General features: G+C 35.6%; 8 protein-coding genes across 9 annotated transcripts; 5 read left to right on the top strand and 3 right to left on the bottom strand.

The window, feature by feature from the left end:
* Positions 1-10,175: 10,175 nt before the first annotated feature.
* On the top strand, positions 10,176-16,342 carry LOC123897028 (probable Ufm1-specific protease). Its single transcript, XM_045947526.1, has 12 exons — positions 10,176-10,799; positions 12,053-12,312; positions 12,498-12,585; positions 12,681-12,856; positions 13,551-13,641; positions 13,809-13,931; positions 14,073-14,120; positions 14,225-14,301; positions 14,660-14,748; positions 15,032-15,143; positions 15,612-15,714; positions 15,820-16,342. Exons 1-12 carry the CDS (start codon positions 10,253-10,255, stop codon positions 16,047-16,049), a joined length of 1,944 nt encoding a protein of 647 aa, XP_045803482.1. The 5' UTR covers positions 10,176-10,252; the 3' UTR covers positions 16,050-16,342.
* A 2,374-nt stretch (positions 16,343-18,716) lies between these two features.
* Positions 18,717-24,457, top strand: LOC123897027 (probable UDP-N-acetylglucosamine--peptide N-acetylglucosaminyltransferase SPINDLY). Its single transcript, XM_045947525.1, has 11 exons — positions 18,717-18,936; positions 20,784-21,006; positions 21,224-21,316; positions 21,391-21,492; positions 21,569-21,736; positions 21,866-21,954; positions 22,341-22,462; positions 22,593-22,774; positions 23,104-23,388; positions 23,619-23,766; positions 23,941-24,457. Exons 1-11 carry the CDS (start codon positions 18,770-18,772, stop codon positions 24,312-24,314), a joined length of 1,953 nt encoding a protein of 650 aa, XP_045803481.1. The 5' UTR covers positions 18,717-18,769; the 3' UTR covers positions 24,315-24,457.
* A 544-nt stretch (positions 24,458-25,001) lies between these two features.
* LOC123897026 (CBBY-like protein) lies at positions 25,002-28,323 on the top strand. Its single transcript, XM_045947524.1, has 8 exons — positions 25,002-25,407; positions 25,940-26,010; positions 26,101-26,259; positions 26,710-26,776; positions 26,892-26,987; positions 27,173-27,219; positions 27,510-27,590; positions 27,898-28,323. Exons 1-8 carry the CDS (start codon positions 25,081-25,083, stop codon positions 28,019-28,021), a joined length of 972 nt encoding a protein of 323 aa, XP_045803480.1. The 5' UTR covers positions 25,002-25,080; the 3' UTR covers positions 28,022-28,323.
* A 1,293-nt stretch (positions 28,324-29,616) lies between these two features.
* LOC123897025 (DNA-(apurinic or apyrimidinic site) endonuclease) lies at positions 29,617-36,019 on the top strand. Of its 2 annotated transcripts, XM_045947522.1 has the most exons (9): positions 29,617-29,756; positions 29,869-30,249; positions 31,641-31,785; positions 32,263-32,464; positions 32,865-32,943; positions 33,254-33,315; positions 34,312-34,398; positions 35,266-35,369; positions 35,674-36,019. In XM_045947522.1, the coding sequence occupies exons 2-9, from the start codon at positions 29,911-29,913 to the stop codon at positions 35,751-35,753; spliced, it is 1,098 nt and encodes a 365-aa protein (XP_045803478.1). In that variant the 5' UTR covers positions 29,617-29,756; positions 29,869-29,910; the 3' UTR covers positions 35,754-36,019. The 2 variants fall into 2 exon arrangements, with proteins under 2 accessions (XP_045803478.1, XP_045803477.1); XM_045947521.1 differs by having other exon boundaries at positions 29,636-30,249.
* A 21,285-nt stretch (positions 36,020-57,304) lies between these two features.
* LOC123897024 (lysine-specific demethylase JMJ705) lies at positions 57,305-66,014 on the top strand. Its single transcript, XM_045947520.1, has 7 exons — positions 57,305-58,352; positions 59,224-59,302; positions 59,870-59,937; positions 60,070-60,220; positions 60,464-61,158; positions 62,099-62,674; positions 63,582-66,014. The coding sequence occupies exons 1-7, from the start codon at positions 57,536-57,538 to the stop codon at positions 65,783-65,785; spliced, it is 4,590 nt and encodes a 1,529-aa protein (XP_045803476.1). The 5' UTR covers positions 57,305-57,535; the 3' UTR covers positions 65,786-66,014.
* A 33,118-nt stretch (positions 66,015-99,132) lies between these two features.
* On the bottom strand, positions 99,133-102,853 carry LOC123895858. Its single transcript, XM_045946334.1, has 11 exons — positions 102,581-102,853; positions 102,282-102,497; positions 101,954-102,202; positions 101,201-101,830; positions 100,872-101,089; positions 100,390-100,554; positions 100,149-100,253; positions 99,994-100,066; positions 99,779-99,874; positions 99,591-99,691; positions 99,133-99,488 (listed from the first exon to the last, which is right to left on the bottom strand). The coding sequence occupies exons 1-10, from the start codon at positions 102,851-102,853 to the stop codon at positions 99,605-99,607; spliced, it is 2,112 nt and encodes a 703-aa protein (XP_045802290.1). The 3' UTR covers positions 99,133-99,488; positions 99,591-99,604.
* Positions 102,854-103,011: 158 nt separating this feature from the next.
* Positions 103,012-104,601, bottom strand: LOC123895857. Its single transcript, XM_045946333.1, has one exon. It carries the CDS (start codon positions 104,599-104,601, stop codon positions 103,012-103,014), a length of 1,590 nt encoding a protein of 529 aa, XP_045802289.1.
* Positions 104,602-104,647: 46 nt separating this feature from the next.
* Positions 104,648-107,933, bottom strand: LOC123895856. Its single transcript, XM_045946332.1, has 2 exons — positions 107,612-107,933; positions 104,648-106,198 (listed from the first exon to the last, which is right to left on the bottom strand). The coding sequence occupies exon 2, from the start codon at positions 106,181-106,183 to the stop codon at positions 104,648-104,650; it is 1,536 nt and encodes a 511-aa protein (XP_045802288.1). The 5' UTR covers positions 106,184-106,198; positions 107,612-107,933.
* Between the last annotated feature and the right edge of the window lie 31,453 nt (positions 107,934-139,386).

Genomic DNA, 139,386 nt, shown 5'->3' with positions numbered 1-139,386 from the left:
AATCTCAGCCACAAAATTTTGATCACATGACTCATATTCATTCTCACCATTCTCATATATAATTGTCATTCTCATGTGATACATCCTCTCTCTCTCTCTCTCTCTCTCTCTCTCTCTCTCTCTCTCTCTCTCTCTCTCTCTATATATATATATATATATATATATATATATATATATATAATAGTCGGGGCAAATTCTAACCTAGGCACATAAATTTGCAAAAATGATAAAAAAAACTTATAATTTAAGACAAGCAAATTTTTGCTTGGATGAAGGGGGTGCGTAAATTTCTTTTGATAAATAAGTTTTATGGTTATTAATTTTTTTTTTATTCTCATAAAATTAAATGGAAATTGCATTAATCTGCCTAAGATCTATTTTGAAAAAAAAAACAATAAAATACACAATAATAAAATGAACACAAAAAATTAAAATGAATAATAACCTAAAACAATAATAATAATAATAATAATAATAATAATAATAATAATAATAATAATAATAATAATAATAATAATAATAATTACAATTAGTACCCCACATTAAATGAATGTAAGTGGATGATGTGGCTAAATGAAAGGTTTTCATTGGTTTGTGGATTGAGGTTTAGATAGATAATTCTATAACTATCTAGGATTTATATATATATATATTCATAAGGCGTAAGGATCGGAAAGGTATAAAGTTTCTGTGAATGAAAACATAATCCATAATATATTATGATCAAAAGTAGGTAAATTATCAAGAAATAAGTCTAATTCAGTGATTAAATAGAATATAATTTGAAAAGTTAATATAAGAAAGAAGAAATTATAATAAAACATTTTTATTGAATGCTTAATACTTACAATAATTGAAGCAAGTCAAGTCTCTTCAGTTTTGATCTGAAAATTTTTGCATGCCTCTTAATACAAATGAAGGATCCTTTTATAGAATAAGGAATCACTCCGGATTTCAAAACTAATGTAATACATTTGATAATTTCTAACAGCTGTAAAGAGACCTACTAATTATTACAAACGACAAAGCCAACATGATATAAAGAAAAAGTTACAAACGACAAAGCCAACATGACATAAAGAAAAAGTTACAAAATTATTTCTCATAATATCAATAATAGAGACCTACTTTAATAGTGACGTCGAATCTATAGGTCTTGAATACCGTAACAGTCATCTTCATTTTCTGTCGCGCTGGTAATACTGGTACTTTCGGTATCAGATAGAACAGACATAGCATCTTTTACTTTTTCTAAAAACTCTTGAGGATCAGTAATCTTTTTTAATGATTCTAATAACTTTGGGTGAAGTGATGAGAAGTCATTAAAATCTGATGAAGGAGATAATTTTGTTGCCTTACAAAGATTAGGGTTCGCTTTGAACCAGGCATTTAATCTTTCTGTTGAGAGTAATAGCGGATTAAACTTACTCCACCATTTGACGGAGTATCTTTTGACTAATTGCAAAGGAGGGGCATCCTCCCATAAGGGTTCAGTAGATAAGGTCCAAGAGGTAATCCAAGTAATTCCAAATACAGCACAAAATCCAAGTAAAGCCTTATGCTGGGGGCATGTAGTAGTTTCCTTAAATATCTTAAAAGCTTCATAAGCGTAATCTGGTAATGTATCCAGGATTGGTCCAATTGTATAGAACCATTCAATAAACCAAGCCGGAAAATTAATTGATATATTTTTATTGAACCAAATAAACCATGTATGGTTATAGGGTTCAATATCTAAAAAATGGTACCAAGCTTTCATATAATCAAAGTAATTGTAACACTGTGGGACAAAAGTTCTGCTAAGAGATTTTTCTTTAAAAGGGGGTTGTCCCCAATCTGCTGGAGATAAAACTTTGTTAATCTTGAATTTTGAAAAGGTAATTTTTGATGGGTCTTTAATATCATAGTTATGAGTGAGGATTATTGAATCGGTATCAATCAAAATGAACTCGTAAAATTTTCTGGTTTTAAATAAATTTGAATCTTCTGGTAGATAGAAGAATCCAGGAGGTAAAACCTTCGACACTATTTGGGCTAGTGAAGAATTTGGTGGACAATAATGGTTTTCCAAAGGTATAATGGGTACAATCTGGTTTTTAGTAATGAAGGATGCTTTAGGTGTAGTTTCTGGTGGCGAGTACTAGGCTAATTTAGCAGGTCGAGTATTTGTTGAGGAGGGGCTCGGAAGTCGAGCGGTAAATTGTTAAGGAGTAACAAGAGCAGGCCTAATTCCTGAGGGTGGTCTAATTCTTGTAATAGGCTGAGGGCTAGTCAAAACTTTGTTCAAGTAACTAGGTGATCCTAATGTTAATGTTTTTTCTGATGATCTTGACGAACTTAAAGCTAAGGTTGTGTCTGTAATTTTCTTTGGGGGTCCATAATTATCACGAGGATCAGCAGGAGCTTTACTCATGTTTGCCCTGCAGAAATTCTCTGGTTAAGAAATCTGGTAATGAATTTTTGATTCCTTGTATATGCTCAATTTCAAAATCAAAACAGGAGAGTAATGCTTGCCATCTTGCGAAAATGTGTTTTGAAACCAAGTTTTTAACATCCTTTTGTAAAACACTAGTTGCAGCTTTGCAATCAGTTTTTAATAAAAAAGGTTTTGAAAATAAGTCGTCTTGAAATTTTGTAATGCATAAAACAATTGATAAGATTTCTTTTTTAATAGTACTGTATTTTAATTGAGCTGGGTTCCAAGTTCCAGAATAATATCGGACCACTTGTTCCTTGTCCATGGCCGGCAGTATTTGTTTTAAAATTCCTCCAAACCCAAGATCAGAGGCATCAGTTTCTACTAATAAATTGGCTGTAGGATCTGGTATTCCTAAACAGGGTAGTTTTTTAACTATTGTCTTAAGTCGTAATACACTCTGGGTCATTGTATCATCCCATGGAGGTGGATTTTTCCTAAGTCTTTTAAACAAAGGAATACATATGGTTCTTAAGTTAGGAATAAAATCTGACACATAATTAACACATCCTAAAAACCTTTGTAATTGGGTCTTATCCTTTAATTCATTAGGAAATTTACTAACAAATTCTAAAGACCTACTAATTGGGGTGTACATTCCTTGCGCTATATCAAAGCCTAAAAATCTAATTTTTGACTGATATATTTTTAATTTTCTTTCAGATAATACTAGTCCATTATTTTTAATGATCTGATAAAATAATTCCATATGGTGAAAATGTTGATTAATAGATTCTGAAAAGACCAATATATCGTCTAAGTATACTATAGTAAAGTCTGAGTACTTATTAAATATAGTATTCATAATGTTTTGAAATTCTGAGGGAGCATTTTTTAATCCTAAGGGCATAACATTCCATTCGTAATGGCCAAAAGGCACAACAAACGCCGTTTTGTACTTGTCTTTTTCTTCTAGTTGAATTTGATAATATCCAGATTTCAAATCGAATTTAGAATAAATACTTTTGTTATGTAATCTATTAATTAAGTCTTTTTTATTAGGTATTGGATACCTAATCCACTTTAATGCTTTGTTTAAGGGTTTGTAGTTTATTACTAACCGAGGACTGCCTCGTTCTAGTTCTGATGCATTAATCACATAAAATGCCGAACAACTCCAAGGAGATTTACTTGGCCTGATTAAACCTTTATCTAGATATTCTTGTATTTCTTTCTTACAGTAAATAAGGTGTTCTTGGTTCATTTGTATTGGTCGAGCCTTAGTCGGTATATTTATTTCTTTAAATTCTGGTTCGTAAGGTAAAGAAACAGTATGTACTTTTCTTTTCCAGAACGCATTGGGCTGTTCTGAACAAAGACCTTTCTTAAATTTTTCTAAAACATGATTAATCTTTTCTTTAATGGCTGGGGCTTCTAACTGTTTTTCTATCCTTCTAAAATGTATTTCTTTATTAATAAAATTAATTTGTTTCTTCTTTTTATTTATTAAGTTAATTCGAGATATAGCTCTTCCCTGAACAGAGTTTAAATCTCTAATTTTAATATTTTTAACTAATAGAAAGGAGGTTAGGTAACATATTTTATCTTTACAAACTTTAGCGTTAGATAATTTATATGAAACTTGTAATCTATTACCATTAGCTCCTCGTAATGATTCTTTAGTTTTTTCATAAAATTGGGTAGGTATTAACCCTTCTTGTATACAATTTAAGTCTGCTCCAGAATCTACTAGCGCAGTAAATTCATACGTTGTATTTTTGATTATTAGTTTAATCTTTGTATACCATTTATGAGATATCAATTTCTCTATCTTATTAATGTATGTTTCTTCATCACTTTCTTTACTGGTAGAAGGTAGAGAAACAATATTTCTTGACCTATTCTGTTCTTGAATAATCATAGTTCCTTGTAATTCTAGAAGTCTAACTTCTAATTCATCATCTCTAGTTTTTAAAGATTGAATTTCTCTTTTAAGGATTTTAATTTCCTCTTGTAAATCCCTCAAGGTTATAGGATTCTGAGAGGGTTTCTTAAAGAGTTCCATAACATCCTTGAATTCTACCTTATGTAATTCTTTCTTTTCTATCTCGTTGTCGTCGATGATGTCTTTAATTTGTCTCATAAAAGCTTGTTTACTTTCAGATTCTTCCATTTTATCTAAAATTCCTATTAAGGTATTAGCTTGATGATTAGTTAAAACATTAATGCTTTTAATGCAATTATTACAATTGCAAAAATCTATACCTAAGCACTCTTCTGATTCTTCTTCGCTAGATTCACTAACTTCAACTAAATTGTTAATATCTTCAGCTTCAGATTCATAAGACGAAGAGAGATCTTCATCTGATAATAACATTATATTTTCTAAGGTATGAATTAAATTTTGTTTTAATTCTTCTGATATGTCTAGACCACTAATTTGTTGAATTTTCTCTTTAACTTTGCAGTCATTGGCATAATGACCGAATCGACCACATTTATAACATTTAATATCTTTAGTTTTGTTACTAGATTTCTGGTAAGAGTGTTTTTTATTCTTTTTTCTTGGATTCTTATAAAACTTTCTACTCTCTTGATAACTTTCTTTTTGGTAGTTATCTTTCTTATAATATTTTTTAAGATTTTTCTTATTTCTACTAAAAGACTTCTTCTTGCTTTTAGGGTTACTAGGAGCTCGTATGGGGGTAGCACCATATTGCTCGCAGAATGATCCCATTTCTCTTTTATTATTTGCTTTTTCATTTTTAATTTTATTTTGTATTTTATAATCCGTACAGATCTGTAAACCAGTTTCTACAATATAATTTGATATTTCTCCCATAGTTAATGAATTAAAAGGTATTTCACCATTGTAATTTTGTTTAATGTTGCTTTTAACTTTCTCCGCAAATAATCTAGGTAACCCACTAATAAATCTTTCTTTCCAATAAACGGCTGCCCCATCAGGACGCAGACATAACTTAGAAAGAAACATGTCTTTATACCAGCGGTAATCAGACATGGTTGGGCAGTATAGGTTTAATAATTGATCAGACGCTCTTTGTTGTAATTTTAAAGGTTCTCCTATAAAAAACTTAGTTATAGCATATAATAAGGTTGTAACACAAATCTCTTCATTCGTTTCTATTTTAATTGCTGAATCAATTTTTAACTTATCTTCTTCACTGAGGATATTATCCCACCATCCTTTTAATTGACCTGTAAATCCCATTACAAGCATATCTTTTGTTTTCCTATCTGAATTCTTTTTAATTTTGAAGGCAGTTGCTGCCATAGTCATATTCTGAATAATATTTAATATATGTTGTTCAGACGCGCCATCTATGTTCCATTCTATAATACAGTTTCCGGAGTAACTATCTCCGATGAAACTATTTCTTTCCTCAAACTGAACATCGGCAAAGGAAGGCCTTGGATAATAATTTCGAGTTTTAGGCCGAGGGGCCTTGTCTAATCGAGAAATAATACTCTCTTCTCCATCTCCAAACGATAAAGTGTTAATTTTTACTTCTGATGTCGATCCTATATTTAAGACCTTTAATCTATCTACTAATTCATCTAGTTTCTGTTCTGGATTAAATCCTAGGGTCAAATCTTTAATTTCTTTATCTGTAGGTATATTATAATGATAGATTGGCCTAGTAGGGTCAGATACCTTAGTTTCTAAAGTTTCTGGTAAAAATTGTTCAACTCTATCTAATTGTTGTGACATGGTGTATAGTATTTGATTAGTGTAATTTAATTGACTATGAATATTGTTTACATCTTTTTTCTGTTCAGTAGGGCTAATTATGGCCTTAAAAGGTGAGGCTTCTATTTCAATATTTTCTTTAGGAGGTGTAATTTTTAAAGCTTCTAAAGGTGGATGGATAGATTCAACTATTTCCTTTTTAGAAGTTTTCCATTTAATACTCATTCTTGTTTTGGTGTTTAGAAATAATTTTTTAGCATAAGGGTTTAATATGTTATTTTCCAAACAATATAATTCAAACCAAGTAAAGAAGAAAATATTAATTTCATGATGTTCTAAAAATTGATAGAATAATTTAAGATATGAGTCTCTTTCATCCTTTAAAAAGGTATCGAAATACCATTTACGTTTATCTTTATTATAATCTAACAAGAATTCTTTTCTAATCCAAATTTTATCAATTTCAAAAGGTTCTTCTGTTTTAATCATCCCTAATATTTGAGATTCAGTAGGTGAAGGAGATCTACTGATTCTCTCCTGATAAATAGGTTGTGGTATTGGTGGAGCGAAATTTACTCCTGCTAAGTTTAATCTAATTGTGGAGTCTACAGAACGTCTAGCAGAGGAAGATCCTATGCTGGGCGACTAATTGTATCTAAACGATTGACTCCTATTCATTCTAATTCTAATGTTTCCATCTTGATCAGTAATAATATCTCTAATGGATCTTGATTCTAGCTTTTCTGGTTGCGTAGTATTTTCTATTATCCATTCTTCTGGGATTTTTTCCTTTAATTCTGAAATGGTTAATATTTTCGGGGTAATTATACTGGATTTCTTTAGATTAGCTTCTATAATACAGGTTTCATTTCTAGGTGTAGATCTTAAAGATTTATAATTGTAGTTAACATTTGTGACCTTATAGGTTATTCTAGTAATAATATCTACATTAGATATTCCTTCTGTAAAGTTATCATTTTGATGTTGGACGCAGATGACTAAAGATGAACTTGTGATTTCATCATTTAAACTCATCGAGTAATTTGGGTAACAATTAAAATAAACAGGACCATCATTAAGATTAGATTCTAACATGGCTATAACAGAGTCATGAAAGTCTCTAATTCTAGAATCTCGTAAAATTAGTAATATGGGTGAATTCAATCCTAATTTATGTAAGGGTTTAACCGCCACTTGAACTAGTCCCAAGTGGATGTATCTGAATCCATCTTTATAATGTTGGTCTAATAGTTTTTTATCTAATAACGTAAAAGTTTCTTGTTTATTCTTAACATTTCTAGCTTGTTCTAGAGTATGTATAATTTTTTGACTTTTAAAATTGAAGGTACTAATCTTATAAACTTCATTTAACTTAATCTCTGGCATATTCCAATTAATTAATTTATTTTCCATTTCTTGTACTTCTAATTCTTGATTTTGAAAAGTATCTTGGTTTAATGTTGTTTCAGTATCGGAGGAAGTAGGCGGAACTAAAGTCCTATTAGATCTGCTACTTCTACCACTAATGCTACTCAAAGCTCTATTCAGTAACCGAGACATCTCTGAATTAATTTCACTTTTAAATTTTCAACTTGTTCGCTTTAAATTAAAACTCTCAAAACTTTTCTTAACTAATCTTACTGTGTGAGTCTCTTCTCCCCCTTATTTTTGTTTGAGTTTCAAAGAAGAATACAACTAGGCTAAACCAACGGTTTCACTGCCCTATCAGCGGGTCTTACTACCTGGACCACCCAGCTATTCAGCATCTTCTTACAAAACAAGCCAACACTCAGGGTTATGGGTTGAATCAAAAGCAAGGTAAGCAAAGAAAAGATTTTTAAAGTAATAATTTAAAGTTCAAAAGATTGAAAACTTTAAAATTTATTAACTCAAGAGGCCTCAGAACCGTAGAGGCTCTGATACCATAAGGCGTAAGGAGCGGAAAGGTATATATATATATATATATATATATATATATATATATATATATATATATATATATATATATAGGGGGCTGCTAATTTAGACCCAGTTGGGTCTAAATTAGCAAAGTGCACCTTTTCAGTTGGACGAAAATACCCATTCTTTTTAATTAATTAACCAAATTACCATCAATGGACGCGGATTCAGTGTCGCGCGCGTACCGCAGGACCATGGTTACAGGCCGTTGATTTCCATCAGACAGCCAAGATCTGATCTCATCAAGACGTGTCCTACTTTTAAAAATCACGTCCAGACAGTCTTGATGAGATCAGATCTTGGCTGTCTGATGGAAATCAACGGTCTGTAACCATGGTCCTTCGGTACGCGCGCGACGCTGGATCCGCGTCTATTAATGGGTATTTTGGTTAATTAATTAAAAAGAATGGGTATTTTGGTCCAATTGAAAAGGTGCACCTTGCTAACTTAGACCTAACTAGGGTCTAAGTTAGAAAACCCCATATATATATATATATATAGATTTTTTTTTTATTCTCATAAAATTAAATGGAAATTGCATTAATCTGCCTAAGAGCATCTCCAACCGTGAACCTATTTTTGGGTTCCTTGTGGGACCTATTAAGCCACGTCAGCTTGAAGCAACTCAACTAATTTTTATCTCCAATGGTGCAACTCTGAAGAACCCATATTGGGTCCCACAATTTTACTTTATTTATTAATATTTTATTCATATAAAATTTTATAATAATTAAAATAATAATTTTAATTATTTAAATTAAAATTGATATAAAAGAGAAAATACAAGTGTTGGTAAAATTTGTGTTGGTTAATTTTTTTCACAAAACTATATTTATAACTAAAAAATAACTAAAAAAAAAAAGAAAAAAAAAGAAACTAGCCGTTGGTAACGGCTACTTTTATTATTAAAATAAAAAAAAAATTTGAAGAACCTTTGCTTGTTTATACACTGATGGCCAGGTGGAGCTCCAAAGCAAAGAAAAAGTGGACCCCAAATCATTGCCATGCTGGCAAACTCTCATGAGGAACCACCGCTGGAGGTGGTCTAAGATCTATTTGGCAACACCAAATTACTCTATCCACTTTTTCGGTAGTCACAAAAGAAATCAGAGACAGTTGCATTGATGCAAATGTAAAAAGTAGTAAATCTAGTTTTCTAAGGTGCTAAAAAAAATCGATCATGCAACTTTTATGTCTCATATTTCATACCATTAACGGAACAATGAACTTCACCTACACATACAACAATGAAGTAGTTTTGGCTACCATATATGTATACACGTACTATAATGCTGAAAATTTATCTGAATATAAGAGTTTGATATTCTCTTGAAGTTTGTTTCTTACGGTGCTTTATCATGCTTCCGGCATCATGATTGAAGGAAATTTTGTCTATGCATAAATCTCAACTACTTACTACACTTTTTTGTTTCATCAAAAGGATCATTATTTAGTCCCTTGACATCCAAAGTATAGAGGTATTTTACAAGAAACCACACCTATACGGTGTGAATTGCTGAAAATTAACCAATACTTCTCTCTTATATATTTCTTTTTTCTCTTTTTCTTATAACAAACAATACCACAAATCTATATGATATAAAATTTCAATCCAAAGATAAATTTTGTAATTTTTATGGATAATCTATATCATATAAAATTTCAATTCAACGATAAATTTTATAAAATTTGTATCTGTAGATTATGTAATAATATGTTACTCCCTCCATTTCAAATTACTTGTGATTTTAGAAAAAAAAAACAAGAAATTAAGAAAGTATATTATTGTACCTTATTTTCCTATTATACCTTTATTTTAATTCACCAATAATTTTTTTTTCATACACGTTAATATGTTATATACGAAAAAATATATGTTATGTACTAAAAAAAAACATTAGTTTTTATTATATTTTTTTTCAGTTTCAACACCTACTTTAAGGTACCGTTAGACCTAACTCATTTTCGACTTTTTATTAAAAAAAAAAAGTAGAAATCTGGCCAACAGTTGTTTAATTTTTATGTGTAAAAAAACATCAATAATGAATTTTTATGTGTAAATATTCTTTGTAATTTTTTTTTTTTTTTGACAAACTTCTTTGTACACGTTATTACATATGTTGAAATTGATTTGAAAAACAGCGGAGTGAAAGCAGAGGATTCTGATGGCGGAAGGTAGCAATCGCAGCGTGACACTTCTATGCCGCCCAAAACATCTCAGCAAAGGATCCGACCCGGGAATCAACCACTGGCTCATCGGATCCCCATTCTTACCACCGCTTACCATCGTATCCATCCTCCGATGCATCCACACCATCCCCTCCTCCTCTTCTCCCGATTGGCGCAAAGAATCAGAAGACCTTAAAACCCTAATTCCCAAAGGCTTTGAACTAATCGGAGCCCTGGCTTACGGAGACGACACCATTGCTCGTGCCGCAATCGACGCTGCTCGTGGAATAAGGAAACTCCTCTACGGCGAAGGAACGGTTGAAGATCAACCGCTGATCGGAGCTGTTTCAAGTTCGGATTCCGGCCAGCTTCGGTTTTTTGTGTCTGAGAGTGGAAATGCGAATGCTAGTAGCCGAATTGAATCTGTTACGTCGATCATACAGGAAGAACATCCGGAGAAGTTTTTGTGGGAGAATGGTTGCTTGCTTCGTTGTGAGCTTCCAATTAAGTTGCCAATCTATTACCCTCTCAAAAATCCAACTGGTAAGAGTTTTCCATAAACATGACCAATGCTTCAATGTGGCAATATTTTTTATTTAACTCTGGTTACTTTGTAATCTTCAAATGTTAATGAGAATTGGGTATGCATGTAAGTTAAACACATCACTTTAGTTTAACACAATTAAGTTAGTTTATTGCTTACATTCAATTTACTATTGCTCTTAAGTGGTTAATGAGCTCCACCAAATGACAAATCGTTCGGGAGAACTCAAGTTTGATTCCTGGGTGGAAGACTTTGCTTACCTTGCGGATGAACTCCGGATTACTTGGCCCCCTTCCGCTAGGAACAGGAGGATTAACGGCATGAAAAAAAAATAGGGATTAGGATTTGCGAGAAACATAAAGGCAATATACATTGAAGGGTCGAAGTAGTGATTGAGAATGATATGAAGTTCAAGTTCTCCACTAGTATTTGTTGTATTGATGGTTTCAATAAACAACTTAATTAAGCGGATAAGAGCTTATCGTATAAGTGCTTATATAACCATTTCGATAACAAATGGTAAAATAAAGTCAAACTGTTTTTATGTAAGTTATAAGCTGTTTTCATAAGCTATAATGGAGAACTTATGGAAATAAGTTGAAAACAACTTATGGATGCTATAAACTGTTTCTATAAGCTCCTCCAAATACTCTCACAAGTACTTATGCTAGTAAGCTCAAATAAGCAAATCTAAACAGGCCCTAAGTTCAAGTTCCATCTAGTATCTCTTATATTGACTGAATAATATCTTAGTTGATAGAAGTTGTTGACCACAGTTCTTAATCTTGAGTAGTGAGTTGCAATGAGGTAAACAATAAAATGCAAGTCAGTGGGGCTCATAGGACAGTGGTCTGTAAACTAAGGGAAATTGATTCCATGCAGCGACAAAAACACACTGTCAATTGTCAAAACTGTTAGATGAAGATCTAGCGGTTCACATTATGTGTTACTATTTGAGTCTGATTTAAGAACTTATTTTTGTCCGGTGGTTCCGATTTGTTGATTGCAGTGAATGTGTGTTTTTAAGACTGCATGGAATCTGAGTCCATAAACAAAGATTCGTGATACAAATTTTGAAATTGACATGTATTTTTGCAGTCAACTAGATACAATTCATGCATGTCAGTGTTCAGCTGGGTACATCTTAGTGTTCAGTTGTACAGGATGATGCCTGGATGTTAGTGAATCATCTAAGATGCATGTTTTGCTATGTTCTAAATGCAGTAAACTCTGAACAAATTTTGTTCCACAGATATTGAGAAAGCATTAACACAGGCAACTGAAGCTGTTATTGCCAAGTTAAGAGACCCTCAGGCTGTGTACATGTTAGAAACATTGAGCAAAACCTGTCCGGATCAACCTCCACCTGCCATAGTTCGAGGTGTACAATTAGACTTTCACACAGACCTCTCCAAAACCAAGCCTTTGGCTAAGGGTGACGAGGGCTCTGATGCAAGCTCACTATCCTGTTCATACTTTTCCATCAACAATAAAGCAGTATTTTCTATGGAGGTAACATAAAAGATTATGATATTTTTCTCTTTCTCACATTTTCTTTTTAATTGTTTATTTTTGCTATATTATCTTATATTATTTTGTGACTTTGTTTATATCTCGATCTTCATTTTTTTGCCGCATCCTTTACGAATAGTCAAATGACTACTTCTGTCCATTTTGTGAAATTTTCTTTTGCTTAGAATGCAGATACTATCCAAGTGAGTGTTCTTTTTAATAGCTTAGGGTCATCTTCAACATCTGATGCGCCTATCGCTGAATATCTTCCAGGTCAGGATTTGAGGGTCATACTTGGTGTTGAATTACTTCAATTCTGGCATTATTAGCATTCTAATTCTTAGTTGAAATTGAATTATTGCTTTCAGTTCTGGAAGAAACCAGACTCATTGTTGTGGATATTAAGCTAGATGTACTTTGCTATTCTTCCAAGGAACTTCCACTCAGACATGCAGTTTCATGTTTAATCATCCCTAGCTTAACTGACCAGTTAAATATCCTGCAGAGCTTTATGTTGCCAAACCTTTTAGGACAACATCCTCAGGTGAGGCAATGGGTTCATCTTTCTAGTTATATACATTTTCCATTGTACTACTTCCACCATGATTCCAAGTCACAAGAAGATCATTTTCCTAATTAATAGATGTTTTGTTATTTATGTCATTCCTTTATTCTATCATTGCACAATTTCAATTGATTTTTGGTATTTGTCTTGCAAATACATAATTCCATATCCTTACATTGTTTCTCCGTATAAAATAGTTCTCAAATTAAATGACATTGTCACTTATCTATTTTTTTTTTTTTTTGTGAATGTCACTTATCTATTTTATACAAGTTGTAATGCACCAGGATAACTACATAGAGCAGTATTCATCTGAAACTGCAATTTCAAATATATTTCATCTGGTGATCTGTCTTATAGTTGAGTTGAGATGCTAATGCTCTAACTTTAATCTGAACCTATTTTGTTACATATTATCTCACAGTAAAATTAAGATATGGAGGAAACTGTTATCCTATATTTTACAAAACCCCCCTGATGATTATTATTTGTGATCAGGTGAAATTTATGAAGTGATATTATTTTTGTGAATAGTATAGTAATTTCTGTTTTATTTGTTTTTTTACCTTTTATTTTCTTTCATCTATAATGTTTCATAGTAAAGTTATATTTTGACACATGTATTCATCGCTTATTGTCCTTTTGACTGACTAACAATTTATTCAATTGTCAGCTAAAACCTTATCACTATAGCCCTCCTGGGATTCTGCATCCAGTAACTGTTTTCTATGAACTGAGTTTTGGGGAGACAGAAATGAAGCAAGGTATGCTTTTGAACTTTTGCATGGTCCATGGATAGGATTCTCCTTTTACCTTGTATACAGTTGCTAAATTTTAGAGATCTATTGAATCTGCAGGGCTTTCCACTCTGCTTTATCATTTAGGATATCAACATATGTCAATATTTATAAATTCTTCATTCTTTCTGCAGTTGAATTTAGGAGATCCTTGCACTCTAGGTTGGGGCTACCTTATGACCGTCCCCTTCTAAGAATTGCTAATGCCTTGGATTTTTCAAAATTGAAAAATAGTGGTACTGCCTCTCTGCAGAAAGGTAGTTTGCACATCTCAATGAAAACTTCATGCTCTAAATAAAGTTGTATAGGTGCTAAAAATCATGATTGCGTCTGCCTCTTTCCATTTTGTATTTTCCAATACTAACCCCTTTGAAATGTACAAACTTTTCTAATGTTAGGTTCAGCTTTGCTCAGAGATGTACACATTGGTATTCCAAGCAGCGGGGGTTAGTTGTTATTATGGCCTTTGCTCTTTTTAATGTAATTCTTCTAATGTTAGGTTCAGCTTTGCTCAGAGATGTACACATTTAAAGTGTCATTGTTTATGCAGTTACTGGGGGGACTCTTTCCATTGTTCAAGGTTCCTATGAATACCATCATTATCTTCAGGATGGTTTCAATGATTCGGTAATTGCAATTCTTCTGCCTAGTAATAGTTGTAACATGTTCTTGGAACTATTTGTTTTTTATTCTTGGCCATGATTAAAATGTCCAAGTGGTGGATATTTAAAATTCAAACACAAGCATACCATACAAATACCATAAAAAAAAAGCCTTATAGATATTATTCAGGTGCTAGATATTCTAGCCTTTTGACCTTCTATACAAATCCCATCTCTTGTTTACATTTTCTTGTGCTTCACTCCTCGGTTCATCTGTTAGTTTCTAGTGAATTTCTCATTGTGGTGTCAAGAGTATATCTTAAAACAAAATGACTCAATTTTCTTGTAGTTTCAGAAATTAATTATTTATATCGGTTTTCTAGGGATGGGGTTGTGCTTATCGCTCTCTCCAGACTATCATTTCATGGTTCAGACTCCAAAACTACTCATCCATAGAAGTTCCTTCTCATAGGTATATATTGTTTACCTCTTCTCGTGATGGATTTTTTTTTCCTTCTCGTTGTTTCTTCATTTATATCTATAAGTTGTCATCAGGTTTTAAAATATTACTGTATTTTGATTTTTCCCATGATTATTAAATTGATCTTTTAAATAGTTGTTGGTTTTTAATTTGAATGGAAGAAATAGTTCAATAAGTCAGTCTTGCTAATGTTTACTTGTATAAAACAAAATCTTGCTTGTCATTTTCGTGTATACGATTCAGTTTTAGCTTGACAATCCTACAAATGTCTCAGAGAAATACAGCAGTCACTTGTCGAGATTGGTGATAAAGATCCTTCTTTTATTGGGTCACGAGAATGGATCGGTGCCATTGAGTTGAGCTTTGTTTTGGACAAACTTCTGGGTGTAAGTGTTCTGCTCATTTTAATATTTGTTGATGTTTGTGATAGTTAAAGAATAAACTGCTGCTAACAAACTGGCACGGCTGGCATAAATAATGGCTAACTACTTTAACCATATGAGCTGTTAAGCTAAGGTTACAAAGCTTACTGAACAATCTGATTCCCATCCGCTGATACAAACAGTACATAACTTATACTATATCAAAGATTTACGGATAACCTTTATATTGTAGTTGTAGTTGGCCTTTTGGGTTTTTGGCCAACTGGACGTTGTGCCTGTGTAATTCTCTGGCTAGAAGCCTAGAATCAAAGATATTTTGAGCCTCCCGTCCCTAAAGAGGGTAGATTCTGGATACTTGATCTAATTCAAATATAGGTGCATGAAAAATGAAATCTATGTTGCTTGTGAGCACAATTGGGTTCTTAATGAATTGACTGGGTTGTTTGCTTCTTTTTTGACTTTCTAAAACAGGTTACTAGCAAAATCATCAATGTTAGATCTGGAGCTGAGCTTCCGGAAAAATGTCGAGAGCTAGCATTGCACTTTGAGACCCAAAGTACACCTGTTATGATTGGTTAGTATACGCCTATTCTATTTGCCATTTATTTGGCGTCTCCTTATACGAGGTCCCTGGAAATTCGACAGTATTTAGTGATGGCACTTTGAATTCTAAATGCAGGTGGTGGCGTACTTGCGTATACACTATTGGGAGTGGATTACAATGATGCAACTGGAGATTGTGCATTTTTAATACTTGATCCACACTATACAGGTACCGAAGATCTGAAGAAAATAATCAATGGGGGCTGGTGTGGGTGGAAAAAAGCTGTTGATAACAAGGGGAAAAAATTCTTCTTGCACGATAAGTTTTATAATCTACTGCTGCCACAGAGACCCAACATGGTTTGATAGACTAGAATTCAATGGAGGCAACTAACTCCCAGTTTCTTGCAATGGAAGATTTTTGTTTAGTTACATGTGATTTGTTATGGGTTAGTGTTGTTCTGTAATTGACTTGCTGTACTATATAACTAAAATCATGGGCAATACCATACCTTGACCCGAATCTTCTGTGGAGTCACTCGGGCATAGGGTATTTGAATTTTGAAACACGAACAAGGTAACAGGTAGGATAGACTCCATTTTCATTATGTAATGTTTTCAAGCCATTCAATGCTAAAACACAGAATCATATTAGAAAATTGACTCGAGTTACCAAGACCCATTGTGGTCATGGATCCAGATTAGCTGACTTTGTGGTGCCAAAGTCATGTGCCTTTTAGCTGACCTCATACCATGACACCTCTGCACTACCATCCATTGTTGTTGCAACTCGCTCCGCCATCACACCGCCATCGACCCACTGGTGCCAATCTATGCCCTGTTGTGTTTTTTGCTCTGCTTCTGTGTTTCCTCCATTTTTATTCCCAGCTTAAGCTTTTAATAGTGGGTTGACGGTGGTTTATTGGTAACGGAGGTGCTCAAGTTGACGGAGTGCAATTCGGGACTTTATAATGGCATCAATTCGGGAACAAGGTCGCACGTCATTTGGCTAGATGGGCTGCTATAGAGCCCGATAAAACTTGGTTTGATAGTGTTTCCCCCAAATTGAAGGCCATGTCCAAAAAGATATGATGCCATTATAAGGTCCCGTTTGGCCTAGTTTTTTTTTCCTCTTCTTTTGAGCTTATGCAAACAGCTTATGCAATTTTTATGTATTATTATATGTTTTTCAAGGTGGTTTATGATAAAATAGCTTATAAAAATACAATTTTGACTAGTATGAACTTATAAAATAACATAAAACCTAATTTATATAGCATAAGCTGTTTGCATAAGCTCAAAAGAAGAGAAAAAAAAGTTAGGCCAAACGGTACCTAATTGTTCTCTTGTGCTTTTAATGTTGTTTTGTTTCAAAAAAAATAAAATAGCGTGGCTTATGTTATTCTGGTTTTCTCTTGTACTACCTCTGTTTAAATAAAGTTTGTTTTTTTAGATACATTGAATAACTAATGCATTTGACTTTAGTTTTTTCCATAATTTTTTTGGATTTTTTTTGGAAAAAGCATAAGAAAAATTTCCCTAAAAAAAAACCGAAATGTTTTTTTTTCTAAAAAAATCTGAGATTTTTTTTTTCTTGGAAAGAACTCCAAAATTGTTTTATCTTAAATTGAAATTTTTTACCCCCGAAAAATGACCGAAAACTTTTTTTCTCCAAAAAAGTCAAATTTTGAAAACTAAAACCAATTAATAAACCAAAAACCGGTTTTATAAACCTAAAACCGATTATAAAAGTGGTTATAGACATAACTAGTTCACAAAACCGGTTATAATATCCGGTTATAAAAATTGATTGTGGATTGGTTATAGATAGGTTTTTTAGATAATCCAACATTGCTCAACCCTACTCTTTATATCATAGGCGAGATATTAAGTGGAAGAAGTTCGATGAGAATCATTTAAGGATTAAACACAAGAAGAACAACAAAAATAAACACAATTCAAACGTTGTTGAAAAAATAGGCTTAGTTGTTGAGTTTTGTTTTCATTTCTCCCTATTTGCCAAGCTTGTGGATTTACCCTCAATCAAATATTTTTGAATTTCTATTTTGTAATTTAAAATTTTAGTTTCTATTTTGATTTTTTTGTTATGTTTTTTTTAATTAGTTTAAATGCAGTTTGACCCTCTCAGGTTTTACGGTTGTTTGATTTTGACCCCTAAGTTTCAATTGTTTGATTTTAACCTTTTAAATTTCACACGTTTTAATTGCTCAATTTTGGTCCTCAAATTCCTTCTGCGTTTCGTAGTTTCAATTGACTTTTTTTTTTCCCTTGTTTCACTTTTTTTCTTTGGGGTAAGGCCTAGTCGCTCCTTTTTGTACATATTTTTTTCTTTTATTTATTTATATATGAGCTATGGGCAGAGGATGAGAGTGATTAAGGATGTCACCTTCGTTGGGATGTTTAATTGCTTCTTAATGTCAGGATGCTCTTAATTCAGTTAAAAAAAAAGTTTCAATTGACTTTTTGACTAAAATTGCTTATGTAACATTTTTAAATTAGAAAAAGTTTTAAAATAAATAAAAGTTGTATTTAAAATAAATAATATTTTTAAAAATAATTTAAAAATAAACAATTAAATGAAAATTGTTTGTTTTTAAAAAGAGTTTATAAAGTAAAAAAATAATTTAAAAATTAACGACACAAATTACATTAATTTATGTCATCAACACACATCAACAAAATAATTTCCACACCCAATTTGAATTTTTTTTGGTTTTTTCACCACCAGTTTAATCTGGTTCGAGGGTCAGTTATGACATCAGGTGGTTCCAGCCCCCTCACGATTGCAGTTGCGAGGATCGAACCGTGGTCCTCCCTATCAAGTTCAGCGCCAATCACCACTGAAACAACTAACGATTGGTACACCCAATTTGAATATAGAAATATGAAAAAGGATTAAAATTGAATGATTTTAAAATTAGGAGATTAGTTTGGTGAGCAAGCCAAAATAGAAGGACAAAACTGTAATTAAGTGATTATAAAAAAAAAACTGTAATTAAGTGGAAAAAAAAATACTTACTATCACTATGAAATGAAATGCAGAATGCGAAACCTAACAAGAAAAAATGGCTGAGAAGTTGCAGGGTTCAGAAGAGAGGTCAAGCTGGAAGTACAATAACCCTACCACTTCCAAACTCGTCGTTTTGGCTGACCTCAACGTCGATCCTCCAGAAGCCGAACCCGATGACGATGATTCTTCACTTCTCCCTCCACCACACATTCAAATTACCAGGTTTTTCTTTCTCAACGCACTTTTTCTTTCTTTCTAATTTTCCTTCTGTAGAGAACAATTTGAAATCTAGAGCTTAGAATTCTTATGAATTTGAACTGAAACAATGAATGGAACTGTACATATAGTCAAATACATTGTGCACGAAAATATGAACTAATTAATCGTTAACTAACTAATTAACTAACATAAATGAAGCTCAAATACACCAAACACGGCACTAGCGTCTAGCACGAAGACTCTGGTATAAAGTTGAGAAAATTGAAGTGATTCAATGTAACCACATGTGTTAGTGTCGTAAGAGCGTCAGACACTTACACATCATGATGCAGTGTCAGACACGCCTTCAACCTGAAGTGTCCGTGGTTTACATAGCGTACTAACAAATTATATTTCAAAGAAATTAGCTATCAATTATAATAGGACGGGGAAGGAGTATTTGGGTCTATAATTATTAATTTGTAATTTCATTGAAGATAATGGTCCTCGCAACAAAGAAATTATTGTAATAGATTTCGAGCACTAGAGTTGCTACAAAATTTTAAAGAAGAACCTCAGCAAACGAGCTTGTATTGTAGCTCAATGTTAATGTTAATGTTGACTTCTGAGATGTTAGTGAGTAGTGATTTAGTGTGCCACCTTGTCATGAACTGATGTGACGACTCTGATATTCTAAATTTAGGGCTCTGAATTATGGAATGATTGAAACTCATATCTTTGTGGTACCGTTGAGTTAGACATTTTGCATATATGAATTGTAATTTTATTTATTATGTTTCTTTAGATTAAAGGAACTTTTCAACTGAAACAAATTTAGTTTCTATATCATTAAAAAGTCCTTATAGGTCTACACGTACGACAAGGATACACGTACGGCACGTTTTTGAAGTGTCAAACGAAGAAACAAAATTGAAACGCAGCGGACACAGATACAACACATTATTTCAAATAATGGACACAGTCCAACTCAAAACTTCTCAGAGTTCTTTTTAAAAATAACAAAGTTTTTTACCTTACATAGTCCACTTCCCCACTATAAAAACAACACAATTAGTATTCCTTGTTTTTTCATCTTCTCTGTTTGTTTTCATCTTTGCCGCACGCCGCTGCTTCTGTCTCCACAAGGTTTTTTCATCTTCTATTGTAACTTAATTGAAAGTACTTAGTTTGTTTTGGTGGATTTATGTCTGTTTTTGGTTGATTGAAGTACTAAGTTTAAATAAACATAATTTTTTTGCTTCTCATAGGTTAGAATAATCATAATTTGTTATTTGTTAGATCACACCAGCTTTTTCTTTTCAATAAAAACTTGAGGAAAAGTTTACCAAAACTAGCTCAAACATTGTCTCATTAGTTTGAGCATGTTTTTAAAACTTCCCCACGTCTTCTACGAGTCTTTATCGATGTGTTATCACCATAGTCTTCATTTATGTGTGTTATTACTATCTTTATTTTATTCCATGTTGTTGATTCAATTAAATAAGGTCTTTTTAGTTTTTCTTACGTCAGGCCCTAATTGAGTCCTGCTGTTTTTAATCCTTTACAATGTAAAACAGAAGCATTCCTTTGTAACTCAACCTTACGTCAGGCCCTGATCGTTGTCCATTCAATTAATATGGAGATTTTCTAAGAAGTTATTGAATTATTGCAATATGAATTGTTTATATTAATACATATTAGAATTTTTGGTTGGGTCTAACTCAACCTTACAAAACCGGCTTGTAAGGTGAGTATTGTCTCTACTTATAAACTCATGTTCAAGCCTTTTCTCATCCAATGTGAAACTCTTAACAATACATATTATATTTTTGTCTTTTTTGTCATTTATTGAATTTTGGATTAATATATAGATTGATAAATGACGAAAACAGTCAAGATAAGAGCTTGTTGTCCAAAGACACCGATAGCATTGAAGGTGAAGGTAAAAAGTTTAACAAACTGGGGAAATGCCGTTCCAAACCTAGCAAGACAGATTCTTCTATTGATTGTGGAGCTGATGCAGATGGTGATCAACATGTTCAACTCCAAGGGGCTCCTTCATCTCGGGAGGAAAAAGTTAGCAGCATGAAGACTGTGAGTTTGATTTAAAATCATTAAATATATTTTCCTTTTATTTAAACTATCCCACTTTTAAACTCTAAAACTGTTAGTTAATCAGTCAACTGTGCTTAAGGATCCCAGTTTGTCATATAGCAAGACGTAATGTTGACATAGTAGTAATTTATTTTTATGATTATGGCCATTTTTGTGGTTTTTGGTTTGTTACTGACAAAACTAGTTATAATTGTAGGGATTGGTTCATGTTGCGAGGAAGATGCCTAAAAATGCTCATGCTCATTTTATACTTGGCTTGATGTACCAAAGATTAAACCAACCTCAAAAGGTAGTGCTTCCAAATTGACCTATTTTAGTTCCTATATATAGGTTGCTCATTAGGTCATTCATTTTTTTTTTCAGGCTATATTGTCTTATGAGAAGGCAGAAGAGATATTACTCAGGCCTGAGGTTGAGATTGATAGAGCAGAGTTTCTTTCTTTAGTTCAGATTCACCATGCACAGGTGAAAATACTTTTAATTTGATAGATTATTGATTCTACTCTTTCTGTTCATTGAGATGTTCTTATAATCCTTACAGTGCCTGATAATAGAAAGTTCATCAGAAAATAATTCAGACAAAGAACTTGAATCTCACGAACTTGAGGAAATTATTTCTAAACTGAAAGAATCAATGCAATCAGATATCAGGCAGGCAGCTGTATGGAATACTCTCGGTTTTATCCTTCTTAAAACTGGTCGTGTGCAGGTACAAGTATCTTGATTTCTCTTTTCGATACACTTTAAGTTCTCAAGGCATATACGATATTTTAGTAACTGACTTGACTACCTTTTCTTCCTTTTCCTGAACCAATATAACTTTCAAACCATGGTGTAGAGTGCTATCTCAGTTTTGTCATCCTTGTTGGCCATTGCACCAGAGAACTATGATTGCCTAGGTAATCTTGGAATAGCTTATCTTCAAATGTAAGTTACCGCTTTTTTATATATAAAATAATATACTTGGGATGTTGTTGTATTTTACACATTAAGCTGTTGCCTTTAGTCTGTAACAAATGCAAGATTCATTCCCATGTGATATGTGGTGATAATGTCTTTGGTTGCATACCATCTGGCATTTATGAAGAGTATTAGTATAGTCGCACATGTATGCAGTAGTGGTTGGTTGTATAATAGAGTTCTCTTGCTATCCCGATCTAGGTGATATTCAAACCTTTTTTTCCTGTATACTATTGCATTGGATCATACGAGAAATACCAATATTTTTGTAGCTTTAATTGAAAAGGGTTTATATGAGTTTTTGTTCCATCTATATCTTTCCTCAATACTGTTACTAACTAATTTGCCATCAGAGGAAATTTGGAATCATCTGCAAAGTGTTTCCAAGAGTTGATCCTAAAAGATCAAAACCACCCTGCAGCATTGGTCAATTATGCTGCCCTTCTTTTGTGTAAATACGCTTCAGTAGTAGCAGGTACTATGTTGATATGATCTGTGCTCATGTGATATTACCTTGATTTATTCTTTATTGTGATGACATGAAGTGATTGGAGAAATTTTTGTAATATCGTTTTCATTTAGCCATGTGGATTCTTCAATTACAGGTGCTGGTGCAAATGCTGCTGAAGGTGCTTTGGCTGAACAGTCCAAGGCTGCTAATGTTGCCAAGGAATGTTTGTTAGCTGCCATTAAAGCAGATGGAAAATCAGCCCATATTTGGGCAAATCTTGCCTATGCATTTTCTATCAGTGGGGATCATCGAAGTTCCAGCAGGTGCTTGGAGAAGGTGCTCATGGCCTCTTGCTACAGTCATTTATAGCGTATTTGTTGAGGTTGTTCATTGGTTTGCTGGTCCTTGTTCTTGGGGAAAATGTTTTGATCTTTGATTCTCTTGAACAAATTCTCGTGGATCATTTTTTTTTGTGGCATTTTTCCACGATTGAAGATAGCTGGAATTATTCACATTGATTTTACATGTATTGCATTTTGGCTAGTGTTAGCGTCACTTTGATGTTTCTCCCTTGTTTTATTAAGCCATCTTTTGAGGATGTTTTGGCCAATGTGGATTGTAATTTGTGATTTACGGATTTCTTCTTTCCTTCCCTTTGTTGCCAGGCAGCAAAACTGGAACCCAATTGCATGTCTACTCGTTATGCTGTTGCTAGCCATAGAGTAAAGGAGGCAGAAAGATGTCAAGATCCTAGTGAACTGCTTTCCTGTGCTGGAAATGAGATGGCTTCCATAATAAGAGATGGTGATTCATCCCTGGTTGAGCTTCCAATAGCATGGTCCGGGCTTGCAATGGTTCACAAGGCTCAGCATGAGATCTCAGCAGCATATGAAAGTGAACAGCATGGGCTGGCAGAAATTGAAGAGCGTGCGGTTTCCAGTCTAAAGCAGGTAATTTACTTGTTTCTGATGTCCCCAGGTTGAGGTGCAGTTATTGTGCAGATGGAAAAATTTCACGCCTTATCTTAAGTATCCACCTGCTAACGGAGCTTTTACCACACATATTATGCATTTGTACAGCTTATCTGATGTGAAATGTTTTAACTCAATGTTATCCGGTGTCCCTGATGGATATACTTTCTCACATCTTTGTTTCCTGTATCATTTTTTTTTCCTACTAGGCCATATCAGAAGATCCAGATGATGTTGTGCAGTGGCACCAACTTGGCCTTCACAGTCTCTGTGCTAGGCAATTCAAAACATCACAAAAATACCTCAAAGCTGCTGTTGCCTGTGACAAGCGTTGCAGCTATGCATGGTCCAACCTCGGTATGTGTTTTCTTTCTCAATCTCTTGTCTGTAATAGGAATATGTATTTTCTATGCCTTTATGTTGCCAAGTGCCAAATTTAGTCTTGCAATTTGGCTCCCTCTTCCATCTCCTTTTCCCGTGAAAGAACTATTTCCTTATAGGTGTTCATATGGGTTAAAATTGTATGAATAGGTGTCTCACTTCAACTATCAGAAGAACAATCACATGCTGAAGAAGTTTACAAGCGGGCTTTGTCTTTGGCAACAACACAAGAAGCACATACTATACTATCCAATATGGGAATTCTCTATCGCCATCAGAAGAAATATCAACTTGCGAAGGCTATGTTTACAAAGTCACTTGAACTACAGCCAGGTTATGCTCCTGCATTCAACAATCTGGGTCTTGTTTTTGTTGCTGAGGGCCTGTTAGAAGAAGCCAAGTATTGTTTTGAGAAAGCACTTGAATCAGATCAATTGCTGGATGCAGCCAAGTCTAACCTGATTAAGGTTGCCACAATGTCGAACATATGTAAAGGCCTTTCCTCATGTAGTCTTAAAGAATGATGTTGTATGTAGTTCCTATCTTCTGCTGCAACTCCAGTTATAATAATTAAATCAGAGAGGAATGAATTTGTATCATCATGTGCTATCAACAGTGTATAGTTTGAAATCAAAGAGAAATGGACTTGTATCTTTAGTTTGAAAAATGAGCATTTGGGTATGTAGTTTTTTTTTTGTTTTTGCCGTATACGTGATATTTAATTAAGGTAATTGCTCTTCTCTCCCTGCATTGTTCTGAATTCCTTGTAGCTCATTCAAAGATATATTTCTGTAGTGTAAATCCTATTGAGGGATATCTTGCGATAATCCTAGTGGGGGATATATTGTGATAGTGTAAAATCTTACAAGAAGATATTTTTTGGCAATGTATTTTTGCCTATGTGAGCAAAGCAATACAGGGAGAGAAGAACAATAAGTAATAAAATGAAAACTAAAAGGAAGTGAAACCAAATAACAAACCAAGCATCCGTACGTTTGCTGTTATTTTGTGTTAATTTACTCTATAAATAGTGCCCAGAGGTACTATTAAGCATTTCTCATCTTTTATTTACTCTATTTGTAATTTTGTATAAAAAATAAGAAACTGAAAGGGTATAAGAAGGAAATGTGTGGTGCAAATAGTAATGCCACGTGGAGAGTAAGGAGGACAGGACAACACTACCTAATCAAAACAAACCTGTGTTGGAAGTTGAAAACCACAATTAACGGTCCCACTTCATAGAAAGCAGATAAGTAGTAATTGAAAATGTGTGTGTGATGATGATTTTGTATGCAAGTTATGGCCATGGCATCAGCAAATAGCATAATCTCCATTTCCTCTGCTTCATTGTTGAATCGAACTCATCAACCAAAAACAACAACATTAATTAGTCTTCAAAAACACCATGAACAACAAAGTATTCCATCATCATCCTCTTTAAGCGTCACAGCTTTTAAGATATCAGCTCCAACAACCAGAAGATGTAGGTTGAGTTGCTCAGCTTCAGCATCTTCCTTTTCCACTCTTCCTTCAGCTCTTCTTTTTGACTGTGATGGAGTTCTTGTTGACACTGAAAAAGATGGCCACCGTATTTCTTTCAATGACACCTTCCAAGAGGTAGGTGCCTCCCACTTTTTAATCTTTCATTTTTCGATTTCGTAAGTAAATAAATATTACTGGTACTTCTTGTTGAGATTTATCAAGTCTGAGTTAAGTCTCATATTAATCAGAAGAGTTAAGATTGAGCAATGAATAAGTGATAGAACTCATAAACCTAATATCTGTTTTAGATGAAAAGTGTGGTGTCAAAGTCGGCGGGTAAAAAAAAGTCATTGATAAGATAGAAGTAGAGAAAAGTAAAATGGATATTATTGATAATGAGAGAATCATTGATCACATCAAAGGTGCAATAAGACTTATATAGCCAATGAGAACAACTAACCAGTGTAACTTACTAACCGACTAGTGTAACTAACTTTTACATCTAATGTTACTAATCAGGTTTGAATCCTAGAACATCTTCATTCTAGCTCGATCGACCACCTGAGCCACGCCATGGAAATAATTATTAATGTTTGTTATTATGAAATCAAATGTAGTACGTAATCTGAGATGCTTTAACATATGTGCGTGTTGTTGATTTGTGCAGAAAGAACTAAGTGTTACCTGGGACGTGGAATTGTATGGTGAATTGCTCAAAATTGGAGGTGGAAAAGAAAGGTAAATAGTAGTTCAAATACTCATACATACAACTTTTTTCATTCTTGTTTTGAATTTTAAGTTACAATTGATGTTTTTTTTTCTTCGTAGGATGACGGCGTACTTTAACAAGACAGGTTGGCCTGCGAATGCCCCGACAGGTGAACAAGAAAGGAAAGATTTCATAGCTTCACTTCACAAGAGAAAGACAGAACTATTCATGGAACTTGTTGAGAAAAAGCTGCTGCCTCTTCGCCCAGGTGTTGCAAAGTTGGTTACTATCTATCTGTTCTTTATCTTACATCCGAACTCATTATTTATGATGTTATTTTATTAAATATGTAAATAAATTCATTTATTCGGTTCCACCTAATAGTTTTGAGTATTCGATTACATTCTTCATAATTGAACTAAGTTTCAAAAACAACTCAAGAAAGTTGATTCTTACCAATTTTAGTTCAAATTCGAAGTTGAAAACTCTAGAGAAGTTAATTACCTATTAAGTAGTTGATTTAGAACATGTAGAAACATTCCTTAATAGGATAATATTGTTTCTGATATCATGTTATTTTGGTATTTTTATCTAATTTTCATCATTTTCATGGCATGTGTTGCAACTTGCAACATTAAATTAAGAATAACTGTTTTATTCATTATCAGGACACATGAAGTATGTACCTCATCTTATTATGTGTTTCTTTCTTTCTTTCAAACATATAGGCTTGTTGATCAGGCTTTAACTCAAGGAGTCAATGTTGCAGTTTGCAGCACTTCCAATGAAAAGGCGGTATGCATAATCACTTATTAGACAATTCCTTAAATGAATTTTTTCTGACTATAGGGAAAAATGGCTAGGTGATCCTTGTTTCATCTCAGGACCTAAAGTTGCGAGTTGATTTCAGGTCTCTGCAATAGTATCATTTTTACTAGGACCTGAGCGGGCAGAAAAAATCAAGATATTTGCAGGAGATGTTGTTCCCCACAAAAAACCTGATCCAGTAAGATTTTCATCATTCCAATGTTAATTTAGTAGACTTTCCGGACACAGTTTAACTATCTAAGTATATATATGCAGTCCAGTTTTATATACTACAGTTAAACTACGGATCGTTTTTCTCTAAATGATTGAATGTACAATATGTCATGATCTATGTGGCTAATTGTGTTATGCTCTTTGTGACAGGCCATCTATCTACTGGCAGCCAGTACTCTCGGTGTTGAACCTTCGAGGTAACGTGATAGTAGTGCTTAGTGATAATAACTTGTTAAATTGTTGTTCAAATAAATGGCATACAGTTTTACAGTTGCTGGTTAGGTTTGATACAACGTGCGTGATTTTATTATGGCTTAAACTTATCCTTTGCAAGAAAATGGAATGAGTTGATATTTGGATGCATTTTTGCAGATAACCATTTTTAACATTTCAATATGTCTGATATAATTTTAAGTGTTTGACAGTTAACTTTTTATGATTAGTATGCAACATTTGAATGCGAAATGTCGTTATTTGTTATTTACAGATGTGTCGTGGTTGAGGATAGTGCAATAGGCCTTGCAGCTGCTAAAGGGGCCGGGATGAAGTGTATAGTAACAAAGAGCGGGTATATACTATTGGATTTAATTCGTATACACATGTTAAAAACTTCTAATCATAACCTTTAAATCATTAAAAAGATTTGAATTTAATCATAACTACTTCTAAAGTTTCCCACATATTTTGTTGATAAACTTAAGTCTCATACATATAATTGGTTGTAATTTTCTAACGGTGTAAATCTTTTCTAAATTTCTACTTGTTTGGCAGACAACATGAAACACTTGAAAATGTTCATTCTTAAATGTAAATGGTTTGGTGGACATGAGGTTGCTTTTAATCGACTTTTTCTTAATCGCAAATGCATTATGCAGGTATACAGCAGATGAAGATTTCTTAAATGCAGATGCTGTATTTGACTTCATTGGTGATCCTCCTGAGGAGAGATTTGATTTGGCATTTTGTGGTAGCCTTCTTGAGAAGCAATATGTCAGCTAGCAAACTGTGAAGTGATCCGGAGGATTTTGTATGATTCAAGTCTCCTTCACTATTTCTATCAATGCTCAATTCTTCATATGTTTTAAAGCCAATAATGAAAAAAAATCAATGTTTATATTGGTTGTGTAAAGAAGCTTGGTTCTTGTCAAGCTTCATTTTTTAACTTTTTTTATATTATTATATTATTTACATGAAGAGAACGAATGAAAGCTTAAAATTTTATGTAAATTATGACTAAAAATGTGAGCCTCAATCTCTTCATAAACTAAAAAACATATTTAGGGTGCTCTTTTAGCCCCTTTAATTGCTCCTAAGCCCCCTCCCCCCGCAAAGCCGGTCTTAATGGATCCTATCTTCTGAAACGGTCCAATGTGGATTTTTTTTTTTTTTTTAGTATTTCTTTATGCAACCCATGAACATCCAATTTTACCCCTCGCAGGTTAGGTAGCAAGTGTAACTAAATAGGAAAAACCTTATAAAAATCCAATTTTTTTTGTCCCCCTCACCTTTCTCTAACCTTTCATGAAATATTTTTTAATGAAACACAGTTTGCAAGTTAAAGCGCGAATCATTCCTTCACCCTCGAAGAAAATATTTTAAATGAAACACTGTATGAGTGGGTGATTAAAAAATGTAAAATGATATTTCAATTTATAGAATTATACGGTGTGTGTATGTGAGATTGGTCGATAGTATGTAACATCCACTTAAGTCGCCAATCAAAATATGGTCACACCCTAAGTAGCGAATTGAGTTTGAGTTCGACTCTGAATAACGAAATGCTATTTTCATTCGTACTAGTAATTCGTAATGTTTTTTTTGGACAAAAAGTAATTCGTAATGTTTTGAGAGCTGAGGAAAAACTGGATCCTCTCTTTCAAAGTTGTCTACCACATAGCTATATCTTTCAGATAACTAAAGAATATTTGGATGTAGAAAAAGCAAGCAGGCTTGTTTTTGACAGAGTGAAAGAGGTAGTTCAAATACAATGGAAACCTCCTTCCTAGTGGGTGGATTAAATTGAAAACTGATGGCTCGTGTTGTAATGATGGAATAATAGGATGTGGTGGAGTGTTGAGAGGTAGTGAAGGAAAATGGTCGGGAGGATATGCTAAATTTATTGGGGTTGGTAATGCTTTTATAGCCGAGTTGTGGGGTGTACTCAAAGGGCTGAAACATGCTAAGAGACTGAATTTCAGAGCGGTGGAACTGAATATCAATTCATTGGCGGTGGTACAAGCTATTTCAGAAGCGGGGAGAGGGAGTCATCGTAGGAGTGCTTTGGTTCATAAGATTCGTCAACTACTTGAGATGAAATGAGAGGTTGTTATTCATCACACTTACCGTGAAGCAAATAAATGTGCAGATGCTCTTGCCAATATTGAGTGTTCATTGAGATCTGATAGTATTTTCTATGATACGTTCCTGTCGCAATTACTTGCTGATATGTTGGGGATAACTACCCTAGACTATGTAATTTTCTCTTTGGGCTTAGGCCCTCATATTATAAAAAAAAAAAGTTGTCTACTTCTCTCTCCTCCAAATCATAGCCATTTGATCAATCTAACGGTGTAGAAATAAAAAGGAAAAAAAGATAAGTAACCTAAACGACTCTGCTGTCCTGCGCCTAGTCTCCGCACACAAGTACAACAGCGACACACTTTAGTGTTCAAGATTTCGACGACGGCGAACGGTGCCTCACCCCCCATCCTATTTCTAACATTCTCTATTTCATGTATGTTTGTTTGTCTCCCCATTCTCTATTTAGATTTATTTCTCTTTATTTGTTGGCATAAAACATAATGAAGCACAAAGATCAAATTCTGGCTCAATTACTACGGTTACAGTTGTAGAGAATTAGAAGAAGCAAAGCAAAGTGAAGAAGAGTGATGAAGCGGTTTTTCAAAGTAGTAGAGAAAGATTCAGACAAATGTTCCAAGAAAGCGAAAGAAAACGATAACAAGAACGAAGAAGAAGAAGAAGAAGAAGAAAAAGAAACGAATAAGGAGCCATTGAAGTTCATGACATGGAACGCCAACAGTTTATTCCTCCGCGTCAAAAACAATTGGTCTGAATTCAGCAACTTCATCACTACCTTCGATCCCGATGTCATTGCCATTCAAGAAGTTCGAATGCCCGCTGCTTCTTCTTCTTCCAATTCCAAATCCGCTCCTAAAAATCAAGCTGAAATTAAAGATGATACTAACTCCTCTAGGGAAGAAAAAAGGGTATTCACATTTTCATTTCTCTAATAATCATTGCCATGCTTATACCATTCCTTAGTTTTAATTTACTTTTTTGTTTACTTAGTGCATGACAAATAAATAAATAATTATGGTCGTTAGTTAAACCCTAGCTCAACTGATAACTATTAGGTTCAATATTTTTCCTACTTATCTCGGCGAGAACCCAAGATCTCCCCTTTGTGTGTGTGACTTTTCAGAGTGGTGTTTGTCACTCTGTCAGTCTATAGAGTAGAAAAAAGGTTAATAAATGGTGTTTAGGCTAGAACTAAATAAGTGAGGATCATAGTTCGATCCTCCGTAACTGCGATCGGGAGGGGGCTGGAACCCTTGATGACAGAACTCATCCCCGAACTAGATGAGGCGGTCCAGTGGGCAGGATACTGATGGTGAAAAGAACAAAAAAAAGAAAAGTGAGGTCATCCTATTTAGGGTATATTTGGATTGACTTATTTGAGTGTCATAAATATTAAACACTTGTGAGACTGTTTGGGATAACTTATATTAATAATAGCTTATGAAATGTCCTAAGTTGTTTTCATTTTATTTTTGTAAGTTTTTCGAATGGCTTATGAAAATAACTTATAGCTTATATGAAAATATTTTGACTTTATTCCACCTTTTGTTTTATAGTTTAAATATAAGCATTTATATGATAAACACTTAATCAAGCTTTTTATTCAAACTGGGTCTAGGTTAGAGACCGTGATGGTAACTTTCAACGAGAAACTGAGATTATAAGGATTTTGTTTGATGACTTAAAAGCTTAGAATCTGCCTTTGTTTTTTCTCATAAAGAGCTACAGATGCATGATCAGGTTACTTGACACAGATGAACTTATGAACTCTTTAAGTTCTCAAATCAAATGAATGGATACAATTTGTGATAACTTTAATGTAGCACTTGAAGTTATTTATTGGTCTTTCAATTACTTTACTTAGTCTTTATTTAATGGCTTGGATGGTCAAACACCTACTCAACTAAATCTTTAACTATTACGCGATAACGCACAAATGGTTTTGTTGTATCTCTAAACACCCCCTCACACAAGAGCTCTTTGGACTTGAAACATGGAGCTGGACAATGCATAGGCCCATTTTTATTATTTGGTAATTGTGCAAATAAGGGTGGCAAGGATCAGTATCTGCACTGCTTAGTCATGCATTGCAGACTTTGATACAATGTCGATGGCCAACTCTTAGAAAAATAACTTAGTGATTATTAGGTGAAGGCTTGTGAATGACTTTATAACATCTCTGACGTGCATTGGAATTACTTCAACACCGAAAGTAAACAAAACAATATTGTTGCTAAATTGATATAATCATCGTATTCGTTTCTAATACTTTAGACCCAATGTATGATCCAACTTACAGATATTGATGCGTGCACTTTCAAATCCACTGTTTGGGAACTATCGTGTTTGGTGGTCTCTCGCAGATTCAAAGTATGCAGGGACAGCACTATTTGTGAAAAAATGTTTCAAGCCCAAAAGCGTTGTTTTCCATCTTGATAAAATAGGTATTCTCTACTTCACAGATTTTTGTTATTGCATTTATGGCATTAGATGTTTTATTTAGTTACATATGAATATTTTCAGGTTTCAGCCGCGTCAGATGTTAATGTTGTTCTTTTATTGAAAAGAATATGAAAACTATTCATATTAATTTATATTCCTTAGCGGTTTGACCATGCTCATGTGTGACTTTAAAAGAAGCATGATCTTATTATTGCAGTATATATTTTTATTTTAATGTAGAAAAGATTGGGCTGGAGAAGTATTCAGAATTCTCCAAAATATAATCATAAAGTGTTGGTTATTGAAATTTTTTGCTGTTAATTTTTTTATCATATATCTATTAAAAATTGAAGTTTAAGTTTTCAAATTAATTTTACATGTCTTAAAGGCACACAGCTTAGATATTTTTACTGAAATAGTAATTTTTTAACATATTTGGTTTACAGCTAATGGATCTGCATTCTTGTTTTTGTTTTTAGCTTCAAAGCATGAACCAGATGGCCGAGTAATCTTAATTGAATTTGAAACACTTCGTTTATTGAATACATATGTACCAAATAATGGGTGGAAAGAGGAGGCAAACTCATTTCAAAGGAGAAGAAAATGGGACAAAAGAATCCTGGAATTTGTTAACCAAAATTCAGACAAGCCTTTGATATGGTGTGGGGATCTGAATGTCAGGTGGTTAATCTCCATTTTTCTTTTGGCAGCCATTAATTAGTCCAGTCCTATTTGTTTGGCATCTTACTTTTATTTATGCATTTGTCATTAAATCAATTCTAGCTATGAAGTTCTAGATATGAGCTAGCTTAGCTGTTGGATGTAACTATTTTGTTACTAGCCATGCCATTCAAGAAAACAGAAATCCAACAGTTTGAGAGAGGACCATTATGATTCATGTTTTATTTCAATTTGATGCAATTATATGCATTATATGAAACTAATTCATTGAGGCTGCATTGCTTCTTATTAGTTTTTAGAATTATTTTTACCTAGTTTGAACGCATTTCTATAGTTGTCATGAACTTTAAAAACTCTTATAGATGAATAAGCCTTTAACTCTCATATCCATCTTCTGCAGCCATGAAGAGATCGATGTGAGTCATCCAGAGTTTTTCAGTACAGCAAAACTCAATGGTTATGTTCCTCCAAATAAAGAGGTCTGATCAATTTACTTACTCTTGAAATTTCCTCTAAAATAGATTTATTTCATTCAATTTATCCCGCAACAGCTTAAGCTTAGGTAGAGGCTAAAATTAGTTTAGTATCTTTGTACTTTGACATGCCCACAGTTGTGAAAAGATGCAAGGATTGCAATGTTAAATACGTTGTTATAGACACTTTGATATCTTGTCAAGTACCAATTCCTAAGCTTAAATTGTTAGCTAGAGGCCCAAGATAGGATTCATATCTCTAACAATTCGGATCAAGTAGTGTAATATATCTTCCATATGTTGTGGGTTTATGCAGGACTATGGGCAGCCTGGATTTACCTTGGCTGAAAGAGCACGATTTGGTACCATCTTAAGAGAGTGAGTCATTCATTATTCTTTTTGGTCCATTGATTTATGTTACTTAACATCAACATGGCCAAACCTCATATTTTGAACTTCCTATCATGCTTGGATTGGTCAGGAATCCACTTAAAACTACGATGCATGCATTTTTTCCCTGTAGTTATAACTTGATGAAGAGATAGATTGTCAGGAGAGATTTAATGCCTGTTGTGTTGTAATATGTTACGGTTTAGGAAGTGAGATTTTTTTTTTACAACAAGGAAGTGAGTTTTATATATAGCATTTAGTACAATATGTACTTTTACATTGATTGTAAATTTGTAATAGTCTTGTTCTTTTTCCTATCCGTGTTTGAACCACATGTGGTTTATTAAAAGTTGTTCCATTGAAATAAGATACTTTTTAGATTTAACTTTTGACATTAACTTACTCTTATTGACTTTGATTCACTGAAAGGGGTGATCAATTTTTTCTTCTTATAGCGATGCATTATGACACTAAGGAGTAAGGACACAATGGGATTTCCAATATGATGATCCTAAGCTTAAGTTAGATTGAGGGATAGGGGATTGGGCTTGCATGATGGGTACGAAGAAGTAGCAAGTATCAGTGTAGCACAATGCTTAACGGCATCAATCAAAGGAAAAGAAACAAAAAAAGAGTGACTATATACAGTAAAGGATAGGACCCCAGAAGTTATAGAATTAATTATGCAGTACTTGTAGTGTAGAACTGGGTAGGTGGTTATAGCAGCAGTCAGGGCATGGGCTTAGCTTAAAAAGTAGGAGGGCTCATAGAAGGGAGGTTCTCTGAGTATTTATTACATTGCAACTGAAGACAAGGACAAATGAACTAATAAAAAAATCATCTTGCACCATTCATTATCGACTTTTCTGACTGTAATGTCTCCCCATCATTTCTTTTTACCCTTTACTTTTGAATTACTTATTCATTTATCTTGCACCATTCATTATAAGTCTAGATAACTGATATCACGGAGGCGTGCTTTAGGGGAAAGCTGGTAGATGCCTACAGATTTCTGCACAAGGATAAGGATATGGAGCAGGGCTTCTCGTGGTCTGGAAACCCAGTTGGGAGGTAAGAAATTTATTTTATTGATCTTTATACCATAGGGATTAACTCTCTATAATAGTGTTAACTATATATTGAGGCAATGCACTTTGAAGAATTTAAATTATGTTTTTGGTTTTTTGTCTAAACCATTTTTCTTTTTGCAATTCATCCTTTAACCCCTAGAAAGGCTTCCTCTGTAGTAGTGTTTAGGCCTGTTACTAGTAAACATTATTAGGCATTTATTATTTTATTAGGCAGCAATTATTATATTACTATGCAGCAGTTATGTATTAGGAATAGGAAGTAAATGTTTTTAGGCAGTTAATGGATAAATAATTTACTGGATAAATAGGGAAACTGAAGGAAAAAGTCAGTAGGCAATTATTTGTGATTGAATATTGGATGGGAGAGACCAAGACTCTCAAATTTTTGGCAGTGTAATCCATAATATGATGTGTCAAAAAACAAATTTTTTGTACTTACTTTTACCCCTAGAAAGGCTCTGTAATGGCTTTTAAAATGTGTGGTGAGTTGCAAATATAAGAAATGGGATGGGATTCTTTTTATATTAGTTACCGATTTAAGTAAGGGTCTGTTTGGGAGAGAGATTTTGCAGGAGAGGGGAGGACTTGTTTTTTCTTTTCTAAATTACACAAACTATAAAATATTGCTAAAAATGAATGAAGTGTGATTGAATTGTTATGTAATCATATATCATGGTATTCTTTCATTTTTAAAAAAAAAAATCTGAAGTATATATTAAAATATAGACCTAGACCTCCAGAACTCTCCCCTCTAAAAGCCTCCAAAATTCCCCTCCCAAAAAACCCTAATTGACAAATTTAATTGACGGTTTTGGCTTGTTAATTCTTATGAGTGTTTTCTTTGAAGGTACCGTGGAAAACGTATGAGAATAGACTATTTTATAGTTTCAGAAAAACTTAAAGAAAATATTATTGCATGTGAAATGCATGGACAAGGGATTGAGTTACAAGGTAAGTTTCTTTTCTTGTGTTAATACTAGTTGCTTACTCAACAAAATTTGAAATTTGTGATGCTTTTTGTTGCTAACACTCCTCCTTTAGCTTATTTGCTAAGTTAAAAAACTGAAACCAGAGTGCAACTTGTGGTAATTGGTGTTGTTGTGTTATATGCTGTTTAATGGCTACGCCAAGCTTTCTTTATTTTCATATGCATGGGTTTCTGGTGCATATCTCTTCATTGTGATTAGCATTTCTCAATCACTTTTCATAAGCTTGTATTTCAGAAGCATGACCTTGATATATATTGTCTCGGCAGGTTTCTATGGAAGTGATCATTGTCCAGTTACCTTGGAGCTCGCTCCTAGCTCCAACTCTCAAAATGAGGACCCAATATAAGTACTATTAGCTGTTTATGTTACAAAGCCACTGTCAGTTATCATCATCCTATTTACTTCTCTTTTGTCTAGATTAGATGCTTACTGTTCCGTTAATGAGAACCGACAAGCTATTTCGTACTGTGTTCTCTTGCATGGACTAGCTGCAATGCATGCATAAGTGCAAAACCGGTGGTGGTTGTAGGAATTTCCCATGAACTTTATTTTTTTTGGGGTAGTACATACTAGTTCTTCGTTTAAAATCAAGATACCTAACATTTATGCCGATTGCCGAGTATTCTTCGCCCCTGCACTTTTATTTTCTACTAAAATAGCAAAAGAAAATGATGTTTTCTCTCCCAACCCCCCTCAATTCTTTTCTACCCCCTGAATTTCCATTTTTGCCCTTGGGGGGTACTGCGGTTTATACGAACCGAAATAAGCTGACATGCTGATAAATTTCGGTAACCACTTACCGAAATCTGGGACATTTCGGTTCGCAGGTACCGAAACAATTATTTCGGTAAACTTCTACCGAAAATGGTCTAATTCCAGCGACCAACGTACCAAAATCTAGGACATTTCGGTTCGCAGATACCGAATAAGCTGACGTTCGTTTTTTGTGTACCGAAAACGCTAATGTTCGGTTTGCAGTTACCGAAATGGTCTAAAATTTGGCTTCGGTGAATACGAACCGAAGTTTTTTGGCAAAAATGTTTGAAACCGCAAGGGGCAAAATTGGATTTTTGGGGGGTAGAAAAGAAATGAGGGGGGTCGGGAGAGAAAACATCAAAGAAAATAACACTTTATTTGAAGGGGTTAGTTTGACGGTTGAGCTGATTTTTCAGTACTATGAGAGAACTAAGGCAGTGCAACACTCCGATTACTTTCATTGTAGTAAATAAATGGTATTTACTCAGCATTAGAAACAAAACAAATTAAGTACATAGTGGGAGTATATATATATATATATATATATATATATATATATATATATATATATATATATATATATATATATATATATATATTACAAAAACATACTCCCTCCGTTTCAAATTACTTGACGTTTTAGAAAAATTTTAATTTTTTCAAATTACTTGTCGTTTTGATAATTTAAGCTTATATTTTGTTTATTATACTTTCATGTAAATTTCAAATATTTAGGAGTAGTTGTTGAAACCAAAAAAGATTTAATATATATTTGAAAAACTAAAGTTTTTTTTTGTTTTTGGTACATAACATATTAATTTTTTTTGATACATAACTTATTAAATTTATTGGAAAGAGAAAGTATGTGAAAAAACAAAATGGTGAATTAAAATAAGGGCATAATAGAAAAATAAGATGCAAATATACACTTTCTTGATTTCTTGTTTTTTTTTCTTTCTAAAACGTCAAGTAATTTGAAACAGAAGGAGTATTATATATTTTAAGGGCACGTATTAAGGAATTACAAATTTGCATTTGATAATACAAAATAATTTAATGTTTACAAGGTAGGAGTAAATTAAAATGTACAAATTTCAATCAATCGTTAGTTGGTTCAGTGGTGATTGACGCTGAACTTGATAGGGAGAACCATGATTTGATCTATCGCAATTGCAATTGAAAAGGGACCTGAAACCACTTGATGATAGAACTAATCCGAACCTGATTAAACTGATGGTAAAAGCAAAAAATTAACATAATTTCATTTTTTCCGTAAAAAAAATTATTTCCATAAGTTATTATACATGGGACCATATTATTTTATCTAATATTTATCTATATATCTATATATATATATATAAAGAGGATACATGAGTTTTGATGTGGACTTTTCATAATACCAACAATACCCTTGATTTTTTTAGTAGCAATAAAAATCTTTTATTAACAAACTCACCATAACCTAAGACACATTTTTTTTATCTTTTATTAACAAACTCACCATAACATAAAACATATCTTTTTTAATTGGACATAAGTTAGACACATGCAGGCGCATAACACGCTTGTCTGGCCCGCTAGTAAAACTAAAATTAATAAGAGATTTAGTTTGATTTTCATCAATTATTTTTTGTACATGATTCATCAATTTTTTAAATTGAGAACCGAACAAAATTGGTTCGTCTTTCGCTAGTTCGGTTTTATATCTGAACCAAACTTGATCGGTTAATTTTTTGTTTGTTTTGGTTTGTTTTTATCAATTTTTCTGATCCACTTACGTTGTTAGTGTTGGTGTAAGCCCTAGAGGCCAATTATTTATAATTGCATGATACTTGTATTGGATAATTTACTTATTAAATAAAGGCTTTTCTTTATTATGTTTATGTGTTAAATAATAATAGAGTCCCTAGAATAGTAAGTTCATTGAATGGAACGTTAAGTGTGACTTAATCGTGAGAGTCCATTACACATAAGAACACTATTCTTAAAACATCCGTAGTCAAGTTTTAATGTGAATTGGGATAACATCAAAACATAGAGACTATTATGTTGGTAGACTGATGATCACATCTCACGGATCATAGATAAAGAGTTATCAAGTCTTCACATAGATATAAATATTAAGAGTAATATTTATATCGGATTGACCCACCATGAGAATACTACATAGTATGTTATGAAATGTCATAGGATATTCTCATAGTGATAAAAGGTGTATTCCACCCTTCGACCTGAAACCACTACGTACCCTAGATGCAGGAGTGTAATACCTTGTTGTCATTCAAACGTTATCCGTAACTGGATAATTATAAAGTTGGTTGATGGGTATCCCACGAATCATGCTGAGGGACATGAGTGACCTAGATGGAATTTGTCCCTCCTACATAACGGGAGATATGTCGATGGGCCCAATATTGAACTAGACAAGGATGACATACTATGCCTTGTGTTCAATATAGACATGAGGGCAAAAGGGTAATTGTGCACAAGATATTTATCACGAAAAGGTTAGTCAGATCACGTGACATTCCTGTGACTTGGGTAACAGTGATGTGTTGCTAGATACCGCTCACTGTTTATAATATTACGATTAATATTATTGCCAATGTCATAAGAACCTACAGGGTCACACACATAAGGACAGTTGAGAAGGAAAAAATAAGTAAGACTTATTGCGGGGGTGCAGTTAGTGACAAACGGTTATTGGGCTTGACAAGCCCAATTTCGTGTAAACTAAAGACCTCATAAGAAACTCTATAAATAGAGCCTTATGAAGTTCAGTAGTAACGTTTTTAAAAACCCTAACCGAATTTAGAGAAATTCTGAATTTCTTTAAACCCTAAACCGCACAAAATTCCCTCAGCCTTCATCCAAGAACAGTTAGCACTGTGAGATCGAAGGTTCCTGTTCGTGTGGACTAAGTGGAGGTGCTGCAAGTGCGGTGCTTGTGATCAAGAAAAGCGGCCACAAATTTGTTCTTCAAAGGTAATATTCTAGACCTGATCATGCTCATTCACAAGAATCCATTGATGGGAAATTTTAATTTTAAAATTCCGCTGCGTTTATAAAAGTGTTTATGAAACGATTTCCCAACAGTTAGATATGACTATGTAGAGTTTGGATCCTTTTACCAGCAATTAATTGATCTAAGTGGTAAGAATTTTGGAACTTCAGGTATTCGATTTCTGGCTCATGCATTTGGAGAAAATTTGGTTGAAATGAGAAAAATTACTTTTATATACTTCAAAATATTTAAAAACTTTAATAATAAAAAATAGAGAGGATTCCAAGTATCATGTATCATGTATTGTGCATTGATAATAATGGGCTAGTTAAGTTTGCATTGTTGCAACTTGCATGATATTTTCATCAGCGGAGTTTTTATGGGAAAGGCAGTGCACTGTCCACTGGATTCTCTCCAGTTTTAATGACAGTCATTAGATCATCCTGCCTCTTTTTTTATATTTTTAAATTTTTTTATTGGAAGGTGATGATTTGACTGGATGGATTGTTCACAGGAGACAATCCACTCCGGAGTTTTTATGTTTGTTTTTGGGGCTAATGCTATGGTGGACGACATTCACAAGTGGTCCACCGTGGATAAATTATCTACTGAATATGAATTTTACGAAATTCATTGTTGGATTGAAAGTTTATATCGTATAGATCATCCATAAATTTTTAAATTATTTTTGAAAATCATTTGATATATTATTGAGACCCATCAAGATTTACGTTATTTAATAAACCGTTAATCTTGATGTGTCTCAATAACATATCAAATGATTTTCAATTTTTCTAAATTTTTCTATGAATGATCTATATGATATAAATTTTTAATCCAACGGTAGATTTTATAAAATTCGTATTCGTTATAATGTTATTCATGACTAGTCCACCATGAACCATTTTATCATTGTCCATATTAAAATTTACCCATGCTTTTGGGTAAACATTTTCATCAGCAGAGTTTAGTTATTCATGCAGGTATGACTTGCAGGGTCCCCACGCTTATTAGTCTATTAAACTTCCAATGAATTAAAGACATTTCTTTCTTTCTACGACCCCCTCTCACGTGTCATTGTTTGGTGGGGTTAACATTGAATCACCTGAAGCATGATTAATACCAGGGTGGCAAAGTGGACGGTGTACCTCGATTAAGCCCGCCCATTCAAAACCGGGACGAGGCGGGACGGGTCATCTTACGCATCTGAATTTAAAAGTTAAATTTGCATCGTTTATTACCGAGTTGCCGGACAGATCCACACCAAATAAGTTTTTTTCTTTTCCTACTTGTAAATTTGCATTGTTTATTAATGAGTCGGAGTACTAGTTTACTATTTTTCAACAATATATAATAAAAAATAACTCAAAAGATTAACAAACTCAAGTCATATGATAAATTGTAATAATTAATAATTCAAAATTGAACCAAATTATTTCATGTAAACTATATTGTTCTGGGCCGAGCTTATAAGCTCGGTACACAAGCCAACGAGCTTGTGTAGTCGATCTGACCTTTACCCACCGGGCACACCATAAATGCTCGGGATACCAACGGCTACTTCTCCATGGCTTCTGTAACGTCTAGATACCGGAATGATGAGCATTAACTGCACATCATGGCTCCTTAGCCATTTTCCGGCAGCCACTTGATGGCCATTAATGCCATCAAGGGCCTTAGCCCAGCACTGGGGGCTATATATATGCATCTCCACTTCATTTGCAAGGTACGCATTATTTAGCTAAGAAAACCTTCACAAACACAAACTGACTTGAGCGTCGGAGTGCCTGCAGGTACACAACCCCCCTCCGCTTCAACAGGGGTCTCAACGCTCTCAACCACCGCAAACGCCGGCGAAGTCGCATTCTTCTAGTCAACACGATCAGTGGCGCCGTCTGTGGGAACTGTAGTTTCCCTGTTTAAACAAACCAAAAACTAAAAAACTTCCTTCAAAACACCTCTTTCACGACCAATGGCTGGCGTTAACAACCACCAAACCCCGGAGCACGTGGCGGAGAACCATGGAACACCGATGGACTACGCGCCGTACCACCCATTGGACGGCCAGTTTGCCTCCGTAACGGAAGATGGCCAAGAGGGGCAAGACGCGCATTACGAGCCCTACAACCCAGAAGAACCGCAGATCCCTGTGGCTACCCCGCCACAGGCGACTCCGGCAGTGGCTATCCCTCCGGGCGTCCCCATGCAGGAAATGATGGCTGCGCTGGTCAATGCAATCAACCGTCAGTCGGACTTATTACTGCAGCAGAACCAGCGATACGAGCAGCAAAATCAAAGGCTCGAGCAGCAAAGCCGTCGCATCGACGCAATTGCTGAATCGAGGGTCACGGCGCAAGCTCGCCCAGCTCGCCGTTCACCCACACCTGTGAGGAGCAGAACCTACTCCAGGTCACGCTCACCACCTCGCCGAAGAAGCGAGAGGAGGTCGAGCCCAAGGAGAAACGAGGCAATATCTCAAAACTCCACCCCACCGAGGAGACATTCCCCTAGAAGGGACAACCCTCCTCGCCGCCAAAGGAACCGATCCCCGGAAGAAAGGGACAGCCACCAAGGCCCCCTCTCCCGAAGGATACGAGAACTCCCCCTACCGGTCGGGCTCGAGAAACCACCGGCAATGGATACCTACGATGGCTCGACAGATCCGGACGAGCACATCGAAAATCTTGAAGCTCTCCTCGAGTACAGAAATGTACGAGGCTCTATCAAGTGTAAGCTCTTTCCCACGACTCTGAGGAAAGGCGCTATGGCTTGGTACAAGAGCTTGGCGCCAGGATCCGTAGATTCCTGGTCGGACCTATGCGCCCGCTTCCGGGCTCACTTCACTTCCTCGAGGCGTCATCCAAAAACTGAAGCAACCCTCGAAGCCATTATTCAAGGCGAAAACGAGCCTCTAAGGTCCTACCTCGAACGGTTCAACAAAGTAGCCGTAGAAGTAAAGGTCGAGGAGAGCATGAAGCTGTATCTCCTCGACAGGGGACTACATCGGGACAACGACTTTGCTAAAGCTGTCGGTATCGAAGAGCCGAAGACGTTGGATGCATTCTTCGAAAAGGCGAAGAAGTACATCGCCTACGAGGAGAAACAGAGGGCCATAGATCTAAGGAGGCCTAAAAGTCAAGAAAAAACCAGGAACCACGAGAAAGATGAAGCTGGAACCTCGCGAAGAGGCAACGAAAAGCAAAAGGAGGAAAGGATTAAAGATTCCAAACCTCCTCGAGGAAAATTCACAACATACACTCCACTAAATGCGTCAAGAGATCGCATTTTCGCCGAAGTCTCCGCTGCGGACTTCAAAAAGGCTGGGATCCACTTCCCAAGACAGCAGCCCATGAAGGCAAATACTGATAGGATGAAATTTTGTCGCTATCATAAAAGCCATGGACACGTTACTGAGGACTGTGTCCACCTAAAGGACGCCATCGAGATTCTGATACAAAAGGGCTATGCCCGAAGATATGTTCAGAACGACGAACAAGGACAACAACAACAACAACAACGGCGGGAGACTCAAGAGGTCGCAATGGCCATTGATGTTCCCGAGCAGGAAAACAGAGGCATCGTCCCTCAGGCACTCGCCATCTCGGCACCTGAAATCCCACTCCCATCCCCGGGGTCCGATGAAGGAGCGCTCATGAGGCACTTCAACGCCCACCTGAATGGCTCATGGGAAAACTTCCCAAAAGCACTAGTGATAACAGGGGGAGGGCTCAACAAGATCACCCTCGGCTCAGTAAAAAGAAAATTCGAGGAGCTGGAAAACGTTTGCTCAGTGACTCCCATCACCGTCTCCAAACCTGAGGGAGACTCCGACCCGCTGGCCTTCTACAAATCAGAAGTTCCTGGGGGCTCGCCAAACTATCAGATACCACTGCTGGTAAGGGCTCGCATGGCGAACTTCGACGTCCACCGCATCCTCGTAGATCAGGGGAGCTCGTGCGACGTAATGTACTCGGGGCTTTTCAAAACCTTAAAGCTGTCGGAGAAGAACTTGGTTCCCTATGTAAGACCCGACCTCCAAGGATTCAACGGGTCGACTACCAAGCCTTGGGGATACGTGGACCTGATCGTCACCTTCGGCGAGGAGAGGGCAATGAAATCCGTAAGGACACAATTCATGGTCGTCGACTGTCCCTCGCTGTACAACTGCATCATCGGCAGAACTACTTTAGCGGAGCTATTTGCTGTGTCGTCCACCGTCCACTTGAAAATGAAATACTACACGCCGGACGGCCAGGTCGCCACCATCAACGGCGATATAGCTGCTGCGAGGAGATGCTTTGAGGCCGCGGCAAAAAATCTGAGCACCGTGGCGACCCCTAAGAAAACTGAAAAGAAAAATCCGGGGGTAAACACTATTGGAGGTTCTGTCGACATCGATGCTCGACTCACAAAAAAGGAGCATCAGGAAGAGAAGCAGAAGGACCTCACCGATGCTGAAAAGAAAATCTACCGCCCCATCCCGGACGGAGATTTCGAGCTGGTGCCCTTGGGCGAAGACCCCCTCAAAGGGATCAAGATTGGAACTGGGCTCCCCGACTTGGTCAAAAAACAGCTGATCGCCTGCCTTAAGGACAATGCTGAACTGTTCGCCTGGAGCGCTGCAGAGATGCCCGGTATCGACCCTGAGGTCGCTTGTCATCAATTGACTTTAGATCCTAGGGCTAGTGCCGTTGTTCAGCGGCGTAGGAAGCAGTCTCCCGAAAAAGCGGAGGCTGCTGAAAAAGCTGTAAAAGACCTCCTCGAGGCAAATTTCATTTCGGAAGCTAGGTATACCACCTGGCTATCCAATGTTGTACTTGTTAAAAAATCGAATGGAAAATGGCGCATGTGTGTTGACTATACCGATCTTAATAGGGCTTGCCCTAAAGACGCTTACCCTTTACCTAACATAGACAAATTAGTAGATAATTCATCCGGATTTAAATTACTATCGTTTATGGACGCGTACTCGGGTTATAATCAAATAAAAATGGCTGAAATCGATAAAAAGAAAACAACATTTATGACCGAATCAGGTAATTATTATTACAACGTAATGCCTTTCGGGCTTAAAAACGCAGGCGCCACATACCAAAGGATGATGAACAAAGTCTTCAATAATGAAATCGGTGACATGCTCGAAGTATACATGGATGATATGATCGTCAAATCCGAAGAGGAAGTCGATCATACAGCCCATCTGAAAAAAGTATTCGACCAGGCGAGAAAGTATAACATGAGATTCAATCCTGAAAAATGCACGTTCGGCGTAAAAGCTGGGAAATTCCTCGGATTCTACTTAACCGAGAGAGGAATCGAAGCTAACCCCGATAAATGCAGAGCGTTCTTTGAATTTCCTACGCCGGACTCAAAGAAATCAATCCAATCATTGAATGGGATGCTCACCGCCTTATCTCGTTTTGTCGCAAAATCCGCTCAACACGCGCTACCTTTATTCAAATTACTTCGAAAAGAATCCGCATTCGAATGGACAAAGGAATGCGAGGATGCGCTACAACATTTGAAACGAGCATTGTCTGAACCCCCAGTCCTAACGCGACCCAACGAAGGGGAAACCCTATACCTTTATCTCGCCGTAGCATCGGAGGCCATCAGTGCCGTTCTCATAAGAGAAACCGAGCAAGGGCAAAAACCCGTTTATTTCGTGAGTAAGGCTCTGCAAGGACCAGAACTCCGATATTTACAGATTGAAAAAACGGCCTTAGCAGTAGTCATGGCCGCGAGGAAGCTAAGACACTATTTCTTAGCTCACTCCATCGTTGTTCGAACTGATCAACCGATTAAGCAACTCCTTGCGAGGCCAGACATGACAGGACGAATGCTAAAATGGTCGCTCGAGTTGTCCGAATTCGAAATCTTTTTCGAAAGCAGAAAGGCTCTAAAAGCCCAAGTGCTAGCAGACTTCGTAGCCGAAATGACCACACCATCTACCCCGGATAAAAACAAATGGACCATCTTCGTAGATGGATCCTCGAATCCACAAGGGAGTGGTGCAGGTATCATACTCGAAAGCGGTGAAGGAGTGCTCATAGAAGTTTCACTCGAACTCGCCTTTCCAACCACAAACAACCAAGCCGAGTACGAAGCCTTCTTGGCAGGATTAAGGTTGGCTCAGGATATGGAAGCCGAGGAAATTAAGATATTCACGGACTCACAACTCGTCGCATCACAAATAATCGGGGAATACCAAACAAAAGACGAGCGACTCACGGAATACTTAAACTTAATAAAAGAAAAATTAACCAAATTCAAACAAACCGAAGTCAAGCATGTTCCTCGCGAGCATAACGCAAGAGCAGATATCTTATCAAAGCTCGCGAGCAATAAGAAAAAGAAAGGCGGAAATCAATCGCTTATTCAGGAAACGCTATCCAAACCAAGCATAGTAAAGCCCACCGAGGTATTCCTGATATGCGAAATCAACGCCAACAGCTGGATGACACCCGTGTTCGAATTTTTGAACACAAGAAACCTCCCACTCGACAAGAAGGAGGCAGCTAAGGTTAAAAGAAGAGCCTGCGCATACGTAATCCTAAATGGAAAAATGTACCGCCGAGGATTTTCCATCCCTCTACTGAGGTGTGTCGAGGAAAGCGAGGTAGCCTCGATCCTCAGTGAGATCCACGAAGGCATAAACGGTCAACACATCGGTGGACGCTCCTTAGCCAGAAAGGCCTTGCGAGCAGGATTCTATTGGCCTACCATGCAAGCAGACGCAAAAGAGCATGTCAAAAAATGCGACAAATGCCAACGTCACGGGGACATGCACTTGGCCCCTCCAAACGAGCTAAAAACGCTATCGTCCCCGTGGCCGTTTTCTTGGTGGGGGATGGACCCCTTAGGACCGTTTCCAACGGCAGCAGGACAAAATAAATACTTAATAGTAGCTGTCGACTACTTCACGAAATGGATCGAAGCCGAACCTCTCGCCCACATCACAACATTCAACGTGTTGCGATTCTTCAAACGCAATATACTTGCGAGGTTTGGGATCCCTCAAGTCGTCGTTACAGATAACGGGACTCAATTCACGGACAAGAAAGTGCGAGAGTTTATGGCAAAGATAGGTACAACCCAACACTTCACCTCTGTCGAACACCCTCAAACGAACGGCCAAGCCGAAGCTGCAAACAGGGTTATATTACGAGGACTCAAAAGGAGGTTGGATGAAGCAAAGGGAAAATGGACAGAAGAACTGCACAGTGTACTCTGGTCCTACCGAACCACTCCACATTCTACAACGGGAGAAACGCCTTTCCGACTGACGTACGGAACAGAGGCCGTAATTCCAGTAGAAACCGGAGCATCCTCCTTCCGAACGGAAGTACCCCTTGAAGGGGAAGACAACCATGAAATGCTCAGAGAGGAGCTCGACCTCTTGGAGGAACTCCGAGACGGCGCAGCCCTCCGAGAAGCTACTTTGAAACAAAAAATAGCAAAACGACATGATAAAAAGGTCATCAAGCGAGAATTCGACGTTGGGACACTAGTACTCCGACGTAACCAAAAGGATTCTCGCGAGGGTAAACTCGCGGCAAATTGGGAAGGACCTTATCGTGTCCGAGCCAAAACCGAAAACGGTGCTTATTATTTGGAAGATCTTTACGGAAAAGAAATTCCTCGACCTTGGAATGCCGAAAAGCTCAAACAATACTACAGTTGAGGGAAGCTCAAAGCCATCCCTCGACGAAGGCTGTGTCTTCGCCCATGAGAAGCACGCCTATACAACGGAGGAGTGCTTAGGTACGGGCATGAATCTTAAAATATAAAATAAAGTCGAGACATTAGGAGCTCGATGATGTTGGCGAGGAAAGTTCTAGACCACGGAACACCATCGTCGTAGTACACGCCCGGTAGAACCCCAGCTCGCGATGGGATGTTCACACCCCGAGGAGGAAAGCTTAACAACAGCCCATCTCCTCGTTGTTAGTTTGGATAAACATCTCCAAACACTTAGAATGGTTCCCCACACCTTCTAAGCCCGGCATCAAATGGTACCAGCTACCATAACGATGACCACCGTCCAGACACACACTAGCGCGAAGAAACGAGTAATTCGGCGTATAGAATGTTTGGAAAAATTATTTAAGTTAAAAACCTCGCGCTTGGTCGAACATAAACAAAAGACATCAAGTATCCAGGTCGTCACAATGAAAAGACAATCAAAGCATAAGCTTAACAGCGCCAAGCATGCAAACGATCGATTCGACATTCAGAGGAAATTAAAAACGTAGCCATACAAAACCTAAATCTAGATATGAAGATAAAGGTAAAAAGGCAGGAGAATAAATTAAAGTACTGATATTTAAAGACCCCGAAGGGCCATAATTGTCAAATACATCAAAAAGGGCAAACGCCCAAACAAAGCAGATAAAAAGAGAAAAATAAAATTACACTTCGTCATCAGGGGGGGTAAGGATGGCCCCGTCACGCACCACTTTATCCTCGTCCAAACCCTCCAAAGTCAGATCCTTGTCAGCATTCAAAAGCTTCAACTGCTCCACGGCATTGGTGAACTGAGAACTCGCAGCATCAATCATGCTATCATTCAGCTCCATAATCGTCCGCACCAGACGGGCTCGCGAGAAATCAGCATAAACACCAGCCGGATCCACATCCTTCTCCTCCTCATCAACAACCTCAGGAACCACTTGCTTGGCACATGCCTCCAGCTTCAACTCCAACTCCCGAATCTGACCCTCCAGCTCTTGAACCCTCGCCAAGGACGCTTCCCTCTCTTTGGTGACCTCCTCCAACTTCACCTGAGCAGACTTTAGGGACTCCTGCATCTCCAGTTGCAAAGTATACTGCTTCTGGTACTCCGAAAAAGCAGCTTGAGTCGAGCTCAGGTGACCAGAAACCTCCTTTAGCTTGGTAAGAGCAGCATCCCTCTCCTGCAAATAATGGCATTCTCGACCATTCAGGAAAGCTACCATCTCCAGAAGCTTGAACATCGCCACCGAATGCTTGGCGATTTCGGCTCTGATGGCGGTGGGTCCCAAAGAAGAGAGGATGCCGGAGTCGGGCTCGGATACAGAAATTTCCGTCTGATCGTCGAAGATTGGGTCGTGAGCATACACGGGAGGGAAAACAAAATGGGCTGCAGGTTTGCCGGGCTGAAGCTTGTGAAGACCAGATGTCGAGTTCATTAAATCATCAACATCATCCACCCTGCGATGTTGACGGGAAGAATTCGTGTCTTCAAGATCCTCTTCACGGGTACGTTTCTCCCTCGATGCGTCAATAATCTCGAGAGAAGGGGTGGGATCCTGCCGAATTGAAGAACTGGCCGGCATCGATTGCGAGCCACCAGCAGCCTGCATAATCTTTTTCTTGGCAGTTTTAGCCTGGCGAAGTCTTGCCTGAGCACTTGACATCTCAACTGCATGAAGAAAACAAGAGACAATCAGCAAAGTAAGCCAGAACGGAAAACTAAAAAAGTAAACCGAGCAAAAAACAGAGACAAAGGGACATAAAATAAGAGCATACGGAAAAAAGCGGCCACATCCCCATCAGTCTTACAGGCCAACAGCCTTTTGGTATCAATTAACTTCGGAGTCTTTTTCGGGCGACCAGCCGCGTCCCGAATAAGATTACCGTCACTATCCTCCAACAAGGCCTGGGGAAAGGAGCCCACATAATCTTCCAACCTCTTATAATCCGCGGCCTCCTCCGGGCTTAGGTCGGATTTCTGAACGGTCAAATCCCGAGGAAGAAGGTCGTAATGACTCTTGTTCCAGTAGAAGGGAAAAGTACCATAATCCACCTCTACAGCAGCACCGCTCGGATCTCTGACAATCTCTCCACGCGCGTCCCTCTTGACCCCCCGATAACAAACGTGCTTCCATCCCTCCGAAGTAATGGGACGAACAGCGTAGTACCTTTCTTTAAAACCCCGGATCGAATCTTCATACATACGGAAAAGGCTCCTCCTCTGCCTAAAGGACACCCATCCGAACCTACTACCCTCCAAGACCTCACCACTTTTAGACGCCTTTCCTTTGGCCTTTTCGCCCTTGGGACACGAGCGTTGAAGAAAAAAGGCGTGGAAGAATAGTTTGAGGGTAGGAGCAATATTCAGGAACTTGCACGTCACCTGAAATGCTCGAAGAAAGGCCATGGAGTTCGGGTGCAGCTGCGACGGCGTCACCCTCAGATATCGGAACACAGCAACCTCTAAATCTGTAAAGGGCAAGCGATACCCCATGTGCTCAAAGATAATCTGGTACACTGGGATCGTTCCCCAACCCCAGTTCGAGCATATCCTTCTGCCGGGCGGAGGGACCCGAATCTCCCAATGAGAAACACTGGGATCCTCCACTTCATAGAACATCTCTTTATGCCCGCCAGTGCACCCAGAGAAGATGGAAGGCGTTTCTCGAGCCTCATTCGCTACCCACGAGATATCCACTATCAAACGCGGGGTGCCCTCTTCCGGTCTGGGTTGGTCGCCCTCCATCGATTACCTGAAAGCAGAGGAAGGAAACGTGAATTCGACATTCGCAACATCAAATCCACCCTTCCACCGCCAAATCAAGTGAAAGGGCGTGGATAAAAGCGAGCGCGTGGTCGGCCACACGCCACAATCGCAAAACAATAACAAAGGGGGTAAACTTCTCAGAAAACCCTAAATACGAGCGTAAGAAAACCCAGACAAGGGTACACTAACAGCCTAAAGCTTCTTAAAGCGCTACACTGACGACCTAAAGCCAAGACTAAACATTTAAGTCTAAAGCATCATAAATCGATAAAATCCTATCCAAAGAGCCTTGATGAACCCTAAACATCTATCCTAACCAGGCAAACGAACCAAACAAACCATTCAAACCAGAGAAAGTAAAGAAAACACTTACTTGATCGACGGAAAGAAAGGGAAGCTTCGGAGTAGAGAATGGTCGAAGGAACACGCCAAAGAGACAGTGAAACTCACGAAGCTTGCGGTTTGGAGGGTGGAGAAAGCAGGAGCAGGAGAAAAAACTAAGGAAAGGTTGCAAGGAAACTGTAAAAGTTTCGAAAAATGACCCTTCCTCATATATATAGGCAAAGGCGACCGCATACGCCAAATCACGCCACCACGCATCTGGACCGTCGTTTTAATCCAACAGGTGTGATGGGAAGCGATCCAACGATCCAGAAGCGCCCTCTCGAAAAACCAAAAGGCGCGAAAATCTAACGGCCCTGATAAGGCCTCGAGATCCAAAAATAATTCAAATAGCCACTCGAGTGCTACCTTGATAGCCTCCACACGTGGCGTAAGGAAACGAAACGACTCGTCCCTTCAAGTCACCTCCACCTGCACGCAAATCTCGCGAAAACCAACACGCTATGATCTCGGAGGATAACGTCCAACGCGCTTGCCGAAATTTCGGGCGCCATCCATCCGAGATTTTCGGCAAAACCAAAGCAATCTCTTACGATACCTACGAAGTTGGTAAACGCCCGAAACTAAACACATGTTCGCGATAAAATGTGCAGTTCGACAATTGTGGACCTCGAAACTAAGTGTATGCTCGCGATAAAATGTACAGTTCGATAATTGTGAATTTCGAAAGAAAAAGACTAGAAACGATCAAAACTTTGTTATTATTATTATAAAGGGCAAAGGGCCAGAGTACAGAGCAAGAAACAAAGGTACAAAAGGGAACGAGCATCTACTGCTCGTTATCCGAATCAACCTCCACTACGACTACAGGCTTGGATTCCACCGTCTTCTGAGAGCCTTCCTCGCCGCTAGAGGCTGAAACTTGAGGGTATGAGTCCTCAGGCTTATACACCTTCAGAAACTCAGCATAATCTTCATCAGTCTCGTCCAAGTCAGAAGAATCAGAAGAAAGTACGATCACCTCAAACTTGGCCTTTCTGGGACGCCTCAAACGAGCAGACCGGCGAGGGGGTTGAGACCTGGGAGGCATGGTTCCCTTGCCCTTGCGAGAACTCCCCTTATCAGCAACTTCTTTGGTATTCTGCCGTTCCATCTTGCTTGCCTGAAAACACGAGTGAGGGTTAGAAAAGGCAGCAAGGTATTTATAAGAAAAACTTGCCTCTTTTCAAGAAAGCCCAATACCTTTGTTAAAAGGCCCACAACAAGTGAATGAGCGGCTGCAATTCCCAAAAATTGACCCGTCTGACGTACACGAGCTTCGGAGTTGACTGTCTTGGAAAATAGCGTGGATTCCCCTGAAAACCTTGACTATCAACCAAGCGGATCATAGGAGTTATCACTCCAATTTCCTCAAGGAATCGAGCAAACGCTCCTGAAGTGCCGTTTCCCTCGTATAGCATCAGATGGTGTGACTCCAAAGTTATTATCCTCAGTAAAGAGCATAACAACTTGGGGGGCTCCTGTTCTGGGCCGAGCTTATAAGCTCTGTACACAAGCCAACGAGCTTGTGTAGTCGATCTGACCTTTACCCACTGGGCACACCATAAATGCTCGGGATACCAACGACTACTTCTACATGGCTTCTGTAACGTCTAGACACCGGAATGATGAGCATTAACTGCACATCATGGCTCCTTAGCCGTTTTCCGGCAGCCACTTGATGGCCATTAATGCCATCAAGGGCCTTAGCCCAGCGCTGGGGGCTATATATATGCATCTCCACTTCATTTGCAAGGTACGCATTATTTAGCTAAGAAAACCTTCACAAACACAAACTGACTTGAGCGTCGGAGTGCCTGCAGGTACACAACCCCCCTCCGCTTCAACAGGGGTCTCAACTCTCTCAACCACCGCAAACGCCGGCGAAGTCGCATTCTTCTGGTCAACACGATCATATATTTATAGTTAATTCAGTCTTAACGCTACATCATCGCAATATCAATGTCATTCTTCAAAATAAATAAGTTTTGATAAAATAAAGCACCAATAAAAATCCAACAACATTAAACAAGTTTCAATTTTTATTTTTTTTGACTAAAAAAACGATATTCATTCATTCCAATAATTGATAGAGTACATCAAATGCAAATACGAATTCAATATCGCTAAAAATAAAATGATGAATTTGCGAACAAACTCACGACATTCGACATTCATGTTAATAACATACAACGGCAAAATGCCTACAAATAATGTGATAACCTTAAAGTCACCAGAGTGTCAATGCTTCCGGATCTGCAACGATGATTCTCAAATCATTGATTGAATCTGCAATTGATTGAAGCTGATCTTTCAATATGAACTAAACGAACACCACATCAAGGCGGTAAATCAAACGTTGTACCAATAACAACCAACAACACAACGCCACACTTAGACGACAAAATCACAACAAAAGAAAATAGAGTATGCATAGGGGGTGATTTTAGGCCAAAAATGATCTAAAACCACCTCTTACAGGTGAAGAATGAAGAAAGCTCAAAGAAAATTGAAGTTAGGGCCGGTGAAAGTTGAGAGTCACAGATTGACACAATGGACACCATGTTGAAAAAAATCTACTATATAAGAAAATAACATACTTATGAAATTCCCAATTTGCCCCTTTTCTATTTTTTGACACATAATCAATTCAGGGTTATTTTGTGTCTTTATAAAAAAAAAAAAGTTAGTAGAAAAATGCTAAAAAATATTTTAGTAGGATTCGAACCCTTAACCTTTTAGTTACACTTCTTATTACATTTACCACTAAGCCATATGAATTAATTTGTTATATTTTTTGAACCAAAGGGGAAGTGTTTATTGTTTTTTTCTTTTTTATAATAAGAGAGTAAAATTCATGTAGAAATAAAAGGAGAGATTCAATGGAATTCTTTATTTCAACGTCATAAGTGCATTATACCAAATAAGACAACAAATGTATGGTTTTTTTTTATCATTTATTGTTTATGTTTTGTTATTTTAGATTCACTCAACTTGATTTATGGAATTCAACCCAATATTTAATCAAGTTAATTTTCAATTTGTAGTTCAACTCAATAAATTTAATACAAGAATATGGTGGGAGAAAAACTAAAAAACTCCCGTAAATAAATGGTGAGACAAAAACAATAAAAATTGTCAATTACCTCAAGAGGATTATTCTCTACAGTTGCGCGCGAATGATACATTTAGTTAAAAAAATTAGTAAAAATTAAATACAAAGTTGAAAAATAAATGACATTTTTTAGAAGTTTTTTTTTTTTAAAGATTTTTTGTTGTTGATATAAGGACTAATATTTTTTTTAACAAACCAAAATGAGATATATTAACATAGACAACCTCCCCAACATAAGACGTATCGAGGTAGACTACAAAATTTTACAAAGAGTCAGAGAAACAAAACCATAAACAAATCACACAAGAAAGATATGACTTTCGTTCTTATGAGATTTTTCTATGCGGAACAAAATTATTGGAGAAAAAATAGGAATAAAATATTATGTTGCCTATTTTTTTAAATAATTTTACGGGTTATATTCATATTAATACGGGAACCTAATTTTTTTTTATATATCAACGGGTCTTATATTTTTACTCATATATTAGTAAAGTTGTTTATTTATTTTACAATTTTACAAGTTATAGTCGTATATTAATATGGGGACATAATCTTTCGTGTGAATTCTACGGGACCTATGTTTTTCCTCTTTTTTTTTAGACTAACAACAAACAATATTCATTTATTCAAGTAAGTAGAGTACGTGTCAATCTGCACTGAATCTGAATCAGAGCAAATCTAAACAAAACAAACATTGTACTACAACGGAATTAAACCGAACACTGTACCAAGACGCGAACTCAAGACAAAAAACTCTACACTAAGACGGGATTAAAACAACATCAGACAAGAACAACAAAAGAAAACTCAAATGAAACATAAGAATGTGTGAAAATCATTTATTTAAATAAAAAAATATATAAAACAATCAAAATGGGGTGATTTCGGATCAAAATTGATCCAAAATAACCCCTCTTTGGAAGATGAACAAGAATAAAAAGCAAAAAGTATGGTTTACTATGTTGTTATTGTGGGGCGGCTATGAAAAAGCAAAAAGTATGTGGCACATGTTTTTCCTCTTATTAATAAGATTTCATGTTCTTTAATAATTTATGTAGGACCTATATATATTTATACTCATGAATTAATAAGATAACCTTTTTTTTTTTTATTTCTACGAGACTTATAATTTTAATCTTATATTAATAAAGTTGTTTATTTTTTTATAATTTCGCGGGTTATACTAGATCAAATATTAATACAAGGACTTAATTATTTTGTTCATTTTTACGAGACATATATTTTTTATTAATATATTAATAAAGTTGTTCATTCTTGACATATATTTATACCCATGCATTAACAGAAAGATATAATTTTTTGTGTGATTTCTGCGGTGCCTGTGTTTTTTTTTCCTTTTGAACAAACTAAAATGAATTTTATTATCAATAATGAGTCGTGATTGGCACAAGGTGTGCCAAACAAAACAACAACAGTTTATATCATACACATACGCAGAGCCAGAGCCTATGTTTTTACTCTTATTAATAAAATTTCCAGTTTTTAACAATTTTCTGTGAACTTATATTTATACTCATATATTAATATACGATAACCTGATCTTTTGTGTGGTTTATGCGGGACCTATGTTTTTTACTCATATTAATACGTTTGTCCGTTCTTTTATAACATCTACGGAACCTATAAAATACTCATATATTAATATGGATTTTTTTTTTGTGATTTATACGGGACTTATACTTTTATTTATATATTAATTAAGTTGTCTATTTTGTTTTACAATTTTACGGGTTATACTCATATTTAATACGGTGACCTAATTATTTTGATGATTTTTGTGAGACCTGTATTTTCACTTACATATTAACAAGGTTACCTATTTTTTAATAATTTTAAAAGGATATATTTATACTCATATATTTAATACAGGGACATAATTTTTTTGTGGTTTTTACAAGACCTATGTTTTTACTACTATATTAATAAGGTAGCCTATTTTTCCATAATTTCTACATTATCATTTATATTCAAATATTAATACAGAGACATAAGGTTTTTTTTTTGTGACAATTTTTAATTTTTTAATCTACTTCCCAATAAATTACTATTTTATGTTATCAAGTGAGGAGCGGCAACGCCGCGACTCCCGTGCGAACGCACGGGTGTCCTGCTAGTTCTCAAATAAAGAATGATTTTGAAAGAGTCAACGAAGCTATGGTTTATTCTTTTTTGAATCTCCGTTACTTTATTAATTAATAATTATTTTTAATTAATAATAAAAAATGATTGCCATAACAACATGGGCTTGTTGAATGACAATGGAAAGGATTTTGCTCATACAAATTTGATGATCCTTAATCAAATAAAATACTTTTAATAGTGATTTGCTTAAAATATTTGTACTAAAAACATCCCTATTCCTACCCTGGAGGGGAAATCACACATTAAAAAGGCAGACTCTTCCGGAGAAAAAAAAAAAAGCAACCGAGAATACGACTTGTTTAGTGTAGGGCTGCTTGGCGTGATTTGTTGGACACTCTCTTCGTCTAAGGTCTTAGCTTGGTCACTCTATTAAGCTTTTCTATCAATAGACTTGTTGAGGTACGAAAGATTGCTATTCAAAGCATCGTAAATACTCATATCTTCTATGGAGCCGGGTGCGAGCTTCTCGTCTGATCTTACTCAATAAGAGTCAAGCGGGCGACAAGAGTACTCTATTTTCACTATTGTAAGTCGGTCTGGCGAAAATCCTCACGTATCTATTGTTTAACAACTCAAAGAATTCAACTTCAGCACATATTAACTGATATAGACAGAACGCACCCCACAATTTTAGGAGTTCCTATCAAGCACATATACTACCTGTAAAAGGAAGATCATGAAAGACCCATACTTGTTCTTCTCACTCGTACCATACTCTTTATAGATAATCTGTCAAAAAATATGAGACCTTTGCAGAAGAAAATCAGCCGAAATCGATGCCTTACATCATAATCTTGGACTTGACTTAGGTTCCTCCTAAAAAGATAAAGCTAGTGGTACTTACAAATAAGTGAGCTTTAAGTTATCTCTCAAATTGTGATTACACCTTTTCATAATTTACTTGTGAACACTAAAGAGTACATAGAAATTAAATTAATTAAAATCTTATATAAACTTAATCTTTAAATCTAAAAACAAAAATGATCGAAAGAAAAAAAAAATCAAATATTAAAGTCCATACTAACATGTGCCAAATATATATATCTATATCTATATCTATATATATAAATCCTAGATAGTTGTCTAATTGTCTATCTAAACCCTAATCCACAAACCAATCAAAACCTTTCATTTAGCCACATCACTTACATCCATTTAATGTGTGGTACTAATTATAATTATAATAATAATAATAATAATAATAATTATTATTATTATTATTATTATTGTTTTGGGTTTTTATCCATTTTAATTTTTTTAAATTTTATTATTTTGTGTATTTTATTGTTTTTTTTTCAAAATAGTTAATGTTCAAAATTTGTCTATTCTTTGTGTATATAAGGAGTTGGTCGATTGTTAGGACTACTTCCTAATGTTAGTAAAAAAAAAAAAATACTAATGGTTGGTATGCACCGCATGATTTTTATCATATTCGATTTTGAGTATGAGTTAAGTTGGTTTATCGTTGCTCCAATGAGTTTCAAATTAATATAAATGACAAATTCAATAATAAAGTAGTTTATCCAACTCATAATCATGCCTTATTCAACGTCAATTGTTTTTCATGGTCAATTATATGTTGTCATTTCCAAAGTTATTTTAAAGAATGAGTTAAAGATATTGCTAACCAATGTTAACGAAGAAAATACCAAAGTAACTTCAAATGTGATGTATAAATAAATAAGTTTTTTAAATGTATAAACACATATTTAACATCTATATCACATTTAGATAACTTTTATTGTTACTATTATTTTGATAATACCAATTATTTCAATTTGAAATTACTACTTATACAAATAATTTTTTGACATTATAATATAAAATAGAGCATAACATAAGACCCGTGCATCGCACGGGTAAGCGTCTAGTTGTTAAAAAATTCATAAATAGTTTGATCTTGAAAAAAACAATTTTTTTTAATAAATAAATATTTTATCTTTAACATTTCACAGTATTAAATTACAAAAAAAAGAGTAAGGAGAAAAAGAAAGAACAAAGAAAATGGTAGTTTGGTAAATAAGAGAAGAAAACAGTGGCACAAAACACGGTTCCTGAAATCCATCCATCCATCCATCCACAGTAATACTAATACTGATATCAGTGATATGCTTTGCTTTCCTTACTATAACCCTTTTCACTCGCGATAGTGTTTATTCTTTTTTCATAAATGTGAATAACAATCACAAAAATCTCTTTTCAGCCATGGCCCTTTCTGAATCAAACGCTGACGTATTCCCATGGCTGAAATCCATGCCAGTAGCCCCCGAATACCGACCTACTCCAGCAGAGTTCGAAGATCCGATCGGTTACATTTTCAAGATCGAAAAAGAAGCTTCCAAATACGGAATCTGTAAAATCATTCCACCGTTTCCACCCTCACCTAAGAAAACCGCCATAGCTAACCTAAACAGGTCACTACCTAATTCCACATTCACTACACGTCAGCAACAGATCGGGTTCTGTCCCCGTAAGTCCCGACCCGTTAAACGACCCGTTTGGCAGAGTGGGGACCACTACACCTTTACGGAGTTTGAAGCAAAAGCTAAATGGTTTGAGAAAAGTTACCTGAAGAAGCATAGCAAGAAGAAGGGTAATGGTGGTGGTGCTCTTGAAATGGAAACACTGTTTTGGAAAGCGACGGTTGATAAACCTTTTTCAGTTGAATATGCAAATGATATGCCTGGTTCCGCTTTTTCGATGTCGTCGTCGAAATTTCGTCACTCCGGTGAGTCTGCTTCGGTTGCTCATAGTGCTTGGAACATGAGAGGGGTTTCAAGGGCAAAAGGGTCTTTGTTGAGGTTTATGAAGGAGGAGATTCCTGGGGTTACTTCACCCATGGTTTATCTTGCTATGCTTTTTAGTTGGTTTGCTTGGCATGTTGAAGATCACGATCTTCATAGCTTGAATTATCTTCATATGGGTGCTTCCAAGACTTGGTACGGTGTTCCTAGAGATGCTGCTGTTGCTTTTGAGGATGTTGTTAGGGTTCATGGCTATGGTGGAGAGATTAACCCTCTTGGTTAGAGTCTCACCATTTTCCTTACTTCTGTTTTCCAACATTATTATTGAAAATAGATATCTTCATATGCTTCTGTTTCTGCCTGCATTATAAGGTTTATGATGTTCTGTTTCTGTTAGTTATTTGGGGATTGATTTATGTAGACCACTTCTTCAGAGTAAATTTGTATTGTATAGGAATCTCTTTTGAGTTGTTTTGCTAAACTTGTAAAAACTCATATAGAACCAATTCTTAGAGCTTGTTTTCCTGCAACCTTTCAATCTTTTACTAGTACATTGTCTTGTAGTTTGTCTCATTCTTTCTCTGCATGCATGTCTTGTGTCATCTTCCCACAATCCCGAGTTTCAGATTAAGGCAAGGCACCGTTGTTAATTTGCTAGTCAAAGAGTTTATGTTTTTTTTTTTATCTCTGTTTTAATCTCACCCTGTTAGAAGTGGGTGAAATTCTAATTGTAATAAGGAAAGATGGGAAAATTAGAGGAGGCAATGAATGAGCCTACTGATTGAAGATAATTTTAATTTAGTGAAATCTTACTTGACTGGAATTAGGAATCTACCCTTATTTGAACATGCACCCATCTTCTTTGATGTACTCTCTACAAATACACCACCTTATTATAATTATCTCGTTTCTAGGTTTTGTGTTCAGTCCAGGTTGTCTTCATTGTTATTATCTTCATTTATTTAGTCTTGATGTATCATGTTTTATTTTTCAATCAATGAGGAATATGGATTGGTCCAATCTTGTATTGCTGAGAGTAACTGGTAGTAATTTCCATATGTTGAAGTGAAAGGATGACACTTAACTTTTGTGTTTATATTTGAGTGCACATGTTACATACCTTATCGGGTTCTTGTTTCCTGTGAACAGTTACATTTTCTATTCTTGGTGAGAAAACCACAGTGATGTCACCAGAAGTGTTTATTAGTGCAGGTGTTCCATGCTGCAGGTACTAATTTTTATCGAATGTCATACTATATTTTGTGATACTCCTGTTTGGTAAATCATCTGGCTAAACCTAGCGTTAATTGCCTACACTGTCAGTTTTGCTGTGGCCTGTGGGTTATTTACAATCTTGCGTTAATTTTATATGCTGTGAGATGGGACCTAGGCCTAGCTGCATGCTTCATGCTTGGTTCCCTCTATTTTCCCTTTATAGTGTGTTTGGTTCTGGGTTTTTGGAGGGGAGGGGAGGGGAGGTAATATTTTAAATCTTATTTGTTTGGTTCAATTTTTAGGAGGGGAGGGAAGAGGAGAGGAGTAAAATCCCTCCTGCACTCAATCTTTGCTCCCCCTAGTTTCAATGGAACCTTTTTTTATTTTATTTTTCTTTGAAGGAATATCTTATCCTCATCCTTTTAACCTCTCTGTTATCTACTGATATATTTTTTAATATTGTAATTATGGGTGTCGGTAATCATAGTAGTAGTCATTAGACCATTTTTTTCAGTGCTTATGTATGGTGGTGCATACTTTTTATGCATCTTGACTTCAACTTTCAATTGCTTTGAATCAGGTTAGTGCAAAATGCTGGAGAATTTGTTGTGACATTTCCAAGAGCCTATCACACAGGGTTTAGTCATGGTACAACACACTATTTAAGAATGTTTCCCATAGGGTCAACGAGTGTCTCTCTCTGAGAGGGAAGGGATTAGCCTTTTTAATATTTCTTCTGCCAATAGTTGAGTGCTAATGTTTTGAATGTATATTGTGTAGGTTTTAATTGTGGAGAGGCAGCAAACATTGCAACACCTGAGTGGTTGAGGGTTGCCAAGGATGCTGCTATTCGGAGGGCTTCAATAAATTATCCTCCCATGGTTTCACATTTCCAGTTACTTTATGACCTTGCCTTAGCTTTGTGTTCAAGGTTTGTCTTTCCCTATTCTAGTCTTTTGTAAGAGTGTCGCCAATATCTTATTGAATTATTTAACCAAATGGAGTTTCAAGATGTAACTCCCCAATTTTAAAATCTTTGGATGAATCATTCTAGATAATACATTAACATGTGTGTGTGTGTGTGTGTGTGTGTGTGTGTGTTTGTTTGTTTTTGAAGACCATATAGCTATTCTAATATATGCTTCCTGTTAATATCCTTATTCTTTCAATACAGAGTCCCTGGGGGAATCAGTGCGGGACCACGGAGTTCTCGTCTTAAAGATAAGAAGAAGGGTGAAGGAGACTCTGTAGTTAAAGAACTATTTGTCCAGGATGTGTTACGAAACAATGATCTGCTTCATGTACTTGGAAAAGAATCTTCTGTAGTACTTCTTCCTCGCAGTTCAGTTGACATTTCTATTTGCTCAAAATTACGTGTTGGATGTCGGCAACAAAAAGTGAACCCTGGATTTTCCATTAATGTATGCAATTCTGAGGGAATGAATTCCTCAAAAGGTTTTGTTTCTGATGATCTGGTATTCAACAGGAATTGTGGAATCGTTCAAGAAAAAAATTCTCATTCTGTGAAAGGCGAGTTTAATCTGTTGTCCGAAGGGAAGGGGATTTCCCCATTTGATGCAAACAGTAACACATCCCCTTCAAGTTCCAAGCAGCTTCATAGAAGCAAGGAAAGTGAAACTAGTCAAGGAGATGGATTGTCAGATCAGAGACTGTTTTCGTGTGTCACGTGTGGGCTATTAAACTTTTCATGTGTTGCTATTGTACGTCCTAGCGAACCAGCAGCAAGATATCTTATGTCTGCTAACTGTAGCTTCTTTAATGATTGGGTTGTTGGTTCTGGAGTACCTAGCAATAAATTTACTGTTGCCGGTGAAGATGAAAATATTCCTGAGCCAAATATTCATACAGGCAGGTTTTACAAGTTCCATTTCTAGTATTTCAGATTTTGTATCATATTGTATAAAAAAATGGTTTATTGGTTTCTTCGGTTCTAATCAATAATGACTTTTTGTCAACAAAAAAGAAAATCAATAATGACTACGCATCCTGGGTATTTTTTGGCCCTGTTTCATATGCTCATTAGGAAGTATGTCTACATTCTATTTATTTGGTCAGTGTCCTATATGTAATTGCTGAACTGCATGGCCAACCGGTCCTGTTTTTTTCCTACTGTAGAGCAGAAATACAGATGTTATGCCTGTAGGTTCTTACTGGTCTTTGCATGGGCATGGACTGGGGCTTTCTTGTTTGTCACCCCTCCTTGTTTTTTGCCAAGATATTTTTCTGTTACATCTCTGTTCTGTTTGGAAATAGTTATCCTCCTTCCTCCTGTTCTTTTTAAAATGCTTCCTTTTGTGAATAAATGGTTGTATATAAACTAGCTAGTCTGTGGGCTTTATTCTTTTCTCTTTTTATGTATTTGGGGTTTAGAAGGTTGGTTTGTTTTCTTTTGGGCTTCTATAGACCCGAGATAGTTGAGTTATTTGGTAGCGATATTCAAATTCTGAACTCCGGAAGACTAAAAGATTTTATCTTGAGTTTTGTGATAGTTGAAAAAGCGGAGTTGTCCTGCCACCAGTGTCATAAACTGGTCATTTGTTACATAGTACCAAATGTCATGATGATATGATAGGATTTTAGTTGGGATAATAATAGAACAGGAGCATGTACTAATGCCCTTTAGTGTACATTTGAAAACACAACTTAGGTATTTAAGCAACCAAATGCTTTTACATCTTATTTGTTATCTCTCAAAATTTTGACAAATATAAATTCTTGGCTTTTATTTTCCTCAGGAATGATTTAGGTAAAAGTACTGATGTCTGATCCGCTTTGTTTTGTGATGTAGAGTGGACAGAGAAAAATGCCCAAGTAGAGGCTTTAAATACTGAAGGAGGAAATGCTAATACAGCTCTTGCATTATTAGCTTCAGCATATGGAAATTCTTCCGACTCTGAGGAAGATGCAGTTGACAATCATGAATCAAATACAATACACTCTACATCAGAAAGTTTGCCTTCTAATGTTCAGGTTTCCCATGATAATCCTATGACTAGGCATGATAAAGATGATATTCTTTCAGAGAGTACTAGTTACAAAGCACATGGGTTTGAGGGTAATTTGAGTCAGCCTTGTGACCAATCTTTGGAGGATCAGGATTATAAAACCACTTCAGGAGTTGCATTGGAAAATACAAGGCAAATGCCTTATTCCACCACATATAGTTCCCAAGATGCTAATAATGCTGAAAAATCACTGTCAGTTGAAGCCATGGTTGCTGTCAATCATAAAAATGCTTTATTGGTACCGCAATGTGACGAAGACTCATCTAGAATGCATGTATTCTGTCTAGAGCATGCTGTAGATGCAGAACAGCAACTTCGCCCAATAGGTGGAGCCCACATATTGCTCTTGTGCCATCCAGGTCTGGGGTTGATTGATTTACTATGCATTTATGTAGTCTTGTTTATCCCATATCCAAGTTGTTGCAAAATAACTATATTCCTTTGCTTTTTGATGCTCTTGTTCCTACTTCTAGTAAAAGCTTTGAACTCTTTTGTAAATAAATGGCATCATACGATTCACTGACAGGGTAAAATTTCTATACATTATCTACAGATTAAAAATAAACATTTGTTTGCCAAAAAATTAAACATTTATTTATTTGCTCGTGGTCCTCCTTTTCGTGTCTTTTTCTTTTCATGTATGCTATGCAGCTGGTCACATAGAATGGTATAGCTTTTCTCAAACTAGAAACATAGGAGAGCTTCGTTATATAATCAATTTCTTGAGTAAAAATAAATTTTAAATGGAACTCTTTATGTTAACCGGTGTCCTTAAGAACCAAAAATAGAACATTCTTATTGGGAAGCACAGTTTTTGAAATAAAATTCTTTCTATTTATTGATTTCTTAACTAATAAAAAAAATCATGAATATTAATTTTAAAGCAGTTGCCCCCTTTTTTTTTTTAACTATTTTTCAAGCCATAGACTTTTGCAAAGGTATTGTATAATTTTTAATGTGATGGGCAGTGTAGGAAACTTACTCTTTACTAGTTCTCATATTTCAGCTTTGGAACTTTTTTAGCTATGATATATTATAGTCAGGAGGATGTCTAAAAAGATTTGAAAAGAAGTATTTTTTTCAGTTAGTTTCATGGATCAATAATAGTTGGTGTATTAACACCTCATTGCTATTGATTAACTTTATATTCTTTATCTGCATCTCACATGATTATGATTACTTTACTAGTGTTTATATTGTGTAGTTGCTTACAGTTTACTGGTTTTCTTTTTTGCAAATCATTCATTATTTATTTTACATGTTTAGATTATCCCAAGATAGAGGCTGAAGCAAAGTTGGTGGCAGAAGATTTGGGGATTGATTACATGTGGAAGAATATTACCTACAGGCATGGCACCAAAGAGGATGAGGAGAGGATCCAGTTAGCTGTGGATAGCGAGGAAGCGATTCCTGGGAATGGGGACTGGGCTGTAAAGCTAGGAATAAATCTCTTTTATAGTGCAAATCTTAGCCGCTCTCCCCTTTATAGCAAGCAGATGCCTTACAATTCTGTTATATATTATGCATTTGGTCGTAGCACTCAAGCAAGCTCGCCCATAGAACCAAAGGTCTATCAGAGAAGGTCCGACAAGCATAAAAAGGTAGTTGCTGGCAAATGGTGCGGTAAAGTTTGGATGTCTAATCAGGTCCATCCCCTTTTAGCAAAAAGGGATTCTGAAGATGTTGAGGATGAGAAAAGTTTACATGGATTGGTATTGCCTAATGTGAAAATTGAGGCATCTGGAAGTACCCCCAAAACTGAAACTGCTATTACAAAATCAGGTAGGAAAAGGAAAACGACCATAGGCAGTAGACGAACCAGGAGAGGAGGATTTGTTAAAAAAGACGTGGTTTTAGATAATTCCGCTGAAGATAAACCCAATCCTCGGCCAAGGAGGATTGTTAAACAAGATGGTGCAGCTGAAAGTGATTTAGTTTCTGATGATTCGCTTGATGATGATTATCGCATGCGACGTATGAGTTTTAATGTCAAAAAAGCTAAATTTATTGACAATGATGCGGTTTCAGATGATGCAATGGACCTTGATTCTGATTGTCATCAGATGGGAGAACTTAGAAGCAAGCAAGTTGAATATACAGAGAGAGACTCAATTTCAGAGGATTCTTTGGATGTTGGTTCACTTCAACACAGAAAGACTTCTAGAAACAAGCATGCCAACTGCATAATTGAAGATGCAATTTCTGATGACCAAATGGAGAATGGTTGTCAGATGCAGCAAAATAGAATTCCTAAAAAAAGGCAAGGCAAATCCCTTGCTGAAAAAGATTCCGTGATATCAGATGACCAACTGGAGCTGAACATGCAGAAGCAGTGGCGGAGTAATTCTAGAAGTAGGAAAGCCAAATACCTCACCGAAGAGGATAGTGTATCAGATAACCAAGCGAATGTCTATTGTCGCAAGTACCAAAGAAGGACAGTCAAAGTCAGGCAAGCCAGATGTGTAGTAGGGGAAGATTTAATGTCTGATGACCAATTGAAGGATCCCTTTCTAAACCAGAAACCAAGTATTTCTAGAAGGAAAAACAAAGTCATTGATAGAGAAGTTAAAAATGAAATGTCTGATGACCAACTGGATGATCACTTTCAGAAGCAGCAGAAAAAAATTCCTAAGGGCAGGAGGCACACCAAACAGACTGATGAAGAAGTTATTGATGACTCGGCTGAAGATGATATGAGTTTAAATAACGAAATGGAAGATGATTCTCTTCAGCAGTACAAGAGAACTCATCCAACTAAACAATCCAAACCAAAGACACTTAGACAAATGAAGCAATCCAAATCCCTCCAGATAAAAAACCAGACACTTCCGGTGAAACGAGGGGTTGGGTTGCGGATGAAATCAAAGGCTGCTCAGCAAGTAAAGCAGCCTTCTCGTTTGCGGAGTAAACAATCTGGTAGCTCCAGAGAGCCTAGTTTAGATATGGAAGAGGAGGAAGAAGGTGGACCTAGCACACGCCTTAGAAAGAGGGTCCAAAAAGCTCAGGAGTCTGAAGTAAAATCAACAGAAAAGCAAACCAAAAGGAAAAGTGCAAAGGATGTTACAGCTACAAAGGTTTCAGCTCGCGATCCCAAAACAGAGGACGAGGAAGCAGAACATCAGTGTGACATTGAGGGATGCACCATGAGTTTTGAATCAAAACAAGAATTGTTGCACCATAAGAGAAATGTCTGTCCAGTAAAAGGTTGCGGAAAAAAGTTTTTCTCACACAAATATCTGGTGCAGCACCGGCGAGTTCATGAAGATGACCGTCCCCTGAAATGTCCCTGGAAGGGGTGCAAGATGTCTTTCAAGTGGGCATGGGCTCGAACTGAGCATATTCGAGTGCACACTGGTGTACGTCCTTATGCGTGTGCCGAACCAGGTTGTGGGCAAACATTCAGATTTGTGTCTGATTTCAGTCGTCATAAGCGAAAGACTGGGCATTTAGCAAAGAAGATTCGTCAATAGCAAAGTGCAATAGATGTTGTTACTTGACATGTTTTTAGAGTTTATAAATCCATTGCTTAATTGACCAAGCTAGGACTAACATTTTAGGATATGTCTGCAATTGCCATTTGTAACAAGTAGCAATTGCCATTTGTAACAAGTATTAATTCTGTTTGCTTTGGGTCTTAAACCCATTTTTTCATTACAATTAAAGCAATTGCTTAATTCTCACCCAGTTATTATCACATCACACGGAAATGCTTTTCCAACTTTTACATTGTGAATCGTGATGATATATTACAATTAATCTCGAACGTGTATCTTTCATCTGTTGTCCCTTACATTTTTAATTTGTATTTTTAGAAATTATTTTATCAGAATGAGAATTTAATTAAAAAAAGTAAGTTATTTTGAACTCATTTGTTATAAATTAAAAGCATAATTTTGATGGATTTAATTGATATGCACCGACGGTGTAAAATAATTTTACACTGTCAACCAATACCAACCATGTTTTCCGCCACATCACCCCACTCCACACCACTTTCTTGATATGACATGGCAAAATAATGAGTGTTTATTGGACGATTGTGCAAAACTATTTTACACCGTCGGTGTATATCAATTAAACTCTAAAGAAATATGGGTAACTCTTCAAAATCATCATGAAGGATCATACATATTTACGCAAAAGTTTTTCAATTGAAACCGGAATAGTTAAAAAAAGTACTCTGGAACATTCACACAAACTATTCTGTATCATACATATTTACCGGAATACTCATCAAATATTGTTTTCTAGTTTGTAAACATTACATTATTTTTACCAGAATAATGATAAAATGTTTTACAGTTTGATGAAACAAATTCGAAGAGGCAATGGTGGTGTCATAAACAACAAAGTAGACATTTTGATGGGATGGATTAAATCTGGGTAGTTTTATTGGAATCTCTGATGATTGCAACTTTGAATTTTATTTTTAGATAGGAGGGGAACATAACAAAGCTATACTCATAGAACAAAGATAAAAAAAACGCAGGCCACAAGTTGATGAAACTAGGTATCAACTGAAGCAGCCCCTAACAAACACAAATACCTGGACAATAAAAAATCACCTTGTCATCCGGTTACTAGGTTGAAAATTCAATAAAATTGATTTCTTTTTTTTTTTTCTTTTTCAAACTAACCTTCCCTGAATAATATGAACAATCTGAACAAAATTAGCAAAAATTGAAAGAACTCAAACCTACCCCAAATCTTAAAACAAATCAATATTATGTGAAACAATTGAATTTTCAGATTTGGGTTTATTCAATTTGCTTAACCTGACTTCTAATGTTTGAACCAACTTCATAACTTCTATGTACTTTATGAAAAGAAGAAAAAAAATTAAGTGCCTATATGATGTTATTTAGCAAAAAAAACTTGACAAGGATAATATTAATAGGGATTTAATTGATATGCACATAGTGTGCAAACAAACCAGTAATCAACAGAAGAGAATCTGTAATAAAAAAAAACTTAAATAACTAATTCGTTCACGTAAGTTCGTGAGTTTTTGGTTTTCGTCTATGTATTTTTTATTGTTTTTAAAAAAATTCTGAATATGCAAATCCTTTTGATTTTGTTCCCTGATGTCAAAGTTTGTTAAAAAAATGCATATGTGGCAAATTGAGGCTGACGTGGTGTGACCCGGTAAACGAAGATGATGTGTCAAAGATGATGTTGAGTCGTCCACTGAGGGACTAAATCCAAAAATAAAATTGTAAAGAAGGACCAAATCTAAAAAAACGAAATTGAACTCAAAATCATATTTTTTTTATTTCTCTAAATCCAGAAATTGACTCATATATCTCTAAACCCAAAAATTTGTATTGAAGGTATTAAATCGATATTTTCTTCTTCCTCCTTCCTAGAAGCTTTATTCTTCAATTTTTTTTCTTCTCTCCAACTTAAAATCACCATCTTCAAAATTTGACATGATTTTTGAAAGGTTAATTAATATTCGAATAAAAAATAGGAGGAAAAAAAAACAAAGAAAGGAAACGATTAATGGTCTATCAGGTTGAAATAGTAACTGATTCATGATTAAAAATAGGAGATGAGTTGGCCCAATAAAAAGAAGTGTGTCTAAAAAGATGTGTTTGAGGGTGTGACTCTAACGTTCTTCTTATTAACATGGCCATTCAATTATAATTGTTCCTTTTTTTTTTTATAGAAATAATTGTTCTTTTTTGCATATCTAACTACTATTGAAAATAAACATATCGTGTGGATTAGAGTTACAATTACCAATACATCAAGTATATATCTTATCTTATTGAAAATAAACCTTTCTTGTGGAATTGAAATAAACTTTTCGTGTGGATTGAAGGTGTGAAAACACAAGAAGGGGGGGGGGGGGGGGTTGAATTGTGTTTTAGTCAAGTTTAAAACTTTTTCAAGTTCTTAACTTAACCTCAACAGCAGCGGATAAATAACACAATAAAACAAGTTCAGAGAGAGAGAGAGATCACACAAGCAATTTATACTGGTTCCTCTCACAAAACGAGAGTAGTCCAGTCCCCTTGCACTTCCAAGGGATTTCACTATAATCACACAAGATTACAACTGCTCAAGCACACAAGCAAGAGACTTCACCACAATGCTCAAGCACACAAGCAAGAGACTTCTCAAGTACAAATGAAATGAATAATAGATTGTATACAACAGCTCTTAATCAGAACCTACAAGAACAAATACTAAATATTTGAACTAAAAGTGCAACAACACAGTTCAGAGGTTCAGAGCTTTGTATGAGGAATTCAGAGTTTGTTCGTGCGTGTTAATAATCCTTGATTATAAATTTATAACTGATTCCTTTAGAATATATACGACTAGAAAAGAGTCGTTGCAAAGAAGACCGTTGAAGTAGATAATCTTTTGTCTTCAAGCAGCCTGTCTTGATGCAGTTTGGTTGTATCCAAAACTGAGAAAGAGTTTCAGGTACTTTGACTACTGCAGAGAAAACTTTCCTTATTCAGCTAACACAACTGATGACCCAGTTCTCAAAAGAGGACAGACAAAAAGAGATTAGCTGTTCTGATCAGGCTTGAAAGGTCCTTTTCTTCATTGGTAGAAGAGTTGACTTGCAAAAGAGAATCTTTACAAACTTCAAGAAGATCATCAGAGTTTGATGAAGCTAAAACCTTAAGAAGTTCTGAAGACTTCATCGTCTGAAGATTACAACTTATGAAGTCCTTATCTTCTGATCATTAATCAGAGCTTAATTGAATCTAAGTCCTGCACACTTAAATTAAATTTTTAGTCCTTCCAATTGTTTATTAATACTTTGTTATCATCAAAACCTTAATAGATTTAGGGGCAAACATTTTTAAATCAATTTTGTTCCAACAATCTCCCCCTTTTTGATGATGACAAACATAAGTATTAATTGACAATTGTTGTTAAATTAACTTATCATGTTTCTCTTAGGTTTGTGAGGTTTGCAAGCTCCCCCTAAGATTGATACTCCTTAAAGCCTAAGCTTTAAGTTTTATCCATGATATTTTAATTTAGTATAAGATTAAAATAATTTGAGATAAAACAAATTTCATATCTTTCTTCAGAGTGAGAGGTTTGCAAGCTCTCCCCCTAAGTCTCATAAGGCTAAGTTAAAATTGCACTCTTAACTTATCCTTACTTATGAAATTTATTTCAGTTTCAACTTACTTAGTCTCCACATTGAAATACGTAAAACAAACTTAAAAGAAACAACTTTTAACTTAACGGATAAAAGCGTGAGCGTGGTTTCAGCTTTGAAACTTATCGCTTATCAATTAATGCGTAACTACTCCCCCTTTTGTCATTATCAAAAAGTAAAAAAAATTTAGATAACCAAGACAGTCAAAGAAGAAGAGTGGTTGTTACAAAGGTGAATTTATTTCAAAAACAAAAAACAACGCGCTAAAGGGTTTATAAAAGGTAAACGAGTTAACATACATTCTTCACACAAAAACAATAATAAACAAGTATATCAAGAAGAATCAAGAAGAATGAGAAGGTTTAGTTCACGTATTGCAGAGTTTCGGAGAAAGAAAGAAGAAGAACGCGAAAAAGATGAGAATGATAAAGAAGACAACAAGAAACCACAAGATGCTGAGATTATAATCATTTCATCAGATTCTGAAGCTGAAGAAAATGAAGATGATGCTGACTACGTTGAGTTCTTGGCGAGCTATGTTCCAGAAGAAGAACAGGAAGAAGAAGAAGAGCAGAACCCAGAGCCTATAGAAATTTCATCAGAGGATCCTGAGGAGAAATCTGAGATTTCTTCTGAGTATTATCCTTCTGACTAGGATTAGGTCGTCTTTTTCTTTTAGCCAATGTACTCAACATCGTTAGATCATCAATAAAAATTTTCTTTTAAATTCATCTTGTGTTCTTATGTTCTTGTTTATCAAAGAAAATAAAAGTAAACATCACACAGCAAAAAAAAAAATATCAAACCAATAAATAAGTGAAAATTTAAAATAAGATTATTCAGAAGATAAATAACATGACAGACAAAAGGTGCAAAGAATCCTAAGGTTTCTTGAGAAAGGCTAAGAGCTGGTCAAATTTGTCATTCAGAGAACCCACGTTGGAAACTAGACCATCCACTTTAGATTCCAAATTGAGGTGAGCTGTCCTTTGCCTTTCCAAACCTTCTTGTTGCTCCCTCAGAGCTTCTTGAAAAATCTGCAGCTGATCTGCAACCAAAGGTGCCTGATCTTCAACCAAAGGTGCCTTGCCTTTATCAGAGGAGGGTTCACCTTCCTCAGGATAATCAATCATCAGAATATCAGCATCTTAATCATCCTCTTGGTTCAGCTCAGGGATTTCTTCAGCAAGTCTTGCAGCAGCTTCAGCCAGACGTTCATTCTCAATTCTTTGATCCTCAAGGCTCTTGAAAAGCTTGGAATCCACCCAGCATTCCCTAAAAACAGACATATGCCTTGCAGTAGCAGCAATAGCAGCCAGCTTAGCACGCTCATGCTCTTCATGGTTAAACCCAGTCAGTCGTTTCAAACTAGCTCTTGCTAAGCTGTCATTCAGCAGATGTACCATATCCAAATCCCGTTGTCCAATCACAGTCTTGATCTCATCACCCATAGCATCCAGAGCTTTGCAGATTTTAGCCTTAATAAGTGACACCTCCATATCCACATCAGAGGGACACACCAAAAACTTGTCCTGAATATGGGATAACCTAAGTAAATCATCATAAAGCTGATTGGAGAGGTTACCAAAAGGGTCAGAGGATGAGGGTGAGATATTGGGAATGGGAGAGTGTTTTGTTGATTCATTAGCAGGGTTGTCAATGATGACAACTTCTGCTTCTGAAGGTTTAGAGGCACAAGTATGAATGCGTGGATTAGGATTTGGTTCAGGAGTTGATTCAGAAGATGAGATGTCAGATGTTGATTCAGGATATATGTGTTCAGATGATGGTTCAGGAGATTTGTGTTCAGATGTTGGTTCAGGAGATTTATGTGGAGAGGGTAGTTTTGTGGGAGAGGTTTGTTCAGCAGTTGGAATATCTGGTTGAGGTTCAGATGATGGAATGTCAGATGATTCTTTTTGTGGTTGGGGTTGAGGTTGAGGTGATTTTGTTTTAGAAGGTGATGAAGATTTGTGGGTTTCATGAGTGAAAGGTTGATTATTGAGGGGGTCAGGGCTAAGATGTTTTTCTAGCTCAGAGAGGGGGTTATCAGAAGTTGAAATGTTGGGAAGAATAGTTCTAAGAGGTTTGGTAAACCCTATTCCAATTTCAGCTTCATTAAAGATGTACTTAGTAGACTTACCTTTGGGATCAAGAACTTGTTTCTGATGCATCCTAGTACTCAGAGTTTCTTCATCAGACTCAGTTTCTGATTCAGACTGAGTTTCAGAGGAGTCACTTTCTTCACTTTCCTCTTCATCAATAACAATAGGCTTCTTTGATGAAGTTGCAGCAGCTTTTCCAGAAATAGCTTCATGTTTCCTTTTTGTTCTTTGCTCAGCAACAGCTTCTTCTACTTTAACCTTCTTCTGAGCAAGAAGATCTGGTTTTTCTTGTTCAGCTTTCCTCTTAGGTTTCCTCTTAGGATTGTACATGTTTACAGGAGCTGGAGGGACCATACTCCTATCAACAGTATACCCTTCTTTTCTAAGAACTTCCAGATAATCTTGGATGATGTGCTCAGCATCCATTTCAGAAATTACTGGATATCCATCCACATACAGGCGATCTTCAAGACTGGCTGTAAACTCTTGTGGAGGTGGAACCAATTTAGACGAGATGAGACACATCTTGGTTAGAAAACTTGCATTCAGAATCTCAGGAGTGAACTTCTTTTCCACAAGTTCTGGATGGAACTTCTTCAGATTCTGAACAACATGACCTTGATACAGAAGGTCTGAAAGTAATCTTCGATAAGCGATGGCTGTCTTCCTCTGAGATTTGCTTGAGAAGATTGCCTCACAGATCCTCTCAAAGAAGTATTCTCCCAGATTCACTTTCATTCCTTTCAGAAGGAAGTAGATCAGATGACGATGAGTCCAGGAGATTGTATCAGTACCACCAACTCTTGGACTGATAGCAGCTAGTATGATCTTGAACAGCACTCTGCAGACATCAGTCAAACCCTTGACTTTACCCTTCAGTTTCAAATCTGTACACATCAGAGCCAGAAGATCATCTCTGTATCTTGTGTCCTTCTCAAAAGCATCTAACTCTATCCCAGAGTTATCCAAACCAAGCAAGGCGTTGAAGTGAATAGGAGAGAAAGCCAGATTCATACCACAGATATTTGACCTAATCTGTTTTCCAGTAAACTCCAATAAACCCATTTCTTTCCTAGATTTACCTTTTAAACTAGGATCTCTTTCAATAGCCGCAAGTTCTTCCTGCTTAGCTTCAGCCTTATCAAAAACTTTAGCTTTCATCCAGAATTTCTTCAAGAGATCTGGGTAAATAGGACCATTAAGCATGTTGAAGTACTTATCCCATCCTTGAGTGGAGAAGTACTGTTTCACATCGAACCCATTTGCCTTCAAGCTATCAAAATCTATCATCTTCTCAGAAAGAAAGATGAGTTCAGATTCTGGAAACTCCATTTCGTTCCCAACGATTTGAAGATTTCTGAACATGAACGGAGGAATCCTTGTTGTTGAAGATGTAACGACCCAAAATTTAGTATTCGTTATTTAATTATTTTATTACGCGAGGGCGTGATTTATAATTAAATTATTAAGCGGCGAATAATCATTTAGCGCAAACGTAAGTTAATGAGCGAGAAGTTATGTTGTTTGGGCTTTTGGGCGTGGAATAGGCATTGGGCCTAAGCCAATTGGGCTTTGATCCATGAGAACAATGGAGCTCTATAAGTAGCATAAGTTTGGGTGAATAGTCTCATAAGTTACAATTCCATGAGAAGTTCAAGAGCTTAGCTAGGGCAAGGAGCTCATGAGGGAGAGGAAGAGCTCGTGGGAGAGAAAGAGAAGAGCAAGCTTGTGGATTCGTCGAGCTAAGGTACGAGAGTTAGATTACATATTCGTGAGTGATTCGGAAGAGGGGAGGATGTCGATTCCTCCATTCCCAAACTCTTTCCACTCTATTTTCTTGTGGGTTTTGTGGGTGATTTTCTTAATGGAAAATGGATTCTTTTGATCCTAACATGTGTAGTGAACTCATGGTAGATGAGGTAAACAACTTTGGGGAGTTGAAAATGGGAATATGTAGATGTTTGATCAATGATTTGCATGTTTATGCAACTTTGCTTATTTTGCAAGAAATTGGCATGATTTTGATTATTTGAGGTATTTGGATGTTTGGAAGGGATGATTAATGTTCCTTGATACCATATATGTTTGGAATGGCTGTTTATATGAATTTATAACATGTTTGGATGAATTTTTGAGTTGATTCAATGTTAAACCGCCTTAGAAAACTCAAGAACAGATATTTCTGGTGTAGTTCGCTACGGATTCGCTACGGATTCGCTTAGCGAATAAGTTCGCTACGGATTCGCTACGGATTCGCTTAGCGAATAAGTTCGCTACGGGTTCGCTATCTGTTCGCCATGTACCTGCAACCCTCTGATGTAGTTCGCTACCTGTTCGCTACAGCGAACGTGTTCGCTACGTGTTCGCTACGTGTTCGCTACGGGTTCGCTACGGATTCGCTCAGCGAACAGCTCTGTGACAGCAACTTTTGATAATTGTTTTAAGTGCAATTAGGCACTTGTAACATGGTTTAAGGGTATCCTTATATGTTTGTTGATACATGTTGATGTCGTTAATGCTTATTGTTAATCGTTATATGATTCGCACGCGTATGCAACGACTTGTAGTTCAAGCAACTATGTTTATGTTTTAGCATTAATTTGCAATGTTAAGGAAATGATGTGTGTTTTATGACATAAGTGTAAATGAAACCTTATGTGTATAAAAATGGTTATGCAGATAATTATCATGTGAATAATTATGATTGGAGTGATAGGATATTGTGTTATCCTAATGTGTTAGATGTTGGAATTGTGTTTCCGCATCAGTGAATGAATAGCTTCGAGCTAGATAGCGTCATGTATTTGATGTGTTTAAAAGTAATCATGCATTCATGAATAATTGTGTTATGGGAATCATGTGAATTCCAATAATTGATGAAAATGGACTATGTTTATGAAAAGTGGCCGAAGATGGGATTATGTTGTCCGAGATCTGGAGCCCATATCCAAACATGATATAAAACTGTGTGACTCCTCTTTATGGGAGAGATGGTTGATGATAACCATATCCTACATGATATAAAACTGTTATTGAGCTTATCCAAGGGAGATAAGGTGGTTCGGTAAGTTCCGACGCATCCAACAAGATGTAAAACTGGGTTCATCTTAAATGGGGTGAATAGCAGCATCCTGCATGATGTAAAACTGATGTAGAGTCCGTGCATGACTATAATCTGAACAGTCCGTGCATGACTATAATCTGAACAGTCCGTACATGACTATAATCTGAACAGTCCGTACATGACTGAAAACTGAACAGTCCGTCATGACTGAAATCTGAACAATGTAAATTGGTACCACATGCATTAGTCGTGTCTAGGGATGACATGACATTGGATAATTGGCATTAGATGCATTAGGGTAAATGTACATGTATTTGATAATTGTTAAGTGACATTATCTGATTGGATTGTAATGTGTTTTCCGTATGTGTTAAGCATTGGTATTTACTAATTGTTTAATACTGTGATCGTTGCCATGTCTTGGTATATGAGTAGAGTCCGTCATGACTATAAAATGAACAAGTGTAGAGTCCGTCATGACTATAAAATGAACAAGCGTAGAGTCCGTCATGACTATAAAATGAACACTTTGGTAGTGTCCGAGAGGACGTGAAACTATATGATTAGTGTGTTTGTAAATGAATGATTAATTGGTAGTCGTATTCGACGATGTATGTGCGTGAGTTAGAAATGTATGATAGCGTGTGAAGTGTGTAGTATACTACTCACACTTATATTTATGTTTATGTTTTCTAACTCTCTGCTTTGTGTTAATTGCTGGACCTTTGGGGGTCCAGGTTGACAGGTTATGTGTTAGCCTCGTCCGAGTGCAATGGTGAAGCTCTGCTCTGATTGAGACACGGGAAAAAGGGGTTTTTATATGTATATGCATGTAGTCCTCTTAGCATACTCTGTTGGTCTTAAGCTTTCATTTGAAAAGTATCCGTTTTGTATAACTAATAACGCATCGTTCGATGCGAGGTTTTGTTTTTAGTTCATTCGAATATTTTACTAGATAAATGTATTAGTATTATCTTTGAATGAAGTTTGTGATATTCAAACCAGCGCTTTATAAATCAGATTTTCAATTTTTCCGCTGCGTATTTTCGAAAAAGATTTTATAAAGGCAGAGTTAATTAAATAACGGGTTTGGGTGTTACAAAGTGGTATCAGAGCAGGTCGTCTTCGGACTGTAAGGGTTATGTGTCAATCAGAGCCGTTCTGTGCAGTCAGATCGAGTGAGCGTGTGTGCCAGTTGTGTCTGTCTTTTCTTGTTGTGTGTACTTGATGCGATTGATACTTATCATTGTTATAAGTTATCAAGTCAAGTAGTGGTTGAGTATTTTTATGCTTAAAGTTTTAGAAATTTGTGTAGTTTGAACCTTTGGTTTGTAGATGCTTATTGCTAATTGTTGATGATCCGGCATGATGTAAAACTGCATGTGATGAAGATTTTGTTGAAAATATAAGATTATTTTCTTTTGAGTAAGTGAAAATGAATTTCTTCACTAGAGTGAGAAAGAAGTAGGATGTAAGTAGATCCTAATGTGTGTTGTTATATGTTTGTTTATAACATGTGGTAGATTGATTACTAGTACTTAGTGTGGTTCTTTAATTGAACTATGTGAATGTATTCTCATGATGAGAACTTGTTTTAGAACATGCTATGTTTTATACATGCTTGAGTAGATGTTGTAAGTATGCGGGCAAATGAAATGTAATGCATGTACTTGACTCGATGTCTTGTGTACATGGATGTTTTGTTGTCTTACATATATTTTAGTTATAAATATATGTATTGACATGTTGTTGTGTTTGCGTATGCTAGTTGGTATGAAGATTGTTACACTAGTATATGTGGGGAATAGAATACTTATGTATTTGCGTAGTGGCGTATATGTCAAGAGGACTGTACAGGATATTTGTGTAGATGTCTAGGTTTAATGCCTTACGTTTACCCTTGTATGCGACACACATGTAAATGTTGTCGGTACTAGATTCTTTTTGGGAGAATATATTTAGAATCGATAGAATGACTAGGTGTTTACACCGGATGTTCTAGTGGAAGTGTAAAGGTGGGTTTGAGATAAGTGGGGGAGAAGATTTTGTCTCTCCAAGATGTTTCGAACGCGAGAAGTAAGGACGAATAGAGATGTTCTTGAAGTGGATTGTTTAAGATTGAGTAGCATTGTTCGAAGTGGAGTTCTTATTTGGAGGATATTTGGAGGAAGTATCAGATGATCATTTCAGAGTGAGTCGGAATGAAGTTGTTTAGCCGTAGGGAGAATGTGGCCATTGGGGAACGATGGAGCAGATTGAATGTTAAGTGAAAACCGTTGCTGGGAAACGGAGAAGACGTGTACGTCAAGGGTAAGAAAACCTAGTGATGATCATACGACGAGTATGCGAATGGTGGGAATACCTATAGAGTTTTATCGGTGTGAGCTAAACTTGTTAATTATTAGCAAGTGAACCTTTAAGGAAAGTAAACATCTTGAATAGTTCGAGGAGACTAGTCAAGATTGGAATAAAGATTTTGTGTGGATGGACTTTAGGATGTTATGACTTTAAGATAGTCACGAGATGCGAATAAGAACTGATCGAATGGAGAACGTATGTTTGTCACAGTGAAGAACGATAAGGAACGCGACTAGTTGGATTGTGTGCGACAAATAAGGACGTTGTTGGAATCAACAAGATATGAACTGTGGTTGTTTGGAAATCAACTTTTGGATAGTCACCAAGATTGAATATGGAACTACTAGGTGATCGAGAAGAGCCTAGGAAGGATTTATAGCGGTTGAGTGTGTTAGAATCGAGTAGTCATTTCTTGGAAAGATTTGAGAAGCTTAGAATATGGATGTTAAACTTAGAGAACCATTAGTGTTGTATAACCAAGGAAAAGAAGTGAGTTCTCATAGTAGATGAGAATGGAATTAAGAGATACCATAGTAGAGAATGGTATGAGTAGTAGAGTTATTTCAAGATGGAAGTGGGGTGACAATTTGATGGATTTTGTAAGAGCTTGTCGAGAAAGAAATAATTTCATTTGGATAATGATCGGGCGATTAGTGTCGGAGCTGGATGAAACCTTAGGAGGTTGAGATGGAACTGAGGGCGAAGTATCATTTTTGGATGTTTGGAAATAAGAAAGTTAGCCTTTGAAAACGTGTCGAGCACGAGTATTAGAGAGACGTAAGAAAGTGACTTACGTCAAGTAAGAATTTGCGGAAAGGACTATCTCACACATAAGTGATTGTTGTGTTTGGAAAATGTGTGTTGAGAATTTGGGAGTGATGCTTGAAGTAAGTATCAGAGATGTTTTGTAGCAATTGGAAACTAAGTGATGTTGGGAACATCGTATATGTAGGAGTAGTATAGTAATACTATGTGGTAAGGAAATAAAATATTTTGGATATTTTCATCATGGACGATGAAATGATAGTTAGTCGACGAGTGACTTAAGGTAATATTTTGGATAAAAGTACCTCGACGGAAAAGTGACATTGGAAATGTCGTGTTAAGGAACCTAGAAATTTGGATAAGAGATTGTTTGGAAAATAAAATAGTTATGATGGGGTTCGACGCAACGATTTGGGAGTTGCGAAGGAAAAGAATTTGACGGTTGGAGATAATATATTTTTGGAATGTGTTAAGAACTTTGAGAAGTTGGACAACAGATGAGTGTAGAAGTTGTGCTACCGAATGAATGGTTGGAGTGAGATTCGACGCAGTTAAGAACTTATGGAATTTGAAAAGTTGTGAAGTATGCAACGGAAGGGTCTTTCGGAGTATTTTGGGTTAAGTGGTTTTGTTTTGGAGTGGTGCTGCGAGTACCGTAAGATGTTAAGTTGAAATTTTAAGTAGTTTGATAAGAATGATTTATACCGTTGTCACGATTGTTGACTATCTATCGACAAATCGAGGGATTAGCTATCCTTGATCTATTGTTGGTAGTAAACTTCATTGTGTAGATTGGGATAAACCGATTTTGTCAGACTTGGTTTGTTTGGAGTTTGTATGTTTTGTTGGTACGAATCCGGAAGAAGTGTGAATTTGAATCGGGATTTGTGTAAGAGACCGTATCGGTTAAGGTGTTATGACTAAGAAAACCCGTTGGTTAGAATGCAAGTTGGGAAATTAGAAAGTCGGATGAGGGAGTTTATCCGGAGTTGTGTTTTAGTCGGGTAATTTTCGAGGGCGAAAATCTTTTAAGGGGGGTAGAGTTGTAACGACCCAAAATTTAGTATTCGTTATTTAATTATTTTATTACGCGAGGGCGTGATTTATAATTAAATTATTAAGCGGCGAATAATCATTTAGCGCAAACGTAAGTTAATGAGCGAGAAGTTATGTTGTTTGGGCTTTTGGGCGTGGAATAGGCATTGGGCCTAAGCCAATTGGGCTTTGATCCATGAGAACAATGGAGCTCTATAAGTAGCATAAGTTTGGGTGAATAGTCTCATAAGTTACAATTCCATGAGAAGTTCAAGAGCTTAGCTAGGGCAAGGAGCTCATGAGGGAGAGGAAGAGCTCGTGGGAGAGAAAGAGAAGAGCAAGCTTGTGGATTCGTCGAGCTAAGGTACGAGAGTTAGATTACATATTCGTGAGTGATTCGGAAGAGGGGAGGATGTCGATTCCTCCATTCCCAAACTCTTTCCACTCTATTTTCTTGTGGGTTTTGTGGGTGATTTTCTTAATGGAAAATGGATTCTTTTGATCCTAACATGTGTAGTGAACTCATGGTAGATGAGGTAAACAACTTTGGGGAGTTGAAAATGGGAATATGTAGATGTTTGATCAATGATTTGCATGTTTATGCAACTTTGCTTATTTTGCAAGAAATTGGCATGATTTTGATTATTTGAGGTATTTGGATGTTTGGAAGGGATGATTAATGTTCCTTGATACCATATATGTTTGGAATGGCTGTTTATATGAATTTATAACATGTTTGGATGAATTTTTGAGTTGATTCAATGTTAAACCGCCTTAGAAAACTCAAGAACAGATATTTCTGGTGTAGTTCGCTACGGATTCGCTACGGATTCGCTTAGCGAATAAGTTCGCTACGGATTCGCTACGGATTCGCTTAGCGAATAAGTTCGCTACGGGTTCGCTATCTGTTCGCCATGTACCTGCAACCCTCTGATGTAGTTCGCTACCTGTTCGCTACAGCGAACGTGTTCGCTACGTGTTCGCTACGTGTTCGCTACGGGTTCGCTACGGATTCGCTCAGCGAACAGCTCTGTGACAGCAACTTTTGATAATTGTTTTAAGTGCAATTAGGCACTTGTAACATGGTTTAAGGGTATCCTTATATGTTTGTTGATACATGTTGATGTCGTTAATGCTTATTGTTAATCGTTATATGATTCGCACGCGTATGCAACGACTTGTAGTTCAAGCAACTATGTTTATGTTTTAGCATTAATTTGCAATGTTAAGGAAATGATGTGTGTTTTATGACATAAGTGTAAATGAAACCTTATGTGTATAAAAATGGTTATGCAGATAATTATCATGTGAATAATTATGATTGGAGTGATAGGATATTGTGTTATCCTAATGTGTTAGATGTTGGAATTGTGTTTCCGCATCAGTGAATGAATAGCTTCGAGCTAGATAGCGTCATGTATTTGATGTGTTTAAAAGTAATCATGCATTCATGAATAATTGTGTTATGGGAATCATGTGAATTCCAATAATTGATGAAAATGGACTATGTTTATGAAAAGTGGCCGAAGATGGGATTATGTTGTCCGAGATCTGGAGCCCATATCCAAACATGATATAAAACTGTGTGACTCCTCTTTATGGGAGAGATGGTTGATGATAACCATATCCTACATGATATAAAACTGTTATTGAGCTTATCCAAGGGAGATAAGGTGGTTCGGTAAGTTCCGACGCATCCAACAAGATGTAAAACTGGGTTCATCTTAAATGGGGTGAATAGCAGCATCCTGCATGATGTAAAACTGATGTAGAGTCCGTGCATGACTATAATCTGAACAGTCCGTGCATGACTATAATCTGAACAGTCCGTACATGACTATAATCTGAACAGTCCGTACATGACTGAAAACTGAACAGTCCGTCATGACTGAAATCTGAACAATGTAAATTGGTACCACATGCATTAGTCGTGTCTAGGGATGACATGACATTGGATAATTGGCATTAGATGCATTAGGGTAAATGTACATGTATTTGATAATTGTTAAGTGACATTATCTGATTGGATTGTAATGTGTTTTCCGTATGTGTTAAGCATTGGTATTTACTAATTGTTTAATACTGTGATCGTTGCCATGTCTTGGTATATGAGTAGAGTCCGTCATGACTATAAAATGAACAAGTGTAGAGTCCGTCATGACTATAAAATGAACAAGCGTAGAGTCCGTCATGACTATAAAATGAACACTTTGGTAGTGTCCGAGAGGACGTGAAACTATATGATTAGTGTGTTTGTAAATGAATGATTAATTGGTAGTCGTATTCGACGATGTATGTGCGTGAGTTAGAAATGTATGATAGCGTGTGAAGTGTGTAGTATACTACTCACACTTATATTTATGTTTATGTTTTCTAACTCTCTGCTTTGTGTTAATTGCTGGACCTTTGGGGGTCCAGGTTGACAGGTTATGTGTTAGCCTCGTCCGAGTGCAATGGTGAAGCTCTGCTCTGATTGAGACACGGGAAAAAGGGGTTTTTATATGTATATGCATGTAGTCCTCTTAGCATACTCTGTTGGTCTTAAGCTTTCATTTGAAAAGTATCCGTTTTGTATAACTAATAACGCATCGTTCGATGCGAGGTTTTGTTTTTAGTTCATTCGAATATTTTACTAGATAAATGTATTAGTATTATCTTTGAATGAAGTTTGTGATATTCAAACCAGCGCTTTATAAATCAGATTTTCAATTTTTCCGCTGCGTATTTTCGAAAAAGATTTTATAAAGGCAGAGTTAATTAAATAACGGGTTTGGGTGTTACAGAAGAAGACGAAGAACCAGCCATGATGGAGTTTAGGTAAGGGTAGGAACTAATGAGAGAGAAAGAAAATTTTGTTGAAGGTTTAGAGAGAAAAGAAAGTGTATGTTGTGAGAGTGAGAAGTGTGCAAGTGTATTGTGTAAGTTTTATTTAAAAGCGTACAGTTAACACAAAAATGGCAAATTTGGGAAGTTAAGCTAATTGACAAAAAAGTTGAATACTAAAAGTCATCATTAACCACCCACTACCTGACACACGTAGACCACGTGCAGAAATTTACTCGGTAACTGCTATTTTAATGGACAACTGTTCAACAGCGAATGCTAAGCGTTTCCCACTTAAATAGTTCAGAGCCTCTGAGATTTTTTAAAATTCTCTATCAGAGTTAAGTACTTCAGAGCTTGTGTTTCAGATGTTCTGAAACATAAGTTCTGATATACATAACCTCTTACACTTTAATTGCCAAAAAATTTTTTTCATTCAGAGATTGAAAACATGTTCAGATGTTTCTTTATAAAATCAAATCGTTCAACAGGTAAAGCTTTAGTAAATATATCAGCCCATTGATTTTCAGTATCAACAAACTTAATATCTATAATGCCTCTCTGAACATAATCTCTGATAAAATGGTGTTTGATTTCAATATGTTTGGCTCTAGAGTGTAGGATAGGTGTAACGACCCATTTTTCGTATTCGTATATTTTATTAAATGTTATTTTATTTATTAATTGGCTTTGATTATTTTAGTGAGCGGCGAATAATTATTTAGCCGAACGTAAGTTATTAGACGCGAGAACCTTTGTTTTGGGCTTGAAGGGCGTGAGAGGCCATATGGGCCTAAGCCATTTGGGCTTGGTTCATGACAATGGGAGGTAGTATATGTAGCAAGTCAAACACATGAATAGTATCATAACTTCATTTCCTTGAGTTTTGAGTGAGTAGAGCAAGAGCAAAACCATAGAGCAAGAGCTAGGGTTTGATCAAGAGAGAAAGCTTGAGCAAGAGAAGGCTTGGATCATCATCTTTGCTTAAGGTAAGAGATTAGAATTCATGATTCTTGAGTGGCAAGGAGAGGGGAGATTGTCTATGTCTCCATTCCCGAACTCTCCCACTCAATTTCTTTTAGACTTTTGATTAAGCTTTTGTATGTGAGTGTGATGTTCTTCATCATTACTTTGTATGTGTTAATCACTAGCTTGATTCCATGAAGAATATGTATGTATTTGAATCATGTTTGAAAAGTTTATGAAAGTTACTTAAAACCCAAGAAATTGGCATGATTTTGATTATTTGAGGTAATTGGATGTTTGGAAGGAATGATTAATGTTCCTTGATACCATATATGCTTGAAATGGCTGTTCATATGAATTTATAACATGTTTGGATGAATTTTTGAGTTGATTTGAGGTTAAACCGCCTTATTGAAACTCAAGAACAGATATTTTTCTGGTATAGTTCGCTAAGCGACCAGGAGTTCGCTGTAGCGAACACGTTCGTTGAAGCTCGCCAATGCTCGCCATGAGCAGGTGATCCCTGGGTGTGGTTCGCGTAGGCTCGCTAAGCCTTCGCTCAGCGAATAGTTCGCTGAAGCTCGCCAATGCTCGCCATGAGCAGGTGACTTCCTGGTGAGGTTCGCCATGTCTCGCTGAGGCTTCGCTTAGCGAAGGCCTCTGTGACAGCAATTTTTGTTGATGTTTGTAAGTGTGATTAGGCACTTGTAACATGGTTTAAGAGTATCCTTACATGATTGTTGATACATGTTGATACTGTTAATGCTTATTGTTAATCGTTATATGATTGATAAACGTGTATGCAATAAGTTGTAGCTTAAAGTGAGCAATGTGATGTTTTGGCATTAAATTGCAATGTTAAGTGAATGTGTTAGGATTGTGTTCCCGCATTCATAATGAGTAGCTTCGAGCTAGAAATATCATATTGATGATATGTGCAAACATACATGCATTCATGTATATATATATGTTGAAATTGGAAACTTGGGTTCCAATAGATTTAAATGGATTTTTGAGTCCATAAGGAAGCCGAGGATCGGATTAGATGAATCCATAAGATCTAGAGCTGCTATCCAGCAGGATATAAAACTGTTTAACTTATCCATGAGGGATATGAAGGTTTGGTAAGTTCCGAACAATCCGGCAAGATGTAAAACTGTTTAACTTATCCATGAGGGGTAAAAGGCAATTGGTACCACATGCATTAGTCGTGTCTAGGGATGACATGACATAGAATGATTGGCATTAGATACATTAGGGTAAATGCGCATATATTTGATAAATGGTATGTGACATTATCTGGTTGAACTGTGTTAAACTTTATTAATTGATAACTGTTTAATACGACGTTTTGGCGTGAGTTAGAATATGTATGATAGTTCGAAAGTGTAAGGTCTTTCTTATACTCGTATGATATGCGATTATGTTTTCTAACTCTCTGCTTTGTGTTATTTGCTGGACCTTTGGGGGTTCAGATATTCAGGCTGAGGACTGTGCCGACGTTTAGACTGCTGTTTTAGCCGGGCGTTGAAATACCTTTTGGTGAGGAGACTTAGCATAGATTACTCCTCTTAGTACTAGCTTTTGGTTAGAGTTTGTAAATAGCAAATGCTCTGGTAATGTAACATCGAGTCGGGGTTACGCTTGGATTTCATCGTATATCGGTGTTACCTTTTGATACGCTAGTTCTTGTATAAGTGACATCCTTAGGGATGAATATGGCTTATGTATATATATATGTATATATATGCATGCTTGGTTTGATTGAATCCGCTGTTGCTTTTCATGTTAAATTTCATGACGCTCTGTGTGTATGCTTGTGTTTTAATTACCGCGTGGCACTCTGCCTTTACACTTGTTAAAAAGTTTTTAAAATTACGTTTTTAAGGGTAGTATGGGTTAGGGTGTTACAATAGTGGTATCAGAGCAGGTCGGTTCATGTGAACCAATTAGGACTTTTCTTTTCCCCGTATGAGCATGTGTAGGGAACACTGTTAGTACTTTCTAACGTCTAGTTGTGATTCGTTCAGGAATCATGGCTGCTGCGAGAACGAATGCCCAGATTGCGGAGACTTTGGCCGCACTCACCAACATAGTGGTTAGAGATCATCAACCTGGAAGAGAGGTAGAGATGAGGTTGGAAAGGTTCATGAAGCAGAAACCGCCAACATTTACCGGAGGTTACAACCCGGATGGAGCTTACAAGTGGCTGGAGGAACTTGAAATAATTTTTGAAGCAATGGATTGTTCCGAGGAAGGGAAGACAACCCTTGGGACATATGTGTTGCGCGAGGAAGCGAATGTGTGGTGGAAGAACGCCAAGTTGAGGCTAGGACCCGGTGGTATGGCTATACCATGGGCAATGTTTAAAAGAGAATTTTTGGTTAAGTATTTTCCTGTTGATGTGAAGAATAAGAAAGTGGTGGAATTCATGGAGTTGAAACAGGGAAATATGACGGTGGCTGACTATGCCGTCAAGTTTGAGACTTTGTGTGCGTTTAGTCCGCATTACAACACTTTGGAAGCGGAGGACGACAAGTGTGTGAAGTTTGAAAGTGGTCTACGTCCAGACATCAAGCATATGATTGGATTTTCACAGATAAGGGATTTTGCGACCCTTGTGAACAAGAGTAGGATCTGTGATGAAGATGGTAGAGCTAAGGTGAACTATTTTAAAGCTGTGAACGATCGAAAAGGGAAAGGACAAGAGCGCGGAAAACCTTATGACAACCGCGGTAAGGGGAATACAAGTGGAAGTAGGAAACCGAATAATGGGAATTGTTACAAATGTGGAGAGAGGGGTCATATGTCGTATGATTGCCTGAAGAAATTGGACAAGTGTTTGAATTGTGGGAAGTTAGGTCACAAAGCCGAAGTGTGTAGGACAAGAGTGTTTTGTTTCAACTGTGGTGAGGAGGGCCACAAGAGTATAACTTGTAAGAAGCCCAAGAAGGTGATGGGCAAGGTGTTTGCTTTGAGTGGAGAGGATGCTAGCCTTGAGGACAATCTCATTAGAGGTACGTGTTTCATCTATGACACTCCTTTAATTGCGATTATAGATACGGGAGCGACGCATTCTTTTATTTCTTTGGATTGTGCGACGCGTCTTAGTATTCCTTTAACGGATATGACGGGTAGGATGGAAATAGAAACTCCTGCTAATGGTTCAGTGATTACCCGACAAGTATGTCGTAATTGCCCCGTAACCATTTTTGATAAGCACTTTGGTATGGATTTAGTGTGTATTCCACTTAGTGGTATGGATGTAATTTTTGGTATGAATTGGTTAATCTTCAACCGAATTCATATCAACTGTCGTGAGAAGGCCGTTGTTTTTCCGAAGCCGGAGGAGAACTTGCATTTGATGAGCGGGAAGGAAGTATCGGAAGCGTTGAAAGAACATGCCGAGATGTTCATGATGTTTGCATCATTGAAACTCGAAGGAGGAGTTAAGATAGAAGAGTTACCGATCGTTTGTGAATTCCCAGATGTGTTTCCGGATGATATATCTGATGTGCCTCCAAAGCGAGAGGTAGAGTTTTCTATCGACCTAGTACCTGGAACTAGTCCGATATCGATGGCGCCGTATCGAATGTCAGCGTCTGAGTTGAATGAGTTGAAGAAGCAACTTGAAGAGCTGCTTGAGAAGAGGTTTGTTCGACCGAGTGTTTCGCCATGGGGAGCGCCGGTATTGCTTGTAAAGAAGAAAGATGGAAGCATGAGATTATGTATAGACTATCGTCAGTTGAACAAAGTGACGATCAAGAATAAATATCCACTTCCGAGGATAGATGATTTGATGGATCAACTAGTTGGAGCTTGTGTGTTTAGTAAGATCGATTTGAGATCTGGATACCATCAGATTAGAGTGAAGACGGAAGACATACCTAAGACTGCATTCAGGACGAGGTATGGGCACTACGAGTATTCAGTTATGCCGTTTGGTGTGACCAATGCACCTGGAGTTTTCATGGAGTATATGAACCGAATTTTCCATTCATTTTTGGATAGATTCGTGGTGGTGTTCATTGACGACATTTTGATTTACTCAAAATCCGAGGAAGAGCACGAAGAGCACTTGAGGATTGTTTTGCAAGTCTTGAAGGAGAAGAAGTTGTATGCTAAGTTGTCAAAGTGTGAATTTTGGATGAAAGAGGTGAGTTTCCTAGGGCATATAATTTCAAGTGGAGGAATCGCGGTAGATCCTGCGAAGGTTGACGCTGTGTCACAGTGGGGAACGCCGGAATCTGTTTCAGAGATTAGAAGTTTCCTTGGTTTAGCCGGTTATTATAGAAGATTCATCGAAGGTTTTTCGAAGTTGGCTTTACCGTTAACCAAGTTGACGAGGAAAGATCAAGCGTTTGTTTGGGATGGTATTTGTGAGAAGAGTTTCCAAGAGCTCAAGAGAAGATTGACTACTGCACCCGTGTTGATTTTACCCGATGCCAAAGAGTCGTTCGTCGTGTATTGCGATGCTTCGAAGTTAGGACTTGGTGGAGTGCTTATGCAAGGGGGTAATGTGGTAGCATATGCTTCAAGGCAACTGAAGGTTCACGAGAGGAACTATCCAACGCATGATTTGGAGTTAGCCGCAGTGGTGTTTGCTTTGAAAGTGTGGAGACACTACTTGTATGGATCGAGGTTCGAAGTGTTTAGTGATCACAAGAGTCTGAAATACTTATTCGACCAGAAGGAGTTGAATATGAGGCAACGAAGATGGCTCGAATTCTTAAAGGACTACGATTTTGAATTGAGTTATCACCCCGGAAAAGCCAATGTGGTGGCCGATGCATTAAGTAGGAAAACTTTGCATATGTCATCATTGATGGTGAGAGAGTTAGAGTTGATTGAAGAATTCCGAGACTTGAGTCTTGTGTGTGAGGTTACTTCTTCAAGTGTGAAGCTTGGAATGTTAAGATTGACGAATCCTTTTCTTGAAGATATTAAAGAACGTCAGAAATCGGATAAGAAATTGATGGAGAAGATGGCACTCATAAATGAAGGCAAGGAGACCAATATCAAGATTGACGAAAGTGGAGTCATGAGATTTCACGGAAGAGTTTGTGTACCGGATGTACCCGAATTGAAAAGAATGATCATGGAAGAAGGTCACAGAAGTGGTTTGAGTATTCATCCTGGAGTAACCAAGATGTATCAGGATTTGAGGAAGTTATTTTGGTGGCCGGGAATGAAGAGGCAAATTTCTGAATTTGTTTATTCATGCTTAACTTGTCAGAAATCGAAGATCGAACATCAGAAGCCGTTTGGTTTGTTGCAACCAATGTTTATACCAGGATGGAAATGGGATAGCATTGCAATGGATTTTGTGGGAGGTTTACCGAAGACCAAGAAAAGTAACGAGGTGATTTGGGTAGTGGTAGATCGTCTGACGAAGTGTGCTCACTTCATTGCTATCAGGAAAGGTACTTTGGTGCCTAAGTTGGCCGAGATTTATGTGGAGCAGATTGTGAAGCTACATGGTATTCCAACAAGTATTATTTCGGATAGAGATCCGAGATTTACTTCTAGATTTTGGGAAAGCTTGCAAGAAGCTTTAGGAACGAAGTTGAGGTTGAGTTCAGCGTATCACCCTCAGACAGATGGTCAGTCGGAGAGGACGATACAATCCTTAGAGGATTTGTTGAGAGCTTGTGTTTTGGAGCAAAACGTGAATTGGGATTCTTGTTTGCCGTTGGTAGAGTTTACATACAACAACAGTTACCATTCTAGTATCGGAATGGCACCGTTTGAGGCTTTGTATGGGAGAAGGTGTAGGACACCTCTGTGTTGGTATGAAACTGGAGAAGGTGCAATTCTTGGACCAGAGATTGTACAAGAAACAACAGAGAAGATTCGGATGATTCGTGAGAAGATGAAAGCGTCTCAGAGTCGACAGAAGAGTTATCATGATAAGAGGAGGAAGGACATTGAATTCCAAGAGGGGGATCATGTATTCCTACGAGTTACATCGACTACTGGAGTAGGACGTGCGTTGAAGTCAAGGAAGTTGACATCGAGGTTTATTGGACCGTTTGAGATTTTGAAGCGAGTTGGGAAAGTTGCGTATAGGATTGCATCACCGCCATCATTGGCGAATTTGCACGATGTTTTCCATGTATCACAGTTGCGCAAGTATGTGTCTGATCCGACACACGTGATTGAATCGGACGATGTTCAAGTTAGGGATGACTTGACCATCGAGACTGTGCCTTTGAGAATAGAAGGAAGAGAAGTGAAGAGGTTGAGAAACAAAGAGATTGCATCCGTGAAAGTCGTGTGGGGAGGACCGGCTGGTGAGAATGCGACGTGGGAGTTGGAAAGTAAGATGAGAGATTCTTATCCCGATCTGTTTCTAGGTAATTTCGAGGGCGAAATTCTTTTAAGGGGGGTAGGATTGTAACGACCCATTTTTCGTATTCGTATATTTTATTAAATGTTATTTTATTTATTAATTGGCTTTGATTATTTTAGTGAGCGGCGAATAATTATTTAGCCGAACGTAAGTTATTAGACGCGAGAACCTTTGTTTTGGGCTTGAAGGGCGTGAGAGGCCATATGGGCCTAAGCCATTTGGGCTTGGTTCATGACAATGGGAGGTAGTATATGTAGCAAGTCAAACACATGAATAGTATCATAACTTCATTTCCTTGAGTTTTGAGTGAGTAGAGCAAGAGCAAAACCATAGAGCAAGAGCTAGGGTTTGATCAAGAGAGAAAGCTTGAGCAAGAGAAGGCTTGGATCATCATCTTTGCTTAAGGTAAGAGATTAGAATTCATGATTCTTGAGTGGCAAGGAGAGGGGAGATTGTCTATGTCTCCATTCCCGAACTCTCCCACTCAATTTCTTTTAGACTTTTGATTAAGCTTTTGTATGTGAGTGTGATGTTCTTCATCATTACTTTTTATGTGTTAATCACTAGCTTGATTCCATGAAGAATATGTATGTATTTGAATCATGTTTGAAAAGTTTATGAAAGTTACTTAAAACCCAAGAAATTGGCATGATTTTGATTATTTGAGGTAATTGGATGTTTGGAAGGGATGATTAATGTTCCTTGATACCATATATGCTTGAAATGGCTGTTCATATGAATTTATAACATGTTTGGATGAATTTTTGAGTTGATTTGAGGTTAAACCGCCTTATTGAAACTCAAGAACAGATATTTTTCTGGTATAGTTCGCTAAGCGACCAGGAGTTCGCTGTAGCGAACACGTTCGTTGAAGCTCGCCAATGCTCGCCATGAGCAGGTGATCCCCGGGTGTGGTTCGCGTAGGCTCGCTAAGCCTTCGCTCAGCGAATAGTTCGCTGAAGCTCGCCAATGCTCGCCATGAGCAGGTGACTTCCTGGTGAGGTTCGCCATGTCTCGCTGAGGCTTCGCTTAGCGAAGGCCTCTGTGACAGCAATTTTTGTTGATGTTTGTAAGTGTGATTAGGCACTTGTAACATGGTTTAAGAGTATCCTTACATGATTGTTGATACATGTTGATACTGTTAATGCTTATTGTTAATCGTTATATGATTGATAAACGTGTATGCAATAAGTTGTAGCTTAAAGTGAGCAATGTGATGTTTTGGCATTAAATTGCAATGTTAAGTGAATGTGTTAGGATTGTGTTCCCGCATTCATAATGAGTAGCTTCGAGCTAGAAATATCATATTGATGATATGTGCAAACATACATGCATTCATGTATATATATATGTTGAAATTGGAAACTTGGGTTCCAATAGATTTAAATGGATTTTTGAGTCCATAAGGAAGCCGAGGATCGGATTAGATGAATCCATAAGATCTAGAGCTGCTATCCAGCAGGATATAAAACTGTTTAACTTATCCATGAGGGATATGAAGGTTTGGTAAGTTCCGAACAATCCGGCAAGATGTAAAACTGTTTAACTTATCCATGAGGGGTAAAAGGCAATTGGTACCACATGCATTAGTCGTGTCTAGGGATGACATGACATAGAATGATTGGCATTAGATACATTAGGGTAAATGCGCATATATTTGATAAATGGTATGTGACATTATCTGGTTGAACTGTGTTAAACTTTATTAATTGATAACTGTTTAATACGACGTTTTGGCGTGAGTTAGAATATGTATGATAGTTCGAAAGTGTAAGGTCTTTCTTATACTCGTATGATATGCGATTATGTTTTCTAACTCTCTGCTTTGTGTTATTTGCTGGACCTTTGGGGGTTCAGATATTCAGGCTGAGGACTGTGCCGACGTTTAGACTGCTGTTTTAGCCGGGCGTTGAAATACCTTTTGGTGAGGAGACTTAGCATAGATTACTCCTCTTAGTACTAGCTTTTGGTTAGAGTTTGTAAATAGCAAATGCTCTGGTAATGTAACATCGAGTCGGGGTTACGCTTGGATTTCATCGTATATCGGTGTTACCTTTTGATACGCTAGTTCTTGTATAAGTGACATCCTTAGGGATGAATATGGCTTATGTATATATATATGTATATATATGCATGCTTGGTTTGATTGAATCCGCTGTTGCTTTTCATGTTAAATTTCATGACGCTCTGTGTGTATGCTTGTGTTTTAATTACCGCGTGGCACTCTGCCTTTACACTTGTTAAAAAGTTTTTAAAATTACGTTTTTAAGGGTAGTATGGGTTAGGGTGTTACAATAGGATTTTTTGATAAATGAATGGCTGCAGTATTATCACAATATAAAGGAATATTGTGACTGCTTACCTGATAATCTTCTAACTGATATTTTAGCCAGAGTAGTTGTGTGCAACACTTAGCTGCTGAAATGTATTATGCTTCTGCTGTAGACAAAGCTATAGTAGTTTGTCTTTTACTAGCCCAGGAGATAAGGTTTTCACCAACAAATTGACAATTGCCACTTGTGGATTTTCTTTCAATTTTATCTCCAGCATAGTCAGCATCACAGAATCCATTTAGCACATAATCATTGGATTTCTTATAGAGAAGTCCAAGATTAGTTGTTCCTTTCAGATACCTAAAGATTCTCTTTACAGCAGTAAGATGAGATTCTCTAGGATCTGACTGGAATCTTGCACATAAGCAAACACTGAATAAAATATCTGGTCTAGAGGCTGTCAGATAGAGTAAGGAACCAATCATACCTCTGTAGACCTTTTGATCTACTTTTCCTTCATCTTCTGACTTGCTCATGTTGGTAGTTGAATGCATAGGAGTGTTCATTATCTTGCAATCATCTAGGTTGAATTTCTTCAGAAGTTCCTTGGTATATTTTGATTGATGAACATAAGTTCCTTCCTTCTTCTGATTGATTTGGATTCCAAGAAAGAATTTCAATTCTCCCATCATGCTCATTTCGAATTCATCCTGCATTATCTTAGAAAAATTCTTGCACAAGGAAGCATTAGTTGAACCAAAAATAATATCATCAACATAAATTTGAATGATTAAAATGTCTTCTTTGGTTGTTTTTCTAAAGAGTGTACAGTCAACCTTCCCTTTTTCAAAACCCTTTTCAAGAAGGAAATTACTGAGTCTATCATACCAAGCTCTTGGAGCTTGTTTCAGACCATACAGTGATTTCTTCAATTTGAAAACATGTTCTGGGTTTGAGATATCTTCAAAACCAGGAGGTTGCTTAACATACACTTCTTCAGAAATAAAACCATTTAAGAAGGCACTCTTAACATCCATCTGATACAAGGTTATTCCATGATTAACAGCATAAGATAGAAGTAACCTGATTGCTTCAAGTCTAGCAACTGGTGCAAAGGTTTCAGTATAGTCAATCCCCTCTTGCTGACTATAACCTTGTGCGACCAATCTAGCCTTGTTTCTTACCACTTCACCTTGTTCATTCAGCTTGTTTCTGAATACCCATTTTGTTCCAATAATGTTCTTGTGTGAAGGTTTGGGCACTAGAGTCCATACATCATTCCTTTGAAATTGATTCAGCTCTTCTTGCATTGCAACAATCCAAGCATTATCTTTCAGAGCTTCATCAATCTTTGAAGGTTCCATCATTGAGATAAGACCAACTAAAGATTCCTCATTTCTCAGTTGAGATCTTGTTTTCCTTGGACTATCCTTGTTGCCTAAGATCAGTTCCTCTGGATGTGATGATTTGTATTTGAAAGTGTTTCTTGGGGGCTCATCATTTTCAGACTCATCAACAGCAGGTTCAGCAGTTGCTTCAGTTCTTTGTTGTTCAGAGTCTGTAGGAACTGTCATATTCAAAGGTTCTTCAGAGAATGGATGTTCTGAGTAGTCTGGAATATCTGAATACTGATCCTCTGATACCTGAAATCTAGACAAACCTTCCACAAGCTCTGACACTTGGTCAGGCTCTTTGTCATCAAATTTGACATGCATAGTTTCTTCCACAGTGTGTGTTTCAGAAATATACAGTCTGTATGCTTTTGAGCGTTCAGAATATCCTATAAAGATACCCTTATAACCTCTAGCATCAAATTTCTTTAGATGGACTTTGTTGTTTAAGATGTAACAAGTACATCCAAACTGATGAAAATAAGAAATGTCAGGCTTTCTTCCTTTGAACAATTCATAAGCAGTTTTGTTCAATTTAGATCTGATATAGATTCTATTTTGAACATAACATGCTGTGTTTACAGCTTCTGCCCATAAAAATTTTGCTACATTAGTTTCATGCATCATGGTTCTGGCCATTTCTTGCAGAGTTCTATTCTTCCTTTCTACAACCCCATTTTGTTGAGGAGTTCTAGGAGAAGAGAATTCATGCAAGATGCCATATTTTTCACAAAAGTTTTCAAAAGGTTCATTTTCAAATTCTCCACCATGATCACTTCTAACTTTTAAAATCGTGTAGCCTTTTTCATTTTGAATTTGTTTGCAGAAAACACTAAACTCATCATAGGCTTCATCTTTTGTTCTTAGAAATTTTACCCAAGTCCATCTACTGTAGTCATCAACAATTACTAATCCATACTTCTTTCCATTGATAGAGGCAGTGTTAACTGGCCCAAACAGATCAATGTGAAGAAGTTCCAATGGTCTTGAGGTAGAAACAACGTTCTTAGGTTTAAAAGATGATTTTGTAATTTTTCCTTTTTGACAAGAACCACAAAGTGTGTTTGAGTGATATTTGATTTTAGGTAAACCTCTGACAAGGTCAAGCTTGCTAAGCTTAGAGATTAACCTCCAGTTAGCATGGCCTAACCTCTTATGCCAGATCCATTTTTCTTCACTCAAGGTCAAAAGACACATCACTTTTTGTTCATTCAAATCAGAAAGATTAATTTTATAAACATTGTTCTTTCTCAGACCTTTGAATATAATGGAGTTATCAGATTGTTTAGACACAGTACATGATTCCTTATTAAAGACAACTACATAACCATTGTCGCAAAATTGACTTATGCTCAATAAGTTATGTTTGAGTCCATCTACCAACCAAACATCATTAATAGATAGGGAAGAATTACCTACTGTACCTGTACCTATTATCTTTCCTTTTTGATTACCTCCAAAGCCAACAGATCCTCCTTCTTTCATAGTCAGCTTAGAAAATAGTTGTTTGTTACCAGTCATATGCCTTGAACATCCACTATCCAGATACCATGAGTGATTCATGATACTTCTTTGAGTGGCAGGCTGTATGAGAAACAACTTTAATCATTGCGGTAGAACTCTTCATCACAGTTAATGATAAAGTCATCCCAGTATTCTTCCTCTTCATTTCTCAAGTTCTGATTGTTAACTTGAGAACTTGTCAGCCATTTGTCTAGGACATAAGCCCTTCTTCCTTTTCATAGGACTTGTTTCCATACTCTAGGTAGGACATATCCTTTCCTAGTGTTGGAACAAAATTGATTTAAAAATGTTAGCCCCTAAATCCATAAAGGTTTTGATGATAACAAAGTATTAATAAACAATTGGAAGGACTAAAAATTTATTTTAAGTGCGCAGATATAAGCATCAGATAAGCTCTGAGTGAAGCTCAGAGGATGTGAATTCAGAAGTTCACAAGCGCTCAGAAGATGTTGGACTTCAGAAGTTACAACCTTCAGATGATGAAGTCTTCAGAACTTCTTGAGTGACTAAAGCTTCATCAACCTCTGAAGATCTTTTTGAAAGCTGTAAAGATTCCCTTTGCAAGTCAACTCTTCTACCAATGAAGAAAAGGACCTTTCAAGCCTGATCAGTTCAGCTACTCTCGTTTTGTCTGTCCTCACTTGAGAACGTGGGTCTTCAGACTTGTTAGCTGAATAAGGAAAGTCTACTCTGCAGTAGTCAAAGTATCTGTTACTCAGTTTAGATACAAACAAACTGCATCAAGACAGATTGCTTGAAGACAAAAGATTATCAACTCCAACGGTTCTTTTTGCAACGACTCTTTTCTGGTGGTATATATACTAGAAGGATCAGTTGCATTATATATAACATTTATTAAGGATTGAACGTGCGCTGAACAAACTCTGAATTCTGTGTATACAAGCTCTGAACCTCTTATCAAGTGTTTTTGCACTTTAGTCAAATACTCTGTACTCTTTGTATTTGCTCTCTTTAGGTTCTTCTAAGAGCATCTGTATACTTTCATATACTTTACTATTACTTGAGGAAACTTAAGCTTGTGTGCTTAAGTGTGAAGTCTTAAGCTTGTGTGCTTGAGCATTGTTGTGAAGTCTCTTGCTTGTGTGCTTGAGCAGGTGTAATCTTGTGTGATTATAGTGAAATCCCTTGGAAGTGCAAGGGGACTGGACTACTCTCGTTTTGTGAGAGGAACCAGTATAAATTGCTTGTGTGATCTCTCTCTCTCTCTCTTAACTTGTTTTATTGTGTTTATTTATCCGCTGCTATTGTAGTTTAGTTAAGAACTTGAAAAAGTTTTAAACTTGACTAAAACACAATTCAACCCCCCCTTCTTGTGTTTTCACACCTTCAATTGGTATCAGAGCTCTGGTCTGTTACTTTCACTTAACAGTGAGACAGTAAAGATCTTGTGAGAACACTATGTCTGGAGGAGACGATAGTAGTACTAGAACTACCGGTGAAGCCGGTGAGGCCAGTGGTGCTGGTGGTGGTCCTAGAAATGCTTTTGGTTTTGACTACTTAAGTAATGAATCACATGAACATAGTGGCAATAGAAAAGCCCCTATATTCAATGGTGATGCATCTTTATTTGAGTGGTGGAAGGAAAGACTGTATAGCAATATTACTGCTATTGATCATGAGTTGTGGGATTTGGTTGAGCTGGGAGTAACTTTTGAAAACTTAAATGAACATGGAAGATTGTCCATTGAGCATAGAAAGTTACTCACACCAGCTAACTTAAAAACCTACACTAAGCATCATAGAGTAAAGGACATTGTTGTTGGTGCTATTAGACATGAGGATTATGTCAGAATAGAGAACAAGTCTACTGCTAAATCTATCTTTGACTCTATGTGTGCTACCTATGATGGTAATGAAAAGGTTCAAGAGGCTAAGGCTAGTCTCTTGATAAGGCAATATGAACTATTCACTATGCAACAAGATGAAAACATTGAGACTATGTTTACAAGGTTTCAAATCCTTGTATCTGGTCTTAAAGCTCTTAAGAGAAGTTATTCCACCTATGACCATGTTCAGAAGATTCTGAGAAGTCTTCCTATTGCTTGGAGACCTAAGGTCACTGCAATAGAGGAAGCTCAAAATCTCAAGACTCTGAGTCTTGAGGCTCTGATAAGCAATCTCAGAAGCCATGAGATGGTTCTGAATGCTGATTCAGAAGCTAAGAAGAAGTCCAAGTCTGTGGCTTTACAGTCAACTAGGACTCCTTCTAAAGCTCTTAAGACTCAGCTTCTTGACATTGAAGAGGAATCTTCTGCAGATGGTCAAGAGGAGGAAATGGGTGAAGATGAGTTTGCTTTATTCACCAAGTTTCAGCAATGGAACAGATTTAACAAAAGAAATTTCAGAGGTAACAGCTCCAGAAATTTTGTCAGCAAAAAGGATGATCAGAAGAACTGCTTCAACTGTAAGAAGCCAGGACACTTTATTGCTGATTGTCCAGAAATGTCTGCTAAAGACAAAAGCAAAAGATACAGCTCAAAGAAGCAACAATTCAAGAGCAAATTGAAAAAGAGTCTGATGGCTACTTTTGAAGAGCTATCATCTGAGGAAGAAGTTGAGGAAGAAGAAGAGGCAAATCTAGCCCTGATGGCTTCAACTGACTCAGATGCAGATTCAGAAGATGAATCAGAATCAGATTCAGAAGTAACTGATGAGGTATTTTCTGACTGCTCTAAATCTCAACTTATAACTGCACTTAACAAGGTCATTGAGAAACATCTCAGAGTGTTAAGTAAACAAAAAGTTTTACAAGAAAAGCTTAACACTCTGACTGAACAAGCAGAACATTTTCAAGGTCTATATCAAGAAACTCTGAATAGAGTAAATGACTTTGAAAAGGGTTGTGCTGTTTGTCACAAACCTATTGATGAGCAGGAAATAGCTCTTCAACAGTTTGTGCATCTCAACCTTGGGAAGAGCAAAGCTGCTAATAGAATTTATAATGTTTTGAGACATAGAGGAGAAGGACTTGGCTATGAATATGGTAGAACATATTCAAAGCTGAAGACCTTTGCCAAAAAGGTTGGAAAATCTTGGGTTTATTATGTTGTTCCACCAAGTGAAGAGGGAAAGAATCCTGGTATTGTTGAAAATGACAATGATGATCTAAGTGATTTAGAAGCTGACAGCTCAGAGGAACCAAGTGCCTCAGGATCTGGAAAGAAAAGTTCAGAACATAGAAGTTGTTCAGAACCTGAGAACATCAGTTCAGAAGTTCTGAAGGCTTCAACATCTGAGACTTCAAATTCTGGATCCAAAGGAACTTCAGTACCTGAAGCCAGTCAATCTAAAAGATCAGAAGTTTTTAAAAAGGAAAATTCTAAATCTCAGATGAAGTACAGGACTCAGATTATTTATGATTCTAGAGTCAGTAGATATAATCAATCAGAACATGGGATTGATGATAAATACAAACCCTGGAATCATAAACAATCCAAATCCTGGAATAATAACAAATTTCAAAAGAAAAGGTTTCAAAAAGGTCATTATTCCAAACCAAGATCTTTCTCTAACACTAGACAACATAGTAAGCATTTATGGACTAACAAGCGTGGACCCAGAAGATGGGTACCAAAAGCTGAAATAATGTATCATTCAGATTTACCAACTAGGAAAGGATATGTCCTACCTAGAGTATGGAAACAAGTCCTATGCAAAGGAAGAAGGGCTTATGTCCTAGACAAATGGCTGACAAGCTCTCAAGTTAACAATCAGAACTTGAAAAATGAAGAGGAAGAATACTGGGATGACTTTATCATTAACTGTGATGAAGAGTTCTATCGCAATGATTAAAGTTGTTTCTCATACAGCCTGCCACTCAAAGAAGTATCATGAATCATTCATGGTATCTGGATAGTGGATGTTCAAGGCATATGACTGGTGACAAGCAACTATTTTCTAAGCTGACTATGAAAGAAGGAGGATCTGTTGGCTTTGGAGGTAATCAAAAAGGAAAGATAATAGGTACAGGTACAGTAGGTAATTCCTCCCTATCTATTAATGATGTTTGGTTAGTAGATGGACTCAAACATAACTTATTGAGCATAAGTCAATTTTGCGACAATGGTTATGTAGTTGTCTTTAATAAGGAATCATGTACTGTATCTAAACAATCTGATAACTCCATTATATTCAAAGGTCTGAGAAAGAACAATGTTTATAAAATTAATCTTTCTAATTTGAATGAACAAAAAGTGATGTGTCTTTTGACTTTGAGTGAGGAAAAATGGATCTGGCATAAGAGGTTAGGCCATGCTAACTGGAGGTTAATCTCTAAGCTTAGTAAGCTTGACCTTGTCAGAGGATTACCAAAAATCAAATATCACTCAAACACACTTTGTGGTTCTTGTCAAAAAGGAAAAATTACAAAATCATCTTTTAAACCTAAAAACATTGTTTCTACCTCAAGACCATTGGAACTTCTTCACATTGATCTTTTTGGGCCAGTTCACACTGCCTCTATCAATGGAAAGAAGTATGGATTAGTAATTGTTGATGATTACAGTAGATGGACTTGGCACTAGTGGAAAAAACACTTTTTAAATCGGTTCCTGGAGGCTATTTAAATCGGTTGGGCGACCGATTTAGAAGCCGTCGATTTAGTAAGTTTTCTTTGATTTAAATCGGCACCTCAACCCGATTTAAATGTTTTAATTAAATCGGGTAGCCCGATTTCTTTTACGCTATTTAAATCGGTCGGATCCATTTTTTTAAAAATACTATTTTTTTAAAGCCTTTTTAAACTCGGCTGACCCGATTTAAATTATTAAATTACATCGGTTCAACCAACTTAAATAGCGTTATTTTAGATCCGTCTGGCCGATTTAAATTCACGAATTTAGATCGGTTCGGCCAATTTAATAAAGTTATTTTAAATCAGTTTGCCCGATTTAAAAGCATCAACTATTTTTTTTTTTTTTTTTCAAATCCCTGATTCACTTACAATATTGTACATAAATATATAATTATAACTGAATTGAAACTTCATACACATCCTTCAAAAACAAAATATCAGAAAATCAAATATGATACCACCAAATTGTCATTAAATTCACCAAATTGTCATTAAATTCAGTTACAAAATATTCATGAAAATCTATTCCAAAAGTACCATCGAATCTTAATATCTCCGACTAAAACGAAACAATCTTAGGCTCCAAACAAAAGCACAAACACGCCTAAGCAAAGCTACACAATCTTAGACTAGCTACTACCAAAACACGCCTAAGCAAAGCTACACAATCTTAGGCTACTACCAAAACACGCCTAACCAAACTAAATCTAAACAATCTTAGGCTCCTACCAAAGGCACAAAACACCAAATCCTCTTGTTACAATGCAGCAGACACAGGATCAAAATCCTCCCTGTTACAAAGACAAACAAGGCTATCAAAGAGGCCTTAAACACCACAAAACCATCGGTGCATCATCATTTCTACGTAACAGAATACAAGTGTTATTTTTTACCTAATCAAATTACTTCATACAAATTCAAGAATCGAATTTGCTAAACGTTCTTGAACATTCGAAACTTCATCCTCGTGAAATGGTGTTGAGTCTCCAAATACCTTAATAAATGTTAAATAATATTAGAATATTGTATCATAATTAAAGAACACAATTAACACAAATAATTGAAAAATTCGGATACACACCTGATTCCATGAATTAACAATACCGGCAGATACAATGTTCAACATATGTATCATAACATAATAACCACTCTCATGATTGAAAGATTGTCTTTGGCACTACAAAAAAAATAGTTAACTTACTGTGAGAAACACCATCGCAGAGAAACACAATGATAGCAGAGAAACACCATCGCAGAAAACAAAAAATTAGATTCTTTATGTAATTGTTAACTTACTGTGAGAGTAGTTTTCCATGTTGGCTTTCTCTGTTTTCTTGAACCTTTCAACATATTATATCCATTTATAGCTCTACAATAATAAAATATATATTCATTAAATTTGTCTGATAACACATCATAAATTACATGAGATAAATAAATAAAATACTTACGAATCAACAATAAGAACAATATTTTTATCTGGCCTTAACCCCTTTGAACATAGGAAGATTACATTTTGTGTTTTTGGCTCAATAATGAGCAATTGCCAATGATGACTACATTGAGAAACAAAAATTAAATGTGTCAACTTCAATTCTTTCTAATATATATATAGATATATATGTGTGTGTGTGATTACCTATAATGAAAACCAATCCAGTAAAAAACATTATAACAATCAAACACACTTACTTGTGTAAGTAAGGTACAAAAAAACAGTCTTTCTCATTCTCAACCAGCTTTTCAGTTATGTAAGACTGAGAACCAGCTCGATCAGTTTGTGGTTGAATGAAATTAGGATCAATAAAACCATACATGTTACTCTTGTCCAACCGAGTACAAAGGTGTTTCATATACCTAAATTCAAGCAACAAATAAAAGTTAAAATTATTCCTAACATGATAACAAAAATCAGATTGAGCAGGGAGCAGGAAGCAGGAAGCAGATAACAAAAATTCAAGCAAAGAGTTGATTAAGCTATAAAACATGATAACAGAATGAGATCCAGATCCACAAAACACGATAACAGGGAATCAAATCCACCAATTTGAAATTGAAAACTATAAAACAGCAGTAACCAACAGTAGCCAGCAGTAACAGTAAATGCACAATTGCAGAAGATGTGGAAATTAAACTGAGTATTGAGTATAATAGTGATACATAAATGCACTTACACCACCCATATACGTAGAATAGAGACGCGTAAATCTTGTGTTTTCAGACACAACTCCATAATATCTCTGGTTGGGAGAGAAAAAAATGCATCCCCTTCCAACTTGAACTTCACATCATCCTTCCGCGACATTATCTTTAACATCAATTTTTCAGCACATGTGTTATCGGGTTCTGACCTTTTAGATGGAAGGACATCTTTCTTTTTTCCTTCATCATCCTTAACAATTAAAATAAAATATTAGACAACATAAGATAACAATTATATAGCAGTAACTATAGCAGTAACCAGCAGTAGCAGTAACCAGAAAATGGATAAAATAACTAATACCTTATTAGCAACAAGGCGCAAAAGTCTTTTTGGCCATTGAATGAAATTGTTGAGGGCTTCACCAACTTTTGTCACCTCATCCGTGGGCCTGGGGACGGGAACATTTGGATCTAGCACCTTGGTTATAGCCACCCTAGCCATATCATTATCTAACAGCTGATTATGTATGGTAGGTCCCAAGTTGTACACATTTGCATATGCCACTATGTGATGTTTATTATCAACATATAGTTCACACTCATCAGGGATATCTTCCTCATCCTCATCCACTGGTATATGCCGCACCGCGGAACAACTACCATTTGTGCTTGCAAGTATATCAGGAGAGCAGGTTGGGAAGTTTGGGTATTGTTGAGAAAAAACAGGCATAGATGATATATCCCGCATCAATTGCTCTCTAATCTCCTTTGTAAGCTCGATTTTAATGGCCTCCACTTGTGTGCTATTGAGAACAAGTGAGGTAGAGGCAGCACTACGCGATTGCGGACCAAAATATTGTCGAATTCCCACACCTCGACCGGCAGCACGAACACGTCCAGGGTGTTCAGGTCGCCCAATCGCTTCAGTTAAGATATCATTACGTCCTTGCGGAACAAAGGTTCCTTCAGCTGTTTTTTGAACCAGGGAAGTCTACAAGATAGTATAATTTAAACAAGTGTATTAATAATTAATTATAATGATAATAATAATAATAATAATAATAATAATAATAATAATCCTAATAATAATAATTATAACAATTCATTTACTTACAATTTTATCTGCAACAACTTGTGTTTCTTTTGATGTGTACTCTCCTGATGGCTTTGTTCGGCCCACTATCCACTTCTCATGGCGTTTTGGTGGAGATGGAGGTGTAGGTAGGGACTCTCCAGCTGACTCTTGTCTTTGTTTTATTTTTTCTTGCATCATCTTTTCTTCAATCAACTCATATCCCCCACGAGACATGATGTGAGGGTATTTATTACAAGCTTGAACCATTTGACCCCTCTTTCTTTTCTCCTGATATAAACAACACACCAATTAAAGGAAATACTAAAAATAAACTTTATCGATAAACTGAATCTCAAGTCTAACTAACCAGAAAGGAACGATCCTCTCGTGTCTTAATAAACTCCTGCCATGTTTCCTCATCAAGAAAGCTATATGTTTCAAGAGGAGATTTGTCACTCATTACCCCATCATTTAAATATCTCGTTGTTAGGGACGTTTTAAATGCCCTCCAACGCTCACCCGCATAGGAAATCCATTTGTCTTTCAATTTTCCAATATCAGTATCACGAATATCCCATGTTAACTACATTACACAACAAATAAACTAGTTAGTGTATAAAAATAATGCATTTAATTAGTATAGTTGAAAAACATAACTAACATTACCATGATATCGTCCCAAATCTGTTTCTTCACATTCTCATCTACATGTTCCCATTCATCCACCAAAATACTGACTGTCTTTCGAGCAACGGAACCCACATGACTCTTGAACTTTTTTCTGTTTGCCCCTAAAGGTAGTTTGGTCTTTTGATCGAAATCAATTGGTTTCTTAACATTACTCAGTGTCAACTCTATCATCCGTGTTCCACGTCTACCCCTCTTTTTGGTTGGCTGAGTATCCTTCTCGCTTGATGAAGGAGCTGATGGATCATCCATGTCTCTGCATTAAAATAAAAAATAATAATGGTTAACTTAAACATAAGATAATGAATAAAATCTGTTTCAAAAAAAAAAAGATAATGAATAAAAACTAATGTTAAGAATCAAAGTAAAAATTATTGATAAACTAACCAAATATGTGATAAAAACTAATTCTAAGCTTTTTCCCATATCCCTTCTTCATGATCATGACGAGTGGCATACACGTCGTCCGCTATAGTTTCCTCAATGGATGTAGGTATCCTTTGAGAAAAAGGACTCTCAGAAATATCTAGTGTTGAATCTAGACTCTCATTAGGCTCATGCATATTTTTACCTTGAAGAACCACTGACCATTTTTCGTTAGAAGGATCAGAGACATAAAATACTTGTTTTGCTTGAGATGCCATAATAAATGGCTCATCCGTATAAGCTTCCTTTTCAAGATCCACCAATGTAAAACCAAATTCATCAGTTGTAACACCACTGTTTATTTCAATCCATTTACATTTAAAAACAGGCACTTTAAATTTCATGAAATCAACTTCCCAAATCTCTTCAATGATTCCAAAATAAGGTATGGATGCAATAACTGGATTTTTATCTTTTGAACTAGAAAAGTGCATGGACTCAGCTACGACCATAACCCCACTATTTTGTACGGTGCTTTTGTCATCCTGGGTCTTTGTAGAAAATGCAAAATTATTGATATCGTAACCAGACCAAGTTATGACATCAAAGTTAGGCTCCCTTGATAGCCATATTAATGTATCAGAAGCTGAATTGTCATTTAAAATGGTTTCTTTAAACCACTTTAAAAAAGTCTTGTTATGCTCTTTCATCAACCATTTTTCACTCACTCTAGAATTTTTTCCCTTGACAATGGCTTTATGAGCAGAAAGGTAAGGCATAACCTCATCGGTGTTATTCAATATATACAATTGTGCTTGAAGTACTTCCGCACGCCCCTTGCTCTTTAGTTTTAAACCTTGTCTACCCTTGCCTGCATATCTTCCCTCATGACGAGACTTAGGAATTCCTATTGTTTTCGCTTCTGACATATAGTCGGTGACAAACTCAATAGCTTCTTCTGCGACATATCTTTCAACAATAGATGCTTCAGGATGGCGTAGATTCTTCACATACCCTTTTAAAATCTTCATATATCGTTCAACTGGATACATCCACCTCAAATAAACAGGACCACACAACCTAATCTCCCTTACTAAATGAACAATTAAGTGAACCATTATGTCAAAAAAAGCAGGAGGAAAATACATCTCTAGTTGGCACAAGATAATTGCAGCCTCATTTTCCAACTCATCTAATTTATTTGGATCAATGACTTTGCTGCAAATAGCATTGAAGAATAAGGATAACCTAGTTAAGACATCTCTAACTTTTTTAGGCAATATGTCACGAATTGCCACTGGTAGTAATTGTTGCATCAATATGTGACAATCATGAGACTTCAATCCAACTAATTTCAAATCTTTCACTGAGACAAGTCTCTTGAAATTTGAAGAGTAACCTTGTGGAACTTTTATGCCTTGTAAACAGTCACAAAAGCTTTTTCTTTCTTTTTTTGACAAAGTATGACATGCCGGAGGCAAATATGTTCGCTTACCTGTTGACTGCGGAGCTAACTGCTCTCTTATACCCAACTCAACCATATCCAGACGAGCATTCTTAGTATCCTTTGTTTTGCCCGGAATGTTGAGAAGCGTTCCAATTACACTATCACACACATTTTTTTCGACATGCATTACATCGACGCAATGTCTAACATCTATACTCGACCAATAAGGAAGATTAAAGAACACAGACCTCTTCTTCCATTTTTTTTTTCACAGCGGTCTGTTTTTGGCCCTTCCCAAATATAACATTGACATCTTTCACTTTGTCATAAACTTGCTCTCCGGTTAAGGCTTGTGAAGCAATTTCATTTTCCGAGCTTCCATTAAATGCTGTCTTTAACCTACGATATGGGTGATTACGTTTGAGAAATCGCCGATGCCTAAGGTAAACTGTCTTCTTTCCATTTCTCAATTGTTGGAACCTAGTGCGTTTTTCACATATGGGACATGCTTTATGCCCCTTCACACTATAGCCGGACAAGTTCCCATATGCAGGAAAATCATTGATGGTGCAAAATAACATTGCACGCAACGTGAAATAATCACGAGAATGGGCATCAAACACATGAACCCCTTCCTCCCAAAGCATTCTCAAGTCTTCAATCAATGGACTCAGATAAACATCTATGTCATTTCCCGGTTGCTTTGGGCCTGAAATCATCATGGATAACATAATGTATTTGCGCTTCATGCAAATTGAAGGAGGTAGATTATAAATAATTAAGAGGACAGGCCATGAACTGTGGTTGGTGCTTAAGTTTCCAAATGGATTCATGCCATCTGTAGCAAGTCCAAGCCTAAGGTTTCTGGGCTCATTCCCGAATTTCGGATACAAAGCATCAATTTTCTTCCATTGTATAGAATCAGCCGGATGACGAACGTACCCGTCACATTTCCTCTCATCTGCATGCCATCTAATATTCTTCGCATCATTTACATTATTGAACAACTGCTTCAGCCTTGGAATTATTGGAAGATACCATAACACCTTCGCAGGAGGGTGTTGTATGCTTCCATCACAATTGAAATCATTGTCCTTCACTTTGTAGCGTGATAGTCCACACCTAGGACACCTCTTCAACTCTTCAAACTCATTTCGATACAATATACAATCATTAGGGCATGCATGTAGTTTCTTATACTCCATACCCATCGGACACAATATCTTCTTCGCCTCATAGTTACTATTGGGTAATGTGTTACCTTCTGGAAGCATTTCTTTCAACAACTCAAGCAATTCAGTGAAGCTTTTATCTGTCCATCCATTTCTCGCCTTCAAATTGAACAATCTCAGCACCGCAGACAACCGTGTGAAGTTAGTGCACCCCGGATACAATGTGTCTTCTTTGTCTTTGCGCAAATTATCATACATTTGTGCTCGCTGGAAAGACTCTGGGCCTATATCACGGATCATATCATCTAGCTGATCGTTCATATCTACATCGACTTCATTTGTATTTGACGCAATTGGATCGGTTACCGACTCACCATGCCATATCCATTTGGTATAACTTTGGTTAACCCCGTGACAAATAAGATGACTTTTTATCAACTCAAAATGTAACTTGGGAATATTAAAACATTTCATACAAGGACAATAAAACCTTCCGTTGTTATTAGGAAGATTTTCAAAAGCAAACTGTATAAACTTGTTCACTCCTTCCTTATAATCTATACTCAAACGGTTAGAATTCATCCAACTACGATCCATGACTACTACGTACTTCTGAAAAGAAAAAAAAAATACTAAAACAGCAAGAATGCGATAATTAAGTATCAGGTGAAAATGGTTCTAATCGTAAAGGGGTTAAGTCAAAGAACAAAACAACTAAAATTTATAAACACTACAATAATCACCTAGATTCAATTATATATAAATATTTTATTTTTATTTTATTTTCAAATCAACATGCTATGAAAATGAACTACTTCTGCTATATGCTACATAATTAGTGTGTTATCCTTTTTCATATAATGATTATAAAAATTAATAAACTAAAGTCTAAGACCATTACATATCAATTTCATATAACAGTCCTTGATATTCACATAATATGTGTACGGAGTATTCACCTAAAAAGAAAGCACAACATTAAACACGGAAAAAGTGCAAGAGATATGCAAGTGAGAAAAGTACTACAAAACAAAGTCACAAGCTAAAGTAAATACAATGAATGCAAACCAAGTACCTCTTTTTAACTACTACTGCATAATTATGCAGACAAGCTACAAATTTCAAAATGAACACTTCCACCAAACTCAACACAGGGAACCTATGCAATAAGATTCCTAAGTACAACCTACGTACCCACCACATCAGTATAATCAACCTTCACATAACACCCTATCAGCCTTCATACTCTGAACAACCGGCCTAGTCTAATAAGAGCCAACATGCCTCAACTGAATCGAAGGCCGCAAACAAGAAGAAAACAGACTGCACAAATATGCAGCAGCAGCAAAATCAACCGAAAAAATAACTGAGCAACATCTCGCATTCTTGTCCATTAACAACAAATACAGTTAATATAAATGCCTGTTTAGAATACAATCACTAAATCATTACTCCTTCCAAAATAAATCATTCTTGTCCATGGCTATGTCATACACTATATGTTCTGCACACCAATTTGCTCAGGATTAGGAATAACCCTTTCACTTAATTTCATAAATCATAACAGCTTGATAATCAGGGTCCTATATGCTCCTACAGTGCTATTGTATATGTATAATTGATCCTAAAATTAAACCATCATTCTCTTTCTAATTCTAGTTCTAGTTAGAATAATTCTGATTCCTAATTAGAATAACTAGTAAAAAGTGTAAAACCCTAAATTTCAACCAAGCAGTCCAGAATCAAGTTCCAAGTTCCAATTAAACAAAAACAAAACTACACAAATTACCTAAATCCAACTAATATACAGCATCTAAAACATCACCACACAAGAAACAACTACACACCACCGGCCACTGAATGCGAACATGGCGGTGGTAGCGGGGAAGAGAATTTGAAGCTCACGAGAAATTAATGAAGAATGAAGACAAGACCTAAATCGAAATTGAACTAAACGAAAGGGGAAATTGGAATGAGAATCATTGAAGAATCGTCGATTTGAATCGAAATTGAAGTTCAACTAACCTCTGTTCGTGTGAGAAGCGGCTTTGCGATGGAAGCTGATTTGGTCGATTTGAAGCTCTGATGGAAGCGGCGATGGATTTGAAGTTGCTCTGTTCGTGTGAGAAGCTGCTCTACGATGGAAGCTGCGATGGAAGCGGCGATGGATTTGAAGCTGCGATGTTAGGGTTCGTGAAGAGAGAAAGTGAAAAAGTCTCTGTGTTCGTGATAGAGAGAAAGTGAAGAAAAAGTTCTCTGATGTTAGGGTTTTCTGGTGAATGAAAAAAAACAAGAGGGAAATCAATTTTGCTAAATGAAAATAAAGGGGGGAAAGGAATTTTCTTTCCCAGAGAAGAGAGGGAAACAATTTTTATTTTTTTTTTATAATAAATAATTCTTTTAAATCAGTCTACCTGATTTAGTATTTATTCACTTAAATTCTGAAGGTTTTAAATCAGGTGGATAGCACCTGATTTAAAATGTGTGATTTAAAATGTGTTTTTTCCACTAGTGTGGGTAAAATTCTTAAGAACAAAAGATGAAGCTTATGATGAGTTTAGCATCTTCTGCCAACAAATTCAAAATGAAAAAGGCTACACTATTTTAAAAGTTAGAAGTGATCATGGTGGAGAATTTGAAAATGAACCGTTTGAAAACTTTTGTGAAAAATATGGCATCTTGCATGAATTCTCTTCTCCTAGAACTCCTCAACAAAATGAGGTTGTAGAAAGGAAGAATAGAACTCTGCAAGAAATGGCCAGAACCATGATGCATGAAACTAATGTAGCAAAATTTTTATGGGCAGAAGCGGTAAACACAGCATGTTATGTTCAAAATAGAATCTATATCAGATCTAAATTGAACAAAACTGCTTATGAATTGTTCAAAGGAAGAAAGCCTGACATTTCTTATTTTCATCAGTTTGGATGTACATGTTATATCTTAAACAACAAAGTCCATCTAAAGAAATTTGATGCTAGAGGTTATAAGGGTATTTTTATAGGATACTCTGAACGCTCAAAAGCATACAGACTGTATATTTCTGAAACACATACTGTGGAAGAAACTATGCATGTCAAATTTGATGACAAAGAGCCTGACCAAGTGTCAGAGCTTGTGGAAGGTTTGTCTAGATTTCAGGTATCAGAGGATCAATATTCAGATATTCCAAACTACTCAGAACATCCATACTCTGAAGAACCTCTAAACATAACAGTTCCTACAGACTCTGAACAACAAAGAACTGAAGCAACTGCTGAACCTGATGTTGATGAGTCTGAAGATGATGAGCCCCCAAGAAATACTTTCAAATACAAATCATCACATCCAGAGGAACTGATCTTAGGCAACAAGGATAGTCCAAGGAAGACAAGATCTCAACTGAGAAATGAGGAATCCTTAGTTGGTCTTATCTCAATGATGGAACCTTCAAAGATTGATGAAGCTCTAAAAGATGATGCTTGGATTGTAGCAATGCAAGAAGAGCTGAATCAATTTCAAAGGAATGATGTATGGACTCTAGTGCCCAAACCTTCACACAAGAACATTATTGGAACAAAATGGGTATTCAGAAACAAGCTGAATGAACAAGGTGAAGTGGTAAGAAACAAGGCTAGATTGGTTGCACAAGGTTATAGTCAACAAGAGGGGATTGACTATACTGAAACCTTTGCACCAGTTGCTAGACTTGAAGCGATCAGGTTACTTCTATCTTATGCTGTTAATCATGGAATAACTTTGTATCAAATGGATGTTAAGAGTGCCTTCTTAAATGGTTTTATTTATGAAGAAGTGTATGTTAAGCAACCTCCTGGTTTTGAAGATGTCTCAAACCCAGAACATGTTTTTAAATTGAAGAAATCACTGTATGGTCTGAAACAAGCTCCAAGAGCTTGGTATGATAGACTCAGTAATTTCCTTCTTGAAAAGGGTTTTGAGAAAGGGAAGGTTGACTGCACACTCTTTAGAAAAACAACCAAAGAAGACATTTTAATCATTCAAATTTATGTTGATGATATTATCTTTGGTTCAACTAATGCTTCCTTGTGCAAGAATTTTTCTAAGATAATGCAGGATGAATTTGAAATGAGCATGATGGGAGAATTGAAATTCTTTCTTGGAATTCAAATCAATCAGAAGAAGGAAGGAACTTATGTTCATCAATCAAAATACACCAAAGAACTTCTGAAGAAATTCAACCTAGATGACTGCAAGATAATGAATACTCCTATGCATTCAACTACCAACATGAGCAAGTCAGATGATGAAGGAAAAGTAGATCAAAAGGTCTACAGAGGTATGATTGGTTCCTTACTCTATCTGACAGCCTCTAGACCAGATATTTTATTCAGTGTTTGCTTATGTGCAAGATTCCAGTCAGATCCTAGAGAATCTCATCTTACTGCTGTAAAGAGAATCTTTAGATATCTGAAAGGAACAACTAATCTTGGACTTCTCTATAAGAAATCCAATGATTATGTGCTAAATGGATTCTGTGATGCTGACTATGCTGGAGATAAAATTGAAAGAAAATCCACAAGTGGCAATTGTCAATTTGTTGGTGAAAACCTTATCTCCTGGGCTAGTAAAAGACAAACTACTATAGCTTTGTCTACAGCAGAAGCAGAATACATTTCAGCAGCTAAGTGTTGCACACAACTACTCTGGTTAAAATATCAGTTAGAAGATTATCAGGTAAGCAGTAACAATATTCCTTTATATTGTGATAATACTGCAGCCATTCATTTATCTAAAAATCCTATCCTACACTCTAGAGCCAAACATATTGAAATCAAACACCATTTTATCAGAGATTATGTTCAGAGAGGCATTATAGATATTAAGTTTGTTGATACTGAAAATCAATGGCCTGACATATTTACTAAAGCCTTACCTGTTGAAAGATTTGATTTTATTAAGAAACATCTGAACATGTTTTCAATCTCTGAATAAAAATTTTTCTTGGCAATTAAAGTGTAAGAGGTTATGTATATCAGAACTTATGATTCAGAACATCTGAAACACAAGCTCTGAAGTACTTAACTCTGATAGAGAATTTTAAATATCTCAGAGGCTCTGAACTATTTTAAGTGGGAAACGTTTAGTATTCACTGCTGAACAGTTGTCCATTAAAATAGCAGTTACCGAGTAAATTTCTGCACGTGGTCTACGTGTGTCAGGTAGTGGGTGGTTAATGATGATTTTTGGTACTCAACTTTCTGTCAATTAGCGTAACTTCCCAAATTTGCTATTTTCGTGTTAACTGTGTGCATTTAAATAAAACTTACACAATACACTTGCACACTTCTCACTCTCACAACCCACACTTTCATTTTCTCTCTAAACCTCCAACAAAAATCTTCTTTCTCTCTCTTTAGTTCCTACCCTTACCCTAACTCCATCATGGCCGGTTCTTCATCGTCTTCAACAACAAAGTTTCCACCGTTCATGTTCAGAAATCTTCAGATCGTTGGGAACGAGATGGAGTTTCCAGAATCTGAGCTCATCTTTCTTTCTGAAAAGATGATCGACTTTGACAGTTTGAATGGTCCTATTTACCCAGATCTCTTGAAGAAATTCTGGATGAAAGCTAAGGTTTTTGATAAGGCTGAAGCTAAACAGGAAGAACGTGCGGCTATTGAGAGGAATCCTAGTTTAAAAGGTAAATCTAGGAAAGAAATGGGTTTATTGGAATTCACTGGAAAACAGATTAGGTCAAATATCTGTGGTATGAACTTAGCTTTCTCTCCTATTCATTTCAATGCGTTGCTTGGTTTGGATAACTCTGGGATAGAGTTGGATGTTTTTGAGAAGGACACAAGGTACAGAGATGATCTTCTGGCTCTGATGTGTACAGATTTGAAACTGAAGGGTAAAGTCAAGGGTTTGACTGACGTCTGCAGAGTGCTATTCAAGATCATACTAGCTGCTATCAGTCCAAGAGTTGGTGGTACTGATACAATTTCCTGGACTCATCGTCATCTGATCTACTTTCTTCTGAAAGAAATGAAAGTGAATCTGGGAGAATACTTCTTTGAGAGGATCTGTGAGGCAATCTTCTTAAGCAAATCTCAGAGGAAGACTGCTATAGCTTATCCAAGATTACTCTCAGACCTTCTTTATCAAGGTCATGTTGTTCAAAATCTGAAGAAGTTCCATCCAGAACTTGTTGAAAAGAAGTTCACTCCTGAGATTCTGAATGCTAGCTTTCTCACCAAGATGCGTCTCATCTCATCAAAAGTGGTTCCACCTTCACAAGAGTTTACAGCCAGTCTTGAAGATCGTCTGTATGTGGATGGATATCCAGTAATCTCTGAAATGGATGCTGAGTACATCATTCAAGACTATCTGGAAGTTCTTAGAAAAGAAGGATATACTGTTGATAGGAGTATGGTTCCAAAAGCTCCTGCAAACTTGTATAATCCTAAGAGGAAACCTAAGAGGAAAGCTGAACAAGAAAAACCAGATCTTCTGGCACAGAAGAAGGTTAAAGTAGAAGAAGCTGTTGCTGAGCAGAGAACTAAAAGGAAATATGAAGCTATTTCTAAGAAAGCTGCTGCAACATCATCAAAGGAGCCTATTATTGTTGATGATGAAGAGGAAAGTGAGGAAAGTGACTCCTCTGAAACTCAGTCTGAATCAGAAACTGAGTCTGATGAAGAAACTCTGAGTACTAGGCTGCGTCAGAAGCATGTTCCTGATCCTAAAGGTAAGACTCCTAAGTACAATTTTAATGAAGCTGAGATTGGAATAGGTTATACAAAACCCCTTAGGACTATACTTCCTGAACCCACAATTATTCCAACCTCTGATAACCCTCTTTCTGAACTAGAAAAACACCTGAGTCCTGACCCCCTAAATAATCAGCCTCTTACTCATGAAACCCACAAATCTACCTCACCTCCTAAACCAAAATCACCTCCATCTCAACCTAAACCAAAATCACCTCCATCTCAACCTCAACCAGATATTCCAACTGCTGACCAAACCTCTCCCACCAAACAACCCTCTCCACATAAATCTCCTGAACCATCCCCTGAACAAATTGCTTCTGAACCAACCCCTGAACACAAATCTCCTGAACCATCACCTGAACACATTTATCCTGAATCAACATCTGACATCTCATCATCTGAATCAACTCCTGAACCCAATCCTAATCCAAGTACTAAGCATACTTCTCCTGCACGCACTCATACTTGTGCTCCTAACCCTTCAGAAGCAGAAGTTGTTATCATTGACAACCGTGCTAATGACCCAACAAAATTCTCTACCATTCCCAACATCTCACCCTCATCCTCTGACCCTTTTGGTAACCTTTCCAATCAGCTGTATGTCGATCTACTTAGGTTATCCCATATTCAGGACAAGTTTCTGGTGTGTCCCTCTGATGTGGATATGGAGGTGTCACTAATCAAGGCTAGAATCTGCAAAGCTCTGGATGCAATGGGTGATGAGATCAAGACTGTGATTGGACAACGGGATTTGGATTTAGTGTATCTTCTGAAGGACAGCTTAGCAAGAGCTAATTTGAAACGACTGACTGGTTTTAATCATGAAGAGCATGAGCGTGCTAAGCTTGCTGCTATTGCTGCTACTGCAAGGCATATGTCTGTTTTCAAGGAATGCTGGATTGATTCCAAGCTGTTCAAAAGTCTTGAGGATCATAGGATTGAGAATGAACGTCTAGAAGAAGCTGCTGCTAGAGTTGCCTAGTTGGCAAATGAGCTACATCAAGAGGATGCCCCAGAAGAGGATGTACTGGATGTACTAAATCAGGATGATGTCCTGATGATTGATTATCCAGAGGAAGGTGAACCCTCCTCTGATAAAGGCAAGGCACCTTTGGTTGAAGATCAAGCTCCTGTAGTTGTTGATCAGTTGCAGATCTTTCAAGAAGCTCTGAGGGAACAACAAGAAGGTTTGGAAAGGCAAAGGACAGCTCACCTCAATTTGGAATCCAAAGTGGATGGTCTTGTTTCCAACGTGGGGTCTCTGAATGACAAATTTGACCAGCTCTTAGCCTTTCTCAAGAAACCTTAGGATTCTTTGCACTTATTTGTTTTATGCTTTTATCTTATGAACTTGCTATTCATATTTCTTTCTTTATTTTGTCTGGACAATTTCTTATTTTGGATTTTCACTTAGTTATGTGGTTTGTTATTATTTTTGTTTGTGCTAACTTTCTTTGATAAATAAGAACATAAGAACACAAGATGCTTTTAAACGAAATTTTTTATTAATGATCTAACAATGTTGAGTACATTGGTAAAAAGAAAAAGAAAAAGACGACCTAATCCTAATCAGATGGATAATACTCAGAAGAAATCTCAGATTTCTCCTCAGCATCCTCTGATGAAATTACTATGGGATCTGGGTTTTGCCCTTCTTCTTCTTCTTCTTCTTGTTCTTCTTCTGGAACATAGCCAGCCAAGAACTCAACATAGTCAGCATCATCTTCATTCTCTTCAGCTTCAGAATCTGATGAGATGATTATAATCTCAGCTTCTTGTGGTTTCTTGTCGTCTTCTTTATCTTTCTCATCTTTTTCGCGTTTTTCTTCTTCTCTCTTTCTCCGAAACTCTGCGATGCGTGAACTAAACCTTCTCATTCTTCTTGATCTTTCTTGATATACTCGTTTATTCTTGTTTTTATGTGAAGAATGCATGTTAACTCGTTCACCTTTTTATAAACCTTTGAGCGCGTTGTTTTTTTTTGTCTTTGAAATAAATTCACCTTTGTAACAACCACTCTTCTTCTTTGACTGTCTTGGTTATATAAATTTTTTTTACTTTTTGATAATGACAAAAGGGGGAGTAGTTACGCATTAATTGTTAAGTGATAAGTTTCAAAGCTGAAACCACACTTTTATCTCGCTTTTATCCGTTAAGTTAAAAGTTGTTACTTTTAAGTTGTTTTACGTATTTCAATGTGGAGACTAAGTTAGTTGAAACTGAAATAAATTTCATAAGTAAGGATAAGTTAAGAGTGCAATTTTAACTTAGCCTTATGAGACTTAGGGGGAGAGCTTGCAAACCTCTCACTCTGAAGAAAGATATGAAATTTGTTTTATTTCAAATTATCTTAATCTTATACTAAATTAAAATATCATGGATATAACTTAAAGCTTTGGCTTTAAGAAGTATCAATCTTAGGGGGAGCTTGCAAACCTCACAAACCTAAGAGAAACATGATAAGTTAATTTAACAACAATTGTCAATTAATACTTATGTTTGTCATCATCAAAAAGGGGGAGATTGTTGGAACAAAATTGATTTAAAAATGTTAGCCCCTAAATCCATAAAGGTTTTGATGATAACAAAGTATTAATAAACAATTGGAAGGACTAAAAATTTATTTTAAGTGCGCAGATATAAGCATCAGATAAGCTCTGAGTGAAGCTCAGAGGATGTGAATTCAGAAGTTCACAAGCGCTCAGAAGATGTTGGACTTCAGAAGTTACAACCTTCAGATGATGAAGTCTTCAGAACTTCTTGAGTGACTAAAGCTTCATCAACCTCTGAAGATCTTTTTGAAAGCTGTAAAGATTCCCTTTGCAAGTCAACTCTTCTACCAATGAAGAAAAGGACCTTTCAAGCCTGATCAGTTCAGCTACTCTCGTTTTGTCTGTCCTCACTTGAGAACGTGGGTCTTCAGACTTGTTAGATGAATAAGGAAAGTCTACTCTGCAGTAGTCAAAGTATCTGAAACTCTTACTCAGTTTAGATACAAACAAACTGCATCAAGACAGATTGCTTGAAGACAAAAGATTATCAACTCCAACGGTTCTTTTTGCAACGACTCTTTTCTGGTGGTATATATACTAGAAGGATCAGTTGCATTATATATAACATTTATTAAGGATTGAACGTGCGCTGAACAAACTCTGAATTCTGTGTATACAAGCTCTGAACCTCTTATCAAGTGTTTTTGCACTTTAGTCAAATACTCTGTACTCTTTGTATTTGCTCTCTTTAGGTTCTTCTAAGAGCATCTGTATACTTTCATATACTTTACTATTACTTGAGGAAACTTAAGCTTGTGTGCTTAAGTGTGAAGTCTTAAGCTTGTGTGCTTGAGCATTGTTGTGAAGTCTCTTGCTTGTGTGCTTGAGCAGGTGTAATCTTGTGTGATTATAGTGAAATCCCTTGGAAGTGCAAGGGGACTGGACTACTCTCGTTTTGTGAGAGGAACCAGTATAAATTGCTTGTGTGATCTCTCTCTCTCTCTCTCTTAACTTGTTTTATTGTGTTTATTTATCCGCTGCTATTGTAGTTTAGTTAAGAACTTGAAAAAGTTTTAAACTTGACTAAAACACAATTCAACCCCCCCCCTTCTTGTGTTTTCACACCTTCACCTAGTTGGTAAATCTGAATGATACATTATTTCAGCTTTTGGTACCCATCTTCTGGGTCCACGCTTGTTAGTCCACAAATGCTTACTATGTTGTTTAGTGTTAGAGAAAGATCTTGGTTTGGAATAATAACCTTTTTGAAACCTTTTCTTTGTTTGAAATCTGTTATTATTCCAGGATTTGGATTGTTTATGATTCCAAGGTTTGTATTTATTACCAATCCCATGTTCTGATTGATTATATCTACTGACTCTAGAATCATAAATAATCTGAGTCCTGTACTTCATCTGAGGTTTGGAGTTAGAATTCTTTCTTTTAAAAACTTCTGAGCTTTTAGATTGACTAGACTCAGGTACTGAAGTCCCTTTGGTTCCAGAATTTGAAGTCTCAGATGTTGAAGTTTTCAGAACTTCTGAACTAATGTTCTCAGGTTCTGAACAACTTCTATCTTCTGAGCTTTTCTTTCCAGATCCTGAGGAACTTGGTTCCTCTGAACTGTCAGCTTCTAAATCACTCAGATCATCATTGTCATTTTCCACAATACCAGGATTCTTTCCCTCTTCACTTGGTGGAACAACATAATAAACCCAAGATTTTCCAACCTTTTTGGCAAAGGTCTTCAGCTTTGAATATGTTCTACCATATTCATAGCCAAGTCCTTCTCCTCTATGTCTCAAAACATTATAAATTCTATTAGCAGCTTTGCTCTTCCCAAGGTTGAGATGCACAAACTGTTGAAGAGCTATTTCCTGCTCATCAATAGGTTTGTGACAAACAGCACAACCCTTTTCAAAGTCATTTACTCTATTCAGAGTTTCTTGATATAGACCTTGAAAATGTTCTGCTTGCTCAGTCAGAGTGTTAAGCTTTTCTTGTAAAACTTTTTGTTTACTTAACACTCTGAGATGTTTCTCAATGACCTTGTTAAGTGCAGTTATAAGTTGAGATTTAGAACAGTCAGAAAATACCTCATCTGTTACTTCTGAATCTGATTCTGATTCATCCTCTGAGTCTGCATCTGAGTCAGTTGAAGCCATCAGGGCTAGATTTGCCTCTTCTTCTTCCTCAACTTCTTCCTCAGATGATAGCTCTTCAAAAGTAGCCATCAGACTCTTTTTCAATTTGCTCTTAAATTGTTGCTTCTTTGAGTTGTATCTTTTTCTTTTGTCTTTAGCAGACATTTCTGGACAGTCAGCAATAAAGTGTCCTGGCTTCTTACAGTTGAAGCAGTTCTTCTGATCATCCTTTTTGTTGACAAAATTTCTGGAGCTGTTACCTCTGAAGTTTCTTTTGTTAAATCTGTTCCATTGCTGAAACTTGGTGAATAAAGCAAACTCATCTTCACCCATTTCCTCCTCTTGGCCATCTGCAGAAGATTCCTCTTCAAAGTCAAGAAGCTGAGTCTTAAGAGCTTTAGAAGGAGTCCTAGTTGACTGTAAAGCCACAGACTTGGACTTCTTCTTAGCTTCTGAATCAGCATTCAGAACCATCTCATGGCTTCTGAGATTGCTTATCAGAGCCTCAAGACTCAGAGTCTTGAGATTTTGAGCTTCCTCTATTGCAGTGACCTTAGGTCTCCAAGCAATAGGGAGACTTCTCAGAATCTTCTGAACATGGTCATAGGTGGAATAACTTCTCTTAAGAGCTTTAAGACCAGATACAAGGATTTGAAACCTTGTAAACATAGTCTCAATGTTTTCATCTTGTTGCATAGTGAATAGTTCATATTGCCTTATCAAGAGACTAGCCTTAGCCTCTTGAACCTTTTCATTACCATCATAGGTAGCACACATAGAATCAAAGATAGATTTAGCAGTAGACTTGTCTTCTATTCTGACATAATCTTCATGTCTAATAGCACCAACAACAATGTCCTTTACTCTATGATGCTTAGTGTAGGTTTTTAAGTTAGCTGGTGTGAGTAACTTTCTATGCTCAATGGACAACCTTCCATGTTCATTTAAGTTTTCAAAAGTTACTCCCAGCTCAACCAAATCCCACAACTCATGATCAATAGCAGTAATATTGCTATACAGTCTTTCCTTCCACCACTCAAATAATGATGCATCACCATTGAATATAGGGGCTTTTCTATTGCCACTATGTTCATGTGATTCATTACTTAAGTAGTCAAAACCAAAAGCATTTCTAGGACCACCACCAGCACCACTGGCATCACCGGCTTCACCGGTTGTTCTAGTGCTACTATCGTCTCCTCCAGACATAGTGTTCTCACAGGATCTTTACTGTCTCACTGTTAAGTGAAAGTAACAGACCAGTGCTCTAGATACCAATTGAAGGTGTGAAAACACAAGAAGGGGGGGTTGAATTGTGTTTTAGTCAAGTTTAAAACTTTTTCAAGTTCTTAACTTAACCTCAACAGCAGCGGATAAATAACACAATAAAACAAGTTCAGAGAGAGAGAGAGATCACACAAGCAATTTATACTGGTTCCTCTCACAAAACGAGAGTAGTCCAGTCCCCTTGCACTTCCAAGGGATTTCACTATAATCACACAAGATTACAACTGCTCAAGCACACAAGCAAGAGACTTCACCACAATGCTCAAGCACACAAGCAAGAGACTTCTCAAGTACAAATGAAATGAATAATAGATTGTATACAACAGCTCTTAATCAGAACCTACAAGAACAAATACTAAATATTTGAACTAAAAGTGCAACAACACAGTTCAGAGGTTCAGAGCTTTGTATAAGGAATTCAGAGTTTGTTCGTGCGTGTTAATAATCCTTGATAATAAATTTACAACTGATTCCTTTAGAATATATACGACTAGAAAAGAGTCGTTGCAAAGAAGACCGTTGAAGTAGATAATCTTTTGTCTTCAAGCAGCCTGTCTTGATGCAGTTTGGTTGTATCCAAAACTGAGAAAGAGTTTCAGGTACTTTGACTACTGCAGAGAAAACTTTCCTTATTCAGCTAACACAACTGATGACCCACGTTCTCAAAAGAGGACAGACAAAAAGAGATTAGCTGTTCTGATCAGGCTTGAAAGGTCCTTTTCTTCATTGGCAGAAGAGTTGACTTGCAAAAGAGAATCTTTACAAACTTCAAGAAGATCATCAGAGTTTGATGAAGCTAAAACCTTAAGAAGTTCTGAAGACTTCATCGTCTGAAGATTACAACTTCTGAAGTCCTTATCTTCTGATCATTAATCAGAGCTTAATTGAATCTAAGTCCTGCACACTTAAATTAAATTTTTAGTCCTTCCAATTGTTTATTAATACTTTGTTATCATCAAAACCTTAATAGATTTAGGGGCAAACATTTTTAAATCAATTTTGTTCCAACATGGATTAGAATTAGAATTACCCATACATCAAGTATCAAGTATATCTTTTCTCATCCAAAAAAAGTATCTAAGTATATCTTAGATATACTTGATGGCAGAATTGTGATCAACAATGTTTAAAATCATTTGATGGTAGAACTGACCTCCGAAATAGATTAAATTGGTGGTGAAAGAAAAAAAAAATGAAGTGCATTTTTATCATCTTCAATTCTGTATATTAGTATTAATATTGTTTACCAAGTTTGTTGGGATGCCTTAAATTATGATAATGATAATGATGAGAAGATAGTCTTTGATTTTTTTTAGCTTACTTTAAGAGCCTTGGTGCCTTATAGTTGTTTTTCCATTAGATTTTTTTGTTACAATTCTCATTATATATTTTTCTAACATCAAAAAAACAAAAGAACTATAGAGTTACGTGAATATATATTTTGTTATGTATTAAGCATGTATTTGGAAACATTAAAAAGCGGTTCATTGTTTCATAAACTTAACTCAATTAGTAAGGGACATTGCATTTTATATGCAAAAAAAGAAAAAACATGAGGAAAAATTAAAGAAGATTCAAATTCCATAAACTACAAAAGAAAACTTCACAATAATATTGAAAATTGCTTTGAAACGTGAGATTGTTGATTAAAAAACTAATATAAACATATGCTAATTAACATAATATAGTATTTGAATCATTAAAAAACATAATTAACGAGAATAACCTAATTTTTTCCCTTCCTTCTCTATTGCCACTCCACATTAGTGATTTTTTTCTGATTTATTAATTAGCGATGGGTGGTTTAGGATCAATTCTGATCTGAAATCACCTCCTCTTGATCGTTTTTTATTTCTTTTTATTTAAACTAGTGGCCAAACGGGCACGTTCCGTGCCCGTTTGTGTGATCCGCTTTTTCTATTGCGCTAACTTTTTATTTTTTATTTTTATTTTTATCAATCTAGTTTTTCTTCTAATATGCAATTACTTTATCAACCAATTTGTTCTATTTTCGTACTATTATTTCTCTCCATGTTTATACTCCATAGGAGTATCTATGAATTGAAATAAAGAAAAACTAATTAAAAAACAATAAGAAAAAAATACAGATTAATAATGAAATAATGAAAATTAACATGATAACTTAATTAAACTGTATTGAACTTTTCCACTCATTAAAATGTTGAAGAAAATTAAATTTGGATGAAGAAATTGAGCAAAAAAATACCAAAAGAGATAATCAAAACAACCAATCTCAATAAATAATATCACTCTATTTTGATATTGTAGCACAATCTTTCCAACTTTTTGAATAAAACCAAAAAGGCTAGGAGAGAGGAAGAGACATGAAACAAAATATGTTATTTTTTAATATCCCCTCCAATAACAAACATATATGTAGTGCCACCATATCCGTATTCTCCTTGCACTAATCTGCACATCTTCCATATCAAATTATAAATGAAAAAAAAATCATCAGAGAAAGAAAAATTAAAACAAACTAATAATATATATCTATTTAATGATTAATTAACTTCCAAAATCATTTTCTTATATAACAATTTTTTAACAATGAAATGATAAGATTCGAATAATAAAAAGGATGTCAAATTTTTTAACTATTGAGTGAAAATACTCCGAATTTGAACACATCAAAAGTGAAGTATAGAATCTGTTAGAGATATTTCCAAAATATATAAACTTGGAAATAAAACATTGTATTACTGGATATAATGATTAAGGTTGAGAAATAAATCAGAACTATTAAATATGGCTTAGTGGCTGCATGTGTAATCCAATGACCTGTAGGTAGAGGGTTCGGTTCCTGGGTCTTCCTGTTTTGCGTTTTTATTGTCAATTAATTTGAATTATCATGATTCAAATTTTTAGCAAAAACGGTTGAGACAGGAGTCGAACACGGATCAGTTTGTTAAAGGTTACACACACATGCCAATAGACTAGAGCAACAGTTACTGATATATTTTGAATTGTAACCGCTAATAACGGTTATTTGGGAGAAGTTATTCTCTTGATCAAATCATGGTTATCTCTTTATAAATAGAGAAAGTTGGAAACAGTAAACATAAGAAAACTGACATAATCAAACCAATTCTCTCCCACTTACATTTTCTTCTAAATCATCCTTCACTTCATTAATGCATGAGTGAATTGTTGGAATCATATTTTTGTAAAATGTTATCAAAGATATGCTTGTTGTGTTAGTGCAAACCACTACAAGGTGATCAAAGTATCCTGCAGGGTATTCGCCGTACATCCCAATTGCATCCAATACACATTATTGGTGGGGGCGAATAGAACCTAAAGGTTAGTGTGAAAACACGCTTTGAATCTTTACGTGCATCCATCATTGACATCTTCTTTGTTCAAGTGTTGCAGTATCTTCCCCAAAAAATCTCCAACAATCTTTAGGTTCTATTTCTATTTCTTAATCAATGGCTGCATCACTCAAAGAAATGACTTCTGATTTTGTGAAATTGGAGAGGTTTGATGGAGGCCATTTTAACCGATGGCAGAAAAAGATGAAATTCCTTCTCACAACCTTAAAAGTGGTGTATGTTTTGAATACCACAAGACCAACAGAGAGGGAAAATGAAAGAATTGCTGAAACAAGAGATAGACAGAAGTGGGAAAATGATGATTACATCTGCATGGGCCACATTCTCAATGGATTATCAGACTCACTTTTTGACATCTACCAAAGTAGCGGTTCTGCAAAGGAACTATGGGAGAAACTGGAAACAAGATATATGTTGGAAGACGCTACCAGTAAGAAATTTCTTGTCTCTCAATTTAATAATTATAACATGGTAGACTCTAGACCAGTGATGGAACAATTATATGAACTTGAACGAATTCTTAACAACTTTAAGCAACATAAAATGCATATGGATGAAACAATCATTGTTTCTTCCATAATAGATAAACTTCCTCCATCATGGAAAGATTTTAAAAAATCCTTGAAACATAAGAAAGAAGACATTTCTCTTGAGCAGTTAGGAAATCACCTTCGTCTTGAAGAAGAGTATCGTAAACAGGATGATACTAAGAATCAAAATGCTCATGAGAAGGTATATGTTTTAGTGGATGGAAAGTCTAGTAAATCCAAGGATAATATGGATATAGATGGAGAAAATGTTCATGACAACAACAATGGACATGGACAAAAGAAAAGAAAGAGAGGAAGTTGCTTCCATTGTGGCAAACCGGGACATTTCAAGAGTGAATGTAAGTTCTTGAAAAAGTTGAACAAAGAGAAGAACTCTAGTGCACAAGAGGATCATCTTGTTGCATAGAAGTCACTTCTAGAAATTTCTCACCCTTAAGAATATATAATATGTACCCGATGATGGGAATGTTGTAATTTAAGTATGCTTGCTTGTAACTGGTTATGAATTTTTAATTTGGTTTGTAGTTTGGTTTGTATAAGTTATAATGTGTGATGTTTTATAATATGAGATTGTGATTTATATTATTATTCTTGTATGATTATTATAGAGATTGATATCTAATTTTCATGAATTTTTATAAGCATGAATTGTTGTTTTTGCTTCTAAAAGACTAATTGATTAAATCACTAAGAAGATTTTAAAGCATTTGAATCACTGTTTCCTAATTTCTATTTCACATGCAGTACATGAATTTTAACTAATTACTTGGTTTAAAATGTCATTATAGTAGTATATTGATATGTGTCTATTAATAGCAATGTCAATACTTTGATAATTTTGAAAAAGTGATATAAAGCATGATATCCAAAACCACCAGGTTGTTTAATACAATGCCTTTTCATGATAACAAACATGTTTCGTGTGCTGAGACTATGAAAATTAAGTTATTACCATGACTAATGTTATAATAAATTTCATGTTTATGCATATGAGTATGATAAGCAACACATGCATGCATTATTTTATAGAATTAAAATCTAATTCTTAAGTGTTTTTTAGATTTGACTATATGTGTATGATTAACATGTATGTGACTCATAATTTGTTATTTTAAGATTATGGTTATTGTTGATCATTGGAAATTTGATGATCATTATTATACATGTTTTATATTTTGAATAAATGATATTCGGTGAATGTTGAAACGAAAGTGAAAACTTTAAATCGTAATGCTTGTTATTAAATGGTTTAGTTTAATAACAAAGGTGAAATGATTTAAAATGAGTTTGTATAAAATACAAAGTAATTGAATGACTCAAAGTCATGAATTTGTGATAGTTGGTTAAACTATCAAGAATATATAAAAGGCATAGCTATGAAAGTGATTGAATATTCAAAAGTATTTAAGTGGAAAGACTTGCAATTATTTGACGAAATGATTGACAAGGTTATGGTGTCTTCGGATATGATGTTAAAATCATTGAAAATGTCATAAGGGATGTGATACAAACCCGGATCTAATTGATCACCAATGGTGGAAACTCAACTCACACTTGAATAATATCAAGTCTTGAGTTCAATGGTGAAAGTACACTATTAGAGTGATTGAAGTACTTGATAATAGATACATCCCAAGGGGTTTAAGTACTTGGACCATGAGATTAAAAGTGGTAGGATGAGGTTTTCCTCTTAATAGACATATAGCATATATTTGCTTGAATGCATAATTATGGGTGCATTTATGATATAGTCTACCTATATGAGAATGAAGTGAGGCCGCTTCATAGAGTTCAAGGGTTTGACTCTTAAATTCTCATGAAAAGGATACGTGACACAAGGCCCTATTAAATGTGTCAAATTTAATAATTCTTTTGATAACACCGAGATTTCATGTGTAAGTTATGCACACTTGTTCAAATGAATAGTTGGTTCAAAGCTTGTCTACCAATGTCTATTCGGGATAAGTGGAACACATTATCTTACTAAGTAATGGTTCAAATCGTGAGATACCATTATCTGAAACCATGATATTTCCAGAAATATGGATTTAGTTATATTTTGTAAATGGTGGGGGATTGTTAGAGATATTTCCAAAATATATAAACTTGGAAATAAAACATTGTATTACTGGATATAATGATTAAGGTTGAGAAATATATCAGAACTATTAAATATGGCTTAGTGGGTGCGTGTGTAATCCAATGACCTGTAGGTACAGGGTTCGGTTCCTGGGTCTTCCTGTTTTGCGTTTTTATTGTCAATTAATTTGAATTATCATGATTCAAATTTTTAGCAAAAACGGTTGAGATAGGAGTCGAACACGGATCAGTTTGTTAAAGGTTACATGTAACGACCCGATTTTTAGTAAATCGATATTTTATATATTTGCATATATTTTGGGTTAGGTTAAATATTTATTTACGCGACCTATAATTATTTATCGCGAACATAAGTTTGTGAGCGAAACCTTTGCCGTGTTAGTGGGCTTGGGCGTGTGTGATAGAGCTTAATGGGCCTAAGCCATTGGGCTTGGTTCATGACCAATAGGAAGTGGTATAAGTAGCAAGTCAAAACCATGAATAGTCTCACAATTCACTTTTCATGAGAAGTTAGAAGTTAGCAAGAGAACAAGCTAAGCTAGGGTTTTGGCTAGGAGAGCAAGGAGAAGAACTCGAGCAAGGAGAAGAGATTTAGAGGCCAAGAATCATCATTCAATCTAAGGTGAGAGTGGTTAAGCATAAGCTTGGGTGATCCAAGAGAGGGGAGGTGTCTAGCCTCCATTCCTGAACTCTCTCATCCAATTTCTTTGGGGTTTGGGTGAAGTTTCTTTATCATAAACATGTCTTTTCATCTTAGTATGCTTAATGAACATCTAGGAGGGAATATGTATATGTTTGATGATGGTTTTGCATGTTTATGCAACTTTGCTTATTTTGCAAGAAATTGACATGATTTTGTATGTGTGATGTGTTTTGGTGTTTTTGATTGTTGATACATGTATATATGTATGGTATATACATGATTGATCACTTGTTATGCATTTATAACATGTTATAATGTATTTTGGATGGATTTGAGTGTTAAACCGCCTTTGGAAAACTCAAGAACAGATATTTTTCTGGTGTAGTTCGCTAAGCGACCAGGAGTTCGCTGTAGCGAACAGGTTCGCTGAAGCTCGCCAAAGCTCGCCATGAGCAGGTGACTTCCGGGTATGGTTCGCCATGTCTCGCTAAGCCCTCGCTTAGCGAAGGCCTCTGTGACAGCAATTTTTGCTGATGTTTGTGAAGTGTGTGTATCCATGTATTTGGTTTCGTTTTGGTTCGGAATTATTATATGTTTAATAATTGTGTGGTGTGATGGCATTTATATAAAATGTCAAAGAAGTATATGTATTTTTGTATATCGGGTTGTCCGATAAAGAAAAATATCAGTTTGTCTGATAAAGAAGTTTAATGGATTATGTTATCCATGTAGTGAGCAGTAGCTTCGTGCTAAGTGATTATCATATGTTTGGTAAATGCATGGCATTCATAAATTCATGCATTATTTAGGGATATCAGACTTGTCTGATAAAGAAGGATATTGGACTTGTCCAATAAAGAAGAATATCAATGGTAAGTTCCTTGATAAAGAAGATGGTACCACATGCATTAGTCGTGTCTAGGTTGGCATGACATTGAATGTTTGGCATTAGTCGCATTTGAGTAAATGTGCAATTATGTGTTATGTGTTATGTGAGTTCTTTGTGTTGTCCGAAACGACGTGAAACTATCTGGTTGTGTATTTGTGAGTATGTGTTATCTGGTGTATTGCTTATTGAGGCATGTGTGTGAGTTAGTAATGCGTGATAGGTTTAATATAGGTGCGTTTCTATATTCGTATGTATGTGATTATGTTTACTAACTCTCTACCTATTTGTTATGTGCTGGACCTTTGGGGGTTCAGGTATTCAGGTCGTGGTTTCGATCGAGCTTTAGCTGTAGATCGTTTTGGTGTGGAGCACTTTTGGTGAGGAGCTAGTGTAGGCTACCTTTGTATAGTTTTATTAAGTTTAGTTTGGTTGTGATGTATATTAGTGCTCTGGTAGTTTGTAACATCGAGTCGGGGATCGTTTGTATTCCGTCGTATATCGATGCGAACATCTTAACTTATGTTTTATGTTAATGAATTATCTTTTGAACTATGTTGTTCATTGCTTTGGAAATCCTTTATGTTATGTTTTCCGCTGCGACGTTTCGTGTCATGTGCACGATCGTTTTATAAAAATGTTTTCCGTAGCGCTCCGGCTACTTATCTTTAAAGAGTTTTTAAGATCACGTTTTTAAGGGTAGTTAGTTCGGGGTGTTACATTACACACACATGCCAATAGACTAGAGCAACAGTTACTGATATATTTTGAATTGTAACCGCTAATAACGGTTATTTGGGAGAAGTTATTCTCTTGATCAAATCATGGTTATCTCTTTATAAATAGAGAAAGTTGGAAACAGTAAACATAAGAAAACTGACATAATCAAACCAATTCTCTCCCACTTACATTTTCTTCTAAATCATCCTTCACTTCATTAATGCATGAGTGAATTGTTGGAATCATATTTTTGTAAAATGTTATCAAAGATATGCTTGTTGTGTTAGTGCAAACCACTACAAGGTGATCAAAGTATCCTGCAGGGTATTCGCCGTACATCCCAATTGCATCCAATACACATTATTGGTGGGGGCGAATAGAACCTAAAGGTTAGTGTGAAAACACGCTTTGAATCTTTACGTGCATCCATCATTGACATCTTCTTTGTTCAAGTGTTGCAGTATCTTCCCCAAAAAATCTCCAACAGAATCTAACCTTTATGTATAAAAACACGATATTCTTTAATTATGTCACAATGACAAAAGCAATTTGGTAACCATCAATAGTCATGGTGAAGAATAGAGTTAAGTTATAATCTTTTCAACCTAAATAAAACACATACAAATTAAAATTAAATAAAAAAATTATTTTTGTATAGATGTCATTAATTTGTGTTTGCTTGTATCATTCCTTAAATTTTTTGTTAACATCTTCTCTAAATATGGTTCAATGGTAGTGTATAATTTATATGGATTGTTTATAATTTATATACATTAGCGCAATAGAAAACCGCGTATCGCACAAATGGGCACGAAACGTGCCCGTTTGACCACTAGTTATAATAAATACAAATTTAAAAAATTCACCGTTAGATTGAAAGTTTATATTATATATATCAACCATAAAATTTGTATTGGTTATAATAATATTCGCAAGTGGTGCATGGTGGAAGACTTAAGTCACTTGATCCACATCTCTCTCCCACACATGGCAAAATAATGAGTGTTTATTGGACGATTGTGCAAAACTATTTTACACTGTCGGTGCATATCAATTAAACTCAATTTTGATTATTCTTTTTGGGTATTAACCCTCTGTTTTGGATGTTGGCCAAATATATTCAGGGTCTTTTAAGTTGTGTTTGTAGTAATATTTAAGTCATTTAAGTTTTTTAACTTGTTAGGTCTTTATTTGTCAAAAAAAAAAAGTAGTTAGGTTTTTAAATTTTTAAGGTAACAAATAGATTTTTTAAGTTTCTAATTTGTTGTACAGTTTTCCTTTCAATTAATTTTTGTTATTTTATCTATTAATATGAGTTTAATTGATATGCACCGACGGTGTAAAATAGTTTTGCACAATCGTCCGATAAACACTCATTATTTTGCCATGTCATATCAAGAAAGTGGTGTGGAGTGGGGTGATGTGGCGGAAAACATGGTTGGTATTGGTTGACAGTGTAAAATTATTTTACACCGTCGGTGCATATCAATTAAATCCCTATTGAGTTTAATTGATATGCACCGACGGTGTAAAATAGTTTTGCACAATCGTCCAATAAACACTCATTATTTTGCCATGTCATATCAAGAAAGTGGTGTGGAGTGGGGTGATGTGGCGGAAAACATGGTTGGTATTGGTTGACAGTGTAAAATTATTTTACACCGTCGGTGCATATCAATTAAATCCTTTTTTTATTTAATTAATCATTTAAGTATTTTTTTTTGTTTCGGTGAATAAGACTGAGTATTATAGTATTATGTTGTGATGGTAATGATTGTTAGTGCTATTTTGGATTTTGAATTGATAATATGTTTTGGAATTTTATAATACTAATAATTTAATTTTTTTTAAGTAAAAAAAAAATTATTTTTTGTTTTCAAGTTAAAAAAAAAAAGATTTGACAAAAAAAAACTGCTTTTGTACCAAAATAATTTAGTTGCGCGTTTAATCATATGATGATGGTTGGCAAGTATCACAATTTGCCTTTGTAATTGATTTAAATAATTAATAAATATTGTGGACCATATCTTTTAATTAATAAACTTGATTATTACTATTTTTGAAACACATTAAGTGGGATACTAGTTCATTAATTGCATCTTAAAATATGCCCTTAGGGCATAGGTTAGCATTTGCCTTATTATAATTATGGCTTGGGTCAAACTTGAAAAATCAGTGAGGAATAGTGAAAAAAAAAACGGAAAAACATATAAATCATTTAATTCATTTATGGCCAAAATAATATGGAAGCAGAATGACTTAGAGGCTGACATGTGTACATGAGACTTTGATCAAAAGCTCTCAAATAATATAATAACTAGTACCCGGATCCGTGCCAAGCACGGGTAAAATGAGACTACAAAATACTCCCTCCGTCCCAAAATATAAGAGAAAATTGGTCAAAGAAAGTTGATGTATTTGGTTAAAAATTTGGACTAAATACATCAACTTTTGTTGACCAATTTTCCCTTATATTTTGGGACGGAGAGAGTAATATTTTAAAATTAGCCAAAAAAGAAAATTAATATTTTAATATTCAAATTTTCAGAATTCTCAAATAAAAAGAATGAAAAGTTATAACATAAAAATGAATATGTTTAATATGTCATACTAAATGCATATGTCGTTAAAAATATATTTAAAAAGTGTTGCTACGTTATAAATTTCAATTCCACCCGTGCACCGCACAGGGAATAAATTACTTATATAATATCAATAGTCTATACTATAGCCTCTCGTGTTATAAGAATTGAATAATACATAGTGACAATAATTGAACAATAGTCTATACTATAATATAACCTCTCATGTGATAAGAATTGAACAATAAAGAGTGACAACATTTTTAACTACTAATTATACAATGAAATCACACGGAATAAAGGAACAAATTACTTAATTATATGATATAATATCAATAGTCTATACTATTGTCTTCCGTGTAATAAGAATTGAACAATAAAGTGTGACAATAATTGAACAATAGTCTATACTATAATCTTCTGTTTTATAAGAATTGAACCATAAAGAATAACAAAAATTTTAACAATTAACTATACAATATGACATATGAATTTAAAGATATTGAGATATCACATAAGCAAGTATTATGCTCGTTGTCATATAGTTATAATAACTTCTTTCTCTTCTTCTCTAGCTCCTCTAATGCAAAAGATCATAACTTCCCTTAACAGATTACATGATGGTACCATTTTAATGCACCGTACGAATTTAAATCATCAAAATATTCACAAATGGCTAATCATCAGATCAGACATATAGATAATAAGAAAATAAATCAGTAGGAAAAACCAATTTGACAGATATCATTATAATAAATGAGAAATCCAATTTGATTTATATCATTCATCAAAGAGAATGAAACAATGGTAAGAATCTTTCTCAGCCCCGTCATCAAAGAGAATGAAACATTTTACAGTTTTAGGTACAAAGAATTAAACCAATATAATCTAAAAAGCTAATTTGGCGGTATTTAAGTGCTCATTGGCAGTATTTTACAATTCTCTAATACACAATAACAGTAAATTGTGTTGTAAACCACAACTTTATTTAAGACTGAGGTCAGAACACACAAAGTACAAACTCAAAATTATCCAAAAGTATGTTGTGTCGTGTACATCGACCGAATATTTACCACAACTGCTTTCCATAAGCCGGTGAGCCTCCGCAGCTTCAGCGAGAGGGAACGATTTGTAGACCACATGCTTAACATTTCCTTCTGCAATTGCAGGCCATACATTCTATTCCACGCCACTAATGATCAATGCTTTATTTTAAGTACTTCTACTACGCAAGCCAGCACCTTCACATAACGTATATACCATAACAACTTAAAAAAGAATGTTCCATTTCAACGGTGGAAAAGTCGGTTCTCTAATATATCCTCATATCCAACTTATTTCCAAGAAGAAACTAAAAAGTAGATTCCTAAAAATAATGTGTCTACAGAAGAGATATGATGATCTGGTGGGTTAAGGATGAACATAAAAGTTGTAGAGATATATCATTGCATTCTCTAATCTGATACAATATAAATGAGTACAGTATGAGAAGAAATGCACTGAGAGCCTAGTGTCTTATTCTTTTATAATACATGAAGTTTGGAGGATGCAGATCCTTGACAACAAAGTAGTTACATTATTTTTATAAATAATGAAGTGAAAGAAAATAGAAAGAAATAAGGGTTACCCGTGAAAATGATAGCGATGTCATTCTAAGAATCTCAACTTGTTTCTCATTTAAGGTTTGAGCTCCATGAAATTCTCTTCCATGTATAAAACAAAATCAGTTATGTGTGCACAAAACCATAAATAAAGTGGCTGTAAATGACTTAAATTGATATTAACTTCAAAGTCTAACTCACATGTACAATCGGACCAACATTAATTTACCAAAAATATCTCTAAATAACATATGATAATCAAAATTTTATTACACAACAGACTATGAAATAAAGTTACCTCATGGTGTTTAATTATATGACTCCACTTTTTTATCTTCATTATGAATTTGTTGCAAAGCTTCTTTGTACCTAAAAGATATTATTCCAATGTTGGGCCTGTTTTGTTATAATTTTTTTAAAATACATTCTTATAGTGTTAAATAATTTTGCGTAAAAAAAATTTACAAATAAATTTTTTATAAAAGTTTCAAATGAAAATTTGGTTTGAATAGTTATTCTTAAAATGTGATTTTAGGTATTTGATCATTTTATTGAAACTTTTTTTGAATATCAAAATTTCAAAAAATCACTTTATTTTGAAGCTATTTCAAATAGATTTTCATAAAAATCATTTTTGAAATACAACTTTTTGAAAAATTTTGATTTTGACTATGTTTTGATCTTCAATAATGTATGTTTATGTTATATGATGTCAAAATTAGTGTTTCAATTTAGAAAAACCAAATATAAAAAAACTTGTAATATTTTGAAAATCGATTTTAGAAAATCTATTTTAAAAAATACAAAGAAAAAACCCATTTTTTTTAAAGCTGAAACAAACAGGCCCGCCCGTTATCTCATCCAAAATTCTTGCTTTTACTCTTTGCAGTAAATAGATTGTGGTGCATTATAACCAAACACAATAAATCAAAATTTCATCATTTTAAGAATAAACATGATATTAGAAATTATAAATCTTAAGAATACACGTATGCTTGTTCACCATTAACCTAGAGATGGGGTGTTGAATGAATAAAAACATAACCTATAACACCAAATAATTTCAAGAAAAGACTAAACCTGATATTAGAAATCTTAAAAAAATGGGCTAATCAAATAAGAAATGAAACCATAAGTGAATCCTTAAAATAAATAAGGTTACCTTCATAAAAACTTGATTGAAATTAGAAATATGTACCTTCATAGTCAAACACATGATTGTGGTCCTGAAAAAATCAAATAAATCAGAAATCAAAGTAACCTTGATTTAAATTAGAAAACAAATTAGGAAAATCAATTCAAGCAAACATTGAAATCAATAGAATTAGAAAAACAATAAAGTAAACAAAAAAATAAGATGCATCTTACTCTTACTTGCTTATGAGCATCTGGAAGTTATTCAACTATTCTCTTGATCATCATGTCATATCATATGGATGTAGGATTCTTTCATAAGCCTTCAATCAAGCAACGTATACCCAACAATGAAACTAACAACTAAAATATCAATCAATATAGGAGAAAACATATAGGGTCCGTTTGGTGCGCAGGATAGCATAGTGACAGGATATGATATAAAACAGGATAAAGATAGGATATGATAACAGCAGGATAACAGTTATACTCAGTTATCATATCATATGTTTGGTACACACAGGATAACAAACATGATAACTATTATATTTTGTTTTTAATACATACTTGCTCATAATAATATGATAAGATATATAACATATTTAATTGACAAAATTACTCTTGTAAAACAATTGTTTTTTTTAAAAAAATTATTTTGTAATACTTTGAATTTTATAAATAAAAAATATAAATAAGTAATCAAATAACTTTATATAATTTAAAATAAAAATCATGAGAAAATAATCAAGTTTAATTTTTTATATGAATCATGATCAAATAAATAACTCAATAATATATACATGTTAGATAAGCCAAATAAATATATGATATATCTCATACGTAAATAATAAAACTACTATTGCAAATGAATTATATTTAATTTTTTATAAAATTTAAATTAATATCCCTATTTGTCAATTTTTTAATAATCATTTTACTTTAAAATATTGTAATTTTAGTAAAATTTTGATTTTTTAGAATATATAAATTATAAAATTACCCCTGTGAGAAAATCACATATATATTTAAAATTAATTATTTTATTATTTATATTTTATTAATTTTATTTTATGTATTTTAAAATATATTTTATAAAATAAATCAGTAATTTTTTTCTTCTTATCCTATCCTGCTGGTAACCCAGCTCAAATTCAGGATAAAAATTATAACTAGAGAGACAGGATAGGATAAGATTCAGGATTAACTTATCATATCCTGCTGTATCACCAAACACTGGATTGCGGCAGGATATGATACAGTTATCCTATCCTGTCTCTTATCCTGTGCACCAAACGGACCCATAAACTCATAATAACAATAACAATATATAATGTAATTGAAGCAACTTACAATTATATCTCAAAGAACCTAAATTCAACACGGGTTGTGAATCTGGATGCAAGCAAACATACTAATACTAATCACTACCAAACAATTGAATCGATGACTTTGTTATTATTTTTTTTATGGCACAACAAAGACATGTTCTTCTGTAGAAATCCAAAAATCCTACAATACAGTGCAAAAATACTTGTCCTTAACATCTCAACAGTCCCGGAAATGTTATTCTATGAATCTCATTATTCATTCAAGGTTGGATAAACATTTAAAACTTAATTATAGGCATTCGTTATAAGACCATTTAATGCAACAATCAAAAGCTTCCTCTAACAATCAAAAAGCTTTTTAACAATCAAAAGCTTCCTCTAACATTTAAAGCTTCAATTTTCCTGTGATGTTAAACTTCCTCTAACAATCAAAAGCTTAACTCTAGTACTGGATTATTCAATTTGAAACTGTCATGAAACATCATCAATACAAACATAGAAGAATAAGAAAAATCAGAACAAAGGCAATACCCATTTTCTTTCATACTTCATCAAAACGAAAATAAAGAAGAATCATGAGAGCAAAATGAAAACAAAATCATTCATAGTCGCTCACTTGTACCATTTGATTGAGAGAGGACAGCGATGATGATCCACCGCAAGGAGAAGACGGCAACAGAAGGAAGGGGACGCTAGGAGGATGACCAGTCTGTTGAGGCAAAATCCTAATTTGATGTTTATATTTTAAGTGAATTCTGATCTTTTTGGACCTAACAAGTGCTCTTGAGTGATTAATATAGACAGGAACAAAAGCTCATTCATTATATATCACTACACTTAAATTGATTGAAAACTGCAAGTTTATGAGAATGATCGGAGAACATTCTCCAGTCTGCATTTTTTCTCACGTGCAAAGCTATACATCAACAATAAGCACTTAATTGATATCATCTGAACAAGAGACAAATAAGCACTTTTGCAAAGGACTTCATTGAAGAGAATCTCTACAGGATATAAGTCATTTAAAGCAAGGATTAAATGATAGCAAAAGAAAGCTTCCTATTTGGTCATGTTTAAGGAATAAACATGAACATGTCTTTGACAATTTATTTCTCAAGCTCACATGCTCTATTCAGAGATTATTTGAAGACATTTATGGACCAATGAAAAGGAGACAACAAGTTTGAAATGGTACTTCTCAAATGACTTCATAAAATATATTTCACTATGCTCTTGATCTACAATGGAAAGCTACTTGTACTTTTACAAGTACACATGAAAAGTAAAATGATAGGAAGACCAGCTATCATCATATGATCATCATGAATATCTTGAGGCCCACGAAATCAAAACAAGCAATGCACATCTCTCTCTATTTGATCTAGGCCAAGAATCAGAAAATACTCTGGGAGAACGATCTAAGAACGTTCCAGAATCAAGCAGACTTTCTGCTCTTGATCGAAAGATTCTCTCCAGTTGTATCCAACTGTTGTAATTGATCTTCCAAGGCTTCAACAGTGCTTGTTCTTGGAGAACAAGTTCATACAGCTCAAAGATGCTCAACCTCACGCTCCTCATGACATCATCATTCTAAGAACATTCTCAAAAAGCATCTTCTCTCTCATCAAATATTATTTGAATAATATTTGATCTGATTTTTTAAAGACTAACGGCTAGTCTTTGGCAACACTCCAACTTGCTTGGAGACCACGAAACAAAGGACAAACAACATCTATAAATAGCACACTTAGGTGCTTTGAAGATTCAAGAGTTTCAACTACAAATTTCAACATCTACACTTGTCTTTTTCGACCAAGTCATTAAACTCTTCCACTCTCACTCCAGCTCTCTAACATCACATACTTGGATCAGTATATCATTGAGTGAACTGAGTGTATTCTTCTATTAGCTTCTCAACTTGATTTTCTCTTCATTTGAAAGCTTGCGATCCGAACAAATCATTGTAAAAAGATTGGCTCAAGTCAATACGTAACTATTGATTGAGTGACACTTTAGTTTGTAGGACTGAGGTAGATATTAAGCTTGTAGGGCTTAAGGTTATTGATCTTGGTTTAGATCAAGGAGGTTTGTAATTTGAGATTGCTAGTATCTCAAGATTATAGTGGATACTCACAGAGCGTGAGGGACTGGACGTAACCCATACTATTAGGGGGTGAACCAGTATAATTGTTGTGTGTTGATTCTCTCTTCCCTTATCTTTTATTTTGAGCAAACACTAAGCACACAATTCACTTTGAATTTGTTTTACTGCTAACCAGATCATTATGAGATCATTCTAACGCTTTCTGTTGAGTTATATTTTTAAAAGGTAAATTTTAATAGGTTCACAATTCAATCCCCCTTTCTTGTGAAAAACTTTGCTACTTCAATTGGCATCAGAGCTCTGCCTCTAAGGTTAAACATTTAACAAGTGCTAGAGGAAAAGATTCAGGAAAGAAGTAATGGCAAAGTATATAAATGAAGGAGAATCCTCAACAAGACCACCTTTATTTGAAGGACAAGATTACTACTACTGGAAGGATAAAATGGAGTTGTTCCTTAGATCACAGGACAACAACATGTGGCATGTAATTGAAGTTGGAGAATATGTTCCACCACCAGCTAAAGATTCAACAACTCCAAGAACTTCAGATCAATGGACCACACAAGAATCTGATCGGGTACTTTTAAATACTAGAGCAAAATTATTTATAAAATCTGCTTTGAACAGGGAAGAACATGATAGAATCATGGAATGTAAAATTGCTAAAGAAATGGATTTAATTGATATGCACCGACGGTGTAAAATAATTTTACACTGTCAACCAATACCAACCATGTTTTCCGCCACATCACCCCACTCCACACCACTTTCTTGATATGACATGGCAAAATAATGAGTGTTCATTGGACGATTGTGCAAAACTATTTTACACCGTCGGTGCATATCAATTAAACTCTTAATTGATATGCACCGACGGTGTAAAATAATTTTACACTGTCAACCAATACCAACCATGTTTTCCGCCACATCACCCGACTCCACACCACTTTCTTGATATGACATGGCAAAATAATGAGTGTTTATTGGACGATTGTGCAAAACTATTTTACACCGTCGGTGCATATCAATTAAACTCATAAAAAAAACACTTAAATGATTAATTTTTGGTCATATGTTGGATGCATAAAGATATGCTGATTATTTTTTTTTTTGACAATAGGATATCCTGATTGTTAATAAAACGAAAATAATTAGATTACTAAGGATGCATATAATGTCAGGCATGTGTAATCATGATAATGGTTGACAAAAAATTAGATCACAATTTGCCTTTGTAATTGATTTAAATAATTAATAAATATTGTGAACGATATCTTTTAATTAATAAACTTGATTATTACTAATTTTGAAACACATTAAGTGGGATACTAGTTCATTAATTGCATCTTAAAATGTGCCCTTAGGGCACATGTTAGCGGAACCCTTATAATAATTGCCATTAAAAATTACAAAAGGAATTGTTTCTAAAGTGTTGTATTCCCTCCGTCCCAAATTATAAGGGAAAATAAAAAAAAAATCACACTTATTAAGAAAAAGTAAAATATGAGAATTTGAAGTATGTTTTTGTGGGTTTTCCTTAGAATAAGTTGCACAGGAAGATGTAAAAACAATTTTTATTGGTTATTGTTTATTGAGAAAATGAGAGAGAGAAGAAATTAAATTCAATTTACATTTAATTTTATGAAAATAAGGAAAAAACATTCTTGAAAATAAATGATTTTTTCTCTTATAATTTGGGACCAAAAAATTGACTTTTTTCCCTTATAATTTGGGACGGAGGGAGTATATAGTAGGCAATTATATACTGCGGTCATTATTTTTGTTGAACGAATTTTACTAATTATTTTGTTTTTATTAAAACTAAGGGGGGTGTATTGGATTGGGATTTCTTGGGATTTTAAAAGACTTTTTTATGACAAAAAAATCTTGAGGTATTCAATCAAGACTTTTAAAAAAGTTAAATAAATCTTGTGGTATTCAATCAATATAAATAAGATTTTTTTTTCAGGGCAATAAAATTCGTTGGTATTCAATTGAGATTTGTTCCTACTTTTAAAATGTCTATTGGTATTCAAAAGTCTACCGATTTTGATGGATTCTTGTTTAGAATGGATTTTGAGAGATTTTTTAGTTGAAAATACACTTGACAGACTTTTTCAACAATCTCACCAAAAGCCTTGAGACTTTTTTGAACTCTCCAAGACTTTTTTACTTTCATCTGTATCAAATTTCTTCTTCTTCTTCACAGTTCATCATCACTGCACCCGATTTTTTCTTCTTTTCTTTGTTCACTTTTTCAACAATCTTCCCAAAAGCCTTGAGAATTTTTCAAACTCTTCAAGACTTTTTACTTTCATCATCATTATACCGGTTTTCTTCTTCTTTACCTATCAAATATGTTTTTTTGCAAAAAAATATTTTAACAAATTCTACATCTTTTTTACAAAGTTTTGATTAATTACAACGGCAAACAAATTTTTTCGTCACACATTCATCTGCTTCTATTTTCCATCAATGGTGGTGGTGGTGATAACCTTTTTATTGGTGATTAGAAACATATACGTAAAAATGTACCAAAAAAAAAACATATACGTAAAAAAAAATGTAAGGTTTTTTTAAAATCTTTGGATTCCCAAAAAAATATAATTTCTTTTATTAAAATTTATTGATTCTTTTAAAATTTTCCTAATATACAAAAGTTTCCTAATATATAAAGTGTTATGAAATCTTGATTGTAAAAAAGTCTTTTGAAAAAATCTCTCAAAATCCATTCAAATCATGTGTTAAAAATCTTGATTGTAAAAAAATCTTTGTAAAAAAGTATTTAAAATCTCACAAAATTAATATAGTCCAACAAAATCTCATAAAATCATCAAGATTTTTTTTCCCAAAATTGTCTCATAAAATCTCAATCCAATACACCCTCCTAAACTTCATGATTTTTTTGTAAACACATAATTTTATTTTATATTTTTTTTTATAATACACATAAAAAACAAAATAAACAAAACAATCAATGTGTTCTTAACAAATATGGAATCAATTTATTACACAATCATCTTTATATTTATGTAGTTATGTAGTGGAGAAATTATAAACATTCTTTAAAAAAAAAAGACGGTATAAACATGATTAAGAGGAAATATAGCTGTTAATTCATCTTTTATATTTATTGCCTTTTTTAACATACTTTATTATTAGATGTCAATAACATGTAATTTTGGTTGATATTAAATTTTGAAGATTACAATTTGAAAAATAATGTGATTATTCTATACGCCGCTTCCATATCAGTAATTTTCATCCCTAAATTAAGGTAAAATTCATGTGATTATTTGATATTCTTAGCTATAAATATTACCTTTGAGATTCAGAATTTTCACACCACTTTGAAATACATTATATAATGTTCAAAAATCTTCTCTAAATCCATTTTTTTATGTATAATGTTTTTTATGTATACTAATGGGTTTTTATTCATACTAATCAAACATGTATATGTATAATGGTTTTTTTACGGGAAATCCTTTGCACCTAAGCATATTATTACGTGTATATGCACTGCACATTCATATATGTATAGATATGTATAATAATTGTTTTTTTTATTCGTTTTCTCAAAGTATAGATTTTTTTTTTGGTTTTGTTGGAACAAAGAACACACTATTGTATGAATTGAAAATAAAATATTGAGTCACACATCGGGTACTAAAGCATTCTAGTATGTATAACATATTAGTATGTAATTTAAGAAAAATAAATAAATTAAGTCCCGCATTGGTAACACTGCACACCTTATTTATTAATTTACTTATTATTTAACCTCCAACACATATAAGTGTAAAGCCGTATTATGATAATAACCCTAGTTGATTACCTCACGTGGAGAATGAAAAAGTAGTGGCCATAGGTATTGGTGTGACTGGTGCCATAAAGATATAGCTTTTGTTGTTACTTAAGTTAAAAAGATACATACAGTATGTAGATACATATCTCACATTTCTAAGAAAAGAAAAAAATCTCGGTGGTCGCTCTCTCTCTATATGGTGGTTCTCTCATCCAAATATATGGCAATACTCTTACTGCTGTTCAAGAATTAATAACTGATCAATTGTGCAAACACTCATAACACTATGTTGGTGCGTTTTGCTCATTAAAACCTACGGCAACCGTAAGT

Source organism: Trifolium pratense, linkage group LG7 (genome assembly GCF_020283565.1).
Source record: "Trifolium pratense cultivar HEN17-A07 linkage group LG7, ARS_RC_1.1, whole genome shotgun sequence".
NCBI classification, from domain to species: domain Eukaryota; kingdom Viridiplantae; phylum Streptophyta; class Magnoliopsida; order Fabales; family Fabaceae; genus Trifolium; species Trifolium pratense.
This window is presented reverse-complemented; position numbering and strand designations above follow the sequence as displayed.

Coding starts and splice junctions, on each gene's coding strand:
- LOC123897028 (XM_045947526.1), top strand. CDS start 10,253: ATGGCGGAAGGTAGCAATCGCAGCGTGACACTTCTATGCCGCCCAAAA. Junction 10,800..12,052: donor CCCTCTCAAAAATCCAACTG/GTAAGAGTTTTC, acceptor TTTGTTCCACAG/ATATTGAGAAAGCATTAACA. Junction 12,586..12,680: donor TATCGCTGAATATCTTCCAG/GTCAGGATTTGA, acceptor TATTGCTTTCAG/TTCTGGAAGAAACCAGACTC.
- LOC123897027 (XM_045947525.1), top strand. CDS start 18,770: ATGGCTGAGAAGTTGCAGGGTTCAGAAGAGAGGTCAAGCTGGAAGTAC. Junction 21,493..21,568: donor TTCAGATTCACCATGCACAG/GTGAAAATACTT, acceptor TAATCCTTACAG/TGCCTGATAATAGAAAGTTC. Junction 23,389..23,618: donor CGGTTTCCAGTCTAAAGCAG/GTAATTTACTTG, acceptor TTTTCCTACTAG/GCCATATCAGAAGATCCAGA.
- LOC123897026 (XM_045947524.1), top strand. CDS start 25,081: ATGCAAGTTATGGCCATGGCATCAGCAAATAGCATAATCTCCATTTCC. Junction 26,777..26,891: donor GCACTTCCAATGAAAAGGCG/GTATGCATAATC, acceptor AGTTGATTTCAG/GTCTCTGCAATAGTATCATT. Junction 27,220..27,509: donor CTCGGTGTTGAACCTTCGAG/GTAACGTGATAG, acceptor TGTTATTTACAG/ATGTGTCGTGGTTGAGGATA.
- LOC123897025 (XM_045947522.1), top strand. CDS start 29,911: ATGAAGCGGTTTTTCAAAGTAGTAGAGAAAGATTCAGACAAATGTTCC. Junction 30,250..31,640: donor CCTCTAGGGAAGAAAAAAGG/GTATTCACATTT, acceptor TCCAACTTACAG/ATATTGATGCGTGCACTTTC. Junction 32,944..33,253: donor ATGTTCCTCCAAATAAAGAG/GTCTGATCAATT, acceptor GGGTTTATGCAG/GACTATGGGCAGCCTGGATT.
- LOC123897024 (XM_045947520.1), top strand. CDS start 57,536: ATGGCCCTTTCTGAATCAAACGCTGACGTATTCCCATGGCTGAAATCC. Junction 59,938..60,069: donor TCACACAGGGTTTAGTCATG/GTACAACACACT, acceptor TATATTGTGTAG/GTTTTAATTGTGGAGAGGCA. Junction 62,675..63,581: donor ATTGCTCTTGTGCCATCCAG/GTCTGGGGTTGA, acceptor TTACATGTTTAG/ATTATCCCAAGATAGAGGCT.
- LOC123895858 (XM_045946334.1), bottom strand. CDS start 102,853: ATGGATGATCCATCAGCTCCTTCATCAAGCGAGAAGGATACTCAGCCA. Junction 102,203..102,281: donor GAGAGGATCGTTCCTTTCTG/GTTAGTTAGACT, acceptor TGTTTATATCAG/GAGAAAAGAAAGAGGGGTCA. Junction 100,555..100,871: donor ATTCTACGTATATGGGTGGT/GTAAGTGCATTT, acceptor GCTTGAATTTAG/GTATATGAAACACCTTTGTA.
- LOC123895857 (XM_045946333.1), bottom strand. CDS start 104,601: ATGCATGTCGAAAAAAATGTGTGTGATAGTGTAATTGGAACGCTTCTC.
- LOC123895856 (XM_045946332.1), bottom strand. CDS start 106,183: ATGGATCGTAGTTGGATGAATTCTAACCGTTTGAGTATAGATTATAAG.